Source organism: Ursus arctos, unplaced genomic scaffold, assembly GCF_023065955.2.
Source record: "Ursus arctos isolate Adak ecotype North America unplaced genomic scaffold, UrsArc2.0 scaffold_6, whole genome shotgun sequence".
NCBI lineage: Eukaryota > Metazoa > Chordata > Mammalia > Carnivora > Ursidae > Ursus > Ursus arctos.
The window spans coordinates 15669777-15813955 of NW_026623078.1; the positions used below are offsets into that span (position 1 = coordinate 15669777).

The window sequence follows — 144179 nt, forward strand, 5'->3', positions numbered from 1 at the left end:
CAATTCCCCATATTTTCTTAAGTAAGATTGTGGCTTGACCAAAGCCTCCTAGCATTTCTAAAATATTGTTCCATATATTTTGCTGCTATGTGTGAAAATGTTCAGTCCACTTTCCTTGAATTGGTGGAACAGACCTTTTTTGGTAATCGTCTCTAACGTGTGTTGACCTCATGTGTTGGATCTTCCTTCGGCTCGGGGGAAAAATTCTCATAGTATTTTGGGAGTACTGTTTCCCCAACGCTCAATCCCCACTTTTTTCTCTCCTTCCGGATGCCTGAGTATTGGCTTTCCTGAAAGTATAGTGGTTAAGGGCACAGGCCCTGGGGTCAAATAACCTGGTTTGTATCCCTCCACTTCCAAGTCACCAGCTCTCCGAGCCTCGGTTTCTTCATGTAAAATGAAGATAGTAGGAAGTACTGACAAGAGAAGCAAAGACATGTGGTTTTCGTTTTCTTCCCAGAATTTGAAATTTGAAGGCAAAGCATGAGACTTTTAAGAGATTTCTGCTTGTGGCCCTGCACCTGGTAAGTAACGCCTCTCCCAGTAAGTGGCGCATCTCCCAACCAGGGCTGGCTCAGCTGGGGAAATTCAGCCACCTGAAAGCAGAAGGAGCTCCGGGCTGTGTGAGGAGACCCCAGGGCCTGCGTGGTCTACCTGCGTGACTCCAGGGCTAGTGTGTAAAGGCGATGGGAGAACTTGCAAGGTCTGCTTTAGTTTTGGAGTTTGGTTTTGATTTTTTTTTTTTAAGGACAAATTGATTTTCACAGTCTGTGTTGAGTAAGCAAACAAATAGGTTCCCCTTTAGTGGGTTCTTAGTCAGTGGTCTAATTGTGAAGGAGAAAAGGCAAATTAAAGTTTAAATAAGACCGAAGGTGATTTCAAAGAGAGAATTTCTGTTACGAGAACTTATCACAGTACTTGATGAAATACGATCTTAAGAACCCCACCTACTGATGCCTGTTACCTAGTCACTCAGCTTCCAGAAATTTTAAACAGAGCAAAAGACTCCATGGTTAGAGCTTTTGAAGTCCAAATTTATAAGAATTAGAGTTCTCACAGTTTCTTAGTTTTGATCCTTTGTAGTGAAAGCATTTAGAGTGGTTTACTTCCGAAGAAATCATACGTTATTCTGGAATTTGCTCGTTTTGGTGCAAAAGGGCAGAACAAAACGGAAGTGTGATCACATAATCTTTAGTGTATCAAATAAACTTTTCTATAGAACAAAGGTAACCCAAGTGATAAAATTATTACTTACAAAATTTCCTAGGGTCATATTTTGAAAGAGTCTTTCATTTAAAGAAACGTGTCCTGATTACCAAGACGGTTGATTATCCTTCAGCCAACAAATAAGTGTAATTTGCCATGGGCAGGGAACTGAGTGAACAGGGTTTTGCCCTCAAGTACTTGGAAGAGCTAAAAAAGGGTAAACAGAAGGGGGAATGAACCATGAGAGACTGTGGACTCTGGGAAACAAACTGAGGGCTTCAGAGGGGAGGGGGGTGGGGGATTGGGATAGGCCAGTAATGGGTATTAAGGAGGGCACATATTGCATGGTGCACTGGGTGTTATACGCAAATAATGAATCATGGAACATTACATCAAAAACTAAGGATATACTGTAAGGTGGCTAACATAACAAAATAAAAATTATTATAAAAATAGAGCTAAAAAAATATACACATCCTTGAGGAGATCTCATATGCTGTAATAAATATTCAGAGGGGAAATAAGTTACCTTTCAGTGGGTGAGACCAGAGAAGGTATGGAATGGAAGAGCCACCATTAAAAAAGGGGGTGGAAGACGGTGAGATTTTGGCATGTGGATTCATAAGCAGGAGCAGAGAAAGGAGGCATTCCAGGGACAAGTGTAGGCAAACGGATGCATAAGCACAGGGAACAGTGAATTAACTTCACATGAAAATCAGAGAAAGAAGAGGAGGCAATGGGCAGACTGCTAAGAATGGACGAGAATTTTCAGGGTCCCTCAGATCACTGACTGGTACTAACTTGATGATCTCTTAGTGAAGGTAATTTAGAAGTAAATATGGAAATATCATATGAAAGCATTGACAACAGAAAATACAACAGTAGGTAGCACTTTACTCCTGCAAGGTAATTGAATTTAGAAAATGGGATGAATTGAACTCATCTGCCTGAAATCTTTCAACAGTATGGTCTTTGAGACCTTTAAAAGAGAGTGTATCTGTGACAGCCATTGAGCACCACTAATTCTGGGGTAGGAAAAGCTGACATACCTTGAGATCTTAAATAGGGCATGGCTTAGGCTATTAACCTACTTACACAATGAACGTTCCCAGGGCATGAAAATCTGGTTGCAGGAGCCTTCTTAGAAATGTCATCCGGGGTGTGCGAATGCTAATAACAGATCAATTATGTATTTTTAGAAGCAGGGCAGTTTACCAACATCATTTCAATAAGACTACCAAATGCACTAACAACACTTTGAAAGGGCCCCTCCACTCCCTGGCCATAAAAAGATTAAAGTTCTCTAATTACACATAGAATAAACCAAAAGTTAAATCTTTGCAACAATTCTATCATAAAACAGAAAATTCCGTAGCTTATGTGAGGATCCATTATACTTCTGACTTTCATCCCCTCAGAACCCCAAGTCATAAGTGGTATTATTATAAATGGACTATCTGCCTGTTTTTGAAAAAGATTCAATTTACAAACATTTCCACATGTGCGTGTGTAATAAATGTTGGTCTACATTTCAAGTATGCTTCTACCGAGTAAAGCAAGATTAGCCTGTTCTCATTTTTTAAAAACTTGCTCATTGGTAGAAAACCCTTTTCATCTGCAACAATGGCAGCCAAAATAATGGTACAGAAAAGGAGATTCTGAGGACTACTTTATGGACACAATCTCCATTGAGCACTGTGCTCTTTTGTGTGTGTGTTTCTTTTTTAAAGCAGTGAGAACCTGGGAATTCACGTTTTCTGGCATAACAGTGTATCAGAGGAAGATATTTCTATTTCTTTCAAGGTAAGACCAGCACAACTAAAGAATGACAGTTGAAACTAGTCGTATTAAATAGGGTTCTCCAGAGAAACCAAACTAATTGGATGTGTGTATAAATATATAAATGTGTGTATGTATATTAAGAAATTGGCTCATGTGATCATGGAGGTTGACCAAATCCAAAATCTGCAGGGCAGGCCAGCATGCTGAGATCCAGAGAAGAGTTGATGTTGCAGCCTGAGCCCAAAGACAGTCTGGGGGCAGAATTCCCCTTTGCTGGGGAACCTCAGTCTTTTCTTCTTAAGGCCTTCAACTGACTGGATAAGGCCCACCCACATTATGGAGGGTAGTATTTTAAAGATTTATTAATTTATTTGAGAAAGAGAGAGGGGGTAGGAGCAGAGGGTGATGATTTCCAAGCAGACTCCCCGCTGAGCCTGGAGCCCCAACCCAGGCTCTATCTCATGACCCATGAGATCATGACCTGAGCTGAAACCAAGAGTTGGACACTTAACCGACCGAGCCACCCAGGCGTCCCATAAAGTCAACTAATTATCAATGTTAATCACATCTAAAAAAATGCCTCCGCAGCAACATCTAGTCTGGCTACCCCGGCCCAGCCAAGCTGACGCATAAAATTAACCATCAAACTAGCCAAACATCTTCAGAGTAGAAAAATTTATTATTGACCTCTGTGTTGAATAGAATGCAGGTGAAGTCAACACATTCTGGGTTTTGTTTTGTTTTAGTTTTAGGCTGAAACTGCCAATATTTGACCATTTTTGATCTGCAAAAAAAGGGCAACTGAGTATGGTTCAATACAATATTTAGGCTTTCCAGCAGTTGCAATGACGCGGCCATCGTCACACAAATGCCTGATCAGAAAACAACCTTCTTTTTATAAAGCTGATTTCTTTGGAAATACCCCTAGGACTTAGCACAAAGTGATGCCTTTTACTGAAGAAATGTCTGATTAAGGAAAAGTGACAGCAAAACTCAAGTGATCTAAAGCCAGACTTGAAATTCCATCTCCCCTCCATGGTAAGGCATTGGTATGAACTTTTTCATTTAACAGGGTCACATATGAAGTTTTTCAGCCCCGTTGGGTCTATGATGCAATAAACAAACTGCATTTTGAATTACTTTTCCATAAGGGAGATTATATTTTAAGTGAATTAATCCCAAACGTTCTTTTTCAAAGTATCGTAACTAAGAAAAGCATCATGTTTTGATAAGCAGTCCTTGAAATATTTCATACGTATGAATTTAAGTAAAAATGTATTTAGTGTTAAGAATTCACAAAGGCATGCTTTTCGATTTTCTGGAAGCAAGCAGGTGAAAAGAGGGACTGCCGACACTGCAAATCGCTGTTCAGTTTCTCTCTCTCTCTGAAAGTGGGAGAGCCTTAAAACAGGAAAGTCAAAGGTAAAGAGGGAATTTTCCTATCATCGTGAAAGAGGTGCTAGGAGATACATAAAACATGATTTCTACAATTGATTCCTGCTCAGATTATTAACTGAATCTTCAGACAATGTTGCTGTCTGCATTGCTGTTGCACTGATGAGTTTTGGACGAAGTGGTGTGTGTGTTTTGGTCCAGATAACTGTCAAGGGAGGGTTTTCAGCAAAATTTTAGACAAAGAGCCCAAAGGGAACCTCTAAAAGGATCACAGTACTGGCAGACAGCAAGCGTTAAAGGAATGATTAATGCCAATCTTCTCTCACACGAACAAGAGACGTTATTGATTTATACATACTAATCACCTTTCTGGAATTCTTTTTTGGATGCTCACCTGGATTACAGTTTTGATGCAGGACCTTTCAACTTTTTTTTTTTTTATTTACAGTCTCTATCCTTCCTTTAAAGGTACAAAAGTTTTAAAACAAAACAAAAGAAACCCTGGAACTTTACATTTCGTTTCAACAACAAAGTATTGTCCTCGAGTCAGCTATTAGAATCGTATATTTACCCAATGAGAAAATACTTAAAAATTCAAAGTGAAAAGAAAAAGTTATACCAAATAGAAATGTATCATCTATTAAAATTTCAGGAAGATCTACATTATCTAAAGCCATTCTATAATTTTATTCATATAGTTTGTGGAGTTCACATATCTTTTTCTTACAGCAAACATAACACTGTAGGCCACAAGAAGCTGCAGTACTATTGTTTCATTAGCAGCAAAGTAATATTTTATATCTGGGTAACTGGACAATAAATAGCCTGCTTCTTTGGATGTGGATGATTAAAATGTTGTATCACTGCAGCTTCATAATGTGAGTGCTATTTTACAGAGCTTATACACACACAAAAAATACGATCTTTGTCTATATTTTATACAAATACAACAGTAGTTTGTGAATACATTTTAAGTACATGATATACATGATAAGCCACTTGATTTTCCAATATCACAGAATAGCGATTTTAAATGCAATAAAAATATACAAAATTCGGCCTGGAATGCAGATTTTTCTTTTCTATTTTGACTCAAAACTTTATCATTAGAACATTTTTAGAGTACTAGTCCAAACACTTTTCCGTCTGCTAAAAATACAATTTCAGCAGTCCAGCTTATGTTCAGGCGTGATGCAATCCATTTCCTAATGGATTCCCAGTTTTTGTTCAATTCAAAGGGCTGTTAGTAACATACCGCATGTTCTTCACTCCACACCATGTTATAAAGCCCACGTTTCATTCTGAGTTATAGTCACCTTGTGGACAAAAGCTGGGTTTGTTCTGGTAACATTTGCACGTCCAAGATTTCCTTTTGCAAGTGCACGTGAATACATTGTGGTGGGTGGTGTAAAAGTCTGTTAATGACAGATCAAGTCACAGTATAAAAATATATTGTACACCTTTACGCCTAATGGAGTCCTTTTTTTCCTATGGCTAAAAAAATATGACTGAACGAGACAGCGACGTTTGTAGCACCATGAAGAGTTGTATCCCAAGTTACATTAGCAGCATGATCCAACATAATATTGAAGGAGTGTTTCTGAGAAGATAAACATTCATTCTGGTTCATCTGTACCACTGAAGCTTATACAAGGAAGTGTTTTATACATTAGCAATAGTTCTGTCATTTCTAGAGCTAGATAAACTTATCAAAAGACACTGCCTTTCCATCCTCAAAGGGCTGATAACGGAGAAGGGCCTAAGGGTGATGATCTAAGTGTGCCTTTACCAGTGTGGGTGGTATCAGGTTGTTTTATGTAATCCAAAAGGCGCTCTGTATGGGTTTCTAGCACAAAACTACATAAGGCGACTCCTGTGGATCTATGGAATCACGACAGACTGTGTTGTAGACACGGCTGCTGACACAGTGTGAAAAAAGCACGACATAGAGTCAACTTAGGCACTATATGTCAGAGATAACAGTCCGCTATTGCTAATGAAGAATAGTCGACATTTAAAGGACCTCCTCCAATGTCACATGGATCTCAGTAGGCTAGAAGCAACTTGGGCGAACTGGTATTTTTTAATTTACATACTGGGAAGACAGTGTGTTTTGAAACACGTAAACCTTGTAAAAAAATAAACCATTGTAAAACCTTATGAAAAGACACACACTGATTCTGTGCAATATAGCAAATTGATAAGAAAACACTGTAAAAATGTACCTGTTTAAAATACCATCTACCATTTTTGAACACAAAGCATTATATATCAAAGGCCTACATATATATCATCTAATGGCACTTGAAACAAATTATAATAAGTCTTAAAATAAAAGGCATAACCTATAAGAAAGTTTCTGTAAAGGTTTAGATTCGTTTTGAAAGTGCTATATCTTGTAATATGTGTAGTATAGAGGTTGACCAAGCTCTATTTTTTAAAAAAATATTGGCCTATATATGTGTATTGCTTACTAGATGAACGATCCTGAAATATGTACTCTTTAACATTCATTATTAGCTTAATAAAGCAATCAGCTCTGGCTCATGTTTCAGTCAGTATATGGTTTTTAAAAACCGCTACTGTCCAAATTAACACAATATATCACTATATTCCACAAATGACTAAGAATAATAAAGCACAAGTAACAAATAGGCAAAAATACATAGCTTGGAAGAAACACTAAGTGAAATTAAAAAGCTGCACAAAGAGTGGTGTGTGATCAGCCAGGACAACTGAAGTTTTTGAAAACTGCACTTGGTAGTATGATTTTAAAATGTGAAATTTAACAGTGACCAATAACTATAAAGATGATATTTGCATACATCAGTGGATAATATTGCTTACAGTGCCGAGACCCTTCCACACTCATGCTTTTGTGTCTGGTGATTACATTTGTACACACGTGTGGAAGTTCAAACTGAATGAGGTTCAATATCTTGTCTGAGGTCCAAATTCTAAACTGAAATATTTTACTTAATGATAATCCCTTTTTTTTTTTTTTTAAACCAAGCAAAGGCACTACTAGAAATTTCAAGGATGATGATTCTGGCCACAGCATTGGCAATAATTATTTTTAATCACATCCAGTTGATGTAAAAAAAAATGTCAATTTTTTTTCTAGAAAAAACGAGACAGTTCTGGGTTACATCCTTGTTAGACCATTGTGCAATTAAATGAGTCTGCCTCATGTTTAACAGAAATTCTCTTGAAAAGGGTTTAGTGACCAGTAGAATCAATTTGAAAAACACATGAGCTGAATTCCCTCTTCCTTGGAAGTGTTATTTCAAGTCTATGAGGCGGCAACAGGCAAAGAGGTGTTCACATGAAAATTAAGACTCTAGATTTTAACCCTGGTGCCCTGAAAGATGTGCCTCCACGTGTCTGAATTCCATGCAGGGTGAGAATAAGGCTAAAAATATACATACATATATGGCGCCATTCCCCATTTCCAAAATGCTTTATTGAATAAATCCTGGTACTCCCTTTTGAATTGTTTCTTAGCGGTGAAATACAGCCTGCTAAGGCCAACGTCTCAGGTCATTAATTTGACTTCTCCTTAAGCAAATTTTAGACAAAGTAAAGTAGTGCTTCCACACTTGTATTTGTGACTTCTACGTAAAAATAGGTTTTCTATTTATTTGTGCTCTGTCACCAATTTCTTTTTCCTTTTTTTTAAATGGTGATTAAAGCAATATTGAACACTAATCATTCAACTAATGATTTAAGTAAGCAATCTGTTTCATAGAAACTAAAGGAAGCAGTAATAAAGCAGAGCTAAAAGCCTACTTTCAGAGCAAATATTCTCCTAATCAAAAGCTTAGGAGCAGTTTGAAAAATTTTAAATGTATTTCCTTATTAAAACATATATAATTTTAATGCCTTTGGAACACACTTTTTTTATAAAATGTAATTTTTTATAATAAAATTTAAATACATAAGTATAAAAACTACTGCTCCTAGAATTAAAAAAAAAAATAGGAGCATGATAAAATATCAGGAGCCAAAGCTCCCTTAAGAGAGCAACTCTGATTCTATGAAGTGCGATACGTGTGTGTGTGTGTGTGTGTGTACGTGTGTATAATATATATAGTGAAACCCCATTTACATTATTACAATTTACATTTCTCCACAAATTATACTACTCCCAAATATTTTAAATAATGTACTATATTCAGTAATCTGCACTCATTTTTAGAAATTCTTGGTAAACATCGCAATCTGCAGTGATAATTGGCCCTACAAATGAAAAAAGAAGCTTCCGTATAGGGCTAATGAGTGCTCAGAAATATTTTTTTTTTAAGAGATATATACTCTTCTATAAACCTTCCCCTTCATACCCACCCCAACAGACAGGGTCCCAAAATAAGGTGTTAACAAGTGCTTAATAGATATGTTTTGTAGGCTGATGCCCCAACCAATATTTAGAAAAGTATAATTGGACCTTCAAAACAGTTATGGTGGTCGTCTAATATGAGGAAAGCCCACAAAAACTATTTTATTTAGTGAACACAATATTCTTGATTGTTACTTTCACATTAACTAAGATAGTGCTTGTTTTGCTTTAGTTTTTCCCCCTCTACAAATTCAACTGATTTGCAACTCTCCCCCAATTTCCCAGAGACGTGTAAAAGTGGGGTTTTACTGTATATATTTTTAGTCGCTTAAAACTTTGTGGTCATTCCTCAAATAGTTTTCTAATGCATTTAAATTTAAAGTCTCCATCTGAAAATAGCAAGGAAAGATAAATCAACACTGAATCAGAAAGATACCATGGGGGTAGGGCTGTTTTGTTTTCTGCTTTTGGTTCTTATGGGAAAGAAAACTGTATTAAATTCAGCAAGAAGTGATGTGAGCGATATGCTTTTCCTTTACTCCTAATGAGTCTAGTTTCCAACCCTGGCAACAAGGAACAGGATCCCTAGACAAGTTCCCCAAGCTGAACCAAGTGCTTCACATCTAACTTTCTTTTTAGGAGACTACCACGCCACAGAAGAAGAGACAGTCCGCTCAGGGATAAACACCCCTAACATCCGTCGTTCCACAATGGCTCTCGATTCTGGACTAACTGTGGGCCGACAATTAAAATAGAATTGCTGGCTGCACTTGACCCACCCTTTGGCCATGAAAGGTGGGAAAGATTAAAGACATCTAGCCATACACTGACTGTGAAGACTCTGATGCCGTAACACGATGAGTACTATTAAACTGGAAAGAGAGCAACTTTGCAACATGGAAAAATGTCATGCGTACTAGTTTAAGGCCAACTACTGAGTAACATGGAATGCCGTGTCACCTCATTAGGAGTCTCTTTTTGCTATAAATACTGGTGCTTTGTAGTTAGGTTTTGTTTTCCTTATGTGTGCATAATATAGACGGCAAATATTTGAGCCAGACAATAGCAAAGTCTTCAAAATATACTGACCTGAAATTACGGTGTATCTAAGAAACATCTATTATCTCCCCAAACTGGATTCTGAATTCATCTGAAAACATTTGCTTATGAATCCATTTAGAGACTAGTAAAAATTTAAAAACTCTCAGGTTATTCATATACATTTTAGAAAATGTACATTCTATTGCCAAAATCATTTTTAATGAGCCAAATGTCAAAAGGTAGAGCCACTGGTATTGGACAGAACTGATAATTTTAAGATCTCGAAGCAAATTGAATGTGGAACTCATAAGACTTTACTGCTAATAATGGCTTTCCTAGAGGAAAAATCATCTTAAAATATGACAATTGGCAGTGAGTGTGGACAAAATACCCAGGTAAACATAACTGAACGCAAATGGTTCCAAAGCTCATTTATAAAGCTTGTTTCTATTTCATACTGGCTTAACGAAAATTGGTACTGTACAAAAGCAGAAGTTTTTATGCTGTTTTAAAGTAGGCACTAAAATAAAAATGGTCATCTAAGGCAGGGCTACACATAGATTTCTGTAATCAATCCACATCTTGGACTCCTACTGAAAAGCTTGATGGAAACGTGGCAGTGTGGTGCTCGTGCTGAAGCTACTGGTGAATGCTGCTGACAGGGAGTGCAGGGAACCGAGACCTAGAGTGTTTGCAGGATCCTGAAGATCCTGTGTCTGGGGGGGCAGCTGAGACACAGAAGAATGCGCTTCTTCTTGGGAATAGCTCATTCCGAGGCTCCCCACTGAGATAGGATTATAGGGAGGGCCATTGAGGGGTATGAAATTAAACAACTGGGAAAAATCCAAGGCGGGTGTGTTTAGGGGGTCACTGATAGAAATAGAGCTTTTTGACAGGGAGAGGTCCCCTGCACCATCATCAAGGGACCCGACTGGAGGATCCAACCCTAGTTTAGATGATGATGCTTGGGAATCTTGGGATGAGGAGGGCACGCCACCTTGCAGCTCCATCAGATAACTCTCAATCTCCCCCTTTAGTGGCTGTTCTTTTTCAGGAATAGAAATGGCGTATGAGGTAGAACTGAATGGGTATTTGAAAGAAAGGTGGTGAGAAGGATGGACAGCATCCATATCTATCGGGCACGTCATTCCCAAAGGTAAAGTTGTGATCATTTGGTGGGCAGGTCCCGAGCTCTGCATGGACTGAAACGGAGTGTTATAGAGGTTTAACTGCAGAGTGTTTGTGAATGGCTTTGACAACAGTTCGCTGGAAGGTAAGGACATCACCGGAAGGAGCTCATCTTTTATAGGCACAGAAACATTGCAGGTGAACGGATCCAGAAAGTCCACCGGTTCTGTTTTGACCTTCAGAAGTTCTTGATTGTGACTCTTCTTCATGTGTCGAGTCAGGTGATCCTTCCGCCCAAATCTCTGTGCACAATACTGACAGAGGAAGTCCTTCCTTCCCGTGTGCACCACCATGTGTCTCCGGACGTCCTTCCGGGTGTAGAAGCGGCGATCGCAGTGCTCGCACTGGTGCTTTTTCTCTTTCACCCCGCCAGACGACTTGCCGGCGTGCGACTTAAGGTGCTCCAGCAGCACTCCCGTGCTCTCGAAAGTCTGCAGACAGACCTTGCAGGTGAGGTCGCCGCTTGTAGCGGCATGCAAGGCCAGGTGACGCTTGAACCCGAGCTTGGTGTTGTAGTTCTTGCCACACTCTTCACACTTAAACGTCTCTTTGTTGGGGTCATGCGTATGGAGGTGATTCTTCAGGTGATCTTTCCGGTGAAACATTTTCTCACAATAATTACACTTGTGGGTTTTCTCAGGAGAATGAGTAGCCATGTGCCTTGAAACACAGACATATTCTGTCAGTATCACGACACAAGTGGCATGGAGTCACTTTTCAAATGGAAACTAAACTGCTATGCTAAAACAGAGGCTTCCTGCTACTGGACACGCTTTAACTTAACATGCGCTACAAGGACAGTCAACACCCCTAAACACTGCAGAACTCGAGCCGCTGAAGTTGCCACTTCAGGATTCGCTGGTTCGTAGCTATTACTACAAAAGCCAATGAGAGAGACTGAATATACTCACGTAAACGTCCATACCCTCTCCTTGTAATCTCTTTGTACAAATGGAAATTCTACTCTCATTAAGCATTGCATTTAAAAAAAAAATCCAAAGATACTAACACATCAAAGTATGTGACTTAGAATACTAAAGCTAGCCAACGTCTAATCTACGTTAACATTTCCTCTCTGCAAAGCAGCTCAAGAATGTGTATACAAATATATATACGTTTACAACGGCTTCACATGGCCAACATAATAGAAAATATAATCTGAAAGACAAATAGAGTTTAATACCTTTGTAATTTGTACTTAGAAACAAAGGCCTTGGTGCAGTCTTGTTGTATGCACTTGTAGGGCCTCTCTCCTGTGTGAGAGTAGGAGTGAACCTTTAATTTCTCAACACTGTTAAAGGCCTTGTCACACAGTTGGCAAGGAAAGTTTTTTCTTGGTTTGGTTTCACCACGCTTACGTTTCCCTGAAGGGACTTTCTGGGTATCTCTTACTTCTGACAAATCACCAGGAATGACAGTGGCCATCGCAGCCTAAAGCAGGCCTTCTTGTTGGACACTTGGGAACTGCCCAACTCCACTAAATGATTTAGCTTTAGGTGGCTTCTCAAGTTTCATGTGGTCGTAAAAGAAAGCAAAAAGGGACTGGAAAAAAAAAATAAGAAACAACTAGTTTGTAACTAATTTTTAAAATTTTTATTTGCTATGTGATGCTTTTGAATTCAAAAAGAAACCATAAAATGGATTCAGCTGGTCTAATGTAATATCTGTAGGTTTCTTTACATTTGCCAAAATACGTATTAATGCATTGCTCAGAATGAACAGTTCACACACCCCCAGAAATTCCACCTGACAAATGTCATATTTAGGGAAAGCAGTAGTGACTTCAGGAACTCTCAAGAAGTGTCAAAACATGACACTCAAAGTGGCATTATGAAGCTTCAATTTTGACAAGGGATTAGACAACAGAAATCTGACTAAGAACAGAAACATGTTTCTGCAAATATTTTAAGGTCGAAAAAGCATCTTAAGTTGTGTAAGTCAACTCTAGTCAGACTCTGTGTTATAGAGAAATGCAGATAAGTGACTGGAAACTCTTTTAGGCACCCTGTGAACCATTTAGTTCATGGAAGAAGTGCTTAATGCACACACGGGAGGCCTGAAAGAGTTGAAGGCACCACCCAGAGTGGAAACTTGCTCTCGGTACCAGTGTCATCACACACAGAGGGATTTCCGAGTCAAGAGTGGAAATGACTTCTCTTTGTAACAAATACACATTCTTGAAATGGTAACACCCTGTGAAGTTATTTGAGGTGAGGATCATGGCTCCTTATCATTTGGGGGGAAAAAAGATTTGGTCAAGTTCCCTCACCTTTTCTCACACCACAGAAAATGATTCTTTCATTGGCCACACTGAGGTTAGTGGATGAGCCAGAGTCCTCAGGCCTCCCCAAGAGCTGAGGGGATCAGTCTTGGGCACACCTGAAACCCATGTGTGGTACACCAGTGCGACTTTTGGCTTGGAGCACAACACCTGTGCAAGGACACATCATTATGGAGGCATTTCAGGTAAAAGGGGTATCAGTTTAAATTCAATATGGGTGCTGTGAGGAAGAATGACATGTACGGATCATACGGCAAAGAGTATGTCTACTTAAACAAAAATTTTTAAATTGATTGGAAACTTTGAAAATTCATGGACAAGAGACAGTAAATATTATCAACTGTATTTCTCAGAGTAAAAAACCAAGTCCCCGAAGATCCACCTGATATAAAAGAGTTAAAGGGACTCGAGTTTTATGACTGCCAGTCTGGCAATGTACTTTTAAGAGACACAGAAATGAGGAGACCTACAGCCTCTCTTTAAAAAGATCTGCTTTTTGAAGTGAAAACTGCACATGGCTAAATGAATATTAATCAAACACTACTCAATTGGATTTTTCATCCTATTATGTATTTAGACACAAACAAAAACCAGTTTCTTTACAGCCCTTGTTTTAGCATCAGACTGACCCTAGTTTGCCTTTATGAGCTAGATATGTCCTACTGAGTCCTGCAGATTCCAGTTACACTTTTGCAGGGGCTCAAATTTAACCTAATTTCTCTAAGACTACGTGTATATTACAGTAGATCCCACTGTGTTTTAATGTAGAGGCTGTCATTAAACAGGCAAAATAGGGCAGTTATCCGCTCACTTGATTAAAATGTAAGGCCCGTGTCTGCTTTGTGTACCCTTTCTTCATCAGTAGGTAGATACAGACAAGGCCTTCCCTTCAAGCTGTGCAAATTGTCTAAATCTCCCCTGCAGTTGGAAAGTGACGTTAATACAGTTAACACAACTGACATCACTAATATGCTAACACAATATGCTCCCCTGGTTTGAGATTTCCTGAATCTCAGGGACTTGTTCTTTCCCTGTTTTATTCTCATTCAAGAGACAGCTTCTCTAGCTCCCCAAACTATCTACACAGCTATTCTGCTGTGACCGGCAGTGACACTGTAAATTGGTAGAAAGCACTTTGCCAAGGCAGGAAAAAACACAGTAATTCTGACTCTTTGATTTCCTAACATGAGGCTTTTATGCACCTATTTAGAGCACTGTGGGAAACAAGTTGATAAATCTGTCAACTGAAAAATCAACACGGAATGTAAAGTATCTAAGTCCCTGTATATAACTAGTATCTGAAACTATTTCAAAGACTGGTCATATCTGTCATTGTTGTGTTAAGAGTTCCAACCATAAGGGGCAGAGCATTCCAGTTGGGAAAAAAAAATGATAACTTCTAAGTCAATGAAAAAAAAGTATTGAAAGTACACCATGAAACAATACATAAACATTTGATTATATTAAATTTGGTGATACTCAATATGGAGTTAACAAGTGAATTCTGTTATCTTTGGATGTACATACTGAGCAATGAAGAACAGCAGACTTCAAATATTACACTTTTCTAAGACCAGCTGAAATTTTTTCATGGCTAATAAAATCTTTTCATCTCAATACATTACAAAACTCAAATTAGTTATAGGTGCATTTAAAACTATAGGATAATATAAGGCTGTGAGCTCAACATTGAATAAAAGTCCACATTCATAATATGCGTTATTAAATACTTTAAAGATACATGCATAGAACTGTAGTGATTCTTGTTCAATGCATACCTGATGACAGATGGAAAAAGCCTCAGACCTTGATCTTAGCCAGTCCCATTGACTCTTCGTGGAAGAGAGCGGAATCCAGTCCTTCCCATTTTGGCCAATCTGTGAAACAAAAAATAAGAATGGACTATACTCTAAATGGAATCAGTACGTAAATGATAGAAAATAAAGGATAAAAGAATTGCAATTTCATGGCACATGCTTACATTCCATACTCTGCTGACGAGTCATGCATTAATTTTCACCAGTTGCAAATTTTTATTAGTTCTAAGCACACTTACATGACCAAATAAAAGGCAGAAACGAAAAGTAAAGTAGTATTACCTATATAAATGGCATTTTGTGATGCTGAATGACTCCCCACTTCTTTCCCAAATTCAATTTTTAATTTTTTTTTAAAGCTAACTTGCCTACTGAGAGGAATGGATATTAGGGTTACTACCTGTAGACCAAACTGATAGAAATTTCATTAAGCTTAATAATATTATGGAAGAGACAAACTCAGTGCATCTGGAACCTCACCAAAGAAGAGCAGCCTCTGGAAGAAATCACCTCATCCGCCCACAGGGCACACACACTTGTGCAAGGCGGGCCTCTCTGAGCTGCACTTTTGTCACCTGCAACACCTGCCGATTTATTTCTCAGAAAGCTGCAAGGATTGCTAAACGTAGCAATAACTCTGTGCTCTTTCGATTTCAAAAGCATGCAAGGGAAGTTATATAGGGTTTGCTGCAGAGGTATCACGAAAAAAGCATCACTGGGTTTTAAAAGAAAAATCTTAAAATATCTGTAAAAAATGCCTACTGGCACGATCTCCAATAAACTAAGAACATGCATAGAGAAAAAAATCTGTTAACAATTCTTGATTGTACAAGTAAATGTGGAAAGAATGGTCAAAAGTCAGAAAAAACAACTAGGATTATCTATTGTAGAGACTACAGGGCACAAAGAAATAAGCTCTGAATATTTTAGAGATGAACGTTCAGAAATCGTGACTGTAAGAACACGAGGGGGATAACATAAATCAAACTGTTAAAATACAATAATAAAAGGATCCACCAAGGACAAGCTAAATGGAAACAATTTTATGTAACGTTCCAAACACAAAGCTAATTAATTTCTCCTGATATAAAATTTTCACATAAAGAATTTGATATGTAAATAAAATATTTGCTAGAGAACATTCAAGCATCATTACAAAAATAACAGGTATATTTGAAAGCATTATTCTCATAGTTTTAAAAAAAGAAAAATAAAAATTCAGACTAATAAAAGATATTTAAACAGTTAAAGCAAAAGCTCCATTCTTTTGTAAAGCACAGGACATGCATAAATGGAAGAACTGAATTCCGCACATCAAAATTGCAAAATAATAAAATTAACTTTGTAAATACTTACTTGCCCAGGGCACATACTGAGGTTTTGGTAGGGTAGTTAAGAACATGAAAGCCTGTTTTGTGTATTGTGTTATTTAATAATATAAATACCTTGCAAGTGTAGAGTGTTTTCATCTCTATGACCTCCCTGGAAAATTCAATGGACCCGAGAGGTGGATGCACTTATCATCACTGCCATTTTAAGGTGAGAGGCTCACAGAAGCTGAATATGCTGACAGCATGTATGTGGTCAAGAAGGGGCATAAACCTTAAAATTCCTTTTTTCACTCTTATATGGCTGCATTCTAGGAGAAGCGTAGGTTGGCAAACCAATATGCACGTGGATAAATCCCGTCATTACATTTAAAAAACAAGAACAGGGAATAGTGCCTATTTTCTCTATCAGAGCTGCCAATATGATCCCCAAAAGGAAACAAATGTAAGACTTCGCTTCTTTTAATAAAGGCAGTTTGCAAAGTAAATTTTAAGTAATTTACATAACAGTTAAATAACAACTAGCATACGTATCTGAGTGGACAGTGACTTGGGTAGAAAATGTAAAAGTTGACTAGTAAACAATAAATTTTTGTATTTTTCCTGACCGATACAAATTTTATTATACCTCAAATACATTCATAAAAATTTCATTGATGCTTACTTTTCAATGGCACTTATAATAAAAACTTTAGAGTTAAAGTATTTCAATATAGTTTAAAATTTCTATCTTGATGTGAAATATTACTATAATCTACAAATTACCTATTACATATTTTAGCCTGAAATAAAATAATAAAGCCATCATTTCCATTCATTTTATCACAAAACATAATTCCAAAGTCACAGTTAATTTCCCTGACTTCAATCTAACTATTTTGAGTTCTTATGAATGACCCAATAATTTCAAAGGGCTGCTAATTATTTCCCCAAACAAAGGAAACCAGGAGCCAGTTAGAGTTCATTATTATTTGGCTTGATAAAATAAACATTGAAAAATATACCGTTTGCATTTATGTAATCCTAACTAAAATGTCAACTGAAATTATCTGTGGTCTTTTTTTTACAAAAATAAGAAAGACTTTTAAAAACTATTGTTAACTACAATTCTGAAAAGTCTACAACAAAATGTGTACTCCTATCTTTCTTTTTTAATGTGTCAAAGAGCAGTTATTTTGCTTTTCAAAGGATTAAAATTCTTCTTTGCCTTGATCTAAGAATTGTGAAGCAATATACCCACAACAGCCATTTCAACACGCCCTGAGAAAATAACACTTCAGGATGCCCTTCCAGTTTTTGCTGGTACGAGAACACACATTTATGTTCTAGGGCAACTTTGCATACATAAAAACAGTACGTAAACGGAACACTGTGTGTGCGTGCACACACACATGTTCATCGTCCTATGTTTTACATTCTAAACCAGTGACTCACACAGAAACATAACAAGCAAAAATGAATCATACATCAGAGGGTCTACTAAAACAAATTCCTATGAGGATGCCGGCATAAGAACAGCCCTGTACTGGAAACTGTTTCTATACTTGCAATTCCACAGCTCTGATTGTCATTTGTCTAACAGCTGTGAATTTTTACAACACTTACCTGCATCAATAATTCTTTCATATTTGAGTTAAAAGTCAAACATACACTTTGATGATTAAAGGCAAATGCCATCGATAATCAACGCTTCATTTATGTTCCCATATGCTAATCATAAAACACCATGAGTAAACAATGCAGAAAAACATTTGCTTAAAACATGTTTTTCATATAAATAGGTAGCTTACAAAAGGAAACTTACCAATAGTTAGTACTTTAATTCACATGTACAAAACACAACAGAGCTTCGAATAATGTGTAAGAAATTAACAAGATAACATAACTGCGGACCAGTACTGAAGTAAGGGCAACGGCAGAGTTAGCACATTTTTTTGATCATGAATGTTATGTGGAAATTTTTACAGCATTCAATTTCTGTAGGTCTGTAAAATCCCTTATTAAGGGATAATAAAAGGAGAAGTATATCTTGCAAGACTATTAAAAATAGACTGTAGGCAGCACTGAGGTAGGAGCTGTGTCACTTTTATTTATTCACTGCTGTTTCCCATAAAAGTAAAGATTTTTTTGTACAAATGAATGAAAATAATTAAAGAAGGGCAAGTGCTTTCCAGCATCAAAATGAACTATAGGCTTGCTCAATCACCATAACAGACACAGGACAGAATATACATATCTATCTTCAAGTAAAAAATAATATGGTGTGGATACAATTTGGTCCAACAAACTAAGCCACTAGAAAGGTATTTTTGAAACTTACCAGCTATTTGTAAAGTCTTAGATTAAAACAATAGCAATTGTCGTAAAATCTAAAATATTTGTTTTGTTTCAGAAAACAAGCCTTCTCGGATTGATTCATTGTTAAGGAATCAGTACAAGTAGAGAGTATCGATCCCGTTCCCATTCCTAATAAAACTGCTAAAGTGAAAATATGCCTGGAATCTGCACCCATGCCTGGCACAGAGCAGGAAGGATGGCTGGATGGCTGCATGGTTAGATGGGGATCAAGTGGACAGAAAGAAGCAGGAGACAGGGCAAAGAGCTGGGATTGTGCTTGACCCACCCAAGCTGTAAGTAGGTACCTGATTAACATATTTTGTACCCCAAATACTGAAAACTACAGTACTTGTTTTCCTAAAGAAGTTATAGTAAAACTAGTAAAAATAAGGCTGCCTGTTTTGAATGACTGTACTTGATGTTTTCAACTTTTGAGCAGTTCATTAAAATGTAGTTCTAACACAACCCTTTTGAAACTTAGCAGAAAATTAAGTCTTACTCATATGTAGAAAGCCTTATGTTTAACATACAAAGAATAAAAACCAACAGACAAGTGAAGGGAAAAAGCAGACCTATTTGTTTTTAAGAACCTACAGGAGAAAGTCAACAGATTCCAAAGTGGAACGAACAAATCCCAACATCAGTTCTCTCTAAAATTAGGATGTTCCTTTTGGGCCACCTTGAACCTGCGTATGGTTGTTTTATTACATTTTCTAGAATACCCAGAGAGAAGGAAGAGACAATCAAAGTTTATCTTCCAATTCTGAAATATTTTCATTGGTTATTTATTTTATAGAACATAAATGTCATGTTAAAATTTTTTTCTTCTCTCTTAAAAACTCTCTTTTAATGATCCATAACTTAGAAAGTCAGCATTTCCTTTTAACAACTACATGGAGGATTCTTCCCGTAAGATTGTATAGTCTCATCAAAATAAAAAGCTAAAAAAATACACATGGGTGGTATACCAGGTATTTCCATTTTTGTCACATGGGGCAACTTTAGTCAGTATTTGCAAACAGAATGTGCGAGGGGAGCTGTGCACAAGGGAAGCAATGGTGCTTGGGAGAGAACAAAGTACCAAGTACCAAGTAAGACTGCGCAATCAAAACTTTAACTCTTTTTAGAGGTTTTCCTGGCTTTGTTTTTTGGTACGAAACATTTCCAAAATATCCGTGCTCTGGCTAAGTATAAAGTAGGTGACTCACAGGTCAGCCCAATCTGAAAATTGCCTATTTCCCAAATTGTGAGGGGCTGTTTTTATGACTACTGACTCCTTATATTCCCAAGGCGACAACAAAAATGCCTGCCATCAACTCTAAAAATGTTCACACGGATGGACCCCAAACACCTGGAGAACATGACTCCATTCATCTAGGGTTAACTGCCTGATAGTACTAAAATGATGAACACAGCATCATCTAGGTTCCATGTTTGAACGCTCTAAGCACTCCTACTGAATCTGCCTACAAATCCACATGGGAAGGCATAAACAGTACATATTCAAACAAAAGTGATGAGGAGAGAAAGTTTTGTGTCGTTACAAAAGCTCATGCAGAGAATTAGTTTTAAGCATCTCAAAGTAAAGTGTGCTTGAAATACAGGCTAGCGCTGTGGTATACGAGGAGATACAAATGTTAAGTGTGTGTGTGTGTGTGTGTGTGTGTGTGTGTGTATGTGTGCAAAATTTTGAGCAGCATTAAACTGTACCATGAAAAAGAGCCCAATCCAGGGAAGGCTCTATATGTGCCATTACTCTGTCCTTAAGTTCTGCCCGTGTGACTGTCCAGATCACAAACACTTCTGGAAACCACCACCTCTATATATTCCTATACAGTTGAGTAAATAGGATCAGTTCTACGCAAAAACGTCAAGTCGGGGTGGCCACTCCCTCCTCCACCTCCAGAGGACATGTACATCGCCCAGGCCGTCACAAACAAGAGATTTTATAATTACATTCCTTGACTGACTTTTACTTGAACGAGAAAGAACTTCACAACTTTACCTCTCGGGGCACCTTTTACCTCTAATATAGACTGTGGAGCTCTCCTTGAAATGACCTGTCTCCCCTACCCCTGGCGATTCTAAATTCATCTGCAGGGAGACTATTATTCATCCTTCTACGCTCAGCACCTGGTCAGTGTCCTGGCATGAGTAGACATTTGGTAAATACTTGTTGAACATAACTATAGTCTTGATAAGGGATTTCAGATATCAAAACAGCAGGTAAACATGTTTTGGTGTTTCTACAATTTCGAATCAGCGTAAAGCAAGCTCAGAAGACAAACCCTGTAGGATGAGGCTGTTAGTTTGCTTTGGCGGAAGAAAAGGAACTTAGGGGAGCATCACAACCACCTGGGGGACTCTCCTGTTTCTGCCAGGGGATGCTGAAAGCTAGGAACACGTGGGCATGTACTACTCAGAGGCCCACAGGTGACCCGACAGGCAGGCAGGCAGAGGCAGGGTGCACTCAGTCGCCCTGGATTTTCAGAACATGTCTGCTTTCAAATGTTCTATTCCACAGCTCCTTAAGTGCATGCAGCTTGCATCCATTACAACTTATTGTTTGGAAATACCAATGAAGTTTTATAGGAAAGAAAAAGGAACAAAGTAACATTCAAAATCTTGAAAGAGGACGTTCTTCATGAGAAATTAAAATGTGAGGATGACGCTGAAAATATCAGAGAAAATGTCTGAGGGATTACTGATACAAGAGAAATTAAAAAGGAGAAAATCTACATAAATGTAGTTGGCGCCATAAAAGGAATGAAAAACTTTTCTCTTTTTTCCAGCTGCTAAAATAGTTTCATCAAAAAGTAGTTCAAAAACGACAATGAAGTAGAAAAGGAAAAAATCCATAATCCGTAACACTGGAAAACCAATAACGTCTTTTAAAAATCGACTACACAAATATGCAAATGATTAAAAATTTACGCTAACTAGATTTTAATGTTTAATTTTCAGAGAATACTGTAATCAGGAATTTTAGCCAGATAAGTTTATGTACCTTCTGTTTGATTATAAAGCTCTGTTCATGTATACTGTGGGACCCTTCCTGGCTCTCAGCCTCTGTCCTCCTTTCCCCAGGGCTGGGCCCCTGACAGACCTCAGTGGAATTTATGATCTTGAGCCTATCCTTTGGCACTTGGCACAGCCATCTTTGTTCATACCATTCTTCCTTCCCTATGGCTGAGGGTCCTGGCCTCTAAACCTTGGTACTGTGTGTGAAGTCCCGCTGACAGACTTACCTGGTCCCACATCCACAGGTGCCTGGACTTCCAAGTATCGCTACACCTCAATTCTGTGCCACTGAGCTGCATCTACGGTCTGGGAAGTCCAGATGCTGGGGTGTGTCCCCTATCCAACAAGGCTAGCAAACTGCTCTTGTCCCACGGAGCTCCTTATCCTAGCATCTGCCCCATCCCAGCAAGCAGAGCGAGCAGCCCTCCCCACCTGCCCATAGTTCATCAGATCCCTCCCAGTAGACAGGAAGAAGACATAGCGGTAACATGGGATAGTCTATCACTCTGAGCAAGATTCGGAGAAAGAAGAGCTTAAGAGTTCATCTGTGGGCTATTTGGGGAACATGAACAAATAAGCTTTTATGGCAGCTATGCATTTTGTCCACAAAGTAAGGAAGACTGCTCACTGCCAGTATTTCAATCCTTCCATTAGATTATTACTATTAATAAAGTCCTGCTGAACACAATCCATATTGATAGACCTTAAAATAGTAAGTGGCATGCTTATTATGTGGCATGCTTTTCAAAGCTTTTAATATGATATCTTAATTCTTCAGAAACTGAAATAATGGATCACTTTGAAAGCCATGCCATATAATGATAAAAGCCACCTACCTGAGGCCCTGCTCCAAACTCTACAAGGTAACCTTATTAATAGACCATCACAGAATGAAGCATTCTGGGTGCCAAATACGGCCAATGCAGCACCAAGAGGCAACCTAAAAAGAAAAGAAGAGTTAGTTTGAAATTCCAAAAGTGCAACCCAATCTGGTTAATGGCGTATGAGCCAAATTGGTTTTTATTCATTATCGTATTTTCATACTTTATCGGAAAATCTAAATTCCCATTAGAAACAAATGTGAAACACAATATTTACAGTACACTGAAAAGTGAAAAGTAAATAAATTGATATCCCTAGATTTATATATTTCCCCCTTAATCACAACTTATCTAGATTTTTCATATTTTTATTCAAATATTACTCCCAGTTTACTGTCATTCCTCGAAATTGCTGCTTATTTCCTTCATTTATATTTGAAACACATCCACTATTTTCTCTATAACAGTTTTTGGAAAAACCTTTTGAGGTGTAGATCTTGTTCTAAACAAAAGCTTGGAGAAACCCTACAGGATTAGTGTTTACCTGTGATCATGTGTTCACAGGCAAGGGTGCGAACCAGAAATGGCCCAGAGTAGTGGCAGAGTAAGCAGACAGACAACTGCTCAGCTCCTGAGTGTGTCTTTATGATGAGACTATTATTCATTTTAAAGTGAGTTCACAGGAGGCAAGTCCATTTTCAGCAACACACAAAGAAACACCAACATGTACTCCGAAGTACTCAAGATTTTGGATTATCCACAGCTTCGTTCTGTTGGTACAGGTAAGGAAGACCTGCTACCATGCACATTAATCAAGACAGAAAAGGGATTGCTGAGAGTTCTCTGCAGAAGTCATCTGCTTCATTTCCCCAGACCAGAGAGTCAACGCTCAATTGCATGTGGCACCCGCTCTATTAAGATAAGTAGCTGACACCGATGTAATAAATATTACCAACACCTATTACATATGGCACCAATCTGAAATTACTGGGGATGCAAACAGGCATGGCCCCTGTTTTCTAGGAGTGTCCAAGACAGCTGTGGCCATGGGATAGATACCCTATGTCAACTGAAGTGATACACCTGTTAATTAAAATAAAAGTTGCCCTCATAAGGTAGTATTAGAAGAACAAATCAACAGTAAAGAATACTATTATATGGTATAAATAAGTACCTCAGAAGGTCGGAAAAGGAAAAGAATACAATGGAGTTTTGGTGATTTTTACCTTGAAGAAAGTACAATAAAGCAAGGGTGGGCATGGGGGTGTGTGTGGGGGGGGCACTCCAGTTAGCCAGAAGAACTCAGAGATGAACACCACGGATGATTACAGATTCTAAGATGATGCTCTGGCTGGGGTGCAGTGTAGTTTATAGACATAGTAAAGATTCAATTGAGAAAAGTGCACTGAATCCCAAGTGGCTGGGACGTTGTATATTCAGGTACTAATGACAAGAAGTGGGGCAATTATGAAGCACAAGAACATGCACTTAGGGAAGTGGGAGGAGGGCGGGAGGAGGCAAGAAGTTATAGGGCATGCTTGTTTGAATGAGATATAGAAGTTGGGTGCTGAAGTAGTCTAAAGCAGAGAGCTAAAAACCAGCAAAAACGGGCATTTCCTAGAGGAAAGCGGACAGGTCCTTAAGTGCATGACCACAGTGACAAAGGAGATGAGGAAGAAGGTAGACAGAGTTGTGTGGCTCACTCTTTTTTTTTTTTTTTAAAGATTTTATTTATTTATTTGACAGAGATAGAGACAGCCAGCAAGACAGGGAACACAAGCAGGGGGAGTGGGAGAGGAAGAAGCAGGCTCATAGTGGAGGAGCCTGATGTGGGGCTCGATCCCATAACGCTGGGATCATGCCCTGAGCCGAAGGCAGACGCTTAACGACTGCGCCACCCAGGCGCCCCATGTGCGGCTCACTCTTATACAGACAGACTCAAACCAAGTCACTGGTTAACTCAAGTTGGTGTCTAGTGACAGCCACTCTAATTTAAAGAGGGGATGGGCAGAGACAGAGCTTCAAAGAGAAGGAAGAAAAAGATGGCGAGCCCCACAAAAAGACAAAGCTACTAGGAATTCTAGAACTACCCTGAAATTCTTGCCTAGAGATCACCACTTAGGCATGAAGACACCACACTTCAGCAAGAAAGACTGTGGGGTGGGGTGGGGTGGGAGGGAGGGCAAGAATGGGGAAGGAGGAGGAGGGAGAAACACTCCCATGTGAATTGTCAGTTGAGCAAGAAGGAAGTGACTTCCAACAAAAGGATGCTTTCTTCCGAAGAGCTTTGCACTGGAAGAGAAGAAAAAGACAGGCTGGTAGCTGAGGGGGAACTCAGGATGTCAGGTGGGGAAGACCTGGGATGGCTTCTGTGCTGAGTGAGGGTAAAGAGGCAGGGAAGAAAAATGGAGCATTCTGGGAAACAGGGCACAATGGGAGCCTGAGAAAAGGGAGAACTTTTCATCTTAGATGAGAAAAGGGGCTTCTTTACTGACCTGGGAGAAATGTATATTCGACCCATAAATGTTCTGGCAAAAGAGGCAAGAGATGGAAGGAGTTTGCTTAACTTTGCCAGTGCCAAGAAGAGTCATATGAGGAGAATGAGGGGGAGCAAGGCACTTGACCAGAGTGAAGGTTAGAAAGATGCTGTGGAGAACAAGACAGGGTGTCCCCGAGCATCCCTAATGCTTTAAACAACAACAACAACAACAAAATTTGCCATAAGAATTAGAGTTTGTTAGTAGTTGCTGGTGGGAGTGTAAACTGTTAAAACTTTCTGGACTCAATTGTGGAAATATGTAATCAAAGCGTTTTAAATGTTCATGAATGTTGGCCTGATAAATTTCTAAATGTAAGCAAAAAAAAAAGGTGAAAAACAAAGATTTAAGTATAAGCATGTTCAAAGTATATTTTAAGAATAAAAACTGGTAATGTCTAATAAAAGGGGTAAAGTATATGTCTATATGACAGAATAACTATGTAGCCATTAAAAACCATGCATTTAAAGAATATTAAATCAGACAGGAAAACACTGATATAATGCTAAAATTTTTAAGAGACAGAATATACTATAATTCCAATTTTGTGAAGTACACACTTAGAACTGCTCCTATAATACCCTTAAATATATTTAGGTAAGTTATTTTTAAAGATCACCAAGATGTAGATTTTATATTCTGTATTTTACAAATGTCCTACTTTTATATTAAAAAAAATTTTACCAATAAGAATGGTTTTTCAAATAATGTAAGAGTTTGTTGTCCATTAACAACAACAAAAATAACTTGAATCCATACCTCACACAATATACGTACTTAACTCCAAACGGATCAGACACACAAATGTAAAACCTAAAACTATAAAAATTCTAGAAGAAAACAGACAAAAATCTTGTGACATTCAGTTAGTCAAAAATTCCCTGGCTACAACATTGAAAGCACAACCCATAAAATAACAAACTGATAAACTGGATTTCATCAAAACTGAAAACTGCTCTTCAAAGGACCATGTTTAAAAAACTAAAAGACAAGCCACTAGAAGGAAATCTTTGCAAAGCATAGATTTGATAAGGAACTTGTACCTAGAAGATATTAAGAACTTCCAAAACTCAACTGTAAGAAAACAACTCAATTGAAAAATGGGAAAATATCTGAAAAGACACTTTGCCAATGAAGATATACAGATGGCAAATAAGCACATTAAAAGATGCTCAGCATCATAGGTCATTACAGAAATGCAGATGAATACCACAGTGAGATACCGCCATCTACCTACTAGAATGACTAAAATGAATAACACTGACCAATCTGACTGGATCAAGTACTGGTGAGGATGTAAAGCAAATGGAACTCCTACCACTGGCAAGAAGGTAAAAATAATATCACTTTTTAAAAGTCTGGCAGTTTCTTAAAATGTTAAGCGTGTGTATACCATATGACACAGCCATTTCACACCTATGTTTACCCAGGAGATATGAACACACGTTATCTATACAAAGGCTTGTACATGAATATACATGCCAGCTTTATTTGTAATAGTAAGAAAATCTGACACAACCCAAACGCCCCTCAATATGTGAATGGGTAAACAAGTTGTAGTAGATTCATGTAATGGACTACTAATCAGCAGTAAAAAGGAATGAACTGTTCACACACAGCAACATGGAGGAACCTCGAAATAATTACTTTGAATTAAAGAAGTCAGACAGAAAAAGAGTAAATATTAAATGATTCCGTTTATATAGAATTCTAGGAAATGCAAACTAATCTATAGTGACAGGAAGCAGCTCAGTGGTTATCTGGGGACGGGAAGGGGGTACTGGGAGGGACAGCTCACCAAAGGACATGAGTGAACTTCTGGGAATGATGGTTATGTTCACTATGTTGGTTGTGGTGAAGGTTTTAGGGATGTGGACATATGTCACAACTTGGCAAATTATACCCTTTAAATGTCTGCAGTTTATTAAGTATCAATCGTACCTCAATAAAGCTAGAAAAAAAAAGCCCAAGTTTTCATATTGAGAAAAACAAAATTAATGATGATGACAAATCTTCATACGAATTTCCTTAAGTGTGCCAAAAAACAAAAACAAACCAAAACCAAAAACCCAAACCACTTTCTGTGAACTGATAAACTAAAATCCTTTAAAACGGCAATGACTCAAAATGACTAAAATCTTTCCTTCCCATTCACAGGGGGAAAAAAAAGAAAAAGAGGAATATTGGCTTAAATGCAAGAGTCACATTCAGTGCTTACTAGAAAGGCTGTCTAGGCAGTTTTCAGAGTCACATTCTCAGCTGTTGCCCCTGGAGGAAGCCAGTGCAGCTCACCTGTTGCTTCACAGACCGGCTCATCATACTAGATGATGTAAAGGCTCCAGGAATACACTCTAGCTGGAACTGAGACCTACTAATAATACAGAGTTCTGGGATAAGTTCCATTTATCAAATACCAAAGGAAGTACCCACTGAAGGGATTCAATGCAGCCTCTGTATGGACCTTTTAAATATGTTAATCAGTAGTAGCCTTAAAAAGAAAGAAGTGCCATGCTAATTGGCAGGCCTGCCTTTGAAAAAATTTAAAAAAAAATAAATGAAGTTACACTACAGCCAAGATAACAAAAGAACAAGTACTAGTCAACCTTGGGCAGGTAGTGGGAGTCAGAAATTGTAGAGTGGGTCGGGGTAACTTGAGGCAATTCGTTATTTGTGGAGCCAGAGCGAATGACAGACTGCAGCTAAGAGACTGGCGACGAGTGGAGGGGCCTTATATGAGTCATGTTACCAAGGGCTGAAAAATTTTAAATTATATTGATAATTTACAAATTATCCTAAATGTAGGTACCTGTACAATTTGCTCCCCCTACTCCCATCCCCAGCCATGTTTTGAGATAATTCAGAAAACCACCAATCTTTGTGCGCTTTTGTTGCTTTCTGAAACATAATTAAGTGGAGATTCTCCTTTCAGTTTTTATTTAGGGTAATTTTTTTTTTCAACAAAATTTGACCTTCTGAAATTATAAACTCACTTAGGCCTTTGCAGTGTTTGCTGACAGGTAATTAACAAAAGGGGTTAAGTTTAAATCTGTCACTGTGAGGCCTCAGGGTCCTCTTTCTTGAAGCCTCAACCAGAACCTGGCGCAGCCCCTTCTCTACTGCAGGCCACACCCCTGCTCGCTCCCCCTGCCCCACTCTGAGAGGGACATGAATTACAGAAAGGCTGCCGGCCCATAATCCTAATCAGTCCATAATCCTAACCCGTATAGTTCTGGCAACTGTCTTTACACTGCTCCTGTGAGACTCAGACTTGGAGAGGGCCTCACCACACAAACACACCAAATCACAGAGCCTAGAGCACTACAGGGAACAACAATGTGTAGAGGCAAGGCTTGCTTTTTGGGAATCAGAACAGCGTTTGAATCCGGCCTGAGCCTTACTGTAAGAGCAACTTTGGTCAATTTAATCTCTGTTCAGCATCTTCCCCTGCAAGACAGGAATAGATACTTACCTTGTGGTGAAAAGTAAACGGGGTCATGTATATCCAGTCTCTGGCAGAGTTCTGAGGATTCAAATGCAAAGCTATTATACTCAGTGTGTTACTCAGGCCACCCCCCCAATGGCCTGATATGCACTTAAAAATAAAGGGTTTGGACTTTTTTTTTTTTCCTGGCCCAGGCTCCTACAGAATCACACCCAAGAGAATCTCTGAAGGACAAACAATGGCAATACTCCACGTAGAGAAGACGGTGTGCATGTGTGATGCAAGAAGAAGAGTAAGAGTAACGCTTGGTAAGTACTGTACTTTTGATTCTCTCATCTCCGTGACATAGGTGGTGTGTGCACCTTAAATTTTATGGTGGTCATAGTCACAGATAACACCAACTCACAGCTAAAACAAAACCCATCCATGTGGAGCCAACAGTCATTTTGCGTGTTGAACTGAATGGTAATTTGGTAATATGTGATTATGACCATCCAGGGATGGACTGACCCCTGCCTACAGCTTAACTGTGGGAAAAGATTATATTGCACCTCCAAAAATATTAACACTACTAAAAATCAGAGAAAACAGCTATACGTTAGGGAAAAAACGTACTCCGTCGAAGTACACGAAACGTAAACCAAAATTTCACACTGACTTCTACACCATGGGAATGTCTCTTTCACATGGCATCTCGGATTAATCCCCTACCCCATCCTCCTGAAACTGAAGCAAGGGTTGGCAAGAAGAGCATGAAAATGAATCCCGTCTTGCAGAGCCAGGCTGGTGGGGGATCAGGTACACAGGGAGGTGATGGAGACCCAATACTGGGGAAAAAATCAGTGCTCAACTACGACACATTACAAAGGAGGCTGCTGCAGTACGTAGTACTTCTCACAGTTTTCAAACAAGCAGTGTGTGATTTCTGAGATTTCCAAATGATCATACTTGTATTACTTTTACACTCTTGTTCTCCTCTTGCAGAAGAAATGTTTCTAAACACTAGATGCAATTTGAACTAAATAAATTTACATTGGGTCCACCCTGGCAAACATTTACCTTTGGCAACAACACAGTTTATGTCAAATTTATCTATAGGCACCTGCCATAATGCTGGACTTCTTGTTTTCTCTTGAAGAATTTGACTGGTATTGATCTTGATCATGAGGTAATGAATGATACAGAGACATGAGTATGTATTTTTCCACGTATTTACCCAAGCAATATGCATGTTTTGACCTTCCGGAGCCTCAGTATTTCTAACTGCAAAGAGAACACAGTCAATTCTTGATTAACTGGGATACCTTAATCAAGATAGAAGGGCACACAAAATCATGGCCAAAACAAAACTGGTCACAACAATACACTGACTGGTGGTACTTTTGTATTTTAAACTGAATCTCATTTGGATAACACAAAGCTACAGATCAATCCATGCTGCACAAGAAGGGGAAAAGTGATGTCAGGAATAACAAAAAACCAAAAACAAAAACAGCAAGGAAACTCTTGGATCTGTCTCCAATATCGTCCACTGAATCTCAGTGAAGACTACAGAATCAGCTCCATCACAGTGGAGATCTTGCTTTTTACTGTCCATTTCTGTGTCCCTAATATCTAGAACAGTGGATGCACACAGAGGCACTCAAATATTTGTTGAAGGAATAGGAGGAGAAAGAGTAAAGAGGGAGGAAGGGAAGGTTTCCATTCTATTGGCCGAATGGATCTGGGGAAGAAAACAGTTGCCCAACCTATTTGATTACCTTTGTGAATGATTAGGAATTGACTGAATACTTTAAATTTGAAAATTCTCCTGGATTTCCCTTGAGTATCCGGCAATCAAGAACACCTTGTTTTCTTTCCTCTCTTGGCCCACCCTCAACAGATACCAGGACACTGCAGTCACTGTGCCATCTTGTGGTCATGTCTAGCAAGTTCGTCTTCCTCAATATACCACTACGGTCTCCCCACCTGAGCACAGAGGTCTTGGAATGGGCTCTAAAAATAAATTTTTGGATAAATAGCTTTCCACTATTTAATTAAGCTATAATGGAAAACAAAAAGATGAATCAGTCACTGGTCCTACCACCAAGAAGCGTGTAATATAGAAGGGGAGATATCTCAAAAGAATCTTCACAATTACTGGTAACACAAAATAGAAGGTAGAAAATGCTCTAAAATAAGTGTAGATTAAGAATAATGGGAATTCCTACAGATAAAAGATTCATTCAAGCTTTGGAGGTGAAAGTTCGGGAAGGAAGAGCCAAGTGAATGGTGAGTGGAGAGACAGAAGCCATGGTGTTTGGGGGGGGGGTTGGGGAGGTGAGGTGCAGCCCCCGCAGGAGGAGCAGGGATGAGGGCAGGGCTTGTGGAGCGTGTGGACTGTGGCAGGTGCAGTTATTTCTTCCTCGCCTGGAGCCGATGATGGCTTCAGGAAGGGAGTGGGAAATGAGGTTGCAGAAAGGCAGGCTGAGGGGAAGGAGGCTGAAGGAAGCTGAGCACTGAGGGAAAAGGCACTTTTGTGGGCGAGGTCAGACTCACTTGTGCCTGTGGAATCAATCTTGTCTGGGGGTTACGGGGGCCAAGTGGACTAGCTGCAATGCTGTGCCTAAGAAATGACTGACCCTTTTGCAGCCTCAGTTTCCAGCTGAAAAGGGAGATCATCAAACCCTAGAGGTTGCTACAAGGGATAGATGGCATCTGCTATCACATGCAAAGCACATGCTACAGCCAGTGGCACTCAAGAGTTCTACTAATGTTGAGGAACGCCAATAACACGAAGACCCTGGCAGCGTCTTTAACAGACAAGGGAAAACCAGCACAGGCTTTGAAGAACAGGGGAAGGATGACAGTGGACAGTGGCCTGTGACGGAGACATAGGAGCCAGACTGCTCACGACACACAGGTGTTTAGCTGAAGGAGCGTGGAGAGAGGCAAAAGGAGGAACTCTACTACTTTCAGAATGGACAGAGCAGACAGGCCAGTGTAAGGGGAGAAGGAAGGCCATGGAATAGGGGGGAAAATCCAGGCCACTGTATTGTCAGAAGAGCAAAAGGAAGAGAGAATTTCATGGAGACAGTGGTCATGATAAGAACTAAATTCTACTCCCTCTTGCTTTGGGGACATGTAGGCTTTTCGTAATCCTGGAAAAACCTATGTCAGGGGATAGAGGAACTAGCATGGAATGCTGAGGTTGAGGAAGGAGCGCCATGTGAGAAATCAGAGGCTCAACACTCTGGAGAAATGGTATCAGCTGAAGGGGAAAATATAGAAAAGAGAGAGCTTTCTGTCCCTGTGTTCGTTTCTAAGATGGCAGAGGCTGGTATGTTTACATGCTGATAGGTTCAGGTGGAGAAAGGATAATGGATTAGCAGGAATGGGACCCAGAGCACAAGAGTAGGTACAGGACAGGCGATGTGTGGATGCTGACCAAAGACCATACAACACACAGGCAGAGGACAGAGAAGACAGAAATTAACATTGCCTCACACAGGAGGGGACAGCTGGGCACAATTTTCAAGGATGAACTGGCACTGGCCAAGTGGGCAAAAGGAGGTAAGAACATACCAACAGACGAAATGGTGTGAGCGAGGGCAGGCATATGAACCCCAGACTGATGAGCTTGAGGAACTTCAGGTTGGTGCTGCGGGGGTGTAAATGGGAAGGGAGCCAGAGGGTAACCTGGGACCAAATCATGACAGGCCTTGGACTCTAGCTGTCATTTTAGGACCACTTTACACATACTTTCTAAAGCATCTGGTGATGTGGCTGTCACCTGGAAGCCCAAGGAAAGAAAAAGCAAGTATTCTTCCAGGGTTGGGAGTAGTAAGGTGGGAAAGAGGGCAGTTGATGCAGTGGAATATTCTGGAGCACTAGCGAGAGCAAGCTGGGGTGGCAGAGAGCATGTGAAGACACGCCAAGAGAAAAGGAGAGGCCGAGAGCATCAACAGTGTGAGGCTACCACGTCCAGCAGAGCAAGACAGCAAGTGGAGTGGAAGGACACAAGCTGTGGCTGGCAAGGCTCACTTTGGGATTCAGATGCACAGAGGTGAGCAGCTGAAGTGACAGTGACACTCTGGAAAGCAGAATGCAAATGTGAGGTACTTTAGTTTGTATGATAGTGTCAGAGAATCTTGATTATGACATTTGAACCTTCCTGATTTTTAGATTTCTCAACTGACATCCCCCCCCCCAGTTAATACTTGAAGATACCAAAAGAGGTACTGATTTAAATCCCTATTTTTTAAAAGAATTAGGTAATGTGAATAATTACTTCCATAATTTATTTGCTTTGAAAATTCTGATTAGTTCAGAATGTGACAGGTTTTCCCCTCACCGTAACATGAACTTGTAGTATGATTCTAGAGCGATCTTTCACTTGTCCTGTAACATCAATGTTCTGACACAGGGAGAAAAAACAGAAAGGAGGAACAAGGGTCTGAACAGCTGAAGTAGAGGTTACAAATCCATACACTCCATGCTCTTTATGACAGAGGCAGCGCTGTGTGCCTTCCCTCACCTAGTGCCAAGCTCTCAGGCAGAACGAGGCTGAGTTCTGGCGCAGGGAGGATGAGCTGCCTCAGGTGTCAGAGGCAAATGTCATGATGGCAGCGGGAGGGCACAGCTCAGGAGAGAAAACATACGAAAGGGAAATAAGTACAAGAGAAAGAAAAAAGCACAGACAATAGTGAGGGTTCTTTAAGCGGTCGTAGCCCATGTGGGGGAGGTTAAGGAAATGGGCACGCCCACGTATTCCTAGTGACTCAAGTCCTCCAGGGGTCAAAGTGGCCACACAACTGCCGAGCCAGGGAAAGCATTTATCATTCTCTCCACCCATTTTGCACCTAAGAATTTATCTGCAGCAAATAACCCGAGATGCACACACTAGGCCATTCATCACTGCTTATGTAAAGACTGGAGATAAGCTACACACCCAATAACAGGAGAAGGCTAAATAAACCGCGGTGATCATTCACAAGTAGTCTAGATTTTGAGGAATATGTAGAAGTGACATAAAAGTACATGGGAAAGAACACGGACACAATGTTAGGTTTTCAAAAAGTAGGATACAAAACACAGAAGATCTCAATTCGGTTTACAAAGGTATTACCTAGGTAGTTTATTTTTTAAAATTTAATTGTTTAATTGTTTAAATTCAATTAATTCTTAGTGTATTACTAGTTTCAGAGGTAGAGGTCAGTGATTCATCAGTTGCATATAACACCGAGTGTTCATCACATCATGTGCCCTCCTTAGTGCCCATCACCCTGTTACCCCATACCCCCAACCCCCTCCCCTCCGGCAACCCTGTTTATTTCCTATAGAGTGTCTTAAGATTTGTCTCCCTGATTTCATCTTGTTTTATTTTTCCCTCCCTTCCCTTGTGATACTCTGTTTTGTTTCTTAAATTCCACACGAGTGAAATCATGTAACTGTCTTTCTCTGATTGACTTATTTCACTTAGCATAATACCTTCTAGTTCCATCCACGTCATTGAAATTGGTAAGATTTCATTTTTTTGATGACTGAGTAATATTCCTTCGGGTGTTGCCTAGGCAGTTTAAAGAAAAAAACACTGTTTGTATTTAACGTAGTTTTGACGATGTGAACTTTAATATTACACCAGAAACATAATATCATATATCTATATATACTATATGCATATCAATGCTATTCTTCTGGCTTATGGTACTTAACTCAATATTTACTTCTTCCACAAATTCAATCTTTCCAACTTCTCTTTCTAGGAGACTCGAACATGTTTGGAGGTAAGCGCAGAGCCCGAATCTTCCATCAAATGAGGGGCCACAAACAATTCTCCAGGGATGCAATCAGCATGAAACAGACTTGTGGGAAACTCTACAGAACCAAACCAAACCAAAAAGACCCCACTTCTTAAACGAATTTTAAGGGGGAACAAAGGGAAGGGGTTGCCAGTAGATCAGAAAAGATTTAAGAGATATTATCAACTACCTGTAGATATGGGCCTTATGGGTAAAGCAAACTGTTAAAAAAACCAAGACAATTTGTAGATATTTGAACATTAAATATTTGGTGATATTAAGACATTATTGTTCTTTTGAGGTGTGACAGTCATATTGTGATTATATCTCTAGGAAGGGTCTGTATGTTTTAGAAATACACATCAAAAATATGTAATGTTATAAAATAATTTTGCATCAAAATTGTCTGTAGAAGAGATGCACATGGGTAGGGGTACAGACAAAATATGACTGGCTACTGAGGTGACAACTACTGAAACTGGTTACGGGTATATGAAGATCCTTCTAGTATTCTCTGTGCTTTTGTGTATCTCCGAAATATTCTACAACAGAAAGTCCTTTAAAAATCTCTCAAGGCAGCACTACACGTAACCCCTATTACGTAGTGTGTTACAAACCATGGGTGTTTAATAAAAACTGGTGGACAGTGATGAAGTCAGAAATTATTTACATGTAGTTTATGACACAACTTCTGTGAACTAAGGAATATACACGATCATTTCTGAAGCTCCGACCCTGCCACAAAGGTCACAGGCCAATCAACTGATTGACGCTACTCTACCAAAGCCAAGTAGTTCCCTGTACGTGTATGTCAAAGTAACACCGTAACAAATATCTATAGTGGTCATGGCCTTTTATAGAATTATATAAATTATTTTTTTAGAAATAAGTATTCTGGGAGAGGGTTTTTAACATTTAGGCTTTCAAGTAATCACTTAGCATACAAGGACTGGGTAATTTTAAACCCTAGTAAAGGTGGAGAACAGATTGGTCTAGCAGGATCAGAGAACTGTGTCAGGCTGGGGGGTAGATGAATACGGTGGCTCATGGAGGTAGTGGCACACCACAGGGGAAGGGCCCATGTCACAGAGCAGACGGATCAGGCACCAGGGGAAAGCATCTGTTGGCCAGGTGTGTGTGTGCGTGTACGTGCATGGAAGCTAGGCCAGCAAGGTCTGGGAAAGGAGGCGAAGGTGTGACGGTCTGAGGAAGAAAGAGGAAGTGCAGAGTGGTATAGTCAAGTGAGGGCTTCAAGCTGCTTTGGTCTGGACAGCCCAGAACATGTCTACTGGGAAGAAAAACAGTCAATGCAGTGTACACATTTCTATATTCCATGGGACAGGAAAAGAGATGGTGGGAGAGCTGAGCTTCCCAGCAGCCAAGAAAAGAAAGGGATAGGGTGCCAATAAGGTTTGTGGTCAGGGGACAGACTGTAGATAGGACATATCTGATAGATCCATTTCCTCAGTGAACTTGGGACACTTACCTGATGTCTACTACAGATTCTAATTAGAATCTCAGACTATTAACTATTAATAGATTAGTGTTAATCATCAAAACATAAAATATTAGGTATTTTTATTTTATTAAGTACTAGAATATAAGAAGAAAATATTAAGATTAATATTAGTCTAGTAATAGATTAGATTATTAGAGATCCTAGTTTTATGAGAACTATTATCATTGTCAGCATTATTAGCTTGAATTTCATAGAACAGAGTGCACAGGGTTGCTTAGACAAAAGCCATTTGAGCACTTACATGAACCAGGTATTATGCTGAGAATTCTGTTCATGCATCATCTCATTTAATACCTAACTTCTCTGAGCCTCATTATCTTCCTCTGTGTATGAGGGATAAGCACAGTACCTCTTACGGGGTTGTTACAAGCATTTAAAAAGTCCCAATGTGTTAAGTGTGCTGGACAGCAAACACAGAGTAAGCACTTCCTAGTGTCAGGGGTTACTGTTGCTCCCAGTGAGCTACCTTCCCAATTCACCAGGTCTGCAGCAGGGCTGCCTGGCTGCCAAAGCATTCCCCACGGAGCTAACCAGCCTGCCGGAGGACACCTGCCACGAGGCAAGAGCAGCACAGCAGTGGGCATGCAAAGGGAGAGAGGGGGCCGGGGGCTGAGGGGTTGGCAGTGGGGCGGTGGCGCAGCCATCATGAGGTCCAGCTTCAGAGTCTAGGGAGGGGTGAAGGGGGTGACAGCTGCAAGGAGGCCCAGAGTCATTGCCAGCAGCCAGGGAAAGCATGTATAGGCTCCCCGGCCTGCAGCCCTCTTAGCCCAACTCCAAGGAAGCAAGGGGTCCTGAAGTTTGGAGTGCCTGGGCTTCCTGTCGGGGGACAAGGGACAGTGCAAGCAGGTCGCGGTGGGGGGGGGAAGGCAACCCCCAAGAGCTCTGGGTTAGGTGAGAACACAGGACGCAAGACTCCACTTCCAACTGTTACAGCTCAAGCCTCACAAAACTTGCCAAGTGCTTGCTGTATGAAGCTATTTGGAGAAGACAGACCTAGCTCCACGAGCCAGGGAGGAGGCTATCCCAGACACAAAGTCAAAGCCAGCTGTGTGCTAGAGACCAGAACACAAGCACTAACACAGGACTCTGGGCACAGAAGAACCACTGAGTCAGGCTGGAAAGGGCATTATTTAATGAGAAGTGGGAAAAGAGAATCCCAAGCTGAAGGACTTGAAGGAGTCAAGTGAGGGTGGGTTCCAGGTAGTGCTTCAGGTAACAATCTACAGTATGGGCTGAACTAAATAATTCTGAAATCTACTGAAGACGGCTGGACTCTTAACAAGCAGTCCTGCGATGGTTGTGATTAACAGGCATGTTACACTCAGAAAAGAAAAAAAAAAAAACGTCTATGAGAATGCCCAATACCTTTTTAGTATTTTAATTGGGGTGAGAGGAATAAGGTGTGACCTTTCCAGAGATGTGTGACCTGAAGGGAACAGACTGGAGTATAGGGTACCCTCAGCAGTCAAGTGATTATGCCCATTTACAGACTTGCCCTCCGGGAAAACCCAGTGCAAATGTCGGAACACATTACTCCCCAGGACTGAGAGGAACAGTGAGTACTTCCTAACCCTGAGTCTCTGGTGTGGTCGTGCAAACACCAATAGTGTGGGTGAGCGGTGTGTCTCTCTTGACTTCTCAGGCAGCGTGGGGATCTCCCCTGTCATGTCTCCTCTCACTGCCCTGTGCGCCATCCCATGTGTGGACCCCCCGTCTGCATGTTGGCTTCTCTTCCCTCCTAGTATGTGTATATGTGGCTTCCTCTATGGGGGTGTGTGTGTGTGTGAGGACACGTGCATGTGTGTGCACAAGTGTGCCAACTCTCTTCTGAATTTCTCTATTGTTCTGCTTTCCCAGTTCAGGATATATAGATCTCTCTCCACTCCCCTGGTATTTGCCCCTACTCCACTGCCCCCCCACCAGGTATGTGTGTTTGCGCATCCCTAGAGGTGTGTGTCTCTTACTCTCCTCTGGGAGTCTGTTTCTCTCTCCTACTGAAGGTATGCGTATGTGGTGTCTCTCCTCTGACTCTGGGGGGGGTGTCCCTCCTACTCTCTGGATGCCTGTTGTGTGTCTAGCTCCTTCTGGACATGAGGGTGCCTCCCCCTCCCCATCCCAGTATGAGTGTGCCTAGCGGGTGTGCCTCTCACAACCTTCTGCATATGTGTGTGTACAAGTGTCTCCCTTCACATCCTGGTATGAGTGTAATTCTCTCTTCCACCTTCTGGAGGTATGTGTGTCTTTCCTGTCCCCCCAAGGTGAGTGTCTCTAACCCCATGCTGGTATGAGTATGTCTACTGTCCCCCACCTTTCTAGGTGTGTGTCTCTTTCCCCACCCCCGATCCTGGAATCTGTCTCTCCCCACCCCTTCTACCTTCTTTCATCTTCTGGATGTGTGCCACTTTCTCCCCCTTACCCAGTTATCGGTGTCCCCAAGGCAGGGGTGAGACAGACACAGAGTTTCTGTATCTCTCCCCTATCTGGGTATGAGCTGTGTGCTGCTCTCTCTCTCTTCCTTCCCTGAAGTATGAACAATAATTCACACATATATACATAGACATAGTATCCCTGGGTGTACAGGTCTCCTCTCCCCACTGTATTCAGTTTGTGTGTCTGTGAGTCTCTCTCTCTGGGACTCTGGGTGTGTGTGTCTCCTCTCCCACCATAAGCATGTCTGTCTTTTTTTGGGGTGTGTGTACTTGGCTCCATAGCCCCATTGCAAGGCTTGCTGAGGGCAAGGAAGGGGCTTCTACCTGTTGTGGCGAGGGCTCCGGTTGAAAAGGGAGGGGTCTACGGAGTGGGTGGAGGGCAGCAGAGATGAAATAAGCCACCTCCTTACCTCCCAAACTTGCTGTCCTGCACTTCAGTTAACAAGAGACTGGCTGCCACTCTTGAGGGCAACACCCTGGTCTCTTCTTGCTGGCCTTTCTATGGTCCCTGTGCTGCCGCCATTCTTCTCCTTGATGCTGTCCTGGGACACCCCCTGGGAGAACTCTTGTCACACAGTGCCTAGCCACTGCTCCAAGCTTCCTCCAGCTTCCCTCCACCGTAGCCAACCCTTTATTCTGGCCCTTAGGGCAGAGCGCACCTCCCCAGATATTTGCCGTGTGCCTGGTTCCAGAGACCGAAAGAGGGAGGAGGTCAGGGCTCAGTCTAGTGAGGAAGCTGGACATGCGCAGGATGGGAGGAGTGCCTGAGAGTGGGGAATGGAATCGGCTGTGCAAGCACAGAGGTGTCACCCCAACCACAAGACAAGTACGCTGGGGACATGCTCTGGGACACACCCAGCAACCAAGCTTCAGAGGAGCAGGGAAGGGAGGAGGTGAGGAAGGTGTGAGCTGGGAGGTCGCTAGTCCCAGGGAGCCGCACTCTCAAGGACACCAGGGAGGGGATGACCACTGCACCCCAGGTCCTCTGGCTACACGGAAAGGGAGGTCATGAATGAGGATGAGGCCCGAGGTAGTAGCCAGCTGGCAAAGGCCAACCCATGCAGTGCTCAGGAGTTCTAAGCACAGTGTGGGCCAGCTGTCCCCAGAGAGGGCATGAGACGGTACTGCAGAATGGCTCTCTGGCCTCATCCCCTACCTCGCTACCTCTGCCTGGCTGGGCTCCCCCTCTGTCAGTGTCTTCTCTGGAAGTGCCCTGCCCAGGTTTTTCCTGGTTTGCTCCTTCTCATCAATTAGGCCTCTACACGAAGTTTCCTTTATCAACACATCCTCTCTGAGCATTGTTTCTATGGGTCCCTTCTCCCACAGGCCCCCAACTCTTCATCCTTGTATTCCTTATTTCCTTCATACCACCTGCCACAAGCTGAGAGAATTCTGTCTACTTCTCCTTCGTTCAGTCTGGCTTAGCGTCTGGCCCACGGGAGGCCCTCTGTCACATCTTCTCACAGAGTTAAGAGATGTGAGGAAAAGTGTCCTGCACACAGACGTGGAGATGTTTGTGTAAAGAGAGAAACAGGCATGGAGGTCCAGGAGGGGGGTAGAGACTGAAGCTTTCTCAGCACAAAGCTGCCAAGCACAGGTATGGTAGGAGTGGAAGCCGGTGCTCAGGAAGGCTGTACACTGAGGGAAGAGGAGGACCCTGGAACCCCAGGAAATGGCCAAATGTAGAAGAATGGGCACCATCAGAGGAAAGTGCACAGGACGTGTCAGAGCAGGAGCAGCAGGGCCAGAAAAGCGGGAGACGAGGGAGTTTTCAGAAACCTGACGAGTCCTGCAGAAAAGCCCAGTGGAAATAAAATGGGAAGATGCTGCTACTGATGGGCTATTGAAGGATGTCCTCTTGGAATACAGACCCAAAATAGTGGTGCAGGATCAGGTAAACAGAAAAAGATGAAGGAAACACACTGGACTGAGACTGCTCTTTCAAGGCGTCTTTCACCAATGGGAAGAAAGAAGATACGCAGTGGGGGGATGAAGGCAAAGGTCTTCTACAATATTTTGTTTCTGACAGGGGAAGACTGAAGCATCTTTGCCCGTGGACAGGAAGAGATGGGAAATACCAGAATGGGAGGGGTAAGGAGTAACCCAGTCGGCTCCAACCAACTGATCCATGCCTCCCAAGGCCATGAGGCCCAGCCTCCCCTAGACAGACTCCCTAGGCTCCTATGAAGGCTTGTCAGACTCACAAGAGGTGGCCCACTATTCTGGAAGAGCAAGAGGTAATGAGGAGCCGGGTGGGGGGGGGGGGGCTGTGGTGATGCCCTGCATCTTCTCCATGGACTGGGCAGGCCACTGGGTGCAAGGGTGGGGAATGAGGGTGTGAGGGCTGAGAATCAGTGAGGAGAGAGGACTGAACAAAGCAACGAAGAACAGACACACAGCTAAAAGACTGGCTCTGTATCACTAAAGACCCAACTGTGAATCTCAGGGGCACAAATGGGGGAGGGGGTCTCATTCACAACAGCATAAAAATCCTTCAGTGTGGCATTCACCTGGTCCCAGTCTCCCTTTCCAGCCTCACCTACCATCATTTTGTTCATCCCTGACACCCTAGACTCCAGTTCCAGGTGAGATCCCAGCATGTGCCACGGGCCCAGCATGTGCCACAGGCCCAGAACGGCCACCCCTTCCACCCGCTGCTCTAGGACCACCTCCTCTGCAGAGAGAATAACCTACTGCTATCAAACTGCTTCTTCCACTCTATGTCCCCTCTGTTACATGTCTCTACAATGGAAGTACTAGACCCACATCAGAAGTTCCAACTGAAGGTAGCTCGGTGCCCAGGAGCCTGAAGGAATGGCAAGGCCATTAATACAACTACTGAAGTCTGAACTGCCAGATCTAGGGATGTTGAGAGTTTGAGATGCCAGCCTTCCATTCAGGCAACCATGTCAAAAGAGGCCCTTGAAAATGTACATCTAGAACTTGCCAGTAAGGAAGGGACAAGCAGTGATAAGGAGCGGAGTCACGTACACAGCAGTGGACCACTGCTTCAGATCTGGATTACAGTACAATTTCTGTAACTCTCATCTCATACCCACAGGCTTGATTTATTCTGAATTCTGAGTCGATTTTACTTTCCTAATTCATCTTCCCCTGATCAAAAAGCTGCAGTGCCTTCCACAGCACAGAGTGCAAACTCCTTGGGCTGGCAATCAAGGCTGTTCAGTCAGGCCTCAGCATACCTTTCTAGTCTCACCTTGTGCTGCCCCCAACAAACCCTCCTTTCCAGTCAGACTGGTATTCCTGGTGGCTGAGGACAATAACAACATTTCTGCCTCCTCACCTCTGCTGAAACCATTCATTTCACCTGAAGGCCCTCCCTTCTTTCTGCCCATTCTTAACTCACACCTGTTCAAAGCCCACCTCAAGTTCCACCTCTCCCTCCCAGGAATACCTGTCATTTTTATTGTCTGTACCATTCGTTTTGCATTTTAAGAAACACTGCCTTGTGTTCTCTTTCAAATATGTCAACCGATCATCCACAAGGCATAAAAGACAGACAAGAAGAAGGTAGAGGGCAAATAGGAGTACCGTACAAGGGGTGGGAAGTACTCTTTCTACTTCTGGCTCCCATTTGGAGAATAAAGAAACTTCAAAAAGAAGATGGTTTGCAGTGGGACTTACTGGACAGGTAAGATGTGGACAGGTACGAGAGACAAGCTTTGCAGGGACTGGCCAAAGTAAAAAACATTCACAGTAAATGTGGGGTGTGTCTCTGAATCCCCTAAATCTGTAGAGGTGAGTACACAAATAACAAAATGGGGATCTGGAACTTAACTTGGAACTTTGGAGAACTCGGGATGATATCATATACTGCATTAAATTCTTTCAATTCTCCTGAGTGCTAAGATCATCAGTGACATTTCTATCTCAGAAGCCTAATATATGAAATTAACTAAACACTATTTTCAATTGTCACAATAAAGAATTACACTGTTTATTGAACGAAGACCATTCAAAAATTCAAAAAGAGACACTCACTCTGAGGGTGAATGGTTTTGTTGTAAATGTGTTTTGAAGCAAAAACTGACAAAACTACACTTAGTGAGATCATTAAATCCTATAAAACAAAGTTTAGGTTTATACTTTTAAAAATCACTGTAAACTTAGCAAACATATAATTTTCCCCCAATTCCTAATACATGGCTTAAAAATAAGTAGACACGCAGCACTTTCTAACTTGAGTCAGTGTCAACTTTATGACTGAAAATTTTATTTTTACAAATTTTTTAAAATAAATACATAAATTCCAATCTGGATATAATTTAGGTGTATGCTAGCAAATTAATGTACTAATAACTATCTTACATGGTCTACCTGTTTCAAAGACTTACTTATACAAAGTCACCAAATTCCAGTTTCTGAAATCATGATTGTTCCTTGCATACACATAATGCCTGCACTTCCTATCTCAAAAGACTGTGGTAAGAATGAAATGAGAGAATATAGGTAAGAGCAAAGACTGCTATCCAGCCAAAGTCCTTTATAACGGACTCATGGCATTAATACTCAAAATATTTTGGGTGATATAATTTAAAAGTCATGTTGGCTAATGATTCGGGGAATAATTTAACCAATCAAGTTAAGTTTCTTTTTCTTTTAAACAGAAACAGTCTCTTTTTTGTGCTCATTTTGGTTTTGCTTTTACTAGGAAGAACTTTTCACTAAAACTTGGCTAAAATTAAAAAAAAAATCTTCTAATAGCTCTCATCTTTAAAGGATCAAAACCTCTGCTTTCTTATTTGATCAGTTTCAAGCTCTCTGAGAAACACTAGTACAATCCCACCTTATTTTAGTGAAGTAACTGATGAAACAGATAAAGGTGTTTACCTTTAAAAATTCCCAAATTTCATTTTTTGGCAGCTAGATACCATCCTTCTGAACCGTGTAACTTCAAAAATCTAGATTTAGTACAGCCTTAGACACAGAAGCAGGGTATACGAAAAGATCTTTAAAACGTATAGTAATGTGTGTGCTTATTTTTCAGAAGTGGTTTTGGACGTCATGGCTTGACACAAAGCACGGAAAGGGAGTGCGTACAGCACAGAGGCACTGCCATACACAGGGTGGCAGCACTGAGAACGAAATCCAGACCCACGGCAGAATGCCTGAATGGCCAATGCAGCCTCACAAGTGTGCCTGGAATCTGATTATGAAAACACTTCTTAGACACACGGGGATTTTGGTTTTAATTAAGAAATTCCTTTTAATTCTGGCAGAGGTATCCTGCATTTTAGAAAAGCTCTTATGAGTCAGTCTCTGAATGTGATCAATTGCATTTTTCTCAAAACAAACTGCTTTCTCTTCCTCTTCCTGCACTGATAAAAGGTAAACTAAGTAGGATTAAATTTAAGCACCGCATCATACCCATTGTGTAAGCAGAGCAACTGTATCTTAAGTATACACACACACACACACACATTTTGTTGCTGTTGTGTTGTGGGTCCCCCCCCCCAATTTATTTAAACTAAAAACAAAAACAGTTCACCTATTTCTCCCACCCTCATCCAACCCTCTGTCTCTGGCAACTACCAATCTGTTCTCTGTATGTATGAGCTTGGTTTTGTTTTTGTTTTAATATATTTAAATTAATTTGCGTAAAAGAGAGATCATGTAGTATTATTTGTCTTTCTCTGTCTTTTCACTTAGCATAATACCGTCAAAGTCCATCCACATTGTCACAAATGGTGAGATTTCATTCTTTTTTATGGGTGAATAATATTCCATTATATATAAAATTTCATAATACTATATAACATATATTATAAATAATATTATATATTACACATTTGTCCATAACGTATAGTATACTATCCATAAATACCACATTTTATCCATGCATCCATCAAAGGGCACTTAGGTTGTTCCGAGATCCTGGTTATTGTAAATAATGCGGCAATGAATATGGGGGTGCACCTATCCTTTCAAAGCTAGTGTTTTCATTGCTTTTGGATAAATACCCAGAAGTGAAATAGCTGGATCATATGGTAGTCCTATTTTTAATTTTTTGAGGAACCTCCACACTATTTTCCACAGTGGCTGTACCAACTTACATTTACACCAACCCTTGCCAACACTTGTTATTTCCAGGCTTTTTGAAAGAGCTACCCTAATATGTGTGAGGTGATTATCTCATGGTAGTTTTGATTTGCATTTCTCTGATGACAAATGATGCTGAGCATCTTTTCATGTGTCTGTTGGCCACCTGTATGTCTTCGCTGAAAAATGTCTATTCAGATCCTCTACTCATTTTTTTTACTTGTTTTTTTTGCAATTGAGTTGTATGAGTTTATATGTTTTGGACATTAGTCCCTTACCAGATAAATGATTTGCAAATGTTTCCTCTCATTCAACAGGTTGCTTTTTCATTTTGTTGATGGTTTTCTTGCTGTGCACAAGCTTTTTAGTTTGATGTAGTCCCACTTATTTTGCGTGTGTGTGTGTGTGTGTGTGTGTGTGTGGCTTTTGGTGTCAGATTTTAAAAATCATCACCAAAGACCTATGTCAAGGCACTTACTGCCTATATTTTCTTCTACGAGTTTTGTGGTTTCAGATCTTACATTCAATTCTTTAACCCATTTTTAGTTAATCTTTGCTTGTGGTAGAAGGTAGTGGTCCAGTTTCATTCTTTTGCATGTGGCTGCCCAATTTTCCCAGTGCCATTTATTGAAGACAGTGTGTTTTCCTCATTGTATATTCTTGGCTCCTATGCCATGAATTAATTGGCTATATACGTGTGGGTTTATTTCTGGGCTCTCTATTCTCTTCCATTGATCTAAGTGTGGGTTTTTATGCCAACTCCATACTGTTTTGATTACTAGAGCTTTATAATATAGCTTGAAATCAGGGAATGTGATGTCTCCAGTTTTGTTCTTCTCAAGACTGTTTTAGCTATCTGGTGTCTTTTGTGGTTCCATACAAACTTTAGGATTGTTCCGTTTCTGTGAGAAATGCCATTGGAATTTTGATGGGGACTGCACTGAATATGAGGATTGCTTTGGGAAGTATGGACATTTGAATGATATTAATTTTTCTAAACCATAAGCATGGAGTATCTTTCTATTTATTTGTATCTTCTTCAATTTCTTTCATGTTTTCTAGTTTTCAATATATAGGTCCTTCACCTCCTTGGTTAAATTTATTGCTAGGTATTCTTTTTTGATGCAATGTTTTTTCTCTTCTTCTCTTTTTTTTTTTTTAAAGATTTATTTATTCGACAGAGATAGAGACAGCCAGCGAGAGAGGGAACACAAGCATGGGGAGTGGGAGAGGAAGAAGCAGGCTCATAGCAGAAGAGCCTGATGTGGGGCTCGATCCCAGATCGCCGGGATCACACCCTGAGCCGAAGGCAGACGCTTAACCACTATGCCACCCAGGCGTCCCTGTTTTTTCTCTTCTTGATACTTCATTATTAGTGTATAGAAATGCAACAGATTTCTGTATATTGATTTTGTATCCTGCAACTTCACTGAATTTGGTTATTAAATTTAACAGCTTTTTGAGGGAGTTTTTAGGGTTTCCATATACATAATATCACATCATCTGCAAATAGTTGACAGTTGCACATCTTCCTTTCCAATTTAGATGCCTTTTATTTCTTTTTCTTGCCTAATTTCTCTGGCTAAAACTTCCAATACTATGTTGCATAAAAGCAGCAAGAACACGCATCCTTGGCTTGTTCCTGATCTTAGAGGAAGTTTTCAGCTTTTCACCATTGAGTATGATGTTAGCTGTGGGCTTGGCCTTTATTATGGCCTTTATTATGTTGAAGCATGGTACCTCTATACCCACTTCATTGAGAGTTTTTATCATAAATGGATGCTGATTTTTTTCAAATGCTTTTTCTGCATCTACTGAGATGATCATATGACTTTTATCCTTCATTTTGTTAATGTGGTTATTATTTTGACTGATTTGTGAATATTGAGCCACTCTTACATCCCTGGAATAAACCCCACTTGATCATGGTATATGATTCTTTTAATGTATTATTGAATTCAGTTTGCTAACATTTTGTTGGGGATTTTTATATTATGTTCATCAAGGATATTAGCCTGTAATTTTCTTTTCTTGTGGCATCCGATTTGGTTTTGGTATCAGGGTAATGCTGGCTTCATAAAGTGAGTTTGGAAGAATTCCCTCCTCTTCTATTTTTTTTTTGCAAGATTTTGAGAAAGATTAGTATTAATTCTTCTTTGAATGTTTGGTCCTGAACTTTTGTTTGCTGGAAAATGTTTGATTAGTAACTCAATCCCCTTACAAATAATTGGTCTGTTAGTAATGGGTCTGCTCAGATTTTCTATTTCATCATGAATCAGTTTCAGTAGGTTGCATGTTTCTAGGAATTTATCTGTTTTTTTCTCGGTTATCCAATTTGTTGGTGTATAATTGTTCATGGTAGTCTCTCATGATCCTTTGTATTTCCATGGTATCAGTTTTAACAACTCCTTTTCTCACTTCTGATTTTATCTGAGTCCTCTCTCTTTGTTTCTTGGTGAGTCTAGCAAATGGTTTGTCAATTTTATCTTTTCAAAGACTCAGCTCTTAGTTTCATTGATCTTTCCTCTTGTCTTTTTAATCTCTTTAGTCTCTATTTCGTTTATTTCTACTTTAATATATGTTATTTCCTTCCTTCTACTAACTCTGGGCTTCATTTGTTCTTTTTGCTAGCTCCTTGAGGTGTAAAATTATGTTGTTCATTTGAACAAGAAGATACAGCATTTGTAAATATTTATGCACCCAAAACAGGAGCACCTAAATATATAAAACAAATATTAACAGACATAAAGGAAGAAATAAACAATAGTACAATAATACGGGACTTTAATACCTCACTAACATTGATGGCGAGACGATCCAGACAGAAAACCAATAAGTTAACATTGGCCTTAAATTATACATTAGAACAGATAGACTTAACATTCACAGAACATCTCATCAAAAGCAACAGCATACACATTCTTCTCAAATGCACATGGAACATTTTTCAAGATAGATCATATGCTAGACCAGGAAAAAAAGTCTTAAGAGGATTAAAATCATATCAGGCATCTTTTCCAACCACAGTGGTATGAAATTAGAAATTAATAACATGAAGACAACTGGAAAATTCACAAACATTTGGAGATTAAGCAACATGCTACTGAACAACCAACTGGTCAAAGAAGAAATAAAAAGAGAAGTAAAAGAGAAAAATGAAAATGGAAATGTAATCTACCAAAGTTTATGGGATGCAGCAAAAGCAGTTCTAAGAGGGAAGTTCATAGTGATAAATGCCTACCTCGAGAAACAAGAGAAGCCTAGTGCATATTTAAAAAGATCACTTGAGCTATGATTAAAAGTGCTTCAAGGTAGAAACTTCTTTTAAGAAGAATATGATCTTGGGAACAAAACTGCTGTTATTAAATACAAGCAGCTAAAGTTTTAAAGTAATTGTCGTAATTATGTTATAACATCCAAAAAGAGAGACTTTTAAGGAAAACATCTGTAATGCTACTTAAAATGAAATAAAATATCCCTAAGATTCTTAAATGCTTAATGATTAAATGTAGTAGATATTCAAGTGACATAGATAAAAACAGTTCTAACCCATTTGTCACCATTCTTCCTTCAAAAATAACTACAATAATCAAATATTAAAATTCTCTAAGTAATTAGAGAATTTGTATTTGAAAATGTGAAAAACATATTCTCATTAATTGTGTTAAAAGATAGATGTTTATGAACTTCTACAACCTGTCAGATAATTATATTATTCATTTTGTTTACAAGCTTCCAGGCATATAAAAATAAATTCAGGTACAGAAACCGCTTTCAATTAAAATTCCCTAATTTCAGCAGTACATTAAGTTATCCAAATATTTAAAACCTTCATTCTATGTCTAATTAAATCTGTTACATGATAGTTACTTTCATTTTATTTATGGTTATATATTTTACATGTATTACCTTTTAAATGTACTGTACGCCAAATTATTTCTAAGGAATATTTGTCTTATACTTTTTTCTTAAAAAGAAACTAAAACAAATCACCTTAAAAGCTAAGCCTGACCCATATACTTTACACAGGGTACAGTTAAATCAGTTATCTGTTTATATGATAGGAGCTCTGAGGATGCTCAAATTTTATGAAGCATTAAAAGAAAAGCACAAAATATCACAAACTGCTGTTAGAAGAATGCCCTGTATTTGTAGCCATTTTCCTTCTTTGAAACATTTTAAACTCTCCCAAATAAGAACTACTAGAGCTGCTTCCACCACTTTTGCTATAAGTTACCTACCTATTTTTTTATATGTCTAATTCTTTTTTAGAGCTGAAACCCTAAGCATCTGAATAGTGATTTGCAAATAAAATACTACTAGTATTAGAAAAGTAACACAACCAAGGTTGAAATTTAATTAAATGACCTCAGACAATAACAAATTAGAAAAACACATGAAAAGCATTTTCTCAAATTTACTTAGAAAATAAGTTTAGAAATACAAGGAAAGCAAATTCATGTTTGAGATGTAGGTTCTAATCAGATATACTAGTCATATTAATATTTAAGGTTATAATAGATCTTATTCAGCTATATAAAGACACAATTCTCTCATAAACTGTAAATTTAGAACAAATTCAATTTTAAAGTAAGGGAGCTAATTTCTCTTCTTTGGAACGGAACAGTTATAGAAATTATATTTAGGAAATACAAAAAGCTTAAGAAAGGTAATATATTCTTAAATAAAACCGTACTTTCATTTCATTTACTAAAGTTGATTTAAAAAAACAACAACCCTGTTATTCTCTTTTAGGGTATGGTGAAAAGCGATGTGGGACTACATAATTCCAGCTTTAAGACAATACAAGAAAATAAAATAAAATTACTTAGAAACTGTAGCAGACTAAAATTCAACTGGTGTTATTTTTAACCTGAACGTTTGAACTACCTTAATCTTCCAGGTTCGGTTTCTTAAAATTCTCCTGATGGAGAACAATTCAATCAACTTTTTACTAAGATATCTTCAAGTGTACAAAACTGATTAAAACATTTTCTCAGCTTGCCTTTTAGCCAAAGGAGCTAAATCCCTCATTCTCTGATCGATTTCTAGTTTAACAGTCTCCAAAAATGTATCTCAAAATTAAAGGCTCTAATGTCTAACTATTGATTAAAACGATAGAAATTTTTTAAAAAACTGATGACAGCCCTTTAGTTGTAGCATTTAATCTGAGAATTAGTATTCCCATATTCAGAAACCAAAAGATAGCTATCATAAGTAATCAATATGCACATGTGCAATTTCAATATTGGTTTGAGACAATAATTCAAATATCTGATAACTGTAAAGCTAAAATGAGGCTCTCGTTCTCAAAAAAGATAGAGTTCAAGACCCTGCAAGGGCAGATCATCATTCACAATCTAGAGAGGATTCAGTTGCCATTGAGGAAAAGATGCCTCCTCTACTCTCAAAAGATTTTCTCCTACTAAAGCAAACTTCTGCACCAGAATATAACACTACAAGTCTAGATCCTCCTTCAGAAAATCAATTGCTAATTAATAAATAGGAAAGAAAATTTTCCTTTAACTGTCAGCATACACCTAAAAACAGTCCAGAAATTAAGAACTTTGTTGACTGTTCTTATCTTTACCTTGTGATAAGCTTTTTAAGTGTTATTAAGTCTGTAGGAATGATATAAATTGCTCTAAAAAGCCCACAAAGTACCTTGTTCTTAGACTAAGTTTTTAAAATCTATTTCATTAACCTAACAGAAAGCTTTAAACTTTCTGATGAAGAATGGAGAAAACAATTTTCAATATTAGTTCTAAGATTTTTTTCAGAACTCTTCACTTAGGTACACATTTAAAATAATCTTTAAAATCTTTTCAAAATAGGAAAAAATCATTTTTCCTTACTTAAAAATAAAGAATTGAATATAACCACTACAAATTATTCTTAGAATTTAATTTAGTTTAATTCAAATCTAAGAAGATATGAAGGAAAGGCTTTGGGGGAATCTATTTTTAAAAGGTTATCATAAAGTCAGCAATTTGTATTGGAAATACTCTTATAGATTCCCCCAATTATCTCTCTCCTTTAGTGGGGGTAAATTTATTATTTTTGCTTTGTAGGCAGTTATTCTTTACTCACATAAGTCAATTTTTAAATTTACCATGATTTTTATTTTATTCTGAAATTCTCATCTCCCTACTTCTTTCCCATCAATTTTGGACATTTTAGTCCATTCTTATGTTCCCATTACACACTTTCATTATTTAAACTCTTATTTTTAAAAGGCATCAAAAAAACTTTCTAACACCTTCATAGTTCTAGGTTTTCTGTTTTTTGATTAGGAAAAAAAATTCACTCTAAAAAAAATGCAAGACAACATTTCAAGCAAATTGCTTATCCTATTAACCTAGGACCTAATTGCCTAAATTCACTCATTTTACATACGCACACACATTTCTTAGGTAGTCATCTCAAATTCCCAACACACACTGTGGTTAGTTTTAATACCATGATCCTGCAGTAACTCTGTTTACAAGACATCCAGGGACTTTTAAACACTAACAATTTTAATGCAGTATCACACCACTTCACTTTTTTAAAATGAGAAATTATTTGTTTTATAAAAATGGATTTGTTTTCTGATAAACATTAAAAAAAAAAAAAAGCAAAAGACTTAACACCCTAAGGACAACAAACAACAATATACACACAAAACAAAAATACCAAACATGTAGAAAACAAAAATGCCAAAGCACCTTTGGTAGTTCCCCAACACCCTATCCTTGTCAATACCACTCTGGAAAGAGGAGGCAGGGACAGGTGTACAAACTGAGTAGAATGCAAACCACTGGACAGCAGGCCAAGCGATTTAAAAGTAAGAATGAACTTATGCCTCTGTCATAATTTCTAGAAGGCTTTCATAGATGTATATTTCTTATAACATCAAATGTTAATAACTATACACTGATACTTTTATAAAACATTATGAACTAAACATTTTCATTTAATTTCTCTTAATTAAGCTTAAAAATTAAATTTGCTAATGAAATATAAAAGTTGTCCTGTTACAAATGAAAAGCAGTAATACAGTGGATGACAGGTTCAGGCATTTCAAAAAAAAATAGGCACTGAAATAAATGCAAAAAGTAAAAATCAGCTACCTCCAAAGTGATCTTATCATAAAATGGAAAAGAATTCCCACACATTAATCCTAAAATCATAGTTAACTTTACAGTTTATCAATCCGATGTACCCTGCCCTCACATTTAACTTATTTGTAAATACTTTCACAAGGCTACCTAAACACTTACTAATTGGTTAAATATGCTGCCTACATTAATTCCTGTTAAAATTAAAGAAATTAAAGGTCCACTTTTGTTTCTTCACGGTGGCTGATACATATTCAAAGTATTTGATGTTTCAGCAAAGGTGTTTATCAGGTTCTTAAAACATTTAAAACATGGCTCAAGGGACAATTTATAGCCCTTTTACCTTTAACATATTCACTATCTTGGATTTTGTTGAACACATTCAGTTGTTTTTTCCTTCTTCTGAAACTCTTCCCTTACTCAAATAACTAAAGAATCTAAGATGTTATCAACACAAAGAGAAAAAAATTTATATTTATTCCCTATACATTTGGAAACACATCAAAAAGAACGAGTATTCCAGGCAGTGTAAGTAAACTCATTCAGAAAAACTTCTTTTTTTCTTGGGTTTGTGTGTATGTGTACATAAATGTGTGTGTAACAGGTAATTTTTTGTATATCTTAATTTTCCAAAGAACAGAATTCTAAATAAAAAATATTAAAACATTCCTAGAAGGAACCAATATTTTGATTACACAGCTCAAGGGGCAAATGATTATTGAAACAAAACTTAAAAGATGGCTATAGATACATGTTTCAGTTATCTGGCTTTTCAAATATCAAGGACAGGAGCATTACATTTCATTTAGCAAACAACAATTTAATCCTTAGGAAGGAAAATTTCCAGAATACCAACCAAAATGTGTATAGCAACAACCAGGATTATGTCAAAAATGAAGGGAAAAAAATCCCCACCTTTGTAGGATATTAAAATACAAAGAGTACCCTTAAAAATTTTAAACTATATTGATAAAAGCAAATTCACGAATTTATTTAGCTGTAAGATGTCTGTTTGTCTATTAAAATATTTTAGTTATAATAAATATACAGATATGGAATTTTATCAGTACTAGCCCATAACTATAAATTATCTTCCACAACAGTTAAACTCCTCACAGAATTTCAAATAGCACAATTAGGCATTTAAATTTAGAGTAAGAATCTCAAAGTAGGAGGTTTCTCTAACACTAACTGAAATAAGGATTTTGAGTACACAATATCCTTGGATTATTTCTGTAAATTGGTATAATTTAGTAGTAGCTTCAGAAAAAGTATGTTCAACAGACAGTATATCTGAGACATTAAAAAAGCTCAATACAACCAATTCAAATTAGATATTGTGCTCTGCCCTATCTAAATAAGACTCTCTAAGGAATTGCAGATTTTATACTTGTGCACTCTCAGTGCATTTTCTAATTCAGATAAGCAGCTAGTTGTGCAAAACCCAAACACGAAGAAACTTTTATACCACCCTTTGTGAGAGAGGAAAAAAATCACAATACCAGCACTTTTATTTAGGTTGACAATATACTAATCATAACTTTAAGTGTCCAAACAAACTGATTAACTCAATGGTCTAATGTAACTGGAAGAGAGATTTTTCCTTCACTTCTACAGAAACTGAATTTATTTAATATTAGTATCTAGTCTGTCAAAGTGGCAACTATTCAAGATCTAAAAGTCTCATTTATTTTAAACACAGAGCCTAATTCTGACTACTTACAGATAATGTAACTTTCTTCAGCCAAAGTACAATAAAAATGTAAGAGAAATTTTAAAGGTTGTATAAATATTAATGGCATTCTGAAACCTCTGGACAGATGATTATTTGGGGGAAGGGGAAGTTTCTCTTTCCCATTGATAGTTTAATCACTTTCCAATCAGTTTTGATTTAACAGTGGTCCATGGAATAATTTTTAATGAGTTCTTAGAAAGCTGTAATTGCTTCCAAAATCAGAAACCACGAGATGATGTACTCAAACACTACACCGATGTAATGCTGTTAGGGAGGTATTTACAGAAAGGTGCAGATAGGAGCTCAGCTGTGAACACATGTTAACATACAATGGGCTTCAAAATAATAATCTGTACAGTATGGAAAGAAAAAATATTCTGTATAAGATGTCTAAAAATCCAGCTCTAATTTTAATTTCTATAACTCATAAAAAACAAAGGAAAATAGGCATTTATTTCAAAACTCCATATGCCTGTGGCAAATGGAGCACAAGTAAATTCTATTTGAGATGAACCTTAATCTCAAATAGAATTCAGACCAAAATAGACATATTTTAAATTTTGAAAATATTGTGAAAATGTCAACCACTAGAGTCAACAGTAGTATATCATCAGTAAACATTTCCTGTGAAATAACACAAATAAATTCAACTTAAAAGATGCAAACTGAGAGGTCTCAGGATTTTAAAACCTTTTAATTTCAAACTAGCAGAGTTACAGCACATGTATAGGATGGGCTTTAAAAATGGGTATACGTAAACTTTTCCATGGTGTTGGTGTATGTGCTTTTTTTTCCTTTAAAGAAATGCCTACTGCTTACAGTGTAAAAGAATCTCCACCACTCTGTCTGCAATTTTCAACCAGAAGTCCTCAATGTACCTTAAGCCAAATTGAATATTAGGTATTTTACAGCTTTAACAAAATGGCTGTAAAATCACATTATGGGCATACACAGCTCTTTGATCTTACTGCACAGAATTCATAACTGTTCAATAATGCTATACCATTACACCACACACCTTAAACTATTTCCATTTTTCCACAAATCCTTCCAATATCAGCTTCCAAAGCAAAGAAATGTAACATGAAAAGTTCCTGGGAGGCTTGTTACACAAAAGAACAGCTTGGATACAAACTAATCTACACAATATCCATCTTCTGTTGAGCCTGTTTATCCCTCCTTTCCCTCCATCACTCCTAAAGGTGGGTGCACTTGAGTAATGGAAAGAGGAGCCTCTTCCACCAACACACCCTCCCAGCACCTCTGCCTTTGGTCCTCAGACAGTGATTCTGTGCAGGTGATGAAAATCTTAAGAAAAGAGAAGCTGTCCCTTTAAAATGCCCTGCTCTGTCCCATATCCCACGTGGAACCAACATCAGCAGCACTTTCCCATTAACTTCAATGTGATGCAAGAGGCACCATCCTTTTATATACGTAAAACCAGAAAACTTCAGCTTAATATTCTTTACTGAGGACGAACAGGTGAAGCAAACGGGTCAGGAAGGGAGAAACCAAGCAACTCCCCACCCCTCCCCAAAAGGTGCTCCAGTCCTGCACTCCAGTTTCTCTGTGCAACATCACCTCTCTACCCCTCCTCTGTACAGCCCAGTTTAAAGAAAGGAGGGAGCCACTAACAAAACCTGAAACATAAATGCGACGAAAATGCAATCTAAAGCCGGAAAGGTTTATTCTTCCAATCACACATATTAACTCTATTAAGAAAATGGCATCACTTTTTTTCCACCAAAAAAAAAAAAAACCCACCCCGCAAAGATCATTAAAAGAGAGTTATAAAATAGCAAATATAGTGTTTATCTTATCTCAGATCAGTCCACATTACCAATAAGTTTAGCAGTTTCTGCACTACCACCTCCCCCCTCCCTCCCCCTCCTTCTCTTGCATCGGATTTTCACGTTTTCTCATTGTCGGTTGAGTTATAAAAGGCTTTTGCCCTTCGAAAGTTTTAAAAAATAAATAAATATTAACTCCTTGGTCCCTGCAAAGTCAAAATGGACTTCAGGGGAAAGGCGGTTCATACTTTTACCTTTAGCGAGAAAGGGGGGAGCATCCCGGATTTTTAGGGATTTTTTGCGATTTTTAAAAAATTTTTATTTGGTTATATGCCTGAGTTCTCCCTCCATTTTGGTTGTTTATGATACTGACAACAAGCTGTCCCTGCTCTGTGCAGATCTCCTGCTTTCATTTAGCACCCCCTCCCCCTACCCCCCCCCTCGCAGCCACACATCCAGGGCTCACACCTCCCCGCAGACCCCGCACCCCGACCCCGACTCGCCCACCTGAGGAAAGGGCAAAAACAAATTCATTTCTCAAAAAAAGAAAAACCTCTTTTGAAAAAGGGGCAAAGTTACCCCAAGTCACTCAAAGTGCCCCCCAAATATTGCCGACTGCGGGTTTCCGCCAGGCCCTTTGGGAAGCGACCTTCCCCCGGGATGTTTTGGTGGAAAATGCGGAGAGTTTACTCTCAAAACTGAATTTATATTAATTTTTCCCTTATTTTTCGGGTCTCTAATGTCTTCCGCTCTCGCTGCTGCCGCTGCCGCTGTCACAATATTCACAGCACCAGAGAGGAGGAGGAGGAGGAGGAGGAAAACTTTTCAAACTTTCCAGACCCTGAATAAAGGGGTTTTTTTTTTTCCCACCGACCTCACCTTTGGGTCTCCAGCCGCATCGCCCCCTGCCCTGTCAGAAGCGACTTCGGGAGTCCTCACACCCCCGCTTAATTATTTTATTTTATTTTTTATTATTATTTTTCTCTCTGGGGTCCTGAGCAGGGGCTGAGAGTAGCACAAACTTTTCCTCCTCCTGCCGCCGCTGCTGCTCCTCTGCCCCCTCAGCTAGTCCCATAATTTAAATAACCCTGATATTTCTCCCGCTAAACGCCTCTCCGCCGCCCCGGACCCCGGGAGAACTCACCGCGGGGCTTTAACATCCTCCCTCCGGCCCGTCCGCCGCCTTTACACCGCCCGCGGAATTTCTAATAATTTTTTTCTCATATTTCGGGCTGGACGCGGCGGGCCTGGAAATTGTTTCCTTACGCCTCTTTCCAGCAGCCATTGTAGTGTATGCGCTGCCCCTGCAGCCCAACTTGCAGCTGCCGCTGCCGCCGCTGCCGCCGCCGCCGCCGACGTCGCGCCCACCGCCGCCTCCCCCGGCCTGCTCGGCCACCGCCCCCGCCTCCCGCCGGCCCGCCCCCGGTCCCCGCCCGCCGCTGTGCCCGCCCCCCGCGCGCGCTCCGCCCCGGGGCCGGCCACTAGGCGCCGCCGCCGCCAGGGACGAGCTCGCCGATTGGGCCACGGCGCCGCCCGTCAAACCAAAGTGTTAAGAGGCGGGCCGCGGCGCGGGGGGCGCGGCGGGGCGGAGGAAAGGGGCGGGACCCCTCGCTCGGCTCCGCCCACTCCACCCGCCTCGTCCCTCCCCCCGCCAGCTGGAGGCGGGGCGAGACCCGCCCGCCCCCGCCCGGCAGGGCCCGGAACGGCTGTCAGTCTGGCGACGCCGCGCGTTGATTGGGCCGGCGGCCGCCGGGGAGCGGGGGCAGCACGTTGGGATGCGCGCTACTTAAGGTCCAGCTGCGTGAGCCATTGACGTGTTTGGAGCTGCAGACGGCCTGGGCGCTGGCGAAGCGGCCGCTCGAGGTGAGTGGGTTCCCCCGCCCCTCCCGCGGCGGCTGCGGGGATGCGAGAAGAGAGGGGTGCACCTGGGCCACCGCGGGCCCGAATCCTCTCCTTCGGCGTGAAGCCGCTGTCACCAGGCCCTGCCTCAGCGCAGGCCCTTTCGTGTCGCTCCTTCTCTCCACGACACGGGTTTATTCGAGCTGGAGACGAGGAAGGTGATCCTCGTCCTGCCTGAGCACCTCTAACTCATCCTTCACCCTGCTTCTCAGGCTTTGGGGCGTAATTGCCAACCCCCAACCCCAATTTCCTGCGTTTTCCTCTCCCCCTGCCCCACTCGGCTCTGCCAAAGGTCAGAGCAAGGTGTGTTCACCTGTGCGGGTCGTCCACCGTTAGACGGACAGGCAGCATCGCCGAAGGCAGCGAGAACGGGGACTCGCATCTCCAGTTTCTCCATTCGACTTCCCCGTCCCTCCCCGCCGTGCCATGCCGACTTCCTGACCCTGCCTTTCTGCACCCAGCAGTGGGTTAAGGGCTTTAGGTTCTCGCATAACGTGTTTCAGCTTCCTGCTAGTTCCATCTGCGTTTTATCAGAACCGCAGACCCTGCCTTGGCTCTGACCAGCATGTGAGCATGGATGTATTCAGTAACGTTCTCTTCCTCTTCCCTTTCAAAGCTTGTTGGAGAGTGGGGATGTGAACTGGATGAGAAATCAAGACATACTTTTTAAAGCAGTTTGCCTTTTGGAGAAGATTTTAGAGCTATTCCTCTACTGTGCCGTGCTTTTACGGCCCCTCCCTCAAATCTTTGGGTTTTTTTCTAGCTTTGCAAGTAGAGCTCTGTAGTATTTGTTTAGTGCCTTAAGAAAGTAAGCAGATAAGTCCTCTCTAGCAGAACACTCGATCTTCCCTTTAGCCCCTCTCCTCACTGTAAATTGACATTTCCTCTTTATTTCCAGTTGATAGGTGAGGATTCATGCAAAGAAGGTGACATTTAGAAATCCAAACTTACATTGACTTGTATGTAGAATCCAGAAGGGAAAGGAAATGAAATTTGAATAAATTCATTCTCCAAACCTGATCTGTGTATGTGATGTTACCTAGATGTTATTTTTAAAGAATTCTTGACTGATGATAATAAAATGCAGTGAAAGTACACTTTCATGTAAGGCACAGCAACCAGAGTTTTGTCTATGTCTGATCATTGTTGAGATTATATATATAACGAACATGAACAGTTAAGCAGAGTTCTGTATTCTTACATCATAGAATGGATGTAAAAAAGAAGGGTGTGAGTTTACTTAGTACCATCATCTCTTAGTAAGAAGTCAAGCCTGCAAAAGAATTCTGTTAGGAGAGGAAGAAGCTTCTAGATATAACTGAATAGCACCTTGAATTTCTTTTTTTACCTAGATGCTTCTGTTAACTAGGTATATTCATGTGTTGTTCAATGGAAATCATGAAATGTAAGGATTACTTAGAGGATTCCTAAAAATTCAAGGATCCTGGAATGACTAAACTTTTCTCCCATGCTTCTTTGCAAAGATTGATCTCCTTTAGCCTGGGCATACTGGTCTCTGAACTGGGTGACTCTTGATTGCAAATACCTCAACTATTTAGGAGCTTATGGGGTTTGATTGATTTTCCTGAATGTACTTTATTTCTTTTAACATTACTGATATTTTTTGACGGTGTCATCTAGGGAAAGAAAAGTAGAAACCACTTCATACAAAAATTCTGATCTTTGGTTATACTGACTGATGCAGTTTTTTACTGGGTGGTGTTATGTAGGTCATACTACATTATTACTTGTTTCTCCTTCCATCTTTAGGTGGAGGATGGTTAAGCTAGAACCGAATTCGAGAGTACAGATTAGCTCAGCCCCTTAAACTTAGTGCAGAGCATTTAAAAATATTTGTGAGTGGCTCATCAATAGTATACCGATATACTGAAATGAAAAAAATCACTTTGAAATAATTAACAGTTCGTTGATTATTGTTTTTTTAATTTTCTCTTTTAGTTCCTTTCTATGACATGTCTTCAAAGATAATAGGCATACCAGTTTCGATTGAACTCCATTATAGAGAGTGGTCGTCCTGCAATATAGTTGACATATATGAGTACTTTGTGACTTGACTTGGAATCACTAAGTGGCTCTTAGGGAACTGTGATCATCTTTAATCCGTAAAGACTTATGTGTAAGGGTTGAGTTGGAAGATTAATGGACCACAGTAGCATTCTGCGACTTCCTTTAACCAAGGGAAGTATGTTAAATAGATGTCACTGGAGGTAAAGTTTCAGCTCTTCAAAATGCCAACTAAGAAATAACTTTGTTTTTTTAGTATATTGACCACCCTGGTGCTAGCTACAGAGTACATGGTTAAGTTTAGTAAACAAATGTTTTTGCTAAAGTTGGGTTGTACTAACTATTCCACTCTTATTTTGTGTGATGATCAAATGTATAATAAGGAAGTAATCATTAGAATGCATGCTGTATTTAGGGCGCCTAGGTGGCTCAGTCGGTTAAGCGTCCGACTCTTGATTTTGGCTCAGGATCCTGGGATCAAGCCTTGCAGTGGGTTCCCCCACTCAGCTGGGAGTCTGCTTGTCTCCCTCTGCACTACCCCCCCGCCACCCCCACTTGCACATGCTTGCTCGTTCTCAAATAAGTAAGTAAATAAATAAATAAAATCTTTTAAAAGAATGCATGCTGTATTCTTAAGGTTTTTTAGTATATTTAATAGCTTAACCTTTAGAAGTAAAGATAAACTAAAACTGAATTACAACTGAACTATCTTCCTGGACGTTATAATCAAATTTTAGTGGATGAATTTAAATATGGCCCTTGTGCTGAGGCACCATGGCAATGCAAAGGAAAAAAACAAATGTTTATTCTCATAATACAGAGGACATGTGAAGATCCTTAGTGGATAATCATTATGCCAAAATTAATTTTTCAAGCACTCATGGGTCTAATGAGATGTGTTGATTTATTTTCTGTCATTCACTGTGTAACTCTTTTCTCCAACATTTGCCTGCAGTAAGAAAACTGTTAAGATGCCCATGGTAGCAAGGAGGCTGAGAGATCCTGACATAAACCCTTGCTTGTCGGTAAGGTGGTTTGCTTTTAATTTTCATGAGTATTAACTTGGAAAAACAGGCTTGTTCTGTTTTTGTGGGCATCTGTTTTCTGCAGTTCTTGAATAAAGTTATTTCTATACAAGAAATATTCCTGGCCAGTGTATCCTTATTTCACTAGAGTGTTTTTAGGAATTCATAATTTAGCTAACAAAGATCCGTCCCTTCGAAGTTTCCATTTGTATAATGTGCAAGTATTTACTAGCCACTGTCATACCAGACAGAGGTATATAACACCAAGGAAAATCTGTAGTCCAAAAGTGAAAAGTTGCAAAGCATATTTTTCAACTACCACTGAAATTGATGTCTTAATAGCAATAATTTCATCCTGTCCTTGAGACAGCCTGGCTGTGAATAAGGGTCTATAATAGAATTTGCCTATTTAAAGCCTAAAGCTTTCCACAAAGGTATCACCTACACAAAATGTTTTGTTGTAGTAATAAGGTCTTATTGGAATTTATTTGGTATGACTAGCAATAGTGACTTGTGGATTTGTCACCCTGGAATAATGCAGTCGTCAGACTGGTGCCATTCCCTGAACCTATATGTATTTTTCAAATATACACATTCATGTTAAATATTTGGCATAGAAATTTAGCTTTGTTTCGTATATTAGTCTGTTTTGAACAGCTTTATTAAGTCTCTTTAGATAGACCGTGTTTCTTAGATCTGTGAAGCAAATTACCTACCCCTTTAGTTAAAGCTTTCTTCTAGATGACCTCTCAGAATCATACTTTACACTTTGAAGTTTGTTATCCAATCTACTTCCAGTTTAGACAGCTTAATTTTAATTCCCAAATGGCTCCTACCTTCCTTTGAACTCACAGCCCTGTGTTGCTCTCTTAGGTTTTGAAGTGATATTAATGATATCTATTAAAACTGCATACATAATAGTATATGTACTTGCGTAATGGAGGGAACGATAGCCAAAAATACATTGAGTGAGTGGTGTTAATTTAAGTTGCCTTGATGTAGAGTAGTTATTAGCGACTTACTTAGGATCTTGAAACCAGCTTAACATCAAACAGTCAAGTCAAAGTGAGAACTTGGAAAAGCAGGACAGCTGCAGTCCGCATTGGGAGACTGGGTTTTGATTCTCTCTGTGCAGTAGTGATTTTCAGCACCTTGCACCTCGCCTCAGCTTCTTTGTTAAATGGTTACTGGGATAAATGATCTCAGTTCATGCTCCAGCTCAAGTTCCCGCGATTGGATATTCAGAAAACTGACCCAGACTCTGAAAAGGAAGATGTCTGCCCTGAGCAGAATGAGTGCTGGAATGGTTAGAAAGATAGTTCAGTTTCCGTTCATTATATGCTCATTAAAATGAACAGAAAGGAACGAGTTCATATTACCTGCTTTGGGGGGAAGCGGCTTCAGAAGTTTGGGGTTTTTTTTTTTTAGATCCCATTCCACCCTCTTAAATGATGCCTATCTTACATATTTAAGGAATCTGATGCTTCTACCAGATGTATGGATGAAAATAACTATGACAGGGAACAGTGTTCCACTTACTTCTTGAAGTACAAAAACTGCCGGAAATTCTGGGTAAGCCTAGCTTGGTTACCTTTGTGTTAAAACTCCTCTCTTAGGCTTGAAACTGAAGCCCAAAATTAGTACCACAATCTCTTCTTAGTGATGACTGGGGAAACTTAACTTTTTGACTCTCCTCTGTGTGTCCTGAAGGATCCTTGAGAGCCCTTATTGGCTGCCTCCTCCTCCTCCAGGCTGGAAGAATGCAGGTCTCATATAGGTCGGTCTTCCTATGCGTATTTAAGAGCCACAGTCTTAAAACAATAACCTTCTTATAATTTTAGTTCTCCTGGAGATGAACAGCATGGAGAGCTTGCTCTGTCATAACGCATTTTAGGCTTCCATTTCTGCCTTCTCCTTTCCCACCGCCACCCCTGGTTGTTATGATGGTCCCATTTTTCTTGAGACATTGGTATATGATTTCTGTTTCTCTGAGCACTGGATCCAGCTACTTCCTTTCCCTCTTCTAAATTAACTGTTGCTTTCATGTGGCAATTATTTAGTAGATCCTCTTGATGGACTGGACTCTTGTGCTCTGGTACTTAAACAGTATATATTCCCATCCCAATCACCATCAACATATTCCTAGGGGAATGATCACTTCTGTTTAATTGTTAGTTTGAAAAACGTTATCTGAAGTCCTAGAATTAGTTTTTTGATTCATCTTTATACTTGGTTTTTAGAATTTCCTTTTTGAGGAAGTAGTGGCCAATAACTGGCAAATGATTAGCATTAATACATGACTGATTTTGGTTTCTTCTTTTTATACCCAATTGCAGAATTCTATCATGGTCCAGAGAAGACAGAATGGAGTGAAGCCATCTATGCCTACAGCAGCAGAAAGAGACGAGATCCTGGGGGCAATGGGAAAGATGCCTTACTGACTGTTTGCATTAAAATTGTTTATTTCATTTAGAAATAGATGAATATTTTTCACGAAGATTACTGTAATCTTTTTTTTTTTTTTTTAAGATTTTATTTATTTATTTGACAGAGAGCCAGCCAGCGAGAGAGGGAACACAGCAAGGGGAGTGGGAGAGGAAGAAGCAGGCTCCCAGCGGAGGAGCCCGATGTGGGACTTGATCCCAGAACACCGGGATCACGCCCTGAGCCGAAGGCAGATGCTTAACGACTGTGCTACCCAGGCGCCCCAGATTACTGTAATCTTTTAACCCCTTTCAGGCCTTACCCAGACAGATCTTAAATTCCACAAGGGGAGATAAAGTTAAGTTAGCCTTGCGTCCTTTGTGTTTGCTCTCACTGCCATGATGATAGTCTGGCAGCACTGGCTGTGCCATGCCGCTGAGTTCACGTGACTTCCTGAAGGTAAGGGAGCATTAGGAAAGGTGACGTGAGGAGTGGAGCTTTTCCACTGGGTAACAAGCAAAGGTAACAAGTAAACACTTACTGGCGGTGAAAGGTAGGTGGTGTTTCCAAGGATGGGAAATGATGCGAGCAACAGCATGTTGGAAAGAAAGCTCAAGCTAACTTTGGTGAGTGGTCTGTAGACTGTTCCACCTAGAGTTTGAGGTGGTTGGTGGAGTGGCAGAACAGAGACTGGGAAGGTAAGTTCAGAGTGGATGTGTGGTGGGCCTCAAATTTCAGTCCAAAGACATTTGTGCTCATTTCGCTCCCTTGTCTTTGTTTAAATAAGGGTAGTACGTTGACTGGGCAGGGAAGCAGGGGTGCAGGAGGGTTGTCTTAAATAAATGGACTGCCAAAGAACTGGTTTTCTTTTTTTTTTCTTTCTTTAGGGAAAGGCTTTAGTTAAAGGATTCTGTGACTAAAATCCATACATATTGGATAACCCACAGGCATAGTATTCTTGAAGCACAGTAATGCGAAAAAAGGGTGATTCTCTTAGAAGGGGGGATTTCTGTTTGCAGAAAGAGATGGGCTGGGAAGGTTATGAAGGTTCACAGGTGAACACACTGGGATGAGACTAGAGCTCCACTTCATTTTCTGCTATAAACACAGGAATGTTCAATATGGCGATTGGGGTGGGTTGTGTGTCAGCTTTCATACCCACCACCTTTTCAAATCCAGTTTATTTCGTTTATAGAACAGTTTTAGAACCTGTTATTTAACAAAATTTAACGTATACAAAAAAATCAATGAAAACAAATAGCTCATGTCCCTTCTCTGTATCTGGTGCTGGATCAAGAGTATTATTTTAAAGGCTGCTGACAACAAACTATCCATCTCATTGGTCTTAGTCCAAAACCCAGGTCCGATGTTTTTAAGCCATATGACCCTGATTGTTAAATGTGATTCCATTTGAATAAAAGATGGATTGTTTGAGAAATTCCTTGGTTTGTATTGATTGATCTAAAAATGATGGATTAAAATAGGACCTGACAAGAAACTAAGAGTTACTTGTGTGACAAGCGTTTCAGTATTTTAAGTGTGCTGTTTAAGGGTTTGGAATTTTACTGTGACCTCTTTAAATGTACCTACCAATGTCAATGTTTATCTGGCAGCTGTTTGTCTTTGCCTAGTTCTTTTTTTAAAAAACAGCAACTTTATTGAGATACAATTCAGATACCATATAAATCATCCATTTAAAGTGTTCAATACAGTGGTTTTTAGTATATTGACAAAGTTGTGCAGCCATCACCACAATTGATTTTAGAACCATTCACTCCAGGAAGAACCATAAGCACACATTCATTTCCTCTTAACACCTTCCTTTCTCCCCACCTGTCCAACACTTGGGCAACTATTTTCTGTCTCTAGAATGGCCTATTCCGATCATTTATATGGATGGAATCATACAGTATGTGGTCTTTTGTGACTGGCTTCTTTTGCTTGGCCTGATGTTTTCAAGACTCATTCACGTTACGTGTATCAGTCCTTCATTCCTTTTTGTTGCTGAATAACATTCCCATGTATGGATCTACCACATTTTATGTATCCATCAGTTGACGGGCATTTGGGTTGTTTCAGCTTTGGGGCTATTATGAGTCATGCGGTTTCTTGAACATTTGTGTACAAGTTTTTGTGTGGTCATTTTTTTTTTTTTTTAAGATTTTATTTATTTGACAGAGATGGAGACAGCCAGCGAGAGAGGGAACACAAGCAGGGGGAGTGGGAGAGGAAGAAGCAGGCTCATAGCGGAGGAGCCTGATGTGGGGCTCGATCCCAGAACGCCGGGACCACGCCCTGAGCCGAAGGCAGACGCCCAACCGCTGTGCCACCCAGGTGCCCCCCATTCATTTCTTTTTGAATATATCCACTGGACTTGAATTGCTAGGTCACATGGTAACTATGTTCAAGCTTTGGGAGAACTGACGAACTATTTTCTAAAGTGGCAGCACCATTTTACCATGTATGAGAGTTCCAATTTCTCCACGTTCTCATTAACACTTATTATCTGCCTTTGATTACAGTCATCCTAGTGGGTGTGAGCTGGTATCTCAATGTGGTTTTGATTTGCATTTCCCTGAAGGCTAGTGATGTTGAGCATCTTTTTATGTGCTTATTGGCCAGTCGTATATCTTCCTTGGAGAAATGTTCATTTAGATCCTTAGCCTATTTCTAAGTTGTCTAGTGTATTTTTATTATTGAATTATGAGAGTACTTTATTTATATTAAACACAAGTCCCTTATCAGATAGAGATTTACAAATATTTTCTTCCCATCTCTGGGTTGTATTTTCACTTTATGGTGTCCTTTTTAATTTTGATGAAGTCCAATTTATTTTTTCTTTTGTTGCTTTCGCATTGCCTAATTCAAGGTCAAAAAGACTTACATCATGTTTCTTCTAAGAGTTTTGTAGTTTTAGCTCTTATCCTTAAGTCTTTGATCCATTTTGAGTTAATTTTTGTGTATGGTATGAGGTAGGAATCCAACTTCTTCTTTTTTTTTTTTTTGCATGTGGTTGTCCAGGTCCCACCAACTTTGGTTGAAAAGGCTATGCTTTCTCCTGTTGAATTGTCTTGGCATTCCTACTGCAAATCGATTGCATTTTTAGAGTTATTTCTGGACTTTGAATTTTATTCCACTGATCTATATGTCTGTCTTTAATATATACTGTATAATATACTATACACTGTCTCAATTATTGTAGCTTTGTAGTAATGGCATAGCTTTTTGATGAATGGTTTCTTTAAGTGTGTTTTCTGTGAAGTACTCTTGGTGACAAACTAATTGGGGATTTTTGACCAGTAAATCTTTAATGTGTGTAATCATAATATGGCTCCACTTAGGCAAGGATGTTGAGTTCTAAATTTTTCTTCACTAATTCCCTAATTCCTTGTTTGCCTCTCTACACATACCCTGATCACGTCAGAATCCTCTTCTTGTACCCAGATTGTGCAAGACCTTGCTGCATCACTTTGGAGAGGCAGGGTCCCATCCCCACTGTCAAGTTTGCCACTATTGTCCTTCTCTTTCCAAGACACTACGGAGAAGTGAAGCTAATTAACCTGATAAATCAATTGTATCAGGATGTGTGTTGGTGCAATGAGAAAAGTTTCAGGCAAGCCTTTGATATCAACTATCAACTAACAAAATGTGTAGAAGGCATTTTATTGTGTTCACATGCATCTCTCAGAGGAAGCGTCTCATTGCAGATTCTCCACACAGTGGGAGAGAGTGGAACGCTGTAAGTGCAGTATGTAGAAACAATCCTTTTAAGAATCACTACCTACTTGAAAGCTCCCAGTGGATATAAGCAACATCATTCATGGTTATATTCCTACTACCTGGTAAGCTTCTAGTGTGTGTAATTGATCAACAAATGTGTATGTATGGGGGCTGAGGGGGGGCTTTTTAAAATTGACACATTGAAAAACACGCTCAAACAACACAAAAGGGTATGCAATGTTCAAAGATCCATATAATGCAAAAGGGTATACAGTGTCAATAAATCTGCCCAGAAGCAGCCCGTGTCAAAAAGTTTTCAAGGTTTTTATGCATATAAAGGATATCTGTATATTGTTTCTTTCGCACAAAAGGAATAGCATAGTGTGTAAGCTGGAGGTACCTTGTTTTTTTCACTTAGTGATATAATTGGGAATAATTCTCTACCAGTGATTACAGATTTGCTCCATTTCTTTCAACGGTTGCGGTTTTCCCTTGTGTGGTTATACTGTCATTGAACCAGCCTCCCGCTGATGGGTTTGCTATTAGAGACAAGGTTGCAACAAGCATTATTGTGTATGGCTCTTTGCCTGTTCTGTTTTCATCTCCATAATACATTGCTAAGAATAGAATTTCTAGTTTAAAGGCCCTTGCATTTTAAATATTGTAAGTATTGAAAAACCACCCTCCCTGGAGGGACACACAAGTTTCTACTCCAATGAACAAAGCCTGTGAGTGTTTTTTTCCTCCCACCCTCAGTCCCACTGGGTACTTCAATTTTTTAAAAAAGATTTATTTATTTATTTATTTATTTATTTGAGAGAGAGAGGCAGGGAGGGGCAGAGGGGGAGGGGAAGAGAAACTTAAGCGGACTCCATGCTGGCGGAGTGCAGAGGCGCTGGATCTCAAGACTATGCCAAAACCAAGAGTCTGACTCTTAATGGACTGCACCACCCAGATGCCCCCCCCCCCCCACCAACTGGGTCCTTCAAAACCTTTTCATCCTTAGAATTGTTAAATGGGTATACTTATTTCCTTCGTCCTTTTTTTTTAGATTGTTGTGAATGATTTGGGGAACTCTTGATATTGTAAGGAAACTACGTCTCTGTCATTGGTATTCTATATCTTTTGTCTCTTAAAATTTCTGTGCAGTGATTTACATTTTAATGTAATTAAATCGACCAGTCTTTTTGTTTATGGTTTCTGGTGGTCAATAAATATTAAATGAATCCAAGTATAAGTACTGCTATTACAGTTCAATTCTACTCCACAAATATTTGCCAAGTGCCTATAATGTGCAAAGTGCTAGGCTAAACAGCGTGGAGGAGCATGCATGAATAAGTCACCATCTGGCCCTCAAAGAACTTCACTATGCTGTGTGGGAGGAGGAAGTGAGCACCACAGTGGAAGCAAAAGTAAACTTCTAAGAGGGTAAATACCTTAATAAACACAAAGGGACACATGCATGTGGGGTATTGAGGATTAGCCTTTACTGACAGAGACCAGAGTATGTGAAGGAAGAAATGTAGACGGGTAGAGGTTCACGTTATGAGGGGCCTTAAATGCTATGCTTGGGACTTTAAACCTTATTCTGTATCTAAAGGAAAGCTACAAAGTGTTTTGTGATGGGGAGGGTCAAATCCAGTTCGTGTTTAGAAGAATAATTCAGGAGGTGCCGAGACAGGGTTTTACAACGATCCTAGATCACTGCAACTGTCTCAACTGTTTTCCTCCATAAATTCTTGCCTGACTCCAATTCCTTCGCTATGCTGCAGCCTGGAGAGTCTTTCCAAGATGCAAATACAGTAATTCTCACTTAAAATTCCAAGACTTATCCATTACATCAGGACACATGTCCAAATTCCTTCTCTTGGTTCGCAAGGTCCTTTAAGATCTGGGGTCATTCGTGAAGGGCGCAGGCTTGAGGAGGTGAGGAACGGGTCTGCTTTTGGACACACAAGATCAATCCCGTGTCTTCAAGGACCTTCCATCTCAGCGAGGGAGGCAGATATGGAAATATCCCACTGTATCCTTGCCCTGTGGGGTGTCTTGCTGCCCCACCTTCTCCATTGCCCGAACACAACCAATTTTCTCAACTCGAGTGGCCATCTCTCAAGTGCTGCAGTTAAGTGCTCTCTCAGGTTTAGTTTACATGGATCGTCTCTAGTCCTAGCACTGCCGGTCAGAGTTAATGTCACTTCTTCATTCCCTGCTCATCTCTATGGTGACACTGTGTATTCCCTGGGTAGCTGCAGACATGGTAACATTAGGCAAATAAAGCCACCTAGGCGTTCTTTTAATTTCTCACTTTCTGTTTTTATTTTGTAGAATAAGGAAATGAGAAATGTTGCTTAAGTGTCAAATGCTTTATTCTGAAAAGGAGCTATAAAGAGGTGGGCTTGGTTTGCTTTTCAGTTGCGCACACAAGAAAGAACAATTTTCCTTGACAGGTTTAAGATTACGAGCAGTTTCAATTGTCAGTGGTTGAGCGTGCAGTGGTCAGTGTGAGGTCTGCCCCCCTCCCGCCTTCAGACTCCGCAAGCCTGCTGGACGTCTCTCAGGGTGCTGGGCTCTGCCTCTGTCTACTGGGTGGAGCTCTTGCACACTGAATGCAACGTTTGTTTCACAGCACCTGCTTTCTTCCAGGAAAGCTTGTAAATTTACATTTAAAAATCCGTTTGTCTACAAACACTGTCACCCGTCTATACGACAACCTCACCTACATGCAGGGGCTCGACATTTCAGTTTCTTTTATCACTATGTTTAGAGTCCACAAATAAATCGGCTTGGGACCAACTCCGATTCCCCCACCAACACTGATAGCCCTCCAGAGAAATGAAAAGAAAGAAAAGGTCATTTCACAGAGTCATACTCCAGTATTTGCGGGAGGAGGGCAAAGAAGGCAGGTTGCAGGGACGTTTAGGCAAGGGGAGGAGAGGGCCTGACAGAACTGATGAGGGGCTGAGAGAAGATGGGAGTGATTTAATGGGTGCAGGGCGCTGGCTCTGGATGGCAATGAGCACTGAAGAATTAAAAATAAAAGATCAGTAATGATGAAAATAAAGCTTCCAATGCCAGAACTTACACCAGAAAGTCCTGCTTAATACACAGAAGTAAAACATGACATTATTGGAAACAGCATTGCGTCTGGAGTCAAAATATCTGGGTTTGAGTTCTGGCTCTGCCACTTGTTGCCTGTACAGTAAATTGCTTCAGCTTTTAGAGTATTTCCTATTATGAATATGTATTTTTTAAAGATTTCATTTATTTATTTGTCAGAGAGAGAGAGCACAAGCAGGGGGAGCGGCAGAGGAAGAAACAGGCTCCCTGCTAGGCGGGGAGCCCCATGTGGGACTCGATCCCACAACCCTGGTATCATGACCTGAGCTGAAGGGAGACGCATAACTGACTGAGCCACCCAGGCACCCCATGAATATGTATTTTTAAAATGCTCTATTTTATAGGTCTTGTGAAACCCAAAGAAGATTTCACATGTGTTGTGCAAGTAGATATTAACACCTGAAATGCATTTATAAGAAATAGATACACTGAATTTATTTGTAGTAAGTGAAAGCCTAGCTAATTTTTGGTCTACTTTGGTAAAGCTGTAATCTCAATTACTATAACCTTGTCAACTTGATCCCTTCTCTTAAAATCCCCCCTAGAATAACACCCAAACAACTCCATGTGTGCTAGAAGCCAAACTGATTGTTATTTTATTTCACTCCTTCACTTTTATAGTTTCACAATATAATTTGGCCCAGAATGTTCTCTCCCTATAATTTTTTCTTCTCACGCCCATGCACTACCCTGCATGCTTCATATACACCTGAAGCCCCCAATAAGCAAGAACAGGAAAATTCATTTTGGAAGAAGGAGATTATAAAAAGAACTGGAAACACTTACCAAGTCACTCAGAAGAAAATATTATACACAACGTTCACGGCATGACATGCATGAATAAAATGGACTACCTGCTAGATTGTCCCTCTACTCATGCACAAGAGAGCTCTCCTTTCTCTTCCCTTCAAAAACTGTCCTCCATTCCCTTTAGGGACCACCTCTAGCTCTAATGACACCCTGAAATCTTCCAGTGTCACCTGTACCCCACACTCCTCCTAGTCCCCAGGTAACTCTTCAACCTAACACGCAGCTTTCCCTCTTTGCCCCTTCCCTGTCCCTTGGTGCTCTGTACAGCTCTGACTCTGTCCCCGATTATATGTTGGTGCCTGTCATTTTGTCCCAGCATCGTACACATAGGTTGTATCAGTCACGTCCTGCCCCGAATCGCAAAAGCAGAGACCGTTATGGTCCTTCACTCTTGCACAGCACCCTGCAGTTCACAAGGTATTGTCAGAAACATGATCGATCGGATTTAAAACCCACCCCAACCCTGTGAAATCGGTGTTCTCCTTGGCTTGCAGATGGGAGATTGAGACCCTTGTAGCTTAAGGAGCCTGCGATTGAGCACTGTTGTCCTGTTGCCTGCCCCCCACGCACACTCCCGTTTTCCTTGTGGTGGATACTGCCTCCTCAGTGCCTTTCCGTTTCTTTGCGGCTCCTGACTGTGGCTATTATTCAGATTAGTATTCATTTTGCCAATTAGCACTTACTGAGTCTGCACACAGATAAAAGGCTTCTCTAGGGGATGTAAAAGTGAATGAGAAAATTTATATTCTAGGAGGAAATTTACAAATTAGTCAGCACCATTGACTGTATAGTGGATTCTCTACCAAACCTTTCATTGATGAGTTCTTTCAAAATGTTTGACTCTGTGCGCCCTGTCAACCCTGTCTCTGCGTCTGCTCTTGAAGTGATAGTGAGATGTGACATTAGTGAGAGAGGACAGTGCTTTTTGTCATGAAATAGCACGGGAGAGGAACACAAAAGGTCCGGGTAATCTGCAGAGTGGATTTTTTTTGTTTTTTTCTGGATAAAAAGGCTGGTTTTGTCATTTCGTTGTACTGAAGAGCTTCCTGACACACACATAGGCTCCTTAAAGACTCGGAGAATTGTGGATTGGGGTGGGGGTGTTTTCAATTGATAGTTCGTATACTTGGCAACTGGAGTGCCATCTTGTCTCTCTGTTTCTTTCATTTCAGATGTATATGTCATCCTGTAGAACAGCATTCCAAACCCTTGGCAGCTTCGGTATATAATTCCCACTTTTGAAGACTGCCTTGCACAACCTCAGTAGACTACATTTCTTTACCTCTTGGGAAAACAAAAACGAACAATGAGGACACAACAACAAAACCTGGACTGGTTACTTTGTTCTGCAGTCCTGTCAACCATAGGGTCCGCGGTTCCAGCCCTTCACAGCCTTTGACCCCTAGTATCTAGTATAGGATTGTTTAGAGTAGTGTTAGGGTCACTTACCTCTATCTCTTTGGGAAAAAAATCCTTTATTTATAATTTTGGTAAGGGGGAGTGAGAGAAGATGTGACAAGCTGCAGAAACGAGGTATAGTATAGGACATGCACAGCTGGTCGTTGAAGGTGTGTGCTTTGCTTTGTACTGACTAGATTCATACCCCCACTTCTTTCTAACTATCCTAAGCTATGCTAAGCCATGAGCTTTGGACAAACTGCTCGATGTAAAGGTATCTAGTTTTAAAACTGTAAAGTACCAACCTCAGAGGGTGGTTGAATTGAATCAAACGATATCTGTAAAAAGCTTTGGCACAGGGACTGACACATAGGAAACCCCATAAAGGATTATTTATTTTTATTCTCTATTACCACCTTTTCAAGAGAAGGAAAAGTAAAAAAAAAAAAAATTACGAAACCTCCATTCAAATAATGGGGTTTAAATTTTGAAAATCAAGGCTCTTATCCTTTTTTATTTGCTGGAATAGTAGATCCATAGTATCTACTTCCATGTTTTGAACTCCTCCTGTTCTCAAATAGAACCCTCGCATAAGAGTTCTTTAGTGCTGAGTGATTACCAAATCAATTATAGTAATTTTACTATCTGGATATCTCTTAGGGAGAGAGTCAGATGCATAAGATTGTATGGTTTGGCAACTCAATAATCTTCAATCAGACAACAGCATATTTACAAAGATAGAGCATTATGCTAATCTGAATAGAGACCTTCCTCCTGGAATGTTTATGACTCTGAGGTTCTGAATATTTCCCTAAACAAGAAAACAAAAGATGGGATGGATTTACTTAGAAGGGGTGAATAACCACGAGTGAATAAATTATATATTGAAACATAAGGCACTTTGAAGAATATGGGTCAGAATGGATCAAAGAAATGGGTGTGTTTTGATTAGGTAAAAGTTCTGGGCCACAGGGGACTGTAGAAGAAAGAGATGAACGGAGTTTAAAATTTTGCCAGAGTTCAGCACCCAGAGATGAGGAAAGTAAGCAAGGGAAAGATTGAGCAGTCAGTAAGGGGGGCTCTATGACCTGAGTGTTAGAGAAGTACCTATCTTTGGCACCTGTTCATTTGTACAGCAAATATTTATTGAATTCCTACTATAGGTACTACACTGTCCTTAAAGAGATTTAAAGCAAATGAGATTTATTACTACACAAAATAGGCAAAGACCCCTGCTCTCCTGGGACTGCTCTGATTAGAGAGAGAGAGAGAGAGAAAGAGAATTAGCAATAAACACAATAAATGAACTAGATAGCATATTAGAAAATTATAAGTGCTGTGAACAAAAGGACCCTGAAAGCAAGAGAAGGGGGAGGAGCAAGGAGATGTCGGTGGGCAGGGGCTGTATTGGGTATGGCAAGGGGCTCGGGCAACAGAGCTCAGTTCTCTCTGGTGGTGGTTCAGGCTACCGCCCAAGTGGTTGACTGCTTTTCTAATGAATGTCTCCTGGATTTTAGGATGTGGAAGTAAAAGAGGTCATATGAACGTCCCAGTGAGAGCAGGAATAGGCATATAAAGAACTTGAAAATCATGTTGACTGAGGAAATGAAAATGCACCAGTGAAAATTAGTGTCAAAGCTTCCCAGGATCCAGGCAGCAAAGGACAACAGTGGGGGCAGGACCATGGGTAAGTGCAAGGAACTTTAAAACTATGAACATATTTGCAAATCAGTAAGAAGAAATTACTTAGAAATCACTAAGAAAGGCACAATTACCCAAAAAGGAAAATAAACGAAGTACAAGAAAGACAATCAATGAAAGAAGAAAAACAAATAGCTTACATATATTTAAAAAAAAGTTTATCTTATAAAAAATTACATATAATAAAAAAAATTGGAATAAACATTTTACCTAAAAGTTTGGAAAAATGATCCCATTGTTAATAGATGTAGAAAATGGATATAGAAACAGAATGGTGAAATCTTTTCAGAGGGCAGCATCCAAATATACGTGTGTGTGTGTTGTGTGTACATTATGTGTGTGTGTGTGTGTGTGTGTATAAGGATATACTCTCTATTAATATTTTTATTCACTTGGATTCAGCAATTCCTCGTATGGGACTACACAGTGAGTCTAAGTCATAATCATTTCATTGTCACAACAAATAAACACCAAAAAACAAATAACCCAGAAACTCACTTGACCCAACAGAAGGGAGGCTTATTATTACAGAATCCAAACCTAAGAGAGATCTATGAGATTGTGTATAAGATAGACGGAGAGGCTAAGTAATGGGTCCAAGACTCAAAGCAGGCCAACTTCTAGCCCCAACTCCACCTCCCCCCCAAAATAAAAATAAATAAAAATAAAACAATGGAGACAACTGGAACATGTAATAGGAACTGTATATACCAAAGGAAAAGAAAAGAGTCTGGATGCCTCCATTTTTAACGCCAAGAAGCAAACACAGAACACAGAGGTGAAAAATAGGCACCTGATGTTTTCAGCAAATTTTTTTTCAAGTTTGGGGGATTCTTCTGTAGCAAATTTTCTGGACATCAGAAAGGGGAGAACAGGAGGCATCAGGGACAAGTGTGAGACAGAAGTAAGCAGACAGAGCCAGGGGCACGGGAAGCATATTTAATTTTAATTTGAACCTAAACATTTTTACAGAGATGTCAGGGTTTGTTGGCTTAGCTGTGAAACTCTGCTACGAGTTGCAATTGTTCCATAATGTAGCAACGAGGAAACGTTTCATGGAATTGTGTTTTTCACCTTTGGTTTTCCCTGCTTCTGTGCAAAATGTCCAGAAGAAGTTTGCTCTGTGGTTTATGCTAAACAAATTCAATTCAGCATCCAGGTATGATTGCGCCATCAGCCAACTTAAGTACTTATTTTTAACAGTGTATTTTTGACTTTAAACACTTAAATCCATTGTGGTTTATCATGTCAATATATGTTTTGGCGCGTGCACAGCTCTGAGAAGGCCTGGTAAAATTCCTTAAAGGAGTCTTTGAAAAGCTCTTGGGGCCGGAGCAGGCCTCCCTGTTCCCAGAGAAGATAGACCTACATCTGAATACCTGAAAGCATATTCCGCAGCTGCCTGTCCCTCCTTTTCCAGAGCCAAATCCAGGCCCCGACGATGGGGTAAATGTACCAAGCAAATAAGTTGTTTTTCAGTGAGTACAAACAAAATCCAAGAATTCGTGTTTGTGTGGGTGAGTGAGCTCACATTTTGAAATAAGAACAAATTAAATTTGTACCAGGACTTCAATTACAATCCCATCCAAGTTTTCCCTCATCTGATCTCCAATAACAACCTGAGAAGACAGGCAGGGCAGCTCCTAAGGTTCCTATTTTCATAGATGAGGAAATAGATTTAAAAAATATTCAGCAACAGTCCAGGACCACAGTATTCTGTCCAAGACGGTGGATGGAGGGGCAGTTAATATACGATGTGTCTGGTTTTGTTTCAACTTCAAATCCAGTGCCCGTCTATTATATAACAGTGCTTCTTGAGAACCAATTGACTGCAGGTAAATACTTAAAATATTTGTAATGTGAGACCAGTGAATATTCTTATATTAGAACTATTGGCAGGAATTGTTACTGTTTTTATCAGTGTCCGATTAAAGTGGCACAAGAAAGATTTTTAATAAAATCAGAACAGATAGGCTCAGGAGGGAAAAATGTGTCCTTGTCTAGAATATTACTGGATAATGCGTTCTTTCAGTTCCTCTAGAACGTTCTTTCAAAGGTCCTTGCACCATTCAGAGAAGATGGGTGTTTGTGATGAGCACTAGTTAAAGATGGAAACACTCATTCTGCCAAGAACATTTTTGGGGGAGATATTCCACTGTTAATAACTACGAGTTGTCTCCATAATAAAGCAATATTATTACCACTGCTGCCGCTGTTACTACATTTCCATTAGTAATCACAATAACTAATATTTTTAAATGCTTACTGTGCACCACGCACTGTGCTGTGCACTTTCTATGGATATGTTGCTTTTCTTTCTCACTTATTCTTCATGGCAACCTTCAACCTTACATTATAGAAGAAACACCTATGACTTGGGGTTAAATGACTTGCACATATTCACCTAATTAGTATGGGATGGAGGCAGGATTTTAAAGTAGGCAATGTAATTTCAGAGCCCACAAGCTTAAATGCTATGTGATATTGCTTTCTCAGCAGCTGCTAATAACAATAATAATAATAACTGGAATGTGTTGTTTATTATCCAACTTGTTATCAAACCTGTTTTTACCAATGACCTAAATGAGATTTGAAGAGGTGAAGTGATTTGCCCACGCTCCGTGGCTAGTAAGTTAAGGGATATTTATTTAGATGCAAATAATCTGATTTTCAACAAGGAGAAATTGAATCCTCTGATTCTACTACTCCCCCTTCCTGTGAAGAATCTCACAAATTAAATTGTGTGTCTAGATTCTCTAGAACAAGGGACTCAGAACTTCTGTCCTTCTAAATCCAAATTCCTGGGTTAGGAATTCTCAAACTTTTGAACTGACGAAGAATCACTTTCATTCTTCTGGAATGCTATGGATTACAAAAGAGCTTGAGAGACCTGGCAAGGTGTAGAGTCACAATTAAAAAAAAAAAAACAACAACAACAAACCCAAAACCTAGATAACTGGAAAGGTTTTTATTAAGTGTCAAGACCCGAGACCTTGAGATGCAAGGGATTACATTCTTGTTTGTTTTGAAGATGCTTCCTACCTGATTAAAAAAAAAAAGTTATATTTGCTTTCGTGAAAAAATATTGCAAGGGGATACGTGATAGCAGGTTCTGCTGGATCCTAGGGTTTTGGAGGAAGTGGTCCCTGCACAGAGCAGGGGTTGCTGCAAAGGCATAGCTCGCATCTAGCCTTGGCAGTGTCTAGGGATTAACCCAAGAGGTGCTGGAGAAGGCTCACTACAGAGCCAGCACGAAACATGATGCCTATTTGTTTTGTTTTCTCACATGGTAAAATGGAAGTGACCATCACCATATCAAGTGACAAAGGCCATCTTTATTATTGCCAATAGCTGTAATGAAGGGAATTGTCTTCTATCATGGAATTCCCCTTAACTTGATTTTCTCTTTCCAGACAAATCCAGGGAAGAGATGTTGAGGATTCCTCTAAGTGAATTGGCTTTTTTCTTTGACATGCTGGTGTGAATTCAGCATATGCACAAAGTACTCTAGTGAAATGGCTTCCCAACATTACAAATTTCTAGAGGCACTTTGATGGAGAGATAAGCCCCTGGGGCAATAAGTAGCCCTTAAGTAGTGTCTTACTGCTGTTGCGAAAAAGAAAACACCTGGGTGGTTGCAGCTGAAGAGCTGCCTGTGATCGTATTTTCTGGATCCACTTTAGAGAGGGACCCACAGCAGGGAGGCAGGAGGTGTGCATGTCAGACCCCATCCCGGAGGGGTGAAATGACCCCAACACTGCAAAAGATGGCCTCGTACATGATGTACCTAGGCTGACATGCGGTCCCAGAGGCTTGGACAGCGCTGAAATGTGTGAATCAATGCCGGAAATCAATCATGGCCTTCGCTTCAGTAAAATCATCGAGAGGAGCCTAACACGGACCGGTGAGAAGCGTTTCATGGATGAGGACATACGGCAGTGAGACACCCCGTCAGGCATTCTGGGAGTGAGCCACCATTCTGTGTGACCTTTGACAAGTCTTTCAACCAGTCTCGTCTTTACTTTCCTCATCTGCTTAATGAAAAGTTAGACTTGCTGTTCATCAACACTTCCCTCCTCACCGAAATGCTCTGATCTCTAGTCTAGACTCGTAGACCATGCTTTGAGAACCACTGACCTAAGTAACCTAAAAAAACTGTACTTCTCAAGCTGCTGAAAGTATAAAGGAAGAAAAGCTTACTCACTGCTAGAATTTGGTTTCAGAGATAGTTAATTACAGCATTTGGAGATGTGTCATTCATCCATCGCTGGTCAGAGTGAGGGTCAACCGTTTTTACTAAGTCATTTATTATCTCATTCTATAATTACTAGTCTCTAATCACCTAATTCTGTTTTACCAGCTTGTGTGAGCGGAGTGTTACTCTTCTATCCTCTGCATCGAAGCCCTAAAATAAACCTATAATGCTCGCGATCATCTTTCATTCTGTTGCATTTCAAAATTCTTCTGCTCCTGATTTTCTGATTATTTCTGTTTTTCCTGGCTATAGAATCATAGAATTACAGTCTTTCAGAACTAAAAGTGATTTTAGGAATTATTTAATCCTCTGTTTTGCTTAATTGAAACTTGAGAACAGGAAAGATTATACAATTTGCCAAAGGCTCGCAGCCAGTTAGTGGCAGAATTACACTCAGCCTTGAGGGCCTAACCCTTGACCTGAAGATTTCAGGGAGACCCGTGAGGCTCTGGCTCTACCAGAGGGCAGAGCCCAATCTCACCTGATCTGAGAGATTAAGATACAGCTGCCTGGCTTCAGAAATGCCCCAGCGGAGGGAGCCACAGTGTAAGGTAGAATTTGGGCAGCCCACTCAAGACGGGGTGGAGAGAGGAGGATGAAATTAGAGTTGAGGGCATTTGGCAGAAGGTGAACTCTAGGGATGAACGAGAGTAGAAGGAGTTTACTGATCATAAACAAAACTGGATGTCTTCAAACACCAAAATATTTATCCAGACACTAGATTATGTATTTTGCCAAAATCTCTACTTTGGTGAGTTTTATTTGTTTGTTTTTGGTGACTGTGTCCAACTTTGCTGAAAGTGCTGAACATGAAAGGACACATGTTGGCTGCTCTGGTGAGAATGGATGGGGAGCGGACAGGTGCAGGCAGGGAGCCCAATCTCCAGTCAAGAGGTGATGCAGGCTTAGGTGGACACTTGCAGCAACCACAGAGAGGATACAAAAGGCGCATGGCAGCAAAAATGGGGGAGGAACCCTGGAGACAGGGGAGCACCTGCAGGATAGGGATGGGGGTTGTTGGTGATCTTGTTTTCTTTTTAAATGTTCCTTTTTTCCCCCTTGGTACATGCTGTTTTATTAAAAAAAAGAGTAAAGTCAAAATTGCTTTACTGGATCTGAATCTGGAATGACTTTCTGGCTACTTTTAAAAAATGGATTACCTTTTATTTGAAACAATTCAAATTTATAGAAAAGTTGCAGAAATAGTGCAAAGGACTTTGATACACTCTTCACTCAGGTTCACCAATCGTTAACATTTGCCATGTTTGCACTTTCTCTTATGTGTATTTTATAGACATAAAAATTATATATTCTTTCTGAGTCATTCGAGAGCTCATAGTTTTTTACTCCTAAATGCTTAAGTGTGTATTTCCCAAAAACAGGACATCCATTTATACAACCATGTACGAATCTCAAAATCAGGGAACTTTACATCAATACATGGTTAATATCCAATCTATAGACCTTGTGTGAATTTCACATTTTGGTCCCAGGAATGTCCTAGACTGCAATTTTTTTCTTCTGATCTGAGATCCAATCCAGAATCACATGTTGCATTTTGTTTTCATGTCTCTTTGGTTTTCTTTGATCTGGATCAGTTTTTGCCTTCCATGAGTACCATTTTTAAAGGATATAGCCCGATTATTTGTGGAATGTTTCTCAATTGGGATTTACGCACGATTTCCTCATGACTGCTTTTTTCAAGGAGTCCTTCCTGAGAACAACTGCAGCCTTCTCAGGGCATCCTATTAAGAGACACATTTTGTGGGGCGCCTGGGTAGCGCAGTCGTTAAAGCGGCTGACTTCGGCTCAGGGCGTGATCCCGGCGTACCGAGATCGAGTCCCACATCAGGCTCTTCCGCTATGAGCCTGCTTCTTCCTCTCCCACTCCCCCTGCTGTGTTCCCTCTCTCGCTGGCTGTCTCTCTGTCACATAAATAAATAAAATCTTTAAAAAAAAAAAAAAAAGAGACACATTTTGTGGTTTGTTACAATAGTTGAAAAAGTTGATTACTGGTGATATTAACTTTAGGGTAATAACATGTATTTCAAATCAAATAGTGGATTTTTTTTTTTCTTCAGCTCAGTGTAGTGTCATTATTGAAAAACAGTTTTGGATTTTTTTTTTTAAATGACATGTGCTCCCATTTAATCCATATTCAAGTTGGGCATATCTACAGAAATGGGATGTGAATATACTGCAGTACCAGGCTGAGTCTTACCATGGCGAAAATTCAGATGAGGGAAATGTTTCAGGTATAAGGGAATGTTGACCTAAGCAGGAATGTTGTTAGCTTCTGCAAGTGTATAGTTTCTAGGGAATGATTTGGATACAAATATTTTTCACATCTGTTGACTAAATCTAAGCACCAAATGTAAATTATAGCATTCAGGGAATATTATATATACCTGTGAGCTTCTCCTTGAATGACTTCCTTGGTTCAATTAAAAATGAACAGATTTAGATTGATGGCCTTACAATATTTTGATCTATGGTGGGGAGATCACATTGTTATTCCTAATTGTGGCTATAAAGGAAAAGGACCTGTTTCTCTGGATCGATAATGAAAATTCATAAAGATTTTGGGTTTGGGGATGAAATAGGCTTTATTTGTAGGAATCCATTTAGAAGCTACTCAGTATTGGAAAATTGGTCTTAAAAGATGTTGATGGAATAATGCTTGACTTTTCTTTTTTTTTATTAAAGATTTTATTCATTTATTCGACAGAGATAGAGACGGCCAGTGAGAGAGGGAACACAAGCAGGGGGAGTGGGAGAGGAAGAAGCGGGCTTCCCAGAGGAGCAGGGAGCCCGATGTGGGGCTTGATCCCAGGACCCTGGGATCACGCCCTGAGCCAAAGGCAGACACTTAATGACTGAGCCACCCAGGAACCCCTAATGCTTGACTTTTCTACAAAACAAAGCAATTTTGTTTCTGTGTTTCTGGTTTCTGTGTTTCTGGTTTCTGTGGCATCTTTGTTTTTGAATGACTCTTGTCGGAATGTGGGTTGCCTGTTACTCGTGGTTCTGTTAAGCACAGCGAAGGGTGGTTTGTTTTAATAAAAGTTTTAGCCATAGCTGAAGTACTACGGGTTTAGAAAGAACAGCTAAAATGCTTACTGGAGAGTGAACCCTGCAATTCTTTACTTTGGGTGTAGACTGATTCTTGCTCAAGTAAATCAGATTTACTAGTCATTCTCTATTCCCAAGAACAGCAAGAAGAAAAGGTAGAGGGAGGGAAAGTGGATGGAAATAGGATCCCCGGAACACTAGCACTCAGGGCTTAGATTGTGCATTATAGAGTCTGGCTGAGATAATTACCGATTTGCACTGCTCTGAACCCAATTCTTTAGAACGTCATATACAGCTCAGCAGGATGAAACTGCAATGCTGCCTGAGGGTGAAAACCGTAGCGGCTCTATGCTGCCATCTGCTGGTGGATTTCTGTACTGACTCCTCCAGTGAGTCCTAGACTCCACTGCCCCTGAGCCCTTGGCCGGCCCACCGACCGAAGTGCAAAAATCGGGAAGTTTGGCCTGTTTGTCCATTATGTGCCGCAGGAACTTCTCTATTCTTCTGGTGTTCTTTTTTCCTTTGTGGAAATATATACCTTCTCCCGTTAGATACCTTGGTGCCCTTTGTACCGTCTCTCCTTTTCCCGTGAGTTCAGGAACAAGAGCAAGAACAACTAACATTTATGGAGTCCTTCCTAGCTAACAGGCTCACTAATTGCTTTGTAAATATTATTTTATTTAATCGTGGAAAAAGAACACATGAGGTACAGAGAATTATCATCCCATTTTACAGATGAGAAAACATAATAATGGCTGAGCTCATGTTGGATCCTTGGCCTATCTGTCTAGAGACTGAACCCTTCATCTGTGCATAGCCTTCACACCTGTGTGTGAAATTGAGTAGAATATTACCTGTTCTGTGGACATTTTGCTCGGTCTTCTTTCTAATTGTGGAATGAAAGATTTATCTCTTATGAAAATATGTCAAGCATTAGAGAGCAGTTTGCAAAAATATTTGGGGGAGGTAGGGAGCCATTAACTAGTGCTCCTTAAATTTGGAGCCACGTTTCTGAGGTGGCTGGCTGATCCAGTCTGGAGAAAATGGAGTGACTTAATAATTGTGAAAGTCAAATGGGATAATACATATGAATTGAATTAGAATCTTCTATACCAAAATTTATTATTATGTTATAGTGTTAGATTCCCAGTTAGTGTCACATGTGACCAAAGCAATGTATTTAGTAAAGGTGTAAATATTTATTTTGTGATGCATTTGAGTTGAGTACAACTTCTTTGATTTAGAGAATAAAAACTCTATCTGATTGAATTGAAGGCAGATTATTTTTTAGAATATGAATGAATATTACATATTTTGTATTTTTTTAGTATAGACTTTAATAAAACATATTAGTTAATCAACCAACCCTTCATCCACCCTCTCAGTACAGACTCTTATTAAATTTAAGAAGATGACATTGTACTAGTCACCATGTTTCCAAGAATTTCTGTCTGGTCTGGTTTTTAAAAAGGCAAAATATCCATAATTTAAATACAGACTTTAATATTTTACATTATATTAAATATTCAACATTTTCTCATTAAAATGTAGACCTTAAACTTGTGCAAATGGTAGGTATTTCATAAATACTCCCTCCCTGAGCACTCTGGTGTTCCTGAACCTATTTCCATCTACTTTTGATTTGTGAGGATCACAGAAGGGGATCCAGAGCTGTATACAACCTGTAGATTCAGCCTTGTTTGGCGATATCTGACAGACCTTCCAGAGATGAACTAACACGAGATACTAAGGAGGACATCAGAAAGAGTTTTCTTGAAGAGACCTGGTACACATACAAGATTCTTTCAAGCTTTAGAATGAGAAAGGAGGGGAGATAATGGCAAAGTCAAGGCCAATGGCAAACACAAGACCACAACATCTACATCTCTGTAAGCTGCTGAGCACGGCCAGCAGGACTGTGTGGGGCCCACATAGATGTGGGGGTACCAACTGGAGTGGGAGGCATTGTCTTTGCTTGGACCAACAATGGTGAAAACGTGTTGGAGAATGGAACAAAGCAAAAGCACCGAGCCAGATACTGTAGTTTGGGTACTTGCAAAGCCATTCCCAGTGTCCTTTCCCTTCCTCTACTATATGGCTTGAAAAGCTTACACACTCATCTTTCCAGATTTCCCTGAAGGAAGAGATTTCCATGTGAGCTAGTCCTGAGTCATGAGGTGTTCATGGAAGCCATTAGATTGGGCTACCAGGAAAGACTTTGAAAAAGACAATTCGGGCAGGAGTGCTCCCTCAGCCCTTTGCCATTCTTCCTCCTTTCTCTTTCCTGGTTGGAACCAGCCCTCGATGCTTATGGCTATATATATTTTTGAATGTAGAGACACCTATTTGTGTGTGTGTGTGTGTGTGTGTGTGTGTGTGTGTATTTTGACATCTCTGTATAGAAGGAATCTCCTATTTGCCCTTGAAACATTCCGAACTGATCGAGGCTCCAGGAAGCACCAAGGTGGTGTTGGTTAGTGGCTACCTGGGCCAGCCTGCTAGGGGGAGTGGGAACCAGGGATGTGAGAGGCAATGGCAAGAATGATGGTGGGAGAGCTGGCGAATGCCAAGTGTACATAAGCCTTGGTAGGTAAGTGCTGGGCTGGGGTTCCTGAGTTTCTGCAAGCAGGGTGGGAGGCGGGACAGAGAACTCCACTTCGAATTTCTTCCTGGTGATTCCTTTGTTCTCATCAGCTGGCGAAGCCTGAGGAAATAGGTTGCAAATGTATCGGTGTTCAGATTCTTGGATTTCAATGTATCAATTTGCTGATTTTTTACAAACATCTCCAATGTGCTTCACAGTTCATTGGCTCAAGGTTTCACAAACTTTTCTATTAAGGGGCACATAGTAAATGTTTTAAACTCTGCAGGCCATTCAGTCTCTGGGACACCTACTCAATGCTCCCATTGGTGCACGAAAGTGACCACTGACAATATATACACAGAGGAGTACAGCTATGTTCCAATAAACTTTATTTACAAAAATAGGCGGTGGGCTGGATTTGATCTGAGAGCTCTAGTTTGTCGACCCTTTGCTCTAGATCTCAGAGTGGCAGAAAAGATCAGGGTTCTCTTCAGATACATTTACATGTCACTTTAAATTATTTTTACACCGTTAACTTATACTGCAAAAGTCATTTGCTTCAACGAGATTTTTCTCAGGATTTCCCCTGTAAAAGTTGAATGACGTAGAGCAGATTTTCTGGGCCAGTCGCCTTTCTGAGGCATAAGCCTCTCCTGGCCGTGTTTCTGAAAGTATGTTCTGCAGGACATCAGTTCCATTCGATATCAAAGAAAGAAAGAAAGGAAGAAAGAGAGGAAGGGAGGGAGGGAGGGAGGGAGGGAGGGAGGGAGGAAGGAAGGAAGGAAGGAAGGAAGGAAGGAAGGAAAAAGAAAAGAGATTAGATTTAAACACATTTGGAAATCACTGAATTTAAAATGTTAAACCAATTTTTCTCTCTCTTATGTTATAACATCTACTCAGCCCCTCAAGTTAGAAATCTGCAGATTATTTCACTATTACTTTAAAATCAAATCTTTCTCCAAGTCCTATTGATTTTACTTCCTAAATATTTTTCCATTCTCTCTCTCTCTCCCTATTCCCCCAGATATTTTATTTCAGGTCATGGCTGCTTTTCATAATCAGTCCCTCCCTAGTCCCAAACCCACCTGCCAGAGTGCTGTGTCAGAATGCAAATCCGACCACGTCAATGTCTTGCTTAAAACCCAATAACAACCCCTCACAGTGACTTTCTAACTCTTTCCCCAGGTGTTAGATGTGCTACAAGAAAAATTCTGCATGAAGCCTTAGATAAATCAATTTAAACAGAGCTCTTTACCTCTCAGAGCTCTTGCTATAAAATGAACATTTTGACTCTTCAAGAAAGAATACGAGTTGCTGCAGTCCCAAATCCAACTGAACATGCATCACCCTTTTTTCCTGAGGACCCTGAGAATGGTGAGTTTTCCCATCAAGCCTTTCGAGAAACACTTCCCCACAGATATTATAAAGAATTTCCATTAATGGGGGTTTGCTCAACTCTATATCCCCAGTCTAAGCATTAGTTTCTCTTTAATGCTGTCCACAACTATTTTTTCTTAGGGAGACTGTCTCCTTTCCCCTTGCGACGTAGGCTCAGCATGTGGGGAAAAGTTAGGTCCGAGGGTCAGAGAGACTGGCCTTGGAATTTCAGCTACTCCCTGGATGTATGAGTTCTGGTAAGTTTCTTCCATTTCTCTGAGTCTCTTTTTCTTCCTCATTAAACTCGAAATCAACCCTACCTCCTATGAACATTTTGATTAAATGATACACCATCTATAAGGTAAAAATCTTAGGGACTGTACTGGTCAATAAATGTGGTTGCTGCTTGTGCTTGGACTATCGGGATCACAGCAGGAACGCCACGGAATTGACTGGTTCAGCTCCCATTTGAATAATAACTAAGTCTCTTGGGAACAAGGAAGGATTCTGAGAAAATCTTATGCAACTAACAGAGTATGAGCCATACTCTGCCCCTCGGAACTAACAAGCAGGTTTCAGGTGGCCCTTCCTTCAAGAGTGGTCCACGTGATTCCCTCTGCTGTATGTGTGTGCTCCACAACGTCACAGATGCCCTCTTGTAAAGGCTCCAATGATGCATTTAGTTGTGCATCCTTTGCCTTTTGTATTAAATAATGTGAACATACGTGGTCCTTGCCTTGTGTCAAAACTGCTTCCCCTCCCCTGAATTTATTCACAGAACAAGTGGCAGTGTTTTCTGTTTATGAACGAATAGCATCCTGGACGTTGGAAGTATGCTATCCACTAATTTTTATTCTTTAAAATCTTAATTAAAGGTATTTAGGAAAAAACACTGTAAGTTTTAAGGAAAATATGAACAAAGTGTGATTTTTTTTTAAAAGATTTTATTTCTTTATTTTTGAGGGCTAGAGAGCGAGCAGCAGTGGGGGAGAGAGAGGCAGAGGCTGAGGGAGAAGACGACTCCCTGCTGAGCAGGGAGCCCGAGGCAGAGCTTGATCCCACAACCCTGAGATCATGACCTGAGCCAAGGACAGACGCTTAACTGACTGAGCCACCCAGGTGCCCAAAGTGTGATGTATTTAAAAATGGGCATGGAGGGGCACCTAGGTGGCTCTGTCAGTTAAGTGTCTGTATTTAGCTCAGGTCTTGATCCCCGGGTCCTAGGATGGAGCCCTGCATCGGGCTGCCTTCTCAGTGGGGAGTCAGCGTCTCGCTCTCCCTCTGCTTCTCTCCCCCGCTCCTGCTCACTCTCTCTCTCTCAAATAAAGAAAAAAATCTTTTTCAAAAAATGGGCATGGAATATTTATTGAGGATATATGAAGTTTTCCTAAATATGGATATGTTTAAAATTACCTAGAAAAATACTTGATAAAATATGTGATGGACAAAGCAAGAAATTACGTAGGACAATTTCTAGGAACAATTTAAAAATGAGAAATCTCTGAAGCTTTCACGTCTCTGTTATGCTCCATTTTCTCAGTAGATGGCACCCTTCTACCTTCAAAGCTTTTATTTACACTAAGGTGTAAAGGGCTGACCATCCATTATAATAATAACTAAATCTTCTTTGGGACTTCCCTAATTACATTCATACAGCCTTGCGGTACCTGCAGTACCTTACACATACAGAGGATTGCATGGTTAAGCCAATGTTTTAAATACAGTAAGGAAATTTATTCCCACACTTTTGTATATTTGCAAAGTTCCATTTTTCCACTCATCTCCTGGCAATTTACAACTACGCTCTCAAATATTGTCTTCTTTCCAATATTGTAACTTCACGCTAGGACGTTTACTCTAGGCAGGTGACCCAAGCACGATTTTATCAAGAAGAGTAAGCCATTCCTTTTCTCATTCACTCATTTATTCAGTCAACAGTTATTTATCCGATACCCACTACATTCCAAACACCACTAAGTTCAAAGGAGGCAAAGATACATGAATGACTGTCTTTGCCTTTAAAGAGCCCAAACTTATTTGGAGGAGATAGAGAGGAACAATTATATTGTGTACACAGTGATCAATATTACAATGTTAGAGAAATGCAGTTAGTATAGGACCCCAGAGAAAGTGCACCAAACCCAGTCTGCAGGAGGGAGTCTGAGAGAGCTCCCTGGGATTATTAACATTAGCTAAGCCAAGTCTTTTTTCTTTTTAATTTATTTATTTGAGAGAGAGCACGCTAGAGAGAGAGAGAGCTCACAAGCAGGGGGAGCAGCAGGCAGAAGGAGAAACAGGCAGAGGGAGACGCAGACTCCTCACTGAGCGGGGAGCCCGATGCGGGTCTCTATCCCAGGACCCTGGGATCATGACCTGGGCTAAAGGCAGACGATCAACCAACTGAGCCACCCAGGTGCCCCTAGCTAAGCCAAGTCTTAAGGGGCGTTAGCTCAGCAAATATCAGGGCAGAGCTATGTTCTACGTAGGGAGAATTATAGAATGGAGGTAAGGCGCAGTGTGTGTGTGTGTGTGTGTGTGTACTTGTCAGAGCAGCTCAACCTTAAATACTGCCAGTGGGTCATCATCTTCCTTGCACATTAGATGCACTTGGGCTTTAAAACTACCAGTTTTGGGACACTTGGGTGGTTCAGTCCGTTAAGCATCTGCCTTTGACTCAGGTCATGATCCCAGGGTCCTAGAATCGAGCCCCACTTTAGGGGGGTCCTTGCTCAGCGGGGAGTCTGCTTTTCCTTCTGCCTGTCGCTGCCCCTCCTTGTTCTCTTTCTCTCTGACAAATAAATAAAAAGAATCTTAAAAAAAGGAAATTCTGGTCTTCATTCCCACATAATCTTTATTTTGTCTGGAGATGCCTGGGTACTGCTGCTAAAAAAAAAAAAAAAAGAACAAGAAAAGAAAAAAAAAAAAAAAAAAAAAACATGTCCGAGATGATTTTCACAAGCCTCAGGCTGGGAAACAGTTTTTGTTGGTGAGTGAGTGAGTAACAAGAATTGAGCTTGGTGGTAGACAGAGGTTTTCACATTTTATACTAGGGAAACTTGATAAATACGTAGGTCCTGGGCCCCCTTCCAGGAAATTCAACAGTTTCCAAATGGATCTGATAAAACTGGTCAGAAAGTCACATTTGAGAACCACTGGAACACACCAGGGGAACTGTTGAGCGTCACGCTAAGGTGCTCCTGTTGTCCATGTGGTACCCACTAATGAAGTTTTATTTTGCTTTGTTCTGTCTTGTTAGTTTGTTTGTTGCAAGAGACTGAGATGGTTTTGGAATTGCTTTTGAGAGGAGCCAGTCCAGCGGTCCTGTGGGAAGGATGGTATGATCCAGACAGGGAGATAATTAGGAGCACTCTTGTACAACGTCAGGTGAGTGGACGGGAGTCCGATCTAGGGTGGTGGCAGTTAAGGACAGGGGTGTGGGCAGTGTGGGTGACAGTGGGGATGCCAGGGATACTTAGGATGCCATACTGTCATGACCTGAAGATTAGTAGGGGCTAAAGAAAAGGACAGGACTAGATTAAGATCTTTAGGAGCCCTAAGTATTAAAAACGATTACATTGCCTGACTGTACATATTGTTAGAAAATCCATAATGAACCATATAATGAGCACAAGAAAATTCAGCAAAGTTCTGCTTTTAATTTTTCCTATAGTAAGTTTTTTTGTTTTGTGCAATTTCAAATACTGAATTCTTTCCAATTTTTTTTTTTCCTGGTGTTCCTCAGTTATTGACACCTTGAACACTTAGTAGATCTGACTATTGGGAAATTCAGCAAGTGCTACTGGGGAGAGAGGGGGAAATAAGGATGGGAAATAGGTAGAGAGAGGGAGAGAGCGCTCTTCCTCTTCTTTTTTCTTTTTTAGACTTTATTTATTTATCAGAGAAAGAAAGAGAGAGAGAGAATAAACAGGGGGTAGTGTCAGACAGAGGGAGAAGCAGGCTCCCCGCCAAGCAGGAAGCCCAACTAGGGACTCAATCCCAGAACCCTGGGATCATGACCTAAGCCAAAGTCAGACGCCTAACTGACTGAGTCACCCAGGTGCCCTCTTTCTCTTCTTATAAGGAAACCAGTCCTATCATGGGGGCTCGGCCCTTGAGACCTACTTAACTCCCAGAAGCCCCACCTCCAAATACTATAACAATGGGGGATAGGATTTCAACATATGAATTTCGGAAGGACTCACACATATGTCCAAATGGCTCGAGTAGTAGGGCTGCTAATGCCACAGCTTATAGAGCTCTGTTGCAGAGCCTTCCTTTCTTCTGTGCCACTGAAAATTCCCAGGCTTCCACAGCACTCAGTAAATGGGTTGGTTGCTAAAACCCTGCAAGGCAGTGAGGGAAGCTTTGTAGGGAAGAGAAAAGGGCTAAGTGAGGTTGTAGGCAGGTAAAGCCTTGCCTTTTCTGGATCCAAGTCGGTGGAGGGGGTACTCTGGAGCTTAAACTCTAACACTGCATTGTCTCCCCTGTACTCTGAATCAAACATACACAGGCCCTGAGGTGGCCCATTCCCTCTGTCCCATCAGGTAGGGAGGAGTCTGGGGAGAAGGTCACAGATTCAAGCTGTTAGTAATCACTTGCAGCAGCTGGGATGGCCTGTGGGGAGTAAGGGAGATCTGAGCATCACCCATGGCATCTGTGACATTCTCATTACAATTTGAAAGACACAGGAAAGAGAAGTAAAAAACAAGAACAACAAAAAACACCCTCAGTCACATTACCCGTGGAGGCAACACCTAAGATATTTCTGGTACATGTCCATCCATAAGGTCTTCTCCAAATGATTTTAAATTGTTTTAAATTTTATTTTATATAGTTTGGATTATGCACAATTTGTTATCCTATTTTTGAAAGCCTTGTATTAGTTGTTAGGAGCACTTCTCACTAATCCTCATAAGAGTTTTAGAGACACAATTTTTAATGCAATACATTTAGACATTTCTTATCACAATGAAAAGTTAAATTCAAGAGCAAGTAGCAAGCTCTGATTTCATAGGATATTTTCAAAACCCAGGGTCTGGCTAGGGCGTGTTATGGGTTGGTAACTACCACTGGTCGGGTGTGAGCAGAGAACATGGATGCTGTGCTGGTGGGCAGGAGCATAAATGGCAGGACATGCTGGGTCCGTGCACAGAAAACCTTATGTTCTCTGGTGACGAGTCTGTAATGATTGCAAAGGGACTATATAATACCAGGATCCAAAAATTCAAATGTTTACCTAAGATGGCAGATAACACAAATAGATGAGCAGTGGGCCAAGAGAAACATACATGCTCGAGGAGGGAATATTGCTAACGCTCATTGCCACACAACACCTTCTGATTAATTAAGCTAAAATCCAGAATTGGGTATGTGTGCAAGTAAAATCTGAGTTTTAAAGATGGGCCCATTTTCTTCAGACAGAATTGAGGGCAAAATCAGCAATGAGCGATGGCTGTCCTTTGTCCTGTTTGCACTAAGTTTTGTGCTGCTTGGGAATAGGCAGAGACAGAATGTGCTTCTCATACTCAGAGGCCAGCCTCAGGTGACGTTACATCTGACACATTAAGTGATAAAATTGTACAATAACAACCTCTAGCTGCCTGATTTCTTAATCTCACTCCTCCTTTCTGCATTTCAAATCGTTCTTACTCTGGTTTCTACCCTCATCTCAGTTTCAAACAAGCCTCGTGGCCTGGCCATGCAACTTGCCTTGGGAGTCTCAACAAGGAAAATCTCTATTAAAAAGACAACCTCTTTGGCCAATTCCAAGCTCTATTGATTTCTTCTAAAAAAAAAATGTAGATGTTAAAATAAATACAAAAGAATCAACTCCTAATAAAGGTAATATAGGCGTAGAAGAAAGAGCTGGATTCAGTATCCTTTATAATACAGAAGAAGGAAAAACAATCATAGAAATGAGATTTAGAATTAATAAAAGAATATTATCAATGATATATGCTTTATGAGAATGGAAAACTTGAATGAAATGGCTGCATTCCTAGAAAGAAATACAAGGACAAAATTGATGCAAGAGGAAATAGGGAACTTGGATCAACCAATAAGAACTAAATATATGGAAATGATGGCCAAAGATCCTCCCGCTCAAAACCCGCCAGCCCATGCACTTTTATGAGTACAGTTTATAGAATTTTCGAGGAAAAGCTAATTCTGGTTTTATGCAAGTTATATTAGAAAATTGAAAAACACATTTATGATCTTAGTAAAAGTAACTTTTGGAAAATTAGGAAAGCAAGGAAACTTTCTTCACTTGACAAATTTTATATGCCAAAGGATTTCACATTTATTGAACTTTAAGTATTTAAGTATATGAAATTTATACTTATCAAAGAAGCTTTATACACATTCCTTTTAAAAGGAATATAAAGTTTTTTTTTTTCGGCTATAAGGAAGGTTTTTATATTTATCTATGTGGACTCGTTAGCCTTTTACTCTTAATTAGATTTTTAATCTTAACTAGAATGGCTTTCCTTTCTCTAAGGCTCTATTTGAATTTTCTCATGTTTTTCTTCTAGTACTTTTGTGTTTTTAATTAAATTTTCTTATCTTTTTCTTAAGAATTGAATTTTCTGATATTTTTCTTCTGGTACATTTAAATCTTTTATTTATTTGCAGTTTATTCTACTATAGTGTAAGGTATTCTATTTGTTTTCCTGTTGTTCCAATGCCATTCATTAAGAAGACCATCTTTCCACCACTCTGCTGGAGAGCCCTTTCTTATTTTGGACCACTTAAAATTCCTAGCCTTCACACCACTCAATAAATGGGTTGGTTGCTCAATATAAAAATAAAATCCAGTTAGATTTTTAAATGAGCTTTTATAAACTGGCTGTAAAACTTTTGTGGAGGAATTAAGGTCTAAGTTCCATGAGAATCTGCCAACCTTAAAAAGAATGCATCAAGGACTTATCTACCAGATATGAGGGCAACTACAGACTTAACCACTTTTGCTGATTTCTTTTACTTTCTTTTCTAGTTGCAAGCATTTTATGGTTCCATTTTATCTTCTTTAAGCTTTAGGTTTAAACTGTTCTTCTCTTTTTTGGTTTCATAAAGTGGAAGCTCAGGTTATTGACTTGAGAGCTTTCTTCTTTTTCTGATGGATACATGTAAGGATGTAAATTTCCCTTTAAGCACCACTTTTGCTGCATTCCATACATTTTGATAAGTTGTATTTTCATTTTCATTTAGTTAAAAATATTTTTAAGTTTCTCTTTAGACTTCTTTGACTAGTGGCTTATTTAGAAATGTGTTGTTTAATTTTCAAATATTTGGGGACTTTGCAGATATTTTTCTGTTATTGAGTTCTAGTTTAATTCCATTTTGGTCAGAGTACATACTTTATATGTTTTTCATTCTTGTAAATTCATTATGATGTGTGTGATAGTCCAATATGTGGTCTATCTTGGTGGATGTTCCAAGATAGAGATGGGCTTGAGAAGAAAATATATTCTGCTGTTATTGGATGGTGTGTTCTATAAATGCCAGTTAGATCAATTGATAGTGCTATCTGGATGATCTGTAACCTTACTGATTTTCTATATGCTTTATCTATGCACTTATTGATGAAAGGGTATTGAAGCCCTAACTCTAATAGCAGATTTGTCTATTTCTCCTCTCAGCTCTATCAGTTTTTGCCTTATGTATTTTGATTCTCTGTTGTTAGATGCGTACATATTTAAGACTGTTTGTTACGTCTTCAAAGAGAATTGACCCTTTTATCATTAAGTAGTGTTTCTTTTTATCCCTGATAAACCTCCTTGTTCTGAAGTCTGCTTTGTTTGAAATTAACATAGCTACTCGGCTTTCTTTTGATTGGTGTTAGAATGACATATCTTTATCCCTTTACTTTTATCCCGAGTCTTTAGAGTTGAAGTGTATTTATTGTAATATATAGTTGAATCCTGTGTTGTTGTTGTTTTAATCCACCTTGACAATCTCTGTCTTTTAATTGGTGTATTTAACCACTCACATTTAAAGTGATTATTTATGTAGATGAATAAAGCATTTTCTACTTATTGCATTTGTCATTTGTTTTTTGTTTCTTCCATCTTTTTCTGCCTTCTCTGGTTTAGCTGAACATTTTATATAATTCTATTTTATCATCTCTTAGTGTGTCAATTATACTTCTTAAAACATTTTAATGGTTGCTCTAGAGTTCACAATATATAGTTTTGATTAATCTGAGTCGACCTTTAAATAACACCACACAGTTTTATGTGGCATTCAACCCCTCCCAACTCTCTTCCTTTCTCACCTCTTCTTTGATCTCCAGACTTGCCTCTGGTTTGCCATAGCTTGCATGTCCTGGATTGCAATTCCTTTGTTATTCCCAAACAAACACATTTGGCTGGTAAAATAATGGGTTGTTCTACTTTTAAGGTTGACATTACTTGGTGCCAGAGAAATAGGATCCAGAAAAGACCTCAACAGCTCCAAGGCTGGTGATCAAACACTTGCCGGTACCCACTGAGGCCATTGAGCTCACTGCTTTGTCCCTGACCCTGGAGTTTGAGGGTATGTTTTCAAGCTCTACTCTCTTTGTGTTTGGAGTTCTCTAGGCTATATTTAGGGATCTGTTCAAAGGCTTTGTCCTTTTTGTTTTCATGAAGTCTTTTTCCCTTCTGGGGAGTACTTGTTTGTTTTTGTGAACCTCTGGTTTTGAGTAATGGCAACTTAACAAGAGATAATTTAAATTTTCAATGGCCATTATGGGGGACTTCCTATCTTTTTTTTTTAAGATTTTATTTATTTGAGAGAGACAGCCTGCAAGAGAAAGCAAAGCAAGAGCACAAGGGAGGAGCAGAGGGAGAAGCAGAAGCAGGCTCCCTGCTCAGCAGGGAGCCAGAAGCAGGACTCATTCCGGGAGCCTGGGATCATGACCTGAGTCAATGGTAGGCACTTAAGCAACTAAGCCACCAAAGCACCCTGGGAACTTTCTATCTTGCCAAACTTGTTTTTCTCAAAACTAAATTAGAAAGCTACATCTCCAAAATTGCAAGACAAAGAGAATGGGATACCTATTTTAAATGGGATACCAGGTATTTCATGCCAATTAAGTAGGTGCTTTCATTAAAATAGTTTCATTGAAAGATTCATGGCAAAAGGCCCATGAAAAAGTAAAGAGATAAAAGATATCTTACACAAAAAATTGTAAGACTGACCTATAAGACTGATGTAATTCCCCTTTACTTTCTTTGAGTACTCAATCTAGTACTGAATATTGTCTAGAATTGCCTTTCCATTCTGAAGAGACTATTAAATGGTTACCTTTTGAAATAAGAACACCCAACGCAATGGGTGATTCTCTTCAGGTATTTTTCAATCCTTGGTCAAAGGCCAAACTAGGAGCCATAGTTAAAGAATTTCTTAAACCAAGCAAGATCCTTGCAAGTTTTTGTAAACCGATTACCTACGGAGCCTAGTCCTGAGAAGAAAATAAAATTTCACATTGTTCCTTCCTTTCCAAATCCAGGACAATTTATTATTGATACTCTCTCTCCCAGGGATAACAATGGCTTTCTTGTTTGCCTCATTTTACAAACATGGCTTGGCTTTCTGCCTGCCTGGGATGTGCAGGTTGTCAGTCCTTTTGGCCATGTTTGGGAGTGACTCTCGATTGAAGATGATGTCTTTTATATCCTCCTTGAGGATGTTTCTTGGGTGCATAGAGTTGTTTAATGCTGCCAGAAATGTGTATTGTTTGTCCCAGTCACAACATGGCAAGACATTTGGAAGGATTTAATGATCAGAAATTTGGTCAGATTGGAAACTGGTATTCAGAGCCTGATAGAATTTTGTTTTTAGGTTTTCTTCTCTAAGCTAAATGTACTCAGAGAGAAAGAAAAGCATATTAACAGGTGAATGGTGGATGGGTGTTCCAATCCTTTGATATCATTTAGATAGCAACTGAATTCTTCCATGAATTAAAAATGGCTGTACTTGTACAAATTTAGTCTTTGCAAGACCAGAGGTGTGGCTCCAGAAACAATTTGAAGTCCGCTAATCCTGTTTACCAATCCCCACACCTCTACCATTCATCCCAAAAGGCTTGTACATATTGTCTTAAGGGGACCAAAATCTTTCATGTTTTCCCCATGTGCCTTTTAGGCGTCAAGATTCTACCCAGGGTTATCTCCAGAACTCTTATCTGGACCATCTCTTTGACATGCAAATTTCAAGGAGGTAATTTTTATCAGAAGGAGAAGAAAAGGAGGAAAGTTATTTGAATAGGCCCAATTTCTTCTATAACTAGTGAACTTTGTATTATTATAACTAATTCATAGCAGTAATTCTAACATGGGAACTTTAAGATCTCTGCTTGCATCTGTCTGTATGTTCATGTGAGTCTCTATATAGGTGGATGTGTAGATGTGCAGTATTTTTTACCTCCAGATGGTAGTGCCAAAATTAATTTTTAAAACAGATCTATTTAATTGGCATAAAGAACGCTAAGCACTTAAATAAATTCTTAGAAATATAATAGAAACTTAATCCAAATGAATTTCAGGTTCACGTGATTTAGGGAAAAAATTCAGTATTAAAGCTACTTTAAGCTTGTTGGTTTAATTAAAACAGGCATGTTTTTAGAGTTTTCAGCAGTAAATATAATACTTTTATTCTACGCAGGCTTACTAAAGGTTAAGTGAGTTCATGTTATCTCTTAGAAATTTGTGAGCAAAAAAGATAATTTAAGATGATGGTTAGCTGTTTAATATCTCATGATATTTTCATGACTAATCTAAACGTAGTTATTAAGAACATTTATTATTAAATAGATGCAAGATAAAAGTTTATAAATGAACTTTTCAGCATTATTGACGTCTACTTAAATAGTTTATCCAAATCTTTTTGGTAACTTAAAACCTCAGAATTTTGATAAGTTAAATTAGATGATGGATAGTCATTAAATATCTAGATCGTTTCCAAATAAAATACTGAAACATTAATCATGAACAGAGTTTTATCTACTTTTGGCTTCTTATGACAAAGAAACTAAAAGATAATTTGGATGTGTTAGTGCTACATTATAAAATTGAAAAAAGCATATACTCTAAGAAATTATAAAATGTGTTAATAAATTTGCCAATCTAAAAAAGGCTGATGTAACAGGAAGTTTATCATTGTTTACTTCTTAGTTTTCACTGGAAATTAAGGTTTAAAGGGTTAAGAATTCTAATAAATGATGCGCACTTGGTGACCTTTCTAAGTCATTGGCAGTGCAGGTTGGGGGAGCCTGAGCAGGGGGTTCTGGGTTGAGATGCTTCAAAGTCTTGTTTAAAAAGTTTGGATCCCCATGAAGCCCTACTATACTCAAATTTACAAGATTTGGGTAGGAATGGGGCTGATGGACTTCATCATTTATAAAATTGGAAGTGCTGATAAAAGAAGTAAAGCTTTGAAAGCCTTGAGTCCTGCACCGGCTCATGGTCATCATTAACTAGCTTTACTTGTAGTGCACACCAGATGGATCATCAGTTTGGCTGTACATCTCAGCAAGCTCTATTAGATGGCAATATGGAGCATCGCTGTACACTTGTAGACATGTTGTTTCCTTCCTGGCATGAATAAATGTGCCTGTGAGGTGCAAAAAAACCAAACCCTAATAAATGTAATTAAGGCTCCTGGAAATAATAGGGGAAACATCTAATGCAAGGAAAGCAGGATGTGTGTTTTCAGTAAGACAAGGTATGATGACTAGAGATGCATTCTTGTTGAGGGAAAAGAAAGTAATTTTGTCCTAATGTGGGACTGTTTAGAGAAGAAAGACACAGGACAAAATCTGAGTGTAAAAAAACAAAACAAAACAAAAAACACCAAAAAAAAAAAAAAAGAAAGAAAAGAAAAAACTCGTAGAAGTTTTGTGGAAAGGGGCACCTGGGTGGCTCAGGAGTTAAGTGTCTGCCTTTGGCTCAGGGAGTGATCCCAGCGTTCTGGGATCAAGGCCTGCATCGGGCTCCTCCACTGGGAGCCTGCTTCTTCCTCTCTCACTCCCCCTGCTTGTGTTCCCTCTCTCGCTGGCTGTCTCTCTCTGTCAAATAAATAAATAAAATCTTAAAAAACCAAAACAACTTTAAAAAAAAAGAAGTTTTGTGGAAAGAAGTCTTGGGAAAGAAATTTCATGTGTGGTCAAGCTAAATGAACTTCAAGGTTTAAAAAAACAACAACCTTTGACATCGATAGCATACTTATATAAAACCAAAACTTAATTTTCTTTCACCTAATGGAAGGACAACTTTTCTTGAATTGTTGGTCACCTTTTAATAAGAAATTGTAAACAGGGTTTTCCTTCCCTTTTAAGTGAAGTTTTTATCAAAAGAGTTTTCTCTATTTGTTGTCTGAATCGGGTCTTTGATTGCCTAAAATCTAGTAGAACTCACAATATTGAAAGAGCAAAGTTTTGCTCAGAACTATGTAATCTTCTATATTTGCCCATGAAGTCTTTAGTTGTCACTATGGTTAAATGGATACCTAAGTATTGTTTTGCAGTGACCTATGATGCTATTTGACCAAGTGTTTTAAAACTTTTTGACATTTTGGACAAACTTCCCCCAAATCAAATTCTAAATACAGTCTTTTCTAGTCAAACTGAAGTTTGGATATTCCAGAGGGTCCCTGGAGCATCTCAAAAGATTTGTTCTCTCTTCTTATAAAAAGGGAGATGTTAAACTAATTAGACTATTTTGCTATGTCAAATTATATGGGAAGCACTGTCGAATAAGGAGTCGAATACTAAGCCTTCTTTATGTTTTATTTGTGTAGGTACATGTTATAAGCATTTCAGAAATTGTGTGAAATTCTTGGAAATCTGATATGTCTTAGTATAATGTTATCAGTCATAACTCTAATTATTATCTTCAAATGTTGCATGTTACAGAAATAAGCAAATTTTCTTGTCAATTCCATTACACTGAACTCTCATCAGATGTTTAAAAATAAGCATCTTTAAGTCTTTTCACATGTAGTTACTGCTTTACTCTGAAGCTTTTACATGTGTTCCTGCAAAAGTATCTGATCTTTGAAGAGATTCATGGAGATGACTTTTTTGACAAATACAGGTTCCTGATAACTTTAAGATCATAAAACTGGACAGGGTAAGAATTTCCAGAACTAGTGGACAAACTAGACTCAAGCTGAACAAGTACTAATTATAGAGGACTAAAAGAACTAAGGAGGGTGATTATAATTACTATGACCCTTTGAAATACTGTTGCTTCCTTGATGTTTTTTTTTTTTTCAGATTAAGGAATCCTTTTTCTTAAGTTATCTATGACTTACAGCAATTTGATAAAGTCTATCTTTGTAAAGAAAGATGAAAGCATTTATTTTTTCTCCCTACCTGATCCTTCTGGAATTTGGAAACTCTTGAGTGTTCTTTTCATGACATTATAGTTATTTTGCATAAGGTCAAAAAAAATCTGTTTTCCTTATAACAGGACACAATTGGAGACTCTGGCTATATTGCCAAGGCTTTGACTGGAATGGTGTTGCAGGTAAATCTGATGGCCAGTCCTTGGTGTGACTTCTGGGCCTCAGAGCCTATGACAATTCAGTCTGAGACTCCTTATGAAAAGTTCCAGCAAAACAGTCTTAAAAAGAACCTCATGGTCAGTCATTATTTTTGCTACACACATGTGAATAACCAGGGCAATTTTGATGCAAATAAATTAGTTTTACTGTGATTATCTTTGGTAAAATATGGGGATACTTAGAGAAAAAATGTGTTTGCACCTTTTTCTATATTAGATTCTAATCCCATTAATTGTATTTGAGGTTTTGTTATACACCTGTAAACTGAACTGGATCCAGAACTCTTCTAGTTTCTTCAAATAGCTGGTTATGGCTCTTCAAACTAACGTTTCCAGGTTTGTCCCACGCTTCTGATTTGGAATCACTAAGAACAAAGACTGCTCCTAAATCTCCTTGGAGGGGACTACTCCAGGTCTTTCTCATTACTGAGATGGCAGCCAAACTTCAGGGACTTGAGCCTTGACTACACATCTCACACCCAAAGAAGGATCTGACTGACATTCGCTCTTGTGCAAATGCCAGTGGCCTCCAAATCAAACTGACGAGGAAGACAATAATCTGACATCAAGTTAGACTGCTTCCTCCCAATTTGAAGGATCAGGACTTCCTACTTTAACTAAACATAAATCCTTTATTCTTTTCTTTATATCCTTACTCTGGCATTGGCCTGGGAATTGAACATCATTATCCGTATCTCCCAGGCCATTGTTAAGAGGGGTAACCTTTCTGACTGTTGGACTTGTCACCAGAAACTCTTATCTGTTCATGATGCCAAAGATCCCTTGGCCTTACCTGTAACCAATTTCTCCTATGATCTGCTCCCCTGCACTCAAGGGAAATACAAAAGGGCTAACTTCTCATCACAAGGTTTTTCAAAAAGACGCCTTTCGGGTGGAATGGTACCTCCCTCACGGAGTATCATCCAAATGCCTCTGATCCATGGCTTGAAAAGGTCAATCAGGAAATTCCAGCTAACGGATCTATCAATAACCGACCTTAGCTGGAGTCCTCTGGACTCCGCCTGGTTTCAGTTTTTGTCTGTGGTGGACAGCACTACCTGTGGGCATAAGAATGTTTAGATAACTGGTGAATTGAAGGTCAGTATTTATTGGGATGTTTAACTGTCCTTGTCAACATCCATAATAAATCAGAAGCCTCCAACTGGTTTCCCTCATTAAACCTTCATAACTGTCTTAAACAGGAAGTTCCAGGAAGTACAGATGACTGTGGGTTTGCCTTCACCAGGAGAGCCTTTCTCCCCTAGCTTGGAGTAAGTGTCAATGAAAGATGATCAGAAATCTCTCCCTAACATTAAGAGTGCTAGCTGATTCCACAGCCAAAGCAGTAGCAGCTGAAAAGTGATCACTTGACTCATTGGCTAAAGTAGTCGTAGACAACTGTATAGTCCTCGATTACCTCGATTATAGTCTACTTGCTAGATAAGAAAGTGTTTGTGTAATAGCAAATCTTACCTGTTGCACCTGGATAAATGCGTCTGGAGAGGTAGAAATTCAATTACACAAAATCAGGGAACAAATCCATTGGTCATAATAAATTTCACCTAATGACACCTTGTTTTTTTGTTGTTTTTTGGTTTTTTTTTTAACCTATTTAGCTAGTTACCTTCAGGTTTGGGCTCCTGGCTAGAACCATCATACAAGCTGCATTTGTCATAGTACTTTTGATTCCGCTTTACATAATTATTTTAAAATCTTGTACCCGCTGCCTGCCAAACCTTTGAAGAAATGACATACCCAATAGGGTGATGCTTCCAGATGATCTCTAACATTTATTACCTTGATAAGATATAGCCTTTATATAAGAAGTACCTGAAAGAGGGAGCCTGGGTGGCTCAGTTGGTTAAGTGTCTGCCTTCAGCTCAGGTCATAATCCTGGGGTCCTGGGATCGAGTCCCACCCCGAGTGGGGCTCCCTGCATGTGGGGCTCCCTGCTCAACAAGGAGCCTGCTTCGCCCTCCCCTTCCCCATTCCCCCCATTTGTGCTCTCTCTCTCTCTAACCCTCTCTTTCTCTTATAAATAAAATCTTAAAAAAAAAAAAAGAAGTACCTGAAAGTTCTCTTTCCTAACCTTCCTTTTTACTCAAATGTGGCCTTATGTGTTTTCCAGCTGCTATGTACTTTCCCTCCAACATGGGACATGACAACAAAGAAATGTTCTTCCTGGCACAGAGGGGAAAATAACTAAATATGGAAAAACTGACTCTTAATCAAGGATGCTTTCAGAGAATCATCTTGATCAAAAGGGAGAAATGTGAAACTCATTAAAGGAAACCTCATTTAAAATGGAGGCAGGAGGGGCGCCTGGGTGGCGCAGTCGTTATGCGTCTGCCTTCGGCTCAGGGCGTGATCCCGGCGTTCTGGGATCGAGCCCCACATCAGGCTCCTCCGCTAGGAGCCTGCTTCTTCCTCTCCCACTCCCCCTGCTTGTGTACCCTCTCCCGCTGGCTGTCTCTGTCAAATAAATAAATAAAATCTTAAAAAAAAAAAAATGAGGCAGGAGGCCAGAAAGGGGAGCTCTTATGCCCTACCACTTGTCAGTCACACATCCCAATGGGAAAAGATGTACCTTGCATTACTAGCAGACAGGAGCCCACTTTACTACTCTAGCCAGAAGACTCCTGACCCAGCAACAAGCTCAGCCAGTAAGAAAATACCACAACTCAACCAATGAGAAACCACCAGAGCCTAGAACTCTCACTTGCCTCCAATGGATTTCATTCAAAGCAGTCCCTTCCAACTTTCCCCTTTTTTTAGAAAGTAACCTTATTCTCTTTGAACTCTGGACTTTATGGTTTGCCATACCATGTCCTGAATTGCAATTTCTCTGCTATTCCTGAATAAGCCAATTTTTCTGGTAAAATAACTGACTGTTTCACTTTTAAGGTCGACAGGTCTTAGTCACACAAGACTTTCCCCACTTTAGAAGGCAGTTTTAAGTCCAGGTTGTTACCTGTGCTTCTGAGCCACTGGCTATAAATTGGAGGTTCCCAAGACCCTTTCCTCCAGTTTGATTAATATGCATGAATGGCTCAAAGAACTCAGAGAATCGCTTACTCATGCTTGTCAGTTTATTATAAACGATATGGATGGATAGCGAGGCGAAGAGGTACATAAAGCCCCGAAGTCTCCCAAGTGCAGGAGCTTCTGTCCTCATGGAACTGGAGTGCGCTATCCTGCAAGCAGGTAGAAGCATTCACCAACATGGAAAATCTCTGAGGCCTGTCTTCTTGTGTTTTAAAGGAGGCTTCATTATACAGGCATGATTGATTACATCATTGGCCATTGGCAATTGATTAAACCCCCAGTCCCTCTTCATTCCCTGGATGTTGGGGTGTGAGTCTGAAAGTTCCAACCCTCTAGTCATGGTTGGTTCCCCTGGCAACCAGCCCCCATTCCTAGGGGCTTTCCAAAAGTCCCTTATTAACATGACCCAGGTGTGGTGGAAAGAGGGAAAAGGCCTGTTAGATGGATAACAAGCATGTTCTCTACTTTTCCCATCAGAGCCCTTAATATAGGAATCATAGTTATTTTAAATTCTCTGCCTGATAATTTGGACATCTCTGTTATATCTGAGTGGTACTTTCTCTTCAGACTGTGTTTTTTCTTGATATCTGGCATGCTCTGTAAGCTTTTGTAGAAAGCTGAGCATATTTTACTGGGTCATAGAAACTGGGGTAAATAGGCTTTTGGTGTGAGAGTTGATGTTAATCTGGCTAGGAGCTGGGCTGTGTTTAATGTCCTCTGTGGCTGTAAGCGCCAAAGGCTTCAAATCCCACTAGGGTCTTTGTTTCTGTCTCCGCTGTAATCTTTGGGTTTCCCTAAGTATTTCTTTTCAGAGAGAGAGACTGTGTCTTGCAGCCCTGTAATCTGTTGTTATGCTGGGTCTCTGTTTGTGTGTTGTACGGAGTAGGGAGAAGGGCAGCATTCTATAAACTTCTGATTAGACCTCAGCCTTCTAGTAGACTTAATTCTCAATGCCGTAACCTTCACGAATGTTCATCCAGCAGTAACAATTCCACTTCTCACAGTGAAATACTAAAATACCTTTCATATACAGGTTAGAAAATGTTAATATAAATGTAAGATAAAGAGATCTCAAGTTCCCACACACATTGCCACAAACTGGAAGTTCAAGGTCAGAATTTAGTTAGGGGACATAGTAGAGACAGGTATTTATTTTATTATTATTATTTTTTAAGATTTTATTTGTCAGAGAGAAAGAGAAAGAGTGCACACGAGCAGGAGGAGGGGAAGGCAGAGGGAGAAGCAGGTTCCCTGCTGAGCAAGGAGCCTGATGTGGGACTTGATCCCAGGACCCTGGGATCATGACATGAGCTGAAGGCAGACGCTTAATCAACTGAGCCACCCAGGCATCTCTAGAGACAGGTGTTTATTGAGTATATAACAAACCCTACATTAGGCATTTTATAACTTCCACCTCAATCCCTACAACAGTCATATAAGGATTTATAGTCATTGGCAGAATTGGAAAAGGGTTTCAGAAAGTTCAAATCACTTGACCTAAGTTGCATAGCTAAACTGATTTGAATCCCCAGCTGTGACTTGGGAGAGCCTGTGACCATGATGACGAATGCCCATTTTCCCACTCTTACAGTTATTAGATGGAGTCATGGCTGCTGTAGGAAAGACTACAATCCCCAGGCTCACTTGGATCTGACCTATAACGTTTGAAGAGAGTGTTGTGTGGCTGCTTCTAGAAATATTCTTAAAAGGCAAACTGGTGCTTTTGTTTCTTTTGTCTTTGTCCCTTCCTACATCTGCTGCTTGGAGAGTGGCCATGACGGTGGCCATCTTGCTGATAATAATGGTGGCCACACTCCTGGGCTCAGCTGGGTGAGGGCTATCAGTAGCCCAGGTCCCTGGAACTTCACAGAGCAGAACCAACGTAGAAGACATGGTTCACCTACCTCTGGACTTCCACACAACAGAAAGTACACATTTATAGTTCTTAAATCACTGTTCTTAAATCTAGTCCATGATACACACCGAAATCTGGCAGTTCCTGTTTGGCAGTGGAAACATTTGGTTCAAATGACCTTATTTTACCTTAAAAGCTTTATCACCCACTGAATAAGATTGTAGCATGAGGAGAAAAGGTTAAGACAAATTCAGAGTTTTGCTGTGGCTTGAATGTATCTGCTGCTTTAAACAGAATCTCATGGATTTAAACTCAGGTTGGAGAGTGCCCATGTGCAAGCAAGCAGAGGTGGTGGGAGGCCCTCCCCACCTGTAAGCTTGACTGACTGAGAGGGTGGCAGTCTGGAGCCTTGGATGGTTGGAACGCCAACACCCTCTATGATAGGAAGCCCTTGACAGTGTGGGTTAAAGGCAACGGTTTCAGCAGAAGTAACGTTGTGGTCCCAAGCCTTTTTCCAGCACTTTCTTTCCATTAAGGGTTGTCTGCCAGCCATGGGATCCAGCACAGCGGCAAATGAGGAATGGTGGGTGCGGCCTCTCCTCTAAACCTTTGTTTCAGATGGTCCCAAGAAAGTCTCCCCTAAATGGAGAAAGAGAAAGAAAAAGGCAGGCATGGGAAGAGCATAGATACCAGTAACGGAACATTCTTCAGTCTTGAAGCGTTATCCAGGCAAGATTGTTGGCAGTGGTTTAAATGCCCAGTGAGCGGGATGAGACACATGTACCAGAAGCCCACTGAGTTATTGAGTGAATTGTATTAAAGCAAACAGGCTGGGTTTGAAACAGTCTGTAATTCTCCACACCTCCAGTTTGAGGCTATATAATCTGTGCAGTCTTGAGAAAAGGGTATTGTCTGCAAAGTTTACCTCAGATGTGGCCAGGGAAAACATTAAATAACGAAGAGTCCTCCAGGGCCTTGCAGGGCAAGGAGACACTTCACAGAGTAGAACCAGGCAGCACCACCTGATAAAAGGAGCTCTGCTGATTCCTGCTCAGCAGGATTCCGCCACTAGGAGCCGCTGCCATGTTTCTTCTGCCCCCTGCTGTTTTTAAACGGAAGATTCTTTTTTTCTCTTTTTTCTTTTGTTGTTTCCTTTCTTTTCTCTCCCTCTCTTTCTAATCATGGCTATACTGCTTCTCATGCACCACTGTATATTGAGTGTGATGGGGGTAAATGGCTTTCCTTTTACTGCCTTGGTCATCCGGCCATCAAGAGGAAATCTGAACTTTACCAGGCACGCAGTGACCGCGCAGGGATTTGAGGTGGCCTCGTCTGTGGGTCCTGTCTGCTAAGAAGAGTATACATAGAAATTTGGGAAGGTACTACTGCAGAAACTGTAAGTTGACACCCACCACCTGTTTTTATCTTTTTTACAGTAATAGAACCCTTGATCTTTGGCTGGCTTGTGGCAGTGCAAAATAGAGACCACGCTCAGCATCATTTGCTGGTGGGTCTAGTCATGGGACTAATTCTGGCTAATAGGACATGGTGTTTGTGAGGTGTGCAATGTCTATGGATTGTTTCTAAAAGATGTAGAGGTAGCTTCTGTCCTCTGGATTCTTGCAGGCTGGAATCTGGGCATAATGGCTGAGGTTTCAGTGGTCACTATAGACTGTGCTCATTAGTGACATTTGGACTATAAGCCAGGCCTAGCAAATGCACCCAGGAGCTTGGGTCCCTGGTACACGGAGCACCCTATTAACCTGAACCTTAAACATCAGAGAGAAATACACCTGCCACTTTCAGTCCTCTTTACATTGGGTTTACCCCAACTGAATGCAATCCTTACTAACAGACTGAACAAGCCTTGATCCACATAAAGTGGTAAGAGCCAGAACTAACTCATCAGCAGTGAGGACTGGGAGGAAAACCTGCTGGTGATGGTGGGGAAGCAGAGTAGCCTGGATTTGATTACTAATTGGATGGGAGGTGAGAGATGAAGGTGAACAGAAGGAGAGCATTGCGCCTGGGGTTTCTGGTCTGGATGGCTTGGTCGGAGCCCAGGATGAGGAGCCATGAATGTGGTTAGAAGTCCCAGGGGTGGGGGGTGATCTACACATTGAGGAATCCAAGGACAGAAACTTGAAGAACATTAATAATTTGAGGAGTGGGCAGCAGAAGAGGCCAGTAGGCAGATGATACCAAGAACAAGAACAGAGAGGTTGATAATATCAATCCTAAGAAGTAAAATAAGATGTTGAGTGAAATCCCCAGGGATCTTTTCAGAGAACTCGATGTGACCCGTTGGAGGTGGAAGCTGGGTGGCCTAGGAACCAATGTGAGGAGAGGAGATGGACAAATTCCTCTAGGCTGCATTTTAGATGATGTTACTAATGAAAAGAGAGTAACTGCCACAGCGGGATGGAGGATTTTGTAAAGTTAATTTCTTTTGGTTAGTTTTCAGTTTCACACAGTGTTTAGTGTACTTATAGGATGCAGGGAGCAACTCGAGGTGGAGGGGTTGAGGAGTGAGAGAGGGTGCCTCTAAGAAAGCCCTGGAGGGCCCTGGGATGAGGGCACAGGCCACAGGGTCAGCCAGAGCAGGGAGGTGGAGGCAGAAAGAAATGCCTCTGAAGATACTGGTTTGGGTTGCTGAGGGAGTTTGTCCTTGTCAGCTTCAATTTTCTTGGTGACGTAAGAGAGGTTACCCGTGGGAAAGAGTGGGTGATGGGACGGGTTGTGGTGAACTTGAGAAGAAAGAAGCACCGAAAGGCCACCATGGGGAAGAAAAGGAGCCAAGGGGGACAGTTCTGCCTGGCTTCAAGTGGAGGCCCCATGGGCTATCAAGGCTAACCTCTGGAAACTGCAAGGATGAAGACAATGTGAGGCCAACCAGTGAAGCTCAAGCCTTGAAGCCAGAACTGAGGACACTGAGCGGAGGAGTCTAACCTCCACCATCACTGCTTTAGTTCACGCTGGCCCACAGGAAAGGGGTCCAGGTGTGAGCATGCTCACAGTTACCATCCTACAAGCAGCCTCCCCAAGGGCTGAACACCAATGATTGGTGCGCTTGTTACTGGTTTGGTCTCGAAGTTGATAGCAAATTTAAGAGGGAAAAAAAAAAGGAATCCAGGCCACAAATGGGTTATCTCTGGCTCAGCCATGCCCTACTCGCTGACAGCAAAGGGAAATTTTTCAGCAGCTGGGGAGGGAAATGAGATGGGGTTGTTTGAATAAACCCCAGACAGGCCACTATACACTATACTACTGGCCTCTTCTGCTGCCCACTCCTCAAATTATTAATGTTCTTCAAGTTTCTGTCCTTGGATTCCTCAATGTGTAGATCATCCCCCCACCCCTGGGACTTCTAACCATGTCCATGAAGGTGCTTACACCGCCATAAGAGCTCTTCACAGAACAGCTCTGCATAGGACATCTTGCCTCACATCAGCTCTTGTTTGCTGGCCCAAATTCTTGGTCATGTTTCAAGTGCTGACTCTCAGAGGTTGGAATTAGGGTTTTTTGTTTTTTGCATTTTTGTTTGTTTGTTTCCAAGCATCTAATTCACTCTAACCTCTAAGATTCCAGATGATTTCATTTCACAAATCATGACCACCTCAGCAGTAGGACACTGAGGAGTGTAAAGACCATGTATGGGCTGGATTTCCTTTTCTATCTTGGACTGTTTATATTTCCCCAAATTCGTGAAGCCCTAAACCCACAATGTGGTGGTGTTTGGAGATGGGGCTTTGGCGAGGAAATTAGGGATATATCCAATCATGTGAGTGGGGCCCTCATGATAGGATTAGTGACCTTACAGGAAAAGGAAGAGGGAGACCTCCCTCTCTGCGCCCACACACAGAAGAAGGGCCCATGTGAAGACACAGTGAGAAGAGGTTGTCTGTAAGCCAGGGAGAGAGCTCTTACCAGAAACAAAATTAGCTGGCATCTTGATTTTGGACTTTCCAGCCTCCAAAATTGTGAGGCAATACATTTTTGTTTTCTCAGCTCCCCAGTCTGTGGTATTTTGTCGAGGCAGCCTGAGCTAATACTGCAATACCATGTAAAAACCAAACAAATAGAACAAGGGCATTACCACACATTTGTACCCAGCCAAACTCCTTCTAATGCCAAGAATTCTTCTCAGCTCTTGAGCAGCGGGGTGACTCCTGGAGTCCAGATCATGTCATCCGGGACAGCAGAGGGACCAGTCCAGAGGTATAGCTCTCGTCCTAGGCTTTCCACGTCTCAAGGCTTGCTTAGGTGTCAGGCTCTTGATCATGGCTTCATTAGGATGAAATTTCAAATGGAAATTTGAATGGTATGAAACAGATGTGGAGAGCACTTGCTCCCCTTATATGAAGTCACCTTGTTGTAGATTACCCTCTAGAACCCTGTAATTTACATGTGGTCTCTTCTCATAGGAGCTTTTCAAGTACATCCGAATTTGTTTAGACAATTTCATGGGTACTGTAAAACCACAATTGAATTTCAGGCCTTTGTAGCCGTCCAGCCAAGATGCACTCCAATTAGGAAAAAATTGCTGTTAATGTTGTTACGACGTGGTGGCTGCCCACTGCTCCCCAGACCTTTGTTCTCCGAAATCCCTCGAGTCTCTTCTTTATTCTTCAGCTAAATAGACAGGCCCCTAGAATCTACGCTTTTGGAATTGTAATAGAGGAGCAATATTGTGCCTCTCTCTTAATTAACCTTGTTAACCAAGGATTTGGAACATTAGCTGGTTAGGCTAAGAGGGCCTTTTGAGCTGCTCGGTACACGTCTGCAGTTGAGTAGGATGTCACTCTTATGAAGTAAAATGCCTTTTATTCTTCCTCATACACCAAATACCTTTATTATTCTTCGAGTAATGGTGTGATATTCTTGTTTAGTGAAATAAGGTGTGTAAAGGGCGTAGCTTCGTGCCAGGCACAATAAAACCTCGGCTATTGCTTTTTTTTTAATAGTATTTTTTTATTATATTATGTTAGTCACCATACAGTACATCCCTGGTTTTTGATGTAAAGTTCAATGATTCATTAGTTGCGTATAACAGCCAGTGCACCATGCAATACGTGCCCTCCTTACTACCCATCACCAGCCTATCCCATTCCCCCACCCCCCTCCCCTCTGAGACCCCCAGTTTGTTTCTCAGAGTCCATAGTCTGTCATGCTTCATGCATCAGCTATTGCTTTTATCATTATAAAACAAGTTGTTTGTTTGTTTTTTTTCCCTCTTTTTTGGAGGCTTTCTGCATGGAAAGGAAATACAGGGACAGAGTTGTCAGAATCATTCAGGCAGCTCAAGATAAATCAGTCCACAGTGGATTCCAGATTCCACATTCCCTGAGACCATTGCCTTCCTAAGAGCATCTTACCCCCAAGATATTCACGACTTGTTTCTTTTGACTCTCACAGAGTCTTCTGAGGTACTTCTCATCCTTTCCTGCTTCCCACACAAAAGAAGGTAAGAGACAAAGGCTGCTGTTTTTCTCACAAGGCAGATGCCCCTCCCATCCTGGGAAGGAGTTCCAGGGATATGGTAATTAACATATTTTTCTTAATCTTCCTTTTATAGTTAATCTCCAAATCATGAAAGCAGTTGGCCAGTTCATTAAACTGTAAGAATACAATAGATCTGAAATGAAGGCAGCACAGATGAATGCCAATGCATAGAAATTCTGTGGAAAAATACAACACGAATCCCAACCTGAAATATTAAATTAAACATCTGAAATTAACCGCATGAATATGTTTTCCGGTCCAATAAGCAGCAGTTCATCTAACTCAGTAGAATGTCATTTTCCAAGTAAGAAGCAACAATTTTTTGATCTCTTCTAGGAAAAAAAAATATCCTCCTATATAGAATTTGGTCTAAAATCACTGCCTACTAAATTCATTCAGGGAATGTGCAGGACACAGTGGCCCCCGATGTACCCTGAGCAGGACTGGTATTTAGTCTGTGAGTGCCCATGGCATGTAGAATGGAGCATTTGTATGGCTGGCTTTTGAAAGAAGGACATGGGATGCTGGTGTGTCTTACATCAGGTGGCCCAGTTTCAAAAAGGCCAAGGCTGAGAGCAAGGTGATAGGGAACCCTGAGCTCTGTGTCATCTGTATAGAAGGCATTCAAGCAAAATATGCATCCATCCTCTTCACCTCCCACTGTGCCCTGATGCAGGTTCAGGCAAAGCCCCGTGTTCCATTTGGGCCATGTCCCCAATGACCAAAGTGAAGGTCAGTTCATGAGAGACAGGATTCTTTTTCTTACACATGGCTGCACACAGAAATGACAAAAACGGGCTATATTTTTTTAATTAAAAAAAAAAAAAAACAACCAAAAAGCAGATAGGAACATTATTTTCAAAGGCAGTGTTTGAAAATACTAGTCCAGAGAGCAGAAAAAGAATGATACGTGTAGTTTCCAGATACATTGTTGGACAAAAATGCTTTTCTTCATTGAAATCAGGATTATGGAATGTTGGGTATCAGATGCTCTCAGCCATTGAGTTGGTCTTTAGTTTTTCTTGTTCTTGCCAACAAAGCCATCCATTACATTAAAGATGCCCATATAGCCAGCCAGCAGCATTGACACCTTGACAGGCAAGATACTAAAGAGAACACAAGAGAGGTTTTCTTGGTGAGTATCATGAAAGCACCTTTACCAACTCAGCCGAAATGCAGCCTCACTGACTCGTTGCAGATGGAAGTCATTGGCATACACACACATTAGTGTGCATGCTTCAGGGTCACGGGGCTTGTCCGCTATGTGGGAGGACACTGGCCTGGACTCTTTTTATCTCTTCTTGCTTTATTTACCTTTACTCCACTCACTTATCAACTCAGTTTCCAAAGGTTCACTGCACTATGCAATGATTGATGGGAAGCAGTGAAGTCTTGTGGAGTTGGATGAGACTGGCTTGAATCCTAGCTTTGTTGCTCACAATGCCATCCCAGGTCCATTACTTAGCCCTTGAGCCTGTTTCTTCCAGTATCAAATGAAGTCTTCAACCCCTCTTTCTGGGACTCCTGTGGGGATTAGATAGTTCCCCAGACCTTTGGCAAGACCCAATTAGGACTGCTCATCTTCTCTATCCCTGCTCACCCTTCCCAACAGAGCACAGACTGTGTCAATCCTGTCATTGACATTGCAGAGGAAGGAGAGGCACAGTAAACCTAAGACTTGTCCTCAGGGTTGGGTAAAGGAAAGGACACTGAGCTCACTGCCCAGCTGTGGGCTCCCCAGGATGTCATATGTTACCTTTTGCCATGACCCCTCCCCTGAACAACACACTGAACATTGGCACTCAATTTGCCTCCCATTCTGGGATTTCTCTTTCTTGCTTTATGTTTCTTCCTAGCTCTTATGATTACCCAGGATGCCTTTTCTTTTACTTAATTTTTTTGTCTGTTTGTTCCCTACCACCCATAAGAAGAAAATTTCCATGAGGGCAGGGACTCTTGTGTCTTTCCTTCTTTGCTGTAACCCCAGATCCCAGGACGATCAGCAATCTGTGGTGCACTTTAGGCACTCTCTGATGCTTACTAATGAATATTTGAGGGAATGTGTGATGTCATTCCCTTTACCGAACTTCTTCATGTTTCCAAATGCTTCTCAGGAACTATGTAGATCTGTCGGGGTCCAGAACTAATATCTTATAAAAGTAAATATAACCTCTATGATCATTCAAAAACATTAGAAATATTAAGCCCTATGTTCTTTACAGTGGGCATTACTATACCACATACTTCCATTGATTAGTCAACAGATAGCCACTGTCCTGTGAACACCCACGCTGTCCTATAAATTTCGTGATGTTCACTAATCTATAAGCTCTAATGAGCATTGACTTCTAAGTCATAAACAAGAAAACTGGCTGGGAGAATAAAGGGCATTTTCAGAGTCACAGACTTAGTAAACAGCAGGATCATAACCCCAGATTTCAAAGTGCTTGTCAGAGATCCTTTGCCCTGCCTCACACAGCCTGTCGGCCATATCACTCCCGTGCTAGATGAAGCCTGGTCAGTGAAAGGACATAAGAATGATTTCGGTGCGTTGCACAAAGTAGATACAATTAACTGAAAAGGGCATTTCCTTACCCAAGAAGGACAGTGGCTGCCAGCCATACTATCTATGTTCAAATAACTGAAGAACTGTTGTCGAGAAGAATGGAATTGGTCATGGTGCTAGAGGGCAAAGTTAGAGCCAGCGAACGTTAAAACGAGACAGATTTCAACACCACGGAGGGAAGTGGTTCAATAATGGAATGTGCTTCCTTGCAAAGCAGAAACCCTTGGGGAAGGGGGTGTGGTATAATTAGATGACCTGTTACAGTCCAGAAAACGAATGGAGATAGTGGGAATCTGCAACTGCTCAGTGATTTGGCATCACCATTCCTAGAACTGGGTCCCATGTTCACAGACTGCAGCTGATGGTCTCAGCACTAAAATCCAATGGGGAGCAGAGAGGGTAAGCAAAGATGCTCTACGGTGCTTTCAAGAGGTGGTTGGTTATCTTTCCAGTCCTGCGCCCCCAACTTTTTTAACCCTCTTATACTTCAAATTCATCCCCTATTGCCAGTTTTACCCATACCACAACTTTCTGAAATGTCTCGCTTACTCTCTGCCCTTGACTCTGGGGATCTGTACTTGAGCAAGCGTGGACACAATATCTGTTCCAATGTGATTATTCTAGGATGCCCACAAGAAAGACCATCTGTCCTAAAAAAAATCACTTCAATCTGTCCACAGATCATTCAGCAAATCCACTTCTCTCTGACAATAATGCAATACTAAGGTCGCTGGAGGGATCCAATTCCATCTTCCAGAGTCACGGGAAGCCCTGCAACTATGCAAATTTGAGATCGTGTCAGCAAACAGGCACAAGGAAGGGATCAAAGTGCATTCATTTAACAGATATTTTTAAAGTGACTCCTCCTGGTAGGAGAATAAGTTGTGGACTGGCTCATTAGAGAAGTAACAGGAAGCTGATATTGTTACCTTTTCAATAACATCACGAAGTATATAAACCTTGGCACATTTAAGTATACTTTCTCTTGCAGGATGGCATCTACTGTCTTGTCAGCTACATATTCTGGTTCCAGAATCGGTAACAGAAAAGGACAGCTAAGGAGTAAAAACAAAAAAACAAAAAAACCTCAAGTTAATAAATTACTAAAATAAATCTTACTAATTAGGGATAAAAAAAGGCTGTGAGACATTATCACTTATTTGCCTCTTTCCCTTCCAGGCTTGATCTATTTCTATATTTACTCCTTTATTATCAACATGCTAGTAACAACTTTAATTTGAAATGGCAAATGATGATTCTAATTAATACACCGATGTTACAATATATGCATCTATGTGAAACCATATTAAACAACTTCCTGTCATCTCTGCAAGAAGCAGAATTGGGCATTTGTGCCCATTCCCACCCCCTAAGTGATTTTCAGTCCTGCCCTGGAGTCAGTCAGGGAGGGGGAAGAATGGAGTTTGGTGGCCAGGAGTGCTGGGGAGATGGCTAGCAGATCTGGCTATGCTGTTGTATGAGTTGTTTACAGCCTTGATAAGCCATCCCTGTTAAACTCAATATCTTTTTTTTTAAAGATTTTATTTATTTATTTGACAGAGATAGAGACAGCCAGTGGGAGAGGGAACACAAGCAGGGGGAATGGGAGAGGAAGAAGCAGGCTCATAGCAGAAGAGCCTGATGTGGGGCTCGATCCCATAACGCCGGGATCACGCCCTCAGCCGAAGGCAGACACTTAACCGCTGTGCCACCCAGGCGCCCCTAAACTCAATATCTTAAACACAAACACATTTGAAGAAAGAAACAATTCTGAAATCACTTATAAATCGGGCTGAATCCTAAGAAATACCTTTTTAAACAACGTTAATGAATAGAACAAAATGAAACAGGTGGTCATTTTTAAAAATGTAGTTTCTTTGAAATCAAAGGACATACTTACGCAGTAGAACAACCTTCAAACATTCCAGTTTTTATAAAAAATGGGCACACAATAGTGGTTTTGATCCCATGTAGTTTCTGGACTAGTGTTTCTACAAATACAGATTCAGCAAATCCAAAGGCCGCAAATTTACTTGCACAGTAATCTGAAAAAGGCAAACAACGCTAATGTATATCCTTGAGTTTTTAAATGGCATTACATCAAGGTTTCCTCATAACACAAATACACACAGAGAATGGGACAATGATTTCAGGGTTCTTATTTTGTATGACCTTGGTCTGTGCCCATAGAGGAATCGAGGAATGAGTAGGGAGGAACACCATCACCTAAAGGTCAGTTGACAAAGACCAAGTGCCCTCTGGGAGTTGCAGGGCTTCAGGGAGTCCCCTGTGGGTCACACTTCTAGGCTTTACTTCCACCCTGACGAGCGGTCAGACACTGTGCGAGCTGTTACACAAGGCATGGCACGTGCATGCAGTCCCCGTCCCTAAGAGTTTTAAGACCATCAGGGCAGGGAGACACACAAAAGAAGTAAAATAATAAGGGAGGTAGGAACCAAGCAAGCAAGATCACTATGGGTCATGAAACTCAGATCAAATTTTCTTCCCCTTGCTGGAGAAAAACAGACTTGCGAATGTCAACCTCTACCTCTTACCTGTCTTAAAAATGCAGGGGGTTGTAGGAAGTGGCATCCATGTCAGTTTTAAGCTCTCTGTCTACAATCACACTCACTCCAAGTGATTTCTTCTTGGAGAAGAAATGGCATTTAGGTGAACTCTGACTCTCCTTTTCCTCATGAAAGAGGCAAATGAGCCATCCTTGCTCTGGGGAGAAGCAGCCACAACCACTGGTAAGAGTCAGGTCCCTAGATTGTGGTGGATGAGTAGAGGAAGGGAAGGGGAGAGGGGAGTCCTGAGCAGCTTCTAGGATCCCCTGAGTCATGGGGTATGAATACAGCTCACTGAGCCCCACATCTCTGAAATTCAAATGAGTAGAAACAGCTCAGGACTCAGGCAATCTGCATTCTATATAGCACGCCCACTGATTCTGATGCAGGGGAGCCAAGATCCACACCATAGGAATTACAAAAGTCTTAGACATGTTGCTAAGGTGAACAGGGTATGGGAGAATCTTGTATCTAAGGATGCACAGGAACTGCAAATAGACCTGCAGTTCAGAGACCCGCAAAGTCACAATAAAACCCAGCGAATTCTAAGGATGGAGGAAGGAGAGTCCCACTTATGGGGAGATGTGTGTAGATGGGTAACATTTGGGGTGACTGGTGGTTCTGCAAACCCTATTCCCATAAGTGAGATGAACCATGCTAAGATCACTGCTGGGCATCTTGAGCTGCAAGTCTTCAACCAGTGGGAAAGCAGAGAGGTTAATTTTAGATTTCTTGGGCTGGAGAAACTTTCTCTAAACCTCTAGCAGAAGGAGACCACTTAATGGAAATTTCAAAAGGCAGAGTACTCCTCCTTACCATCCTGATAACAGTGCCAGGGGTCTCCCAGATGGTGACTATGCTAATCACTTGGATAAGAAGAATTTATCAGTAAGCTCTCTCTCTTCCTCTTTTTTTAAGCCCAGGAGATTGCACTAACCTAATGATTCCAAAGTGCATAGTTCAGCTGCATGTAAGCAAATCTGATAGGCAGTTTTGCTGAACCATGTTCTCAACCACTTACCGTATTGAATATGTCTCTTAATTTATAACCCTTTATCATTGGCACATCAAATCAATGGTGATTGTTCAGAGCTAAGTAAGATAAAGTTATAAAACTTTTTGCAACTGCTTAATATTACATTTCTCTTACCTGCCAGTTTATTTACTCCAATTAATCCAGCTGCACTTGAAATGCAAACCAAATGTCCACGCTCGTTAGCGATCATAGCAGGTAGAAAGGATTTATAAGTCTAAGAAGAGCAAGGAAGAACTGTTAACATTTTACACTTTTCTCAGATGTTTATGTGATCGTTGTGATGAAAAGTGTCTTTTAAGCTCATAAAAATACCTGAAGGCACTGGGGTATAAAAATGTAAACATCTGGCAAGTAAGCCTCTTTGTTCAACCTGGTAAATCAGTATTTTCCTGCTAGCAGTTCCAATATTATTAAAAATAATTTATTTAGACTTATATTTTGCTCATATGTGACTTTGAAAAACAATATTCAGACAATAATTTAAGTGGTATCAGAGAATCTTAACTGTGGTAGGCAAAATCCACAAACCAGTAAGAGTACTCTTGGAGATATGATTATTTAGATTTATATTGCCTTTATTCCCCCCATGGATCAAATTTGGATTTCAAATATTTTTGAACATTGTTCACAGGACATGCCACTATTGGCTTCAGTTTAAAAATATCACTTTGCTTTGAAATTCATCTCTACTTCTTTGAATAATGGTTTTTAATTTCAAGCCATATGAGTAGAGAGTATATGTTAGAAAGAAAGGCTGTGTGCTGTGTCTCAGTAGTGTTGAGCACCTTCACCTTTGATGTGGGACCTGGAAAAAGAAGGTAAAGGAGAGAGAAATGAGCTTCGATAGAAGATATGTTCTACAACACAGGAATAATTCATTAAACAGGAATACTTGTAAATTTATATGAATTCATATTTCATGTTTATTTTCAAATTTGAATCATATGAATAAATATGAGAAAAGGGATCTCTTATCAAAGTCAAACAAGGCCGTTGCATGCATCACAATGAATTTCTGAGAGAAACTAACAGTCAGAGAAAGGTGGAAAATCAAAACGAGCCAGCAGCACAGCATAATAAAAAGCTCCCTGAGTTCTGATGGTCAAAGGTGAGTCTCTTTACTTCTCCCTGGGGACACATCCCTTGGGAGCACGGTCACCAGGAGTCCTCCGACCCACTAGCAATTAAGTGCCTATTCCATGCAGGGGCTTAAAGAACATATGCGGACTTGCCCAGAAAGACTGTCCAGAGTGAGAATGATGGGGGCCAGGGACATACCAGCATTCTGGGGACAACTAGAGGAAGAGAGAGAGAAAGGGGAGACCCAGGAGGAAAAAGAACACAGCAGAAGGGGAGATTATTAAAATGAGATGATGGTTTTATCTTCATTCTGGCTGAAGAATCTAACTTCATTCTAATGAAGGGGAGCGATATTTGGGACAAGACAACATAAATCACTTGCAGTAGCTCCTGAAGGGAATCTCCCCATCTTACTCCTGGAAACAATACAGAACACCAACAAAACCACCAGTGCCAGGACACTTTGGTGAAACTAGGGGACAGAAACCAACAAAGTCCAAATAACATTTGAAGGCTCCCATATGAGAGTTGGGCGGGGAGTCTGGGTGGGGAGGTGTAAAGAGGATGGAGGGGAGCTCAGAAGTCTCCAGCAAATACTCCCTCCCAGCAGAGAGCCGCCCAGGGCAGCAGAAGCAGAGAGAGGCAAGGGAGGGCAAGTGCATGGGTGGGGAGGCGAGGCAAGACTGGTTTCGGCAAAAGCTAGGAAAACCCAACTTCTGCAAGGGGCGCATCAAGTTGGAGGTCAGGGCTGTGCCAGTTAATGTCCATGGCACCTGTCCTGTGCCCTTTAATGTCACCCAGGCTACTGGTAGAGACTCTTTTTTCCCTGGTTAGATACTGAGTGAGATGACCGTATGTCTTCATTTGCCCAGAATAGACCTGATTAATGCTTGTTTATGAATAATGCCCTCCTCACTTTCTTTCTTTCTTTCTTTCTTTCTTTCTTTCTTTCTTTCTTTCTTTCTTTCTTTCTTTCTTTCCTTCTTTCTTTTCTTTTCTTTTCTTTTTTTCTTTTCTTTTCTTTCCCCTTATCCACTTTCAAGAGTTCCAGCTTAGGCAAATTGTAAGGTCACCCTGGTCAGGTATACGTGCTGTCATTTCTGTGTAGTCTTGAGCAAATCTTTTAACTCCTCTGATCCCTTATTTCACTGAGCTGTTTCAAGGATTATACAGGAGGTGCCTAGAATAGCACCCAACATAGGTCAGCAATCAATAAATGACAGTAAAACCATGGGACAGTTGTGTCTTTGCAGGATTCCTGAGCAGAGGCTCAGGCAGGTACATAAGTTGGATCAGGGGGGACATCTGGATAGCCCTGGACGCTAAAATTGAGAAGTCCCTGCTTTACTTAGAGGTGAATAAAATTGTAGGAGAACAAGAGGAAGGTACTTCTAAATTCAGAGCAACTTTAGGTTTATTATGAGAAGAAAAAATAATTACCCACAGATGTGCTTTGAAATTCACATCTAAAGCCTTTTCCATCAGGTCATCTGGGCAATCGAGGAAACTTTTGCCTGTCACAATTCCGGCATTGTTGATTAGGATGGAGACATCGCCAACTTCTTTTTTAACCTGAATTGAATAACAAGAGCAACACTGCCAATGGAGCGATTCTTTACATAATCTAAGTTTAAATTTCTCATAGTTTAAATGCTGCTTATCCTAGTTAACTCAGACAGAACTTACGTGCTCTGCGAACAAAATATGCTTTATTTCCTTTGCTGAGTTTACAGTGCGTCAGAGATCCACATCTGATGCTTTTCTTCTCATTTTGTCCCCCTGTTAGAGCAGTCGGAACTATTCTTATACTCCATGGCTAGTCACTTTGTTTCAGGCTCTGTGTAAGTAGTAGTTTATTTCAATCATTGCAATAGGACATAAGGCATTATAGCTGTGTCATATAAATCAAGACCCAGCACACACCGAGATGGGGTGGAGTAGGAAGACACAGAAGAAGCACAAAACTCCTAAACAGGTTTTACGCACATGGCACAGCTCAGAACCTGTCTGTCCTGCTTGTACGAACTAGCTGGTTTTCTTCTCCCTACCACAGGCTTCTAGGTATTAAGATATGTGAAGGGAGGATCAGAGTAAAGCCCCATTCGCTGCTGAAACACTGGCCAGAGTGTCCTCCATAACTTGTATTTAAGAAATAAAATCTGGGTGGGACCTTAGAGCCTTTCACTTATAGTAAATCTTCAGCTTGTAATCTTGGCTCTTATGGCAGAAATGAGTGCAGGATTTTGCAGGATCGGCGAAAGGAGATGGTGGGGTCCCTTTGCTCCTTCCTGTGTTTGGAATTTCCTTACTGTAATTTGTATCTTTCAGCAGGGGCTCTGTCCCCAGATCAGAGAACCTCTGGTTGCAGCTGCCCTGTGCTGAACAAGGAGCTCACGGCAGTTACATCTCTCACTCTGTGTGTGTGTGTGCGTGTGTGTGTGTGTGTGTGTGTGTGTCCCCTACATGGATGGCACATTCTGGTACAGAGCAGGATGTCTTCCCGAAGCCAGGTGGGAGCTACCACCTCATCCACTGCTGTGGAAGCAATGGGGCTGACGTGTTAGGGATTTATAAGCCAACTAGAGCAGTAATCTAGGGAAAATTTAGGATGAAATAGAGACCAAGGAAACCTCACATTTTGTGGTAGCATTTTCAGATAAAAGCACTGGAAACAAATCTGACTTAAAGTTTTATTTGGAGAATGACTAAAATATTTAGTCAAATTCAAGCTGAATAGTTCCAACTGCTCTAACTGTTAAGGCTAGAAACAACTAGCCCTACCTGAGGCAAAACCAGGTACAGGCTTCCAGTTACGGGATGAAGAAATCACGGGAATAAAAGGCACAGCATGAGGAACATAGCCAGGGGTAGTGCTGTAATTGTGTTGCATGGTTACAGAGGGGAGCTACACCTGTGATGAGTGTAGCCTAGCACACAGAGCTGTTGAATCACCACGATGTACACCTGAAGCTAATAGAACATTGTGTGTCAACTATACTCAAATAAAAAAAAAAAAGAAAAGAAAAGCTGGACAGGGCTGTGGACTGGAAGACAGTAGGACAGTAGCATCAGAGGCTAATGTCCTTGCTCAGAGTCAGGGATGGCAAAGCCAGAAGTTATATCTCAGAGACATAAACAGGTGTATGTATCCACTGCCGCCTCTCACCTTAATAAAGCATGTTATCATATACTTGACAAAATAAACATCAGACTTTAATTTCAAAATGGCACCTGGTTTCATTATTTGTGGCTTGTTTCTTTGCCATATATGGATATTGTATCTTTATATATCATACCTTAAATGTACTGGGCTAAGCATTTTTGATAAGATTTTTCATGTGAATAATCTTCCCTCCTATTGATTTATCTGTTTTGTATAGAGGCTTATCTTTTCCTTTTTTTTTTTTTTTAAAGGATTATCTTGCTCCAAAGTCTGCTTTTGCCCTTTAAATTAAGGTTGAAAGACATCATGAGTATTCAGCCTCTGCCACAATAGGGAAAAAAAGGGATCAGGTTTAACTGTACGCGACTTATATATTTAACTATTACTGACCAATGATAACACAATAAAATGTTCATGAGATGGGAGTGAGCTTGTTTGTATTGTGTTGTTTTGTAAGAGACACAGGGTAGCATCTAAGGGAAAATGCAACAGACTAGTTTTTAAGTAGTTTTCTTTTTTTGCATTCATTATTCTCCTCCTTATAAGAATGTGGCAATAGTGTGTTCAACCCTGGATGACAGGTCTAGTGAGACACTCGCACAAGCTGGGACTACCTGCTCAGGGATTTCTTTACAAACATCCAACCTATAAGAAAAGCCAGAAGACCATGCAAGTCAGTGTCAAACTTTAAACTGTCCAAGATGCCTGACTTGAACTTCCCAATGACTACTCATTAGTGGTGGTGGGCAATAAAGAAAGGTCTGCTTCTACTAATGACCACTGGTTTAAAAGACAAATTGATCCTGAAATTTGATCTTGAACATCAGGAAACAGAAATAATAAACCTCAAGGAATTCTCCTAGATGTCACAAATAGGCTTTTTTCCCCCCTGCTGTTGAACCAACACAGTCAATTGGAGGGATGCCAAGTAAAATTGATTCTGATTTGGCCTGTCTAAGGGATCAGTCATTAAATGTAGTCAGGACAGTTCTACATGCCATGGCATAGCCCTACTCTGGTCATGTGTTTATTGCTTAAAATAATCGCTTATCTAGGATGCCAAGTAGCAAGGCTAGACTTTCTGAACTTAGTGCCAAACTATGATCTAGGGACATGAGCTTTCCAAGTTCTTGGGGTCTGTGGAGATGACACACCATCATACCACTCTGAAAACTTTCGCCTTGATCACTGTTTTCTGGAATACTTTGAAAAAATTCTCTGGTACCTTCCCTCTCTCCAGAAGAAGTTTATGAGTGGAGAGTAGTTTGCTTCCCCTGAATTCCAAAGAACAAATAATCAATTTTTTCAAGACCCATAAATAAGAAAAGCTAAATAATAAGCTGTTAAATATGTACTGTTTGACCATTTCTGAGCTAAACATGTTGGTCAGAACTAAGCCACAGATATGGAGAAGAGGTTATTATTTATAATATATTATTTATAATATATTTTTTATAATTTATAATATATTATATATATTATATATATAATTTATAATATATTATATATTATATATAATATATAATATATAATATATATATAATTTACAATATATTATTTATAATATATTATTTATAAGAAGAGGTTATTATTTATAAAGTGCCTCATATTAGCTTGCTTAATGTTGGATAGTCTTCAGCATTTGAATATGAACCAATTATTGCTTAACAGTGGCTAGAGAAGTTGTTTGCAGTCAGCATGAAGGAATATGCCAGTTGATCAGCGCTTTAAGTGCACAGAGATTCATCTGTGAGGTTGGCCGTAGCAGAGACACACTTACACATTGAGGAAGGTGCTAGGTTGTCAGGTTGGGGTCTCCAGATTGTACCGGGCTGCCTGTGACTGGAGATGGTAGTCACAGATGTATAGAATTTAAAGAGAAATTTCAACAGAAGCTACACACTCACCTGCCAATGACCTGCCAACCTTACCACTAGGAAGCAAGGTGGGAAGCAGCAAGGGGATTCGAGGTGGGGCCTAGAAGCTGTGCGAGAACTTTCCAATGGGGTTGGGCTGCTCTTTGCAGGTCTGTCTGGTTCCTTCCTTCTCAGTAAATTGGGGAATTCTGGGGGCCGCCAAAAAAGTGGCCCAGAAGTGATGTGCAGAGTACTCATGGCGATGGGGGGATAGAGAAAAGCTTTATGAGGGAAAAAGAGGTAGCAAACAAGTATATGCCTCGATGAACCAAAAAAACTCTTACCCTGCATACTGGGGTTTTGATTTCCCGAAAGCCTTCTTTAAACGCGCAACTGTATCATCACCAAAGGAGCAACTGTGATTAAGCATCTTTAGGATGAATGAAATATTCTGATTTTCTTATGATTAAGAGAAATACACATTCAAATGAAAGGCACTGTGGAATGGTAGAAATAGCTGGATTTCAGCTCAGACTGGATACAGGTTCAAGCCCAGGCTTAGTCGTGTGTTAGCTCTGGGACCCCTGAGCAGATTATTCAATATCTCTATGTCTCCTTTCTCCTCCAAGAAGGGGGCCACCCTCTACCTCCTATAAATTAACGGGGGCCGGCACTGTCGATACTGCCTGGTCGGGGCGCTGAGTGTGTACTATGGAGTCTACAGACTCAAGGCTGAGCTGGATCTTTCCTACCTAGGAGCTGTTTCTTAGGGGAGCTACTTACCTCCTTAAGTCTTGGTTTCCTTATTTGTGAAATGGAGATAGTCATGGACCTCACTTTATAGGATTAGGATATAATAGAGATGGGGTGCTTCGTGAGGTGTATGGTATACAGTGACAACTCAAAAATCCTAATTCCCAGTCCCCAATACTTTCTAAATTAAAGGGATGTGGGAGTAGGCAAATCTGCACTGAGCAAAGCAAAGAGACCGAGAAACGGATGCCCAAGAGTGTATCCGCATACAGTGTTTACTACCCGCAGAGAACAGGTGGACGCAAGATCTACCTGTTCGGCCACTCTGTATATGTCTTCCCTTTGGCTGCAGTCGCAAGTGTAGGCATAGACCCTTGTGGCTCCAACTTCCCGCGCCATCCTGCACGTGTCCTCGTTCCCCTCCTTGTTGATATCCCAGAGAACCAGCACAGAGCCAAGGCGGGCAAATCTGACGGCCAAGAGCCTTCCCAGTCCACTCCCGGCGCCAGTGATGAGCACAATTTCACCAGCAACATTCTTCCGTGGTTTGGGGATGATGGTGAACATCATAGCCTCCAGAAAAGCAATACCTGATTTTCCTAAGAAAACAATCAATTCCTTGGCTGACTTCAGTTTGGAAGCCATGTTGTGGCTGAGACCTATAAAGGAAGGAGACCCACATTAAGACTCCATGACCATTCCCTCTGCATCTGTGGGCTACGTGGAGCTCATGTTTTCTGAGATGGTAGCAGAAACTGGGATGTGTTATTTGAGCTTTTCTCCTGGTAGCAGATTCTGAACTTAGACCCAGAGACTGTGTCTTGGCCAGCTTTCATTCAAAGAACCAAGCTGGGCCCACACCTGAGTGTTGTACAGGAGAGAAATGTTCCCTAACCAGGAACTGTAACCACACCAACATTTAACCCGAAAGAGAAGTTAATTATTTCTCACATTTAACCTTTCTTCATAATAATCCCAAGTCTCCTTGACTGCTTTTATGCTCAAAGTCATAATTATATTATAATGTTTATGTGGTAACTGCTACCTCTCTGGTTTTACTTTTGTCTCCTTTTGGGTTTGTGGGTTGTTGTTGTTGTTGCTATTTTTTAAAAGATTTATTTATTTGTGAGAGAGACAGAGAGACGAGTGTGGGCAGGGGCAGATAGGGAGGGAGAAGGAGAGAAGCAGATTCCCTGCTGAGAATGGAGCCCTACGCAGGGATTGATCTCATGACCCTGAGATCATGACCTGAGCTGAAACTAAGAGTCAGGTACTTAACCAACTGGCCACCCACGTGCCCCTGGATTTGTGTATTTTAATTTGCACAGTCATCCTTTTATTTTGTGTCATCATTTAAAATCTGACATTCAATGGATAAGGAAGATGTAGGGTACACACACACCCCACACACAGAGGAATATTACGCAGCCTTGAAAAAAAGAGATCATGCCATTTGCAACAACATGGATGGACCTAGAGAATATAATGCAAAGTAAAATGAGTCAAACTGAGAAAAACAAATACCATATGATTTCACTCATACATGGAGTCTAAAAAAAAAGAATAAATAAACAAACAAACAAAAAGTAGAATCAGACCTATAAATACAGGGAACAAACTAGTGGTTGCCAGAGGGGAGAGGGGTAGGAGGATGGGGGAAATGGCTAGAATGAGTAAGCCATGGGAATAAAAGGCACAGTACAGGGAGTATAGTCAATGATACTGTAATAGTGTTGTGTGGTGGTTGTAGCTACACTTGTGTGCATGGCATAACGTATAGACTTGTTAAATCATTATGCTGTACACCTAAAACTAATGTAACATTGTGTGTCAACTATACTCAAGTAAAAAACTTAAAAAAAGTGGGGTTCAAGAAAAAAATGTAAAATCTTATTTGTAGAACGTATTTGAAAAGGAGTAATTGATGTTCTAAACCTTTTCCAACAGATTCACTGTGACCATGGGATACCCCTTCCCCAGACTCTGAGACCTGCATCCCACGTCACTGACTGCAAGATTACGGCCTTGGGACTGTAGAATATAGGTGAGAGACAGACTGGATTGCTGTCCTGCCCTGCCCCTGCCTACCTGTGAAATCTGGGGAGGCTACTTAGCCACTCTGGGCCTCTGTCTCCACATATCTACTGGTCCTGTGGCACAGAGTGATTTTGCAGATGAAACGAGAATGAATGTTATGTGCAGGACTGCAATGCTAGCTCCCAGTAAGTGCTTTATGAATGTTATTTCTCAGATTTGGAGTACTGCTCATGGAGAAATTACCCAATAGGTTTGCTGAATGAATAAAAGGCCTCCCCTTGACAAACTCATACAGGGCTATAGCTTACATCCTGTTATCGGTTACTCACACTTTAGTGAGAATGAGTTTCTAAGATGCTTTACTAAAAAGTAGCTGAGAAAGGGAAGGTCTTACTTCCTACAGGATGCGAAGACATGTTTAGCAGGGGCATCCTATGCTGGGGGGTGGGAGGCTTCCCTGAATGGGCTGTCCAATTGAGAGGCACAGATGAGGGCAGGAGATGAGGGCAGGAGATGTCCCTCATTAAAGACCAGCAGTGTCACTTACTTTGCAGTTTGGCTGAGGACAGACTAGTGACTATTCATGACAATGGGTGGATAGATTCATCAACAGAAGGGCTTGGAGCCTGGCCAGACCCTTGGGAAATTGTTGTGACCTAAATTGTTGTTTCTTGGCTCATTGGAGTGATGGGACTGAAGATCAGAAAGAGTATGCATGTAGTTTACCCAAGGTCCTCGTGCTAGTTAGTGCAGGGCCGGCTGAGTTCATTTATTATATTTACTGAGCCCTGATGCTGTGCAGGTCTGATGCTGGGCATTGGGGCTGAGGTGTTAGGCAGCCTCCTGCTATCACTGCCTTCATGAGCCAAGGCCCTAGTTGAAGAAACAGGCATTGAGCCAATAAATACATCATGACAAGCTGTTGTATTAGAAAGAAAATTACAGGATGTTATAGACAGTATATGGGAGATGTGATTTAGATTGGGTGCTGGAGAAGAAGCAACGGGAAAGATTTGCTGGAAGGTAACATTTGAGCCAGTAGCCAAATGATGAATGGCTAGAGGTAGAGAGATCTGGGAGTAACTTGACCAACAGAGGGATGGAAGAGTTTGAGGCTTGAGGTTGTTTTGGTCTGTGTGTCTAACATTGTCCGTCCAGAGAATTAGAATGCTGGTGGTAGGGGGCATGGATGTTTTGGTCAAAGGGAGTTTTTGTGGTGGAGCCCTGGGTTTCACCATGCTTTGGATGAAATGGCCCTCAAACTCTTTGCCATCTTTGCTTGGATTTATTTTCACATAGTAGATTTGGATGATTGATCTGGATGATGTGATGAATGAATAAAAGGCCACCCCTTTTATAAAAGGGCTTCTCAGGCTCTGCAGAATTTGGAAGGAAGGTGCCCTGAAGGGCAAACGGTGATTTTCAGACTCTCATTTTAAGCTCAGTCTTGGGGTATGTGTCTTCAGACCTGCAATGATGAGGGTCAGACTTCCTACATTAATGGGGCACCCTGGGCACCCTCCCCAGGCAGCAGCCTGGGCGCTGCCAACATTCCTTCCACGAGAAGACCCACACCAGCTCATCCATGCCCCCTTTCAGACATATCGCTGGTCCATATCAGAAGGACAGAGGTCTATTTCTCTCCTTAGTGGGTTCCAGCACCATGTGGGTGGCTAGAAATCTCACCACTGACCTGGGGGAAGGTTCTTAATGCCAGAGGGCCCAGACTTCAGCACCCCACTGTCTCAGTGTTGGCACGATGTTAGACCTAGAACAAGGTCTTACACTTATTGCTGTCTCGGTGGATGCTTACTAGGTTCTTCAGAGCTTGACATCCTGAGGTTTCCCTCATTTGGGGTTTAGGGTGTCTGTTGGGTATCGGCACAGGTAGTGAGGTGTAGAGATTAAAGTTTGGGTTGGAATTCTGGATCTGCCACTAGCTTTTCTGCAACTTTGGTTAAAACTGTTTTACCTTTTGTGCCTCAGTTTTCCTCTTCTAAATAAGGGGATTCCGCAGTATGCACCAGTGGGGGAGTTGTGGAAGTTTAAAGACTTAATACAGGTAATACCGTCCCTATGATCCCTGATGAAATTTCTGAGCAAATTGCGGGGGGCGGGGGGGAATTGCCCTGCACACAGCTCCTCCCTCCAGGATGTGTAGGGTGGGGGTGGGAGTGGGGCAAGAGGAGTTGGGCTGGATTTCAGTACGTGCCAGGTTACACATCATCTCCACTTCCACTCCTAATGCCCACAATGTGGAGGCCTTCCTAGAACAATGCCAGGCCCATAACAACAGCAAAATGACTGCATTAGCTAGAGTTATGATTGGTGTTCCTGCTAGTATATGAATTCTGATCTCTGCCCATAGCAACGAAAGATGGTGATAGTAAGTATACTTACAAACAAAAGTAAAGGTAAGGTTCCGTTTTAGTGTAAAGACTCTGTCTTAGGAAGTTACAGAGCATATTAAATTTAATAGGGTTATACACTTTCTTGGTGTTCCAATCCCACAGCCTGACTACTTAGTTCAAAAGCTGAACTAACTTGGGGCACCTGGCTGGCTCAGTAGGGAGAGCAGCAATTCTGGATCTGAGTCGTGAGTTCAAGCCCCACGTTGGGCATAGAGCTTACTTTGGGGGGGGGGGGGGAAGCTGAGCTAACTAACGTGATGCAGTAAACAGGTGTCTTCCGCTTCCCAAGCCAGGACGCAGCAAGTTGCCCTGGTAAGAGGTGCCTGATGAATTGGGGGCGGTAAGGGAGGGAGAGGGAGACGCGCCGGGCAGCGCTCTCGCCGGCTCACCCCCAGTGGTCGGACCAGGGCTCCCGGCCCGCGCCCTCTCTCGGACACCCTGCCCCCCTTGCTACCCCGCCACAGCTTTACTACCGGCAGGCGGGTGGGCTGGCGGGGCGCCGAGCCAGGGGCGCTTCGGAGCGGGCCACTGCCACCTCCTCGCCGAGCTCTTGCCCGGCCCCGGGTCCGGACCTCGGAAACTCACCCAGGACACGCAGTCCTCGCTGTCGACCGAGAAGCAGTGGTCTGTCACGGGCACCACGTCGCTGACTCGCGGCTGGGCGAGATTCAGGAATTTAACTTCGAGCCTGCCCGAGCCCAAGTTCAAGGTGGGAAGGCTCCGCCTGTGCAGTGGGTGGAGCCGCCTCGGGGCCCCGCCTGGGCCCGCGCCTGCTTGTTTTTCTTTCTTTCTTTCTTTCTTTCTTTCTTTCTTTCTTTCTTTCTTTCTTTCTTTCTTTCTTTCTTTCTTTCTTTCTTTCTTTCTTTCTTCTTTCTTTCTTTCTTTCTTTCTTTCTTTCTTTCTTTCTTTCTTTCTTTCTTTCTTTCCTTCCTTTCTTTCTTTCTTGTTCTCTCTTCCTCCCTCCCTTCTCTCTTTCTCTCTTTTCTCTCTCTCTCTCTCTCTTCCTTTCTCTCTTTTTCCTTCTCTTCCCTCCCCTCCCTTCTCCTTTCCCTTTTCCCTTTTCCCTTTTCCCTTTTCCCTTTCCCTTTCCCTTTCCCTTTCCCTTTCCCTTTCCCTTTCCCTTTCCCTTCCCTTCCCTGAGTCCTTGGATGGGGGATGGGGAGTACGCAGGGAGCCAGGTCAGTTCTCTGCAGCTTGCAGAGCAGGGCACAGATGCAGAGCTCCTCAGCAGAATCAGGTCCTGCAGATGGGGGCAGAGTCAACAGCTTCCCTGGCCCTGTGGCTGTAAGGAGTGTGGGTGTGCGAGAGCCGCTTGGGAGGCGGGTGGGGTGCTTGGCAGGAGTGGGTGCAGCACTGGAAGGAGGCCAAGAAGTAGGAGAGGCCGAAGTTTGTTCTAAGGAGATGAAGTTGAGAAAGAGTCAACAATATACTCTTGTCCAACCAGTGTTCATTGAACACCTCTGTGTACAAAGATCTAGAAGATATAGCAATATTATATCTGTCAAGAAAAAAAAATGTTCAGTTAACATAAGCTAATCCTCTAATATAGAATAAATCACTGCTGAAATGCTTATCATATAGAGTGGAGTTTGTTGGGTGGCATAAAAAGCTGGAATATCAATAAATTATGTAGTGTTGAAGGAAAACCGGGAACTCAGAACAAGACTGTGTTTGGAAGTGACTCAGGGTTGTGTCAGACAGACGCAGGTGGTAAAGGCTCAAAGGAGAGCAGGTAGCCAATTGGTGTGTGAGGAACTGCCCATTTGTTCTTTATTTGGCTATGAGAAGGAGCAGCTGGTTGTAAAAGCCTGGGAAGGTGGGTGGAGGTAAGAGCCTTGAAGGTCATTTCGGCGCATTACAGATGTTCTGTAGGCTGCGGTGAGTTGTGCAAAGTGCATAGTTGTACCGTCCAAAGGTGAATGGGGCGGGTGAATGTGTCCTATGGGCCTGTGCTGTGCAGGTCTCAGTGTTTGGCTCTGGGGAGCTGCAGAGCTTTGGGGAGCGAGGGGGAGACTCATTCATGAACTGCATGTGTATGGATGTTAGTGTCAAAAGTTCAGAAATAATAGACAGAAGACCAATGAATCACCGAACTAGTAATTAGTAAAAGTTTATGGCGCACACACCAGAAAGTTTGCAGACTGGAGGCACTCAAACCAAAACGTGGAATGAGTCTCGTCTTAAAGCAGCTTATTCAGTGAGACAGAAGTGACTGTTCTTTACTGTGATTGGTTATCATATTAGAATTTTCTTCAATGACAGGAAATTAGTCAGTGGTTACCGCATATCAACCTTGGGAGGCAGTTGAAGTTTTGTCAGAGGTATAAGCAAGAAGCAACCAAGGTCAAGTTAGTGTTATAAAATAAGCTAAATTAAATTTTGCTCTTATGACTCAACTGGCTTTGTCTGCTCAGGGAATTTTCAAGGCTGGTCCCTGTGGGTTTTTTTAATTTTCACAATAGACATGCACCTCTTGTGCCTGGGGTGCATAGAATAGGGGCCCCTAGCCAGTCTGCATGAGGAGAGGTAGCTGGAAGGGCCTTCCAGGCTTCGGAGGCAGAATGGGCCAAGACAGCGAGATGAGCAACACCTAGGCGCGCTAGTGGATTCTGGCACAGACGGGTCAGTCCTGGGCTCCAACTCACATGGCCTGCCTGCAAGAGGTCCCATGCACGGCCAGTGGAAAGCACCCTCCTGTGAACTCTTCATGTTTTCTCTGAGCGAAATTCTGAGCTGTCACTCTTCTTTCTGATGAGAAAGTCGGAGTAGACCTCAGAAAAGAAATCTCAAGTGTTACTAGAAATCCCATTAAAACAAAATATGAATGTAAAGCAGTGGTAATTTCATTAATGATGTCATTAAGGGAAATAAAAGCCTTTGTGTTTGGAGAAGACCACAATTTGACTTGAAGTAGGGGAAACTTAGTGGATTGACCATAATCTTGAAAGATAAGAAAGTATTTTTTTTTTGAAGATTTTATTTATTTGTTTGTTTATTTATTTATTTATTTATTTATATGAGAGAGTGAGAACACGCACAAGCAAAGAGGGAGAAACAGACTCCCTGTTGAGCAGGGACCCTGACTTGGAACTTGATCCCAGGACCCCAGGATCATGACCTGAACCGAAGGCAGAAGCTTAACTGACTGAACCACCCAGGCGCCCCAAGAAATTATTTTTTCAAGGTCCTTTGTGACAAAGGCTAGAAAAAGACCATGTAATGATTGAAGATGTAGACTAGGCTAATAAACACAGGAAAACATGCTCTAACTTCATTCTTAGAGACATGGGGAGTAAAGTGTTTCTTGCCTTCCAAAGTGACAAATATTATTTTTAAAAAAAGCGTATCTTCATAAGGGGGTGGTGTAATTTAAACATTGCTGGCGAGCAAGTATGTATCAAGAGGTAGAAAAATTTTATACCCTCTCACCCACTTCCACCAATGGGACTTCATCTTTACAAAGTAATCAGGTCTTATTTGTTGACTCCAGGAAGGGAAACTGGTCAATGGGAGTCATGGGTTAGAAGGGAGACTTTTGACTGTATTGAATCATGTATTACTCTTTCCAGAAATAAGTAGGTTAATAAAAAACAAATTGATCATTACTTTCTAACAATATGCACAGATGGAGTGCTCTACAACCATTTTTTAAATAAAATCATGTTTTTTAAGGGTATAGGAAAATACTCCTTACATAATGTTAGTTTAAAAAGCATAGTATAAGACTGGGGCGCCTGGGTGGCTCAGTTGGTTAAGTGTCAGCCTTTGGCTCAGGTCATGATGCTGGGTCCCTGGGATTGAGCCCCATGTTGGGCTCCCTGCTCAGAGGGGAGTCTGCTTCTCTCTCTCTCTCCCTCTGCCCCTTCCCCTGCTCCTTCTCTCTCTCACTCTCTCTCTGTCAAATGAATAAATAAAACCTTTAAAAATAAATAAATAAGTAAATAAATAAATAGAAGCATAGTATAAGACTAAATATATATGATCCAGTTTTTCTGACAATTTCATTATAATGCAGTAGAAGTTCTGAAAGTGAATTCACCAACACCTTAGCATTATTTTCAAATAGTGGGGATTTTTCTTCTTGTGTCTTTTTGTATTTTCCAAAGTTTCCATTATGTACATATTTGTATTTCCCAATAAAAATGTTTCTTAGAGCATGCAGACATACAGACATCTCCATGTAAGGTGGTAGACTGAGTACATCCATTTATATCCTATTTTCTTCCAAAATTCTATTGAAGTGAAAGGGAAGATATAAAAATGTGAATAAAAACATAGTAGTACTTAGAGAAAGAAGGGGACCACCAGTGGGGACTAACTAGAGGTTAGTAAGCAGATGGATCCCATTTCTAAAAACCAGAGCAAAAGATACCTTAACCTAAAACACACTTAGGGAAGGTGTAACAGAAAAGAGTCATTCTGCCTACCGGTAACCCTGCATAACTCCAATTCAGTAAACAAACAGACAGTGGAAATAGGACATGGGGCATTCAGATGGATGAAGAATCTTGTTGCAAAAACAAAACAATAACAGCATTGAAATGAAATATAGGACAACTATGTTGTAATTTGGAGCTAGACAAGGGAACCCCATCAATTATTCACTTGACTACATAAAAAATGTAAACTTCTGTACAGCAAAGTAAAATGACACACAATAGGAGAAAATATTTTCATATAATGAATTGATAATAAGCCATACTTTATAGCATTTCTATAAACCTAGTTGAGTAAGGCAATAGGAAAAATGGGTAAAGAAAGGCAGAGGCAATATATATAATGGAGTATTACTCAGCCTTAAAAAAGAATGAAATCTTGTTATTTGCAATGACCTGAATGGATCTAGAGACTATTATGCTAAGTGAAATAAGACAGTCAGAGAAAGACAAATACCATATGATTTCACTCATATGTGGAATTTAAGAAACAAAACAAATGAGCAAAGGGGGAAAAAGAGAGGGAGAGACAAATCAAGAAACAGACTCTTTTTAAAAAGATTTTATTTATTTATTTATTTATTTATTTATTTATTTAGAACGCACATGCGTGAGTGGGAGGAGGGGCAGAGAGAGAGGGAGACAGAGAACCTCAAGCTGACTCCCACCAGAGTATGAAGCCCGGTGCAGGGCTCTGTCTCACAAACCCAAGATCATAACCTGAGCTGAAACCAAGAGTCAGAAGCTCAACCAACTGAGCACCCAGGTGCCCCAGGTTCTTAATTATAGAGAATAAACAGATAGTTACCAGAGGGGAAGTGGGTATGGGGATGGGTTAAACAGGTGATGGGGATTAAGGAGGGCACTTGCTATCATGAGCACCAAGTGATATAAGGAATTGTTGAATCACTATACTGTACACCTAAAACTAATATTACCCTATGTGTTAACTAACTGGAATTAAAATAAAAACTTAAAAAAGAAATGCACAGGCAATTTATAGACAAATAAATACAAATGACAGAAAGCCTTTGAAAAGATCCTAAATTTCCCTGATATTCAGGAAAACACAAATTGAATAGGAATATTCTTTTTATTCATCCATTAATACTGTTTCATTAAAAAGTTAAATTAAAATCCAGGAACGGTGAACACATGAGAACATAGGCATGCTCATGTATTGTGTGCGTGGGACCATAAACTGGCACATCCTTTATGGAAGACAACTGGGCAGTAACCATCCTGCCTTTTGATGCTTCTCCTACAAGTCTTAGAATCACTGAAGCTTGTTCGCAATAGCAAAAAATTAGAAACTACTTAAATTCCCATGTATTCCATTAATCATGGTGTAGTCACATAATAGAATTCTAGGAAGTAGACAAAATGAATGAAGTTAGAACTATATTTACTGGCAGGAGAAGATCTCCAGGGTGTGTTAAGTGAACAAAAAGTACAGAGCTACTCCACTGAAGTTAAATTTATGAGTACATTATGAGTGTGTGACTCTGTGTGTGTATGTGTCTGTGTGTGTGTGTGTGTGTGTGTAAATAGAGATGCAGCCGTTTCCAGTGGTTACCTCAGTGGGAAACAGAATTGAGAGGCATGAAGGGAGGTTTCCTGTTTTATGATGTATGTTTCTGTATTATTAGATTTTTTACAAATGTCGTATATTATTTTATTATATCAAAAGCCCAAATAATGATTAAAATGTACATACCTGCTGTTTAAAAAGGACTTTATTTTAAGAACATATTGTCTTTGGGGATTTCTTTGCCAAATAGTGGAAGAAATCTAGTCACCAGATGACACATTCAAAATATAGTAGTTTTACCGAAACATATTATTTGGGGAGACTGTCTTGATTTTCGTAGAAGGAGGTTCTAAAATTTTCAGAACAGCATAGAATTCATTGAAAGGTAGATCTGTATTTTCCATGACAAGAAGAAAGCAGTATAAGCTGGACTGAAAGTAGGAAACAAGATACATTGGACTCATGTGAAAGAGTAGGAAGAACAACACAAAGGCATAAGTAATCCAAGGGTTGAAAGAGACAGGGGACACTTTTACTGCCACCTTATAGCGAAAGTAACCATATTCCAAAGAAACTAAGAAGTTTCAGAAAACTAAGGCTCAGCTGAGACAGTGATGGGACTGGGCATGTGACTGGAATTCCCTGTGTATTCCAGTGTTCCGGAGAGCCTGGCACACAGCCAAACCTCCCGATTCTGCCTGTCCTGGAAAAATACAAAAGGAAGTGATGTTATAGGTTTATTTTTGCTCCTCTATTTATTCCAAGATCATTATCACCTCTAATGAGCTTTTTAAAACAATTTTCTGAGCAATCATGAATTTATGATAACGAACATACACAGATTTGACCTGGTTTACTCTGCCTAGCTTATGAAATCATGCTGCAAAACAATTCAAACACATCTGGTGTCTCATGGTACAGATAAGTTTTCTCCTCTTTTATTTTGTCTTTCTCTTCTTGAATTTCTTTTTCCTTTTGATTTTGCCTTTGATCAGTGGAAATACTACTACCGGAGGGCATTAATGGCTTGTAAGCTCTAGCAACAGTTGCTGGTGGATCGATCCGTGATCAGGATGAGGAGCAAGACAGGCAATCTGCCTTCCTCTTCAATCGCCAACCTATAAAGTTCTACTGAGGTGTAATTCGCATGCTAGAAAGTTCACTAACTTTCAGTGTGCAGTCTGATTTTAGTAAATTTACATAGTTGTACAGTGGTGTATTATTGGGGTGCATTCCATCACCCCAATATATTCTGTTAGGAGCACTTTAAAACCTACTATTTGGCTTAGATTTATCAGGGAATTGAGGTAACACAGATGGTATAAATTCTGGCCCCAACACACTGTCTCTAGGGTGCCCCCTTCCCTCCCAAGTTCAACACCCTCAGCAGTGTAAACTTTCTGGGATTCTGGGCGCATATGGATGGTTCCCAGCCAATCCTCTTGTCTTTTATAGGCTTCTTATTTTTGTCTCTACTCTCCAGTATATGAGCACCCAGGATAAACAGATATACCCCTCTTCCCTACCTCCTGCTAAACACCAGCACAACATAGCCTTAACCCTCAGGAATTATACTTTCTTATTACCTAGCTCCTTTTCTGAACTGATGATTTTAAAAGATGAAAAAAAAATTTACCCAGAATTTTTCAAATCCAAGTTAGATTTTTTTCTAATAGTTAAGTGTAATTTTGCTTTACATTCATCTGACCCTGAGGACTGGCTATGTCATTTATATGGCAGACATCACTCTACAGCTTCAAAGTTATCATGAAAAATGTACCTTAAGTATATAAAGTACACAGTACATAAGAAATTGCATCTTTTTAATTACTTACATTTATAATTTTTAAAAATATAAAAAATTATGGATGCCAAATTAAAATGTATGAGAAGATATATCATTGCACAAGTTGTTTTAGGAGCTCTTCAGACAAGGTAGAAGACCATTGACATAGAGTAAGTTTTCTTTCTTTAATATTTTTGTATTGCCTTTTTTATTGCCTTTACAATGACCATTTTAGTAATTTATCATGTTAGTAATAGATTTTTGTAATTAATAGTTACTAATTTGTAAAACTTTTGAAACTTGCTTCATCTAGCCAGAAGCAATATAATAAAGAAAACAGAATATCCGATTATGAAATATAAATTGCTAGGGTTAGAAATTAGTTTTCAGTTGAAAGAGCCCTTAGTGCCTGAGGTTAACCTCATTCTAATGACATATACAAAGTGCTTATTTTAGCATTATTTATAATGGTCCAAATATCCAGATCACTGGTGGCCTATTCATATGGGAGAATATTATATGATAATGAAAAGAGGTGAGGTAATGCTGAACACAATTTGTGGAGGAAGCTCAGGATATGATGTTGAGCAAAAGACTGACACACACAAGTAGATCTGGGCAGAGGTGACGCTGGTGTGTTCCCTACAGAGAAACTGATCAAGCTGTATACACTTGGTGTACTTGCCTGAATATATGTTGTAGTTCAACAGAAGTTTACTTAAACAAAAAGACATTGTGTTTCTTTCACCAACTTAAAATCATGGCAACTATTTTATGTTAAGTATTCTCTGTTTTACCAACCTTTTATTGTTGCCAATAATGGTGATGATATTCAGGTGAATAGTTTGTCGTGTAGAATATTTTTCAGCCTGAGCGGGGGCAGAAAATGCAGCTTGGTTGGGCCACTGAATGTTCATTGTCAGCTCCACTTTAAGACTTCAGCCCTTTTGGCCGGGGCAATCCCTGCCAAGGGGGTGTAATTGTGAGTCCAGTCATATGAAACAAGCTTTCACTGGGGCTGGGTTTCTTGCAACACCTCTCATTCTGGCAGAGCCAAAGTGGGATTTTAAAATTCCAAGTCCCTGGAAGGATTTTCTTGTCATATTGCAAAGGCTCATGCTGAGTGGGGACCTTGTGAAGTTCCCAGAGGATTGTGTGGGTGCAGTGCACAGAATCCCCAGGTGGAGGCTCAGGGGGCTCCCACCCAGAGCATGTAGTGCCTTTTCCTGCACCCACCCCAGGCCACACACCTGGGAACACGCCCACTCCCACTCTTCCCTCCCTACCCCCACATGTCCTTCCGCCCACCTGATGCACTCCTGCAGCGCTCCCAGGCGAGCCCTGCACGTGCAGCAGGAGCCTCCTGCACCAAGACAGGCAGTCTCTTTCGGATTCCTCAAAAGCTTAACAGTAGGGGCGCCTAGGTGGCTCAGGTCATGATCCCAGGGTTCTGGGGTCCAGCCCCCCTCACCCCCGGGGCTCCCTGTTCAGCTAGGAGTCCTCTTCTTCTCCCTCTGCAGGTCTCCCTGCTTGTGCTCTCTTGTTTGCTCACTCTCTCACTCTCTCTCTCAAATAAATAAATAAAATATTAAAAAAAAACCCAAGTTTGACTGTAGCTCATATTGTTTAAGAGATTAATTCACAAAGAGCTTCCATATTATCAAATTCATAATTACGGGTTTTGCACATCCTATGCCACTATCTTATCTTTACAGTTTGAAGGGTGACAGTAGTAAAACCTGGAGAAGCAGCTCTTTCAGTTTGCCTGTGGGCAGCAATCTCCTGCAGGAAGGGTTTAGAAATCAGTTACACCCAGAAGTTTTCTGCTGTGGTTTTGCAGAAGTAACTCGGGCAGTGTGGGACCCTCATTGCCCAGTCAGCTACAGCAGTTTTGCTTTGAATTTTGGGGAAGACCGAGTAGTTATGAGTCTAGGCTCTGGGGCTGGATGTGGTGGAGAAGCGCGTGTTTGAGAGCTGATCCTACCCCTTACTGTCTGTGTGACACTAGATAAGCTGCTACTTGACCTCTCAGAGCTTTGGTTTCTTATCTGTCAAGTGAGCATCACAACACACACCCGTTCTGGTTGTTGTGCGAATACATTATGATACTGACAAATAAATAGCCAGTATCAAGTGCTTGCAATGTGCCAGGCACTTTTCTAAGTCCTTTGCCTGTATTCATCAATGAGTTTTATTACAGTTGAGAAACCCGAGGCACAGACAGATCGACTTGCCCAGAGTCCCAGTTGGCAATTGGTGGCACCAGGACAGGACTCGAATCAGGGCCACGATCTTGACCGCAGTGCACCCCTGCTTCTCATCACCGGCAATAAGATATCTAGAGCTCTAATTTATCGAGCATTTGCTGTATGCCAGGCACGGTTCTAAGAGCTTTACATGGATTACTGTAAAGCTGTCCTTCCACCCCCAAACCCACCCCATGTCCATCACCTCCTCACTTCTCCGAGCTGTGCCATGTTATCGCTCTCATTTTACAGGTTAAATAAACCAGGGCTCAGAAACCTTGGTGAAGGTCAGCTGGTGGGTGAGTTGGGGGTTGAATTTGAACCAGCCCTCACGTGGTCTCTCTCGCAGGAGATCCAGCACAGTGTGTGACACACAGGGGCAGGACCCACTTAAAGGATCTTCGACATGTAAGGCTGCTCAAAGTCCTGTGCTCAGGGAGGGCCTTATACTCAGTGTAGTGTCTGCCTTTGTGGTCTTAAAATTTGTCACCATTTGTCTTTGAACTTGGTTTTTGTAAATTGAGTTTGATAGCCCAATGTAGCATGTGCGTGAGTACAGACAGTAAGCTGTGGGCAGTGTGCACATGGGGTTGGGGTCCAGCTGCTGCCCACGTATGGGGCGCACAGTGCACATCAAACAATTGGCTCTGCATGCATGCAGGTGCCTTGGCATGGTTTGGGGTACCACAAAGAACCCAGGAGGTGGCTCACCTGAACCTGTGCCCCGATCAGTGGTGGCAGCGGCAGAAGTAGAGTTGGCAGTGGTAGTGGCTGCAAGAGACAGAAAGTCCCATGTGAGGGGCAGTCTTGCTCATTGTCCCCATAGCCTGGTCCTGAGGCATCTGCACAAATATTAAATCTCCCATCTGAACACGAGAACAGAAAGGGCCAGTTCTCAGCCAGTAAACCATGTCGGTAAATCATTACAAAATCAAAGTGTACATGACATTGTAATAAAGCACATCAAAGAGTTATTAGAATTCCTCAAAGATTTAGAATTTCTGGTTGTGAAAACTCTATATGTTGCAAAGCAAACATTCACAGGCTTAGAAATAGAAATTAAGTTTATTTTTTAAAAGATTTTACTTATTTATTTGACAGAGAGAGAGAGTGCGTGCAGAAGCGGGGAGCAGCAGGCAGAGGGAGAGGGAGAAGCAGGCTCCCCACTGAGCAGGGAGTCCACTTGGGGCTTGATTCCAGGACCCTGGGATCATGACCTGAGCCTAAGGCAAATGCGTAACCTACTGAGCCACCCAGGCGCCCCTGGAAATTAAATTTAAAGATTGTTGCATGGGATGGAAAAAACACGTTTCAGTTGCAGTTGCACATGAACCAATTATTAGTAAGGAAAACAACTTAAAAATTAACTTTCCCCTTGTAATTGAATATACAGTGACAGAATGCTCCAGCAGGCATTTTGAATTATGAACAAATCATGAAGTACATCTTGATTCCTTGTACAACATCCACGAGTTATAGGAAATGTCAGAGAAAACATTAAAATGCCATTGTACACATTTGCATTTAAAATTAAATATAGAATTACGTGCATCTGGATTGTATTAGGAGTTATAATATTTTTAGAAAAGTTGTTCCATGAGATTTATCAGCTCTAGATGTACTAAAATTTGTTTCAAAATAATTTATCAGAGATGTATCTTAATAAAAAAATACATTGTAGGGTTGTTATAGTCTATGATATACCTTACAAGCTCCAGCAACAATTGCAGTAGCAGGAAGTTCCTTTTCAAAGTTAAAAATATTATCATCTACAGTCTTTTATTTGCCTAGAGTGACAGATGTCACTTTCAATTATACTGATTGAAAATGAAGTTGCTAAAATATGGATTTTGGTGGCTTAGGAAAAGAGTCTGCAAAAAAGTGAATTAAGATCAATAAAGTTATCATAACAAAAAGTATTATTTATTGTATTGTGTAAATTTTGAAACAATTTTTTAAAAGATTTTATTTATTTATTTGTCAGAGAGAGAGAACACAAGCAGGGGGAGAGGCAGGCAGAGGGAGAAGCAGGCTCTTGCTGAGCAAGGAGCCCAATGCGGGACTCAATCCCAGGACCGTGAGATCATGACCTGAGCCAAAGGCAGACACTTAACCAACTGAGGCACCCAAGTGTCCCGAAACAAATTTTTGAAAAAAATTTATAGGTTTGTCCATGTATCAGAATTATCACTTTTCCCTGCTTTTAAAAGAGAGCCCACATTTTTATTTTGCAGTGGGCCTTGCACCTTCTGTTCCAGGCTTGCACAGCTAGATGTTCCTCACACTTGGGCCCCTCTTCACGGAAGTGTCTTGATGTTACTGGGACCATAGTGATCCAGAAGCCTATTCCTACTGTTGAGTCTGGGATAATTGCTGGACACATCTTTTCATTTTAAGAGGGAATGGTGTATTTTCCTCACTGTTTTCTATGATTCACTTCATATATACATATATACTTTTTCTTGTTATTCCAGTGGCCCAAGTATGGTAGTCTTTCCTGGGCCAACTCTGCTTCCACCCTGAATACACTTGAAGACCATACTCAGCATTTTATGTTAACAGTGTTATCTAAGACAGATCCAGCTCCTCAGGGGCTAAGTGAAGCATGTGTGAATGGATGGGAAAGATAAGCCTTATCAGGTAACCTACAGGAGAAGCAAAATAAAATTCTCCATTTCAGGAGCTTGTCCCTGCCCTGAAAGTTCCTCCACTCTCTAGTAAGCTTATCACAATTTTCTTTCTCCACATCATTTCTCAAGAACCCTAATGTCCTAGATAATTCAGACCTAAACCAAAGCTTGTATACCCAAGTGACCCAACAGCTAGGCCAGTTGGGAGCCTTGCTTAAAGAACCCGCTATTCTGCTATTCTCTGTCTTGCCTCTTGGTTTGTGGTGGGGCTCATCCCTCATCCTAAGAAGTTTCTAATACTCCTTCCAGAAAAATCATGTTCCATCCTAAAGTATAATTCTTCTAAGAAAAGATATTCTCTATTTTATTTTTGGCTTTTCCACTTACTTTTCATTGTTCTAGCAAATTCTGCAAAGTTACCCCAGACTCTCCTATTTCCTTTTTCTCTTACTGAGTTCTGTCCATGAGTCAAAAGTATACTCAATAATTCCACAAGTATTTATACTTTACATGTAAGTCTTCAATAAGGATTTATTGCAAGAATGAGCCCTAAATAAAGATTTTGAGGATAGGAATGGATCCAGATAATTTATTTTTTATTTTTATTTTTTATATATTTTTTTGTTTTATAATAATATTTTATTATGTTATGTTGGTCACCATACAGTATATCCCTAGTTTTTGATGTAATGTTCCATGATTCATTACTTGCGTAGAACATCCAGTGCACCATGCAATATGTGCCCTCCTTAATACCCATCACTGGCCTATCCCAATCCCCCACCCCCATCCCCTCTGAAGCCCTCAGTTTGTTTTCCAGAGTCCATAGTCTCTCAAGAATCCACATAATTTAGTCATTAACTCTTGATTTTTAGAAATGGAAAAGTCCGTTTTCTTTCTTTTTTCTTTTTAAGATTTTATTTCTTTATTTAACACAGAAACAGCCAGCGAGAGAGGGGACACAAGCAGAGGAAGTGGGAGAGGAAGAAGCAGGCTCATAGCGGAGGAGGTCCCATAACGCTGGGACCACGCCCTGAGCCGAAAGCAGACGCTTAACCGCTGTGCCACCCAGGCGCCCTGGAAAAGTCCGTTTTCAAGAGTCAAACTCAAGAGTCACTTGATCTCAGGCAGCTGTTGGTATCTTTCTTATGTTAAGCCAAAATCTGTGTCTTTTCCAGTATCAAGGAAAGGAAGGCTTACTTTAGAAAATGAACTTTTGCAAGAGAAAGTACTCTTACTTCCTAAAGCCCATGGAAGATTCTAGTTGTCTCTTTCAGAGTCAATCATCAAAAACTTCTCCTTTTTCCTCAGCTTTTAAATTTTTTCCCCAAGTATTTAGTTTAAAAATGGCTAATTCATTATTAAATATTGTCTCTACATGTTAACATTTTTGACTATTCTTTATTGTATTAGATTAGGAAAACCTGTGGGAGGAGAGTAACTACCAATTATAATATTATTCTATTGGAAAAATCAATCTTCGTTCCCAAAGGCTGACAAGCCCAAATGAATCTTCACTTCCCCAAAATGACATGCCTATGCTTTAAGTACGGTGATCACACAAGGTGAGATCTCACATGGAAAGTGTTGTAGTAACTGGGCTGCTTTTTGAAAACTTGGTGGAAGAAAAGAATAGACATGACCAAATTTTAGACACAATCAGTTCAGTTTTGTAGCTTTGTGCAGATTTCATGAGTATATGTAAAGATGTGGAAGAGTTACATGGACTATTACATATTCTAAGTTGCTGAAATAGGAAGGAAAAGTGCCATGCCCTCTAGGGAGTCTTTTTAGGCTTGGCTCAACGTTCAGACTCAGAAGACATGGCAAGAATTTACTCATGGAGTATGAGAAGAGCTTCAGAGGCCAAGGGGCAGCGGCAGGCACTCTGGTTTGCATGGGGGGGGGGGGTAGAACTTACAGCATTCAACACACATATCCAGGAAACTTCTCCTCAAATGCCAGCACTGGTGTAAGGAGATTCACACAGGGCAAGTGCAGGATCTGCTCAGGCATTAAAGTCTCATGCTCCATAGACCCATAGCTTCATGGGCATAGAATCTGTGAACCCTGTTACCAGAATCCCGGAACTCCAGGAAGCCCAGAGAATGGCACCCCTCCCCATCAAGTATTTATAATGCATTTATAATTCTTCTCGGTCTGATGCAAGTTACCAATTGGTGATTTTTTTTTAATCATAAGCAACATTGCTTAGAAACATATTTAACATTTGGCTCTTACCAGGTTAGTAGGGGAGCATAGCTAGGAAGTAAAACTAAGAGAAAATTCTCTTGCAGGAAAGCAAAAGGTTTTGCTAACCCTTTACCCATGATACAATAACACAAATGAAAGATAACTGAGGCGTGGACTATGCAGTTTCTAAATACTATAAATCTGATAAATAAGCAGAGTGAACTTCCAACATGAATAGGGAAATAGTCAAAACCCAACCAAACCAAAGCCTCTGTGTGGCCAACAGCTATCACGAAGGTCTTGTACCTTATTTAGTGACTATCTTATTTGCCACCATTTCTAGTACCATACATGGTAGATACACGGGAAATATGTGTTGAGTGGATGTATAAGTGAATGAATAAAAGACTCTCCTTAAGCCCAACTTAGAAGCAGAAGGTTACACTCTTGGTTGAATGAAGTCAAAGCTGACAGGACAGGTCATCTGATACCTGAGTGAGGAGGTGTGGACCAGTTTACTTAGAGATAAATGGCACCTCAAAAGTCACTGCTGAGTGTCAACCCAGGTAGATAAAAATATGTGAATGTCCCTGAGGCATTAAGGAAAGGTTAAATAATTCTTTGAATTCTTGGTTTAAGAAGGCAGAGAGATGTTAAACTGTAAAAGGTAACTAAAAGATAATAAGTTAAAAGATAGTTAAAAGCAAATTCATTCTCTTAAAAATATTTCATTTTAGAATGTTTTATTCCTGTTAGTCCCCCAATTTTTCTCTAGTTTGTTCATATCAAGTTAAATTGCTTTCTTTGAATAAATGTAGAAATATTATTTCTCATATAATGGGATAAATCTCATATATTGAGTGCTCCCTCTTTGGTTAATAGAATATGTATTTTAATTTATTTGAAATTTAATGTTTTGGTTTTAACGTGAGTGACTAGCTCTTGAACCTGGTAGAGGCAAAGCTAGATTGATGTTTAGTGATTATGGTTCAGGAACCACTCCAAGCCCAGAAGGTGTTAAGAATGTTTGCCAAATTGGGGCGCTTGGGTGGCTCAGTCGGTTAAGTGTCTGCCTTCAGCTCAGGTCATGATCCCAGGGTCCTGGGATGGAGCCTTATATTGGCTCCTTGCTGGGCCTGCTTCTCCTCTCCCTCTGCCTGCCGCTCCCTCTGCTTGAGCTCTCTCTCTGTGTCAAATAAATAAATAAAATCTGAAAGAAAGAAAGAGAAAGAAAGAAAGAAAGAAAGAAAGAAAGAAGAAAGAAAGAAAGAAAGAAAAAGTTTGCCAAATGGCTGTTATGTGTGGTGCACATTCAAGTAAGTATAGACTTTTTTAAAAGAGGGAGTTTGTATTGTGTATCGAACACATCAGTTTTGAGAATACATTATTGACTTAATTATGAAGATAAGTTTCCTTCCAAACCCGTAGTATATAGCCATCTAATGTATACTTTTTTTCCTTATAGAGTGAAGAACTTAGGAATTTTTCAGCACATTCAGATGCAAACAAATGTGATTAATTACAAGTTTATTTTATCAAATAAGCAGATTCAATCCCACTAAGGACCTTGTTATGACCACCCAACTCCAGTAGGAATTAATAGGCCACACAAATAAGTCTTCACTTTGTGAGGTAAACAGTATTTTTTTTCATTACAAGACTAATATGTTTCTTTAAATCTGATTTGAAAAATTATCAGCCTAAAACACTGATTTACAAGGTCATTATTTTTAATTACTCCTTTTCTAAAAGTATCATATATTGTCTATTTAAAAATTAAGTTTGGGTCAATTTGCATTGATGCTTTTGTAAATATGTTATAGTCACTGAGTTCATTGGAATGGCTGTGATGTCCTCATATACCAAAGTGAAAAATGATAGGAAAAACTGCATATGTAGTTTGAATGCCAAGAAAAATCATCAGGGTGCTGAACATGTCCTGGGAATAAGGTTGGTACTCTTGAAATCCTCAGGAACTGTTAGTAGACAGGAATGCTATCGCATTGGAAGGAGCTCTAGATAGTCTATCCTTGTAACATTTCATTTCATTACAACATTTGAGGCTTCACTGTAGGTGTTGCCTCTCGGTTTCAGTCTGAACTTCATTTGCTTTCTCTCTCCCTCTGAAAGAAGTCACACAAAAGTCCATGCCAAGGTACTCAGCAAGGGCAGTCATTATGTTTGGAGATATTATTCTAGAGAAAAGCAGACCCCCCCCAAAATAATAATGTCATAATCCTTTAAGAGGAGTCAAAAAGACTTCTTTGCAAAGATTACTTTTGAATTACACAAAGTGAGTTGTCAGTTATTCATGTTGTGCATGTGTCGCTAAGTGAGGGATAAGTGCAGTCCTATATCCAGGGAGCTTTGAAAAACCCCAACGCTCAGGCCGCAATTTTTCCATATCTTACAATCGCTGGGTTCTGTGGAAAGACTATATACATCTTTATTTATTAGACTAACAAATGATAGCAAAAACTAGAATGAAAACCACATCGATGAAAGCAGAATTTCTTGGGGGTAGGGCCCAGACCTTAGTAGTTGTAAATGTTCCCCAGGAGATGCCAACGAGCACCCAAGATTGAGAACCATTTCCTTGGTTCCTTGAAGACAGAGAAACTGTATCTTCAGCTCAGTTCTGCTCAACTTCACTCAACTTAGCAAGTATTTATTGTGTGCATATGCTGCTAGATAATGTACTAAGCCTGGAGCATGAAACAGGAAACAATTAAAAAAAATGTGTCCTGTCCTGCTGGAGCATTCAGTCTAGCAAGGAGGACAGATGTTGGTTACACAAGCAACCATAGGTGTGATGAGTGCTACAAAAAACAGGTACGCAAAAATATGTTGAATAAGATATAAAGAGTAAAGAAAGTACTGGATTTATTAATAACATAATTTTATGATGACTGATTGTGTTTTCTATTCTGCTAGTAACTGATAGCAAGGAGAGGAGTATATACTGATGGTAAGAACTTCCAGTCTATAATCAAATTTGAATCTTTGGTTTGAAACTTTGTTCCAGCACTTATTAGCTGTTTAACCCTTTTTATTTTTATTTATTTTATTTTTTTTTTTTAAAGATTTTATTTATTTATTCGACAGAGATAGAGACAGCCAGCGAGAGAGGGAACACAAGCAGGGGAAGTGGGAGAGGAAGAAGCAGGCTCATAGCGGAGGAGCCTGATGTGGGGCTCGATCCCATAACGCCGGGATCACGCCCTGAGCCGAAGGCAGATGCTTAACCGCTGTGCCACCCAGGCACCCCTGTTTAACCCTTTTTAAATTATTCTCTTTAAATCACATTTTTTAAAGATTTTATTTATTTGAGAGAGAGAGACAGAAAGCTCACAAGTAGTGGGGAGAGGCAGAGGCAGAGAGAGAAGCTGACTCCCCACTGAGCAGGGAGCCTGACCTGGGGCTCTATCCCAGGACCCTGGGATCATGACCTGAGGCAGACGCTTAACTGACTGAGCCACCAGGTGCCCCTAAGTCACACATTTTTTAAGTGTAATAAAATGCACGCGAAGCTGTCAAGCAGAATCTGGCACATGCGGGCACTGGATGAATGTTAGATTTTGTTCTGT

The 144179-nt window shown here is 40.5% G+C and overlaps 3 protein-coding genes and 1 pseudogene across 6 annotated transcripts; 2 read left to right on the forward strand and 2 right to left on the reverse strand.

The window, feature by feature from the left end:
• Positions 1–5302: 5302 nt before the first annotated feature.
• Positions 5303–56317, reverse strand: PLAG1 (PLAG1 zinc finger). Of its 4 annotated transcripts, XM_057307990.1 has the most exons (5): positions 56090–56317; positions 22569–22672; positions 15008–15106; positions 12132–12490; positions 5303–11608 (listed from the first exon to the last, which is right to left on the reverse strand). In XM_057307990.1, the coding sequence occupies exons 4-5, from the start codon at positions 12371–12373 to the stop codon at positions 10351–10353; spliced, it is 1500 nt and encodes a 499-aa protein (XP_057163973.1). In that variant the 5' UTR covers positions 12374–12490; positions 15008–15106; positions 22569–22672; positions 56090–56317; the 3' UTR covers positions 5303–10350. The 4 variants fall into 4 exon arrangements, with proteins under 4 accessions (XP_057163973.1, XP_026372240.1, XP_057163974.1 ...); XM_026516455.4 differs by lacking the exon at positions 22569–22672; XM_057307991.1 differs by lacking the exon at positions 56090–56317 and having other exon boundaries at positions 22569–22880.
• Positions 56318–56703: 386 nt separating this feature from the next.
• Positions 56704–63756, forward strand: CHCHD7 (coiled-coil-helix-coiled-coil-helix domain containing 7). The gene is made up of 4 exons (XM_026516453.4): positions 56704–56808; positions 59825–59894; positions 61368–61466; positions 62231–63756. Exons 2-4 carry the CDS (start codon positions 59841–59843, stop codon positions 62333–62335), a joined length of 258 nt encoding a protein of 85 aa, XP_026372238.1. The 5' UTR covers positions 56704–56808; positions 59825–59840; the 3' UTR covers positions 62336–63756.
• A 31874-nt stretch (positions 63757–95630) lies between these two features.
• On the forward strand, positions 95631–95810 carry LOC123001982 (ATP synthase subunit ATP5MJ, mitochondrial-like; annotated as a pseudogene).
• Positions 95811–107749: 11939 nt separating this feature from the next.
• SDR16C5 (short chain dehydrogenase/reductase family 16C member 5) lies at positions 107750–127005 on the reverse strand. Its single transcript, XM_026516452.4, has 7 exons — positions 126356–127005; positions 121635–121981; positions 116991–117122; positions 114585–114684; positions 112768–112912; positions 111797–111922; positions 107750–109407 (listed from the first exon to the last, which is right to left on the reverse strand). Exons 2-7 carry the CDS (start codon positions 121965–121967, stop codon positions 109314–109316), a joined length of 930 nt encoding a protein of 309 aa, XP_026372237.1. The 5' UTR covers positions 121968–121981; positions 126356–127005; the 3' UTR covers positions 107750–109313.
• Between the last annotated feature and the right edge of the window lie 17174 nt (positions 127006–144179).

What these genes read in the sequence shown, in the direction of transcription:
- PLAG1 (XM_026516455.4), bottom strand. Translation starts at nt 12,373, where the DNA reads ATGGCCACTGTCATTCCTGGTGATTTGTCAGAAGTAAGAGATACCCAG. An exon ending in TCTAAGTACAAATTACAAAG is followed by an intron (nt 11,609 to 12,131) that starts GTATTAAACTCT and finishes CTGTGTTTCAAG; the next exon opens with GCACATGGCTACTCATTCTC.
- SDR16C5 (XM_026516452.4), bottom strand. Translation starts at nt 121,967, where the DNA reads ATGGCTTCCAAACTGAAGTCAGCCAAGGAATTGATTGTTTTCTTAGGA. An exon ending in TATACAGAGTGGCCGAACAG is followed by an intron (nt 117,123 to 121,634) that starts GTAGATCTTGCG and finishes TATTCAATTCAG; the next exon opens with GTTAAAAAAGAAGTTGGCGA. An exon ending in ATTTCAAAGCACATCTGTGG is followed by an intron (nt 114,685 to 116,990) that starts GTAATTATTTTT and finishes TGCTCTTCTTAG; the next exon opens with ACTTATAAATCCTTTCTACC.
- CHCHD7 (XM_026516453.4), top strand. Translation starts at nt 59,841, where the DNA reads ATGCCCATGGTAGCAAGGAGGCTGAGAGATCCTGACATAAACCCTTGC. An exon ending in ACATAAACCCTTGCTTGTCG is followed by an intron (nt 59,895 to 61,367) that starts GTAAGGTGGTTT and finishes TACATATTTAAG; the next exon opens with GAATCTGATGCTTCTACCAG. An exon ending in AAAACTGCCGGAAATTCTGG is followed by an intron (nt 61,467 to 62,230) that starts GTAAGCCTAGCT and finishes ACCCAATTGCAG; the next exon opens with AATTCTATCATGGTCCAGAG.